Source organism: Hyla sarda, chromosome 6 (assembly GCF_029499605.1).
Source record: "Hyla sarda isolate aHylSar1 chromosome 6, aHylSar1.hap1, whole genome shotgun sequence".
NCBI classification, from domain to species: Eukaryota; Metazoa; Chordata; class Amphibia; order Anura; family Hylidae; genus Hyla; species Hyla sarda.
This window is the reverse complement of record NC_079194.1, coordinates 210,741,153-210,880,006: the sequence shown is the minus strand read 5'-3', so window position 1 is coordinate 210,880,006 and position 138,854 is coordinate 210,741,153. Positions and strand designations below refer to the sequence as shown.

At 41.5% G+C, this 138,854-nt stretch overlaps 1 protein-coding gene and 2 long non-coding RNA genes across 3 annotated transcripts in view; 2 read left to right on the top strand and 1 right to left on the bottom strand.

Annotated features, from left to right (window-relative positions):
• Nucleotides 1-12,039, top strand: part of SALL1 (spalt like transcription factor 1) — a 14,948-nt gene extending 2,909 nt beyond the window's left edge. The window contains exons 2-4 of the mRNA XM_056526365.1: nucleotides 1,239-1,331; nucleotides 3,694-7,070; nucleotides 10,493-12,039. Of these exons, the coding sequence (XP_056382340.1) occupies nucleotides 1,239-1,331; nucleotides 3,694-7,070; nucleotides 10,493-10,933 (3,911 nt within the window). The 3' untranslated portion in view covers nucleotides 10,934-12,039. The remainder of the gene's footprint in view (nucleotides 1-1,238; nucleotides 1,332-3,693; nucleotides 7,071-10,492) is intronic.
• A 5,696-nt stretch (nucleotides 12,040-17,735) lies between these two features.
• On the top strand, nucleotides 17,736-118,778 carry LOC130277684 (uncharacterized). The gene is made up of 3 exons (XR_008845528.1): nucleotides 17,736-17,861; nucleotides 97,248-97,386; nucleotides 118,701-118,778. It is a non-coding gene; the product is annotated as an uncharacterized LOC130277684 (long non-coding RNA).
• LOC130277686 (uncharacterized) lies at nucleotides 85,003-110,161 on the bottom strand. The gene is made up of 2 exons (XR_008845529.1): nucleotides 110,106-110,161; nucleotides 85,003-85,195 (listed from the first exon to the last, which is right to left on the bottom strand). It is a non-coding gene; the product is annotated as an uncharacterized LOC130277686 (long non-coding RNA).
• Nucleotides 118,779-138,854: the final 20,076 nt, after the last annotated feature.

Sequence of the window (138,854 nt, the reverse complement as noted above, 5' to 3'; positions counted from 1 at the left end):
TTCTTCTCCACTAACCCCTTCCTGCCCTCACACAACACTGGATTGACAAGTGCTTCCCATAGAGCAGTGCTCTCCAAAACAACTGGGATTTAGTTTCTTGTCTGAATGCCAATATTTATGTAGGCAGAGTGTAGATGGAGACTCCAGGAACCTTTCTTTCTTTTTCTTTCACTCACACACACTGGAATTGTCATCTATATGTGTTTTTTTTCTCTCTTTCCCAATTGAAAGCATGGCTTCTGGATCCCCACCTAGTGTTCACTATTATAAAGTGTGACCTTCACTTATTACAGTGATAGAATATCAGAAGTTTCTTTGTAAAACTTGTTTGTTCTTCTAATGGTTACATATATTCCTTATTACTGCAGATAGACAATATCATTCTACAGAAGAAATCTAAAGTTTTTTTTTTTAATATAAAATATTATTCATGTGTGTATTTAGATTTCTCTAAAATATAGGTACACTAAATAGTATCCATATATCCACTGGTATTTGAGATATAATAGTGTGTGTATATGTGTGTGTGTGTGTGTGTGTGTATATATATATATATATATATATATATATATATATATATATATATATATATATATATATATATATATATATTGGCAGAAAAGTTTTCAAACTAAAATGATAGTTATCTTTTTTTATTGTGTTTTCAGTTTACTTAATTTTTCTGATTTTAGTTTAATTTTTGTCTGAAAGTATGTGTGTGTGTATATATATATATATATATATATATATATATATATATATATATATATATATGTATATGTGTGTGTGTGTGTATACATTTTTATTCACTTTTTTTTTGTGTTTTTTTATTTTTTTACTTATTTTTTTTCCCAACATAAAAAAAAAAAAATCTGCCTTAGCTGATGCAAAAATGCATCAGTTTGGATTCCAAAGAAATGAATGGTATCAATCAAAGGCTACTTTCCTTTCATGCGGTTTGACAAAAAAAAAAAAAAAACACTTGTATGAATGTGGCCTTATGCATGTTGTGAAAAAGTATCATTTAATTTTAAAATAAAAATAAGATGAAAAAACAAATTTTTTAAACTGACTTGTGCCATTTTATATTTGGTATATTTGCTTTCTAAATACACAGTTGGCGTTAATACATGGCGTCCCAGCAGATTTATGATATAATTATCAAAATTGATACGACCCTCTTATTTTAAAATGATGCTGAAATCTCCCCTAAATACATGTATTTCTTTGAATTCTAGGTACACTGGATCTAATACAGATGAAGATTGCCAGGGAGTCTGAAGAAATGAAATCTGAAGGAGATGAAGGAAAACCTCTATTTAAAAATGAGAGTATGTAAATCCCTTTTTAATTCATGACTTTAGTGAATTAGTGGTGTGAATGGTGCCCACAGTGGGTTTGTGATACTTGAACTATTGGTGTGGATATTCTAAAATATTTGTTCTAAAGTTGTATATTCACGGTTCATAGATAGAAAGTCTTTGCCCCCTCTGCAAGCTGTTTAGTCCTGAATTTGCTATTATTTGCCTAAGCACAGCTGACCAAGCAAAACTGTGTTTTAAAGTGGCATTATGTTTTGATAAATGTGATCTGGTTGAAACGTATTTTCCACTGAATGTAGAGCTTAAATGAACATGCTGACATAATAGTTTTAATGCATTTTGTTCAAAATGTGTGCACAAACAGAATGGCTTTTTGTTCGCTCATAATTGGCTGTAAAAGTAGATGGGGACATAACCATTACATATGGAAATGTGCAGCATTTCTGTTGAATATATTAGATGCTGAATTTTCATGGGAACAGAGAGGCAACGAAAATGCACATACATTGCTTGTCAACACGCTACAATCCCAACCGCCTTTTCTACCCCATAGTCTGAGAATTCTATTATCACATTTTACTGTTTGCTTAGCTTTTCACAAAAGAGATGGAAAGGATGCGAAATCATATATATATTATATATACATTTTTTTTTCTTAATCCAGACAAATAGCAACTTATAATTTATTAAACTATTTAAATCTTTTTTAAATATTTTTATTTTTTTACTTTCCCAAACTTAATTTTTAAGCCTGGATCTATTTGTTCAGCTCCCTTCAGGCCCCTGAAATGTTAATTTTATTCACTGCTTCTAATAAGTTATTACAGAAAAGGGTATTTTATTATGTTGAAAGACGCATACACAAAAAAAAGTCTCTGGCCAAATTCAATGGTGGTGTCATGGAAACTTCCCATTATGTGATTTTTTTTTTTTTTTTTTTTTTTTTTTTTTTTGGATTGCAGTAAAACATGCAGGGAGGTAATCTCTGAATTAAACAGTTTTTTTTTTTTTCACAGCCTTGTAAGATAACCCCACCCCATTTTAGACAACAGAAGTTTCTGTCTTCACGCTGGGTGAACAATAGGAAACCATCCTGTTTTTCAATAGGATCAGTTTGTTTTGGAGTCCGAGACTTATGTTTAATTTGCAAATGGTCTTGGGTGTGATAAGAAATGTGAGCAACTAGTGGGAAGAGCAAATGGGTAAGCCTTCCCCATAAGCTTATTGAAATGTGTGGAAGATCACAGATGTAGAACAATAGGGAAGAGTTTGATCACACTATTTTTAGGCATTTTGGTACTGGGGTAAATCTAAAAGTTGCTTCTCGTTTTTGTTTTGGTGTAAATATTACCTGTGAAACTGTCTCTTTAAAATAAGATGAATTGGATGTGACAATGTATTTATGTTCAGTGAGAGACTTTACTTGGGACACACTTGATATGGGAGAAAAATCTGACATGCGTCTTGGCAACATTTGCTGTACTATCTATTGTTTACTGCTCCCGCAACATTTCTAGCCTAGGGGATTCTGAAAATGACCCTTTCCCCCCCCCCCAAAAAAAAATATTTGCATTCCCCTCCATGATCACTGCTCTTTCACATTTATTGCCAGCTCTGAAAACCTCCAGGAAATATATCCATAATATTGATTGATTGATTTTAGAAGCTAATATTACAATGTGTTCATTTATTTTATTTTTTTTCTATTTGCCAATACTGATTGATATCTAACTAAAGATAAGAATACTTGCCCCTGCCTGGCAAAGATATTTACAATTATGGGAATTATATTATAACTTCTTGTGAGCTAAATTTGTTTCCTTTTTGCAAATCTTCTCAATGTATGTGTATTTTCATCTGACTGTAGCATTTATGAGCAATGACTAAGAAACTCTTAAAGATTCTAACAAGTTTCCTTGTGGTATAAGCAATTGCTTTAGAGCCAGAGACCTGGTCATTGCTCATGGATGTTGTATCTGTGATGTCTATGCTAGCTTATGTGTCAGAGCAAGCAGGGATGATCAAGACTTCCAGTATCAAACAAGGTTGACAGGAACTAGAATGTTTAACAAGGCCTTCAAATTGTTTCATGCCCTGTAGACAACTGCATAACAAAAAAGCATGAAATATTGGAAATCAATAGAAGCTATGGAATTTCATTATTACCAAATGCCTCCTGTACATAGTATTTTATATTTTGATGGATTGTTTGAGGCAAGTGGTTATGTAAGATGGTTTAAGTAGCTCAAAGACCAGTGTGGGGTGTGTAAAGTGTTGTACGGAGAAAGTTGCACGCAATACATGTGATATTGATCGCAATCTTTTTGTGTTTTGGAAGTCACGTTCCTAATTTTCAATTCTTGCTTTTTAGGAGTTACAGAGAGGGGTCAAGCTCATCGGACACCCAAGAACAAGGATGCTCATGTCTGCAGCAGATGTTGCGCTGAGTTCTTTGAACTATCAGATTTGTTGCAACACAAGAAGAACTGCACTAAAAATCAATTGGTTCTAATTGTGAATGAAAATCCACCACCTCCTGCTGAAACAACCTCTCCAGGTCTCCCCTCGGATAATCCTGACGAGCACATGAATGACACAGTTAATAACGCAGATCAAGCTGACTGTAGTGACCTTTCAGAGCATGACAAGCCTGACAAAGAAGAATCCATGGAGGTGGAGATCGAAGCTAGCAATAGCAGCAGTGGTTCCAACAAAGTGGAAAATGTTGTTTCTAGTAGTAATAATTCCACATTGGGTACCTCAGCTATAACAACCACACTACCTCAAGTAAGGGATCTGGCAGCTTTAGGCAACTTTTCTGTTATTAACAGCAATGTCATTATTGAAAACCTTCAGAGTACTAAAGTGGCAGTGGCACAGTTTTCTCAAGAAGCAAAGACCAAGGGAGCAAGCAACAATAAAATGGCTGTGCCAGCGCTAATGGAGCAGCTTCTGGCTTTGCAGCAGCAGCAGATCCACCAGTTGCACCTAATTGAGCAGATACGGCACCAAATATTATTGTTGGCTTCACAAAGTGCAGAAATTCCAACAACTAACGGTTCTCAAGGGGCACTGAGGGTATCTTCTACCCCGTTGACTACATTGAGTTCTCATCTGTCTCAGCAGCTTGCAGCAGCAGCTGGCTTGGCTCAAAGTCTTGCTAGCCAGTCAGCCAGCATTAGTGGCATCAAGCAAATACCCCCAGTACAGCTACCTCAGAACAGCCCTGGCACCACTATTCCATCCAATAGTAGTTGTTCTCCAACAAATCAAATTGCAGCAGCTAATCCACCTTCTGTAGACCGAGTACCTTCAAGCACTGGTGGCTCACAGGTGAATAACCCACCAGCACCTATAACATCTTCACCAGCTTTTGCAATAAGCAGTCTATTAAGTCCTGCATCTAACCCACTACTACCTCAGGCTGCAACAAGTACCACCATATTTCCCAGCACACTACCCAACATAGGAACAACTGCAGAGGACTTAAATTCTCTGAGGAAAAGCAAGCCGGTCAATGTGGCTCCTTTTGAACCTAAGAGCTCCTCTGACGAGGCATTCTTCAAACACAAGTGTAGGTTCTGTGCAAAGGTTTTTGGCAGTGACAGTGCCTTGCAGATCCATCTTAGATCTCATACAGGTGAGAGGCCATTCAAATGCAACATTTGCGGAAATCGTTTCTCCACTAAAGGGAATCTAAAAGTTCACTTTCAACGCCATAAAGAGAAATATCCCCACATTCAGATGAATCCCTACCCGGTGCCAGAGCATTTAGACAACATACCAACAAGTACAGGAATTCCCTATGGAATGTCTATACCACCTGAAAAACCTGTGACAAACTGGCTGGACACTAAGCCGGTTTTACCTACCCTGACAACCTCTGTGGGGATGCCACTCCCACCAACTATTCCTAACTTGACACCATTTATTAAGACTGAAGATTCAATACCTATTGCTATCTGTCAGCCTGTTCCAAGCCCACCTGATTCTGTTAAAAGTGATTTGCCAGCTACAGGACCATCTTTAAAAAAAAGTAATAGTCCTCCAGAGGAGGCTGAGTCAATGGAGTTGCCCAACCCCGATGACAAAGGTGAAGAAAATTCTCAACATTCAAACTTCCAAAACTTTGACTGTACTAGTCGCTCTCCTTCTGGTGACTCCACATCTGCTAACCCCACATCTTTTTCAAACCCCATTCTGCCATTAATCTCAGAACAATTCAAGGCAAAATTTCCTTTTGGTGGGCTTCTGGACACAGCTCCTGCATCTGAGACCTCCAAACTGCAGCAACTTGTAGAAAATATTGACAAAAAGTCTAGTGACCCAAATGAATGTGTAATATGTCATCGTGTTCTAAGCTGCCAGAGTGCTCTAAAAATGCATTACCGTACACACACAGGGGAAAGACCCTTTAAATGTAAAGTATGTGGACGTGCTTTTACCACAAAAGGTAACCTAAAGACTCACTATAGTGTACATCGTGCCATGCCACCACTTAGGGTACAACATTCCTGCCCCATTTGTCAAAAGAAATTTACAAATGCTGTTGTGCTGCAGCAACATATTCGGATGCATATGGGGGGACAAATTCCGAATACCCCAGTCTCTGAAAATTATCCTGACTCAATGGAATCTGACACTGGGTCCTTTGATGAGAAAACCATGGATGACCTTGACAACTTTTCTGATGAAAACATGGAAGACTGTCCTGACAGTAGTGTCCCTGATACACCTAAATCTGTAGATGCATCTCAAGATAGCTTGTCTTCCTCCCCTCTGCCACCTGAAGTCTCAAGCATTGCTGCTTTAGAGAATCAAATGAAAATGATTAGTGCTGGACTAGTTGAGCAGCTCCAGGCCAGTTTGAAGTCAGCTGAAAATGGCTCTGTTGAAGGGGATGGTTTGACTTATGACTCTTCCTCTCTTGGTGGTGATCTCGAAAGCCACAGTGCTGGGAGCCCAGCTGCCTCTGAGTCTACTTATTCTGTAAATGCGTTATCACCTAAGAGCACAAATGACTTTCAGAAGTTTTCAAATGCCGAAGAAAATCAGCTTCGAGCTTTACCACCTGAACTGCCCAATGGGATGTCGCCAACTCCTGCCAATGGAGGTGCTCTAGACTTAACATCCACAAACACTGATAAAATGATTAAAGAAGAACCCATGGGTTTGCTATTTCCATTCAGAGAACGAAGCAAATTTAAAAACACAATCTGTGACATTTGTGGTAAAACATTTGCATGTCAGAGTGCCTTGGACATTCATTACAGAAGCCATACCAAAGAGAGGCCATTTATATGCACAGTCTGCAATCGTGGCTTTTCCACTAAAGGCAATTTAAAACAGCATATGCTTACCCATCAGATGCGAGATCTACCATCACAACTTTTTGAGCCCAATTCCAACTTGACAGCCAACACACACCCAACACCAAACCCAACTCCTAATCCACTGGCAGCCCTAATAAAGACTGAGTTTAATGGCTTTATACATAGCTCAACTCAGGAAACGAAAGAACAGCCTTCAAGTATTACATCGTCAGGATCTTTGCCATCTTCAGCTACATCACCAGTTCTCCTTCCATCCTTGGCCAGAAGGACTCCAAAGCAGCATTACTGCAATGCATGTGGCAAGTCTTTTTCATCCTCCAGTGCTTTACAAATACATGAGAGAACTCATACTGGTGAAAAGCCATTTGCCTGCACTATATGTGGAAGAGCGTTCACAACAAAAGGCAATCTTAAGGTATGTCTCCTCTTTATAGCAAAACTTAAAACTGTTTTTATTGTAGAAGGCAATCATTCACTACCTGGGGATGGACTACATATTTTAGACCTAAGACATTATGGTATTATGTTAAGTTCTCGAATAATGCAGAATGCACTAAGATTTTCAGAGGCCCACATAACAATACCGTATTTTCTAAAGACAAAGTATGCTTAATTGAGCATTTATTTTTTGTTTTTTTGTTTCACCAAACAGTAAATTGTCTAAACAGCATGTTTGAAAGCTCCAATGTGGTTGCAAAATGGTTAAAGGTAGCAATTAGTAATATTCCATAACTATCTCAATGTCAAATGGTGGCAAAGGGATGAGTATAATGGGAAGGTCCCTGGTACTGGAAGGTCGTTGTACGTTCCATTAACGCAATGCAACATTTTTAACTACTCTAGTGCAGTGGTGAAGTATGCTTAAGTGCATCATAACGCAGTACACACTACTGTCTATCTTGAGCTGGTTTCCTTTCTCTTAAGTAAAATGCCACAACTTGTTTCACCTGCTAAAATATGTAAATCTATCAATGCTTAAGTACACCAATCTTATTTACACCACATAAATATGAATTGTGTACAGCATTCATTTCTTCTTGGTTTTGATTATATTTCCTAATATCTTTTTGATATTATTTTGTTACTTTTATTATCAGGGTTTATTTCCCTTATATAAAATGGCTATCTCTAATATGAATCCTCTCTTTTTACATGGTTTCTTCAGCATTGCTAAGCATGGTTTAATATTTGCTATTGTATGTGTGGGAATTTTTTTATATATATATATATATTCACGTACACACACTTTATTTACACTATAATATATATATATATATATGTATTAGTGTAAATAAAATTTGTGTGTATAGAGAGAGAGAGAGAGAGAGAGAGAGAGAGCTATAGAAACAGGGGAATACAGCAGCACACTGCAGTGTGCTGCTGTATTCTCCTGTTTCTGTATATTTAGCCTAGCAGCATGCACCTGTATGCCAGGTCCATATAGTAGTTTTGGTATCAGTAGTGCTGGCCAACTTATCCTTGTTTTTGTTATATATGTGTGTGTGTGTGTGTATGTATATGTATAATATTATATATTATTATATATTAAATAATATATATAATATATATAATATATATATATATATATATATATATATATATATATATATATATATATATATATATATATATATATATATATATAATTTATTTCAGTGTGTGTATATACAGTTTTTTTTTTAATTTTATTAATTTTTTTTACTGTTGGCTTCTTAGTTTGTTTGGGGTCCTGGTTAATTGTCTGAGTGTATAGTTTACCAACTAATGTGATTCTTGTGAGCTGAATAGGAGTGGTGCTAGGGAACAGCGATGTCGAGGACACTAATGTTAGACTTGTCTGCCTGCACCCAGATATAGACTATTCGAAGGCATGGCACAAGCGTGTATGTTACTACCCAGAATCCCTGCTGCAGCATTAAAACTGTAAAACATGACATAGGTATTTGGAAATAGCTGAAGGATTGCAGACAGGGTCATGTATCTTAGTTGTACTTTGAAAGTATCCCTTTGGTATGCACATGCTCTTTTATCATGAGACATTAGAAGTAATGATACTTATTGAGAATGCTTTTATGGTTGGAGTTTTATCCTTTTTTTTTTTTTTTTTTTTCTTTTTTTTTTTCCATGTGTACATTGTGGGTCCCTATAATATCCATCCACTGGATATTGTAAAATGGGCAGTCAGTGGTGTGGTTTTTTTCTTATGGTTCAGTGTATTGACTTTGTGAATGATACGGTTTATCTTCTGAAACCCTTAAGTGTTTTACCAAGATGCCCTTTTATTCATCTGAAGCATGTATGACTTGCGTTCTTTAACAGTAGCAAAGTCTCTACATTTGTACACATGATGTTGACAGAATTTCTCTAGAGATTACTATGAGAAATGTGAGTTGAATAATTACCTTTAGGCCATTCGTGGCACACGTGTGGATTTTATTTATTTTTTACACATTTGTCTATTGTTTGGCCCCTATAAGTTATCAAATTGTTGTTGTCCAGATCTATAATTCTAAAATGAATTCACTTTGTTATAGGTCTTAATTAAAAAATAAAAATCTTTTTACAGCGACTGCATCTCCATGGCAACAAACTGTAAACAAAAATCTTTGTAGTATCATCCTGCAGTGGTTGCCGTCTCATGCATTCTTCCAGTTACCCCCTACTTCATGTTAAACTACATTTTGGTAGGTTAGCCAGATGTACAGGACAAATAAATGGGAAGAGGTCTGTAGGATCATAATTTTGTATGTGGTCTGTTACCATGGAGATCAGTGGTCTGCATAGGCGCTGTACAAAAACAGGAGCACATTTTTTTAGTCAAGACCTATTTGAAATTTGTCATCTTATTTTTTTTCTTATGTTTTAAAAGAATAAAAAAATATTTTATTTGCAAAATGGACATGGTTTTAACCCCTTCCTGACATACAGCTACATTAACCGTTATGGTAGGGAGTGTGAAGCATGCTCAGGAGCCAATGCAGCAGGTGTCAGCTGTTCTCTCCAATCCTGGACCCTGACTGGGTGCCCCCCTAACTTCAACCTTGGCCATTTTTTATTTTTAAAGGGGTTTCTTCATCTTTACCCATTTGGTCCTCCTGTAACACAATTGTGGGCTAATAATGTTTAACATGGCAGCTTAGTGTCTAGTGTAGCCCACTTGGCCTGTCATTTCAGTACACACTGCTGAAGATAGGATGTACTACTAGGATAGCTGTACAATACAGAAGAATTTGTAGTGTATTTTACTTGTTCAAGTCCCTATGCGAGAATAAAAAAAATATATATTATAGTAAATATATATAGTTTATAGTAACATTGCTGCATCTGTAAATGTATAACATATTGCAATAATAGGTCACCCTGCAAAAAGACCCTATTCAGGTCCAGCAACAGAAAAATAAAGTTATGGGTATTAGAATATGCCAAAAAAAAAAAAAAATAAATAAACTACATGATGAACACTGTAAAAACAAAACAAACACAATTGCCATTTTTTTCCCATACTGTACCACAATTTTATTTTCTTAATTTTTTTTTCACTGTATCCAATAATTGTATTTAATTTGGTCCCTTATTCAAAGATCTAACCTATGAAAAAGAACCCACACAGTTTGGTTTACATGCATAGTTTATATAAATAAAACGAAAATAAATTCAACACCATGCACGTAAACCGAAGGATGTGGGTTCTTTTTCATAGGTTGGATCATAGATATTTTTTCTTCCTAAACCCTTCTTGTGGAGAGTCTAGAAATTCAGATTTATATGAAATGTCACATTTGTTGGATTCTGTAGTGTAAAGTTTAATTTCCTTTATTTTTTTTATTTTTTTTCCAGGTTCATATGGGCACTCACATGTGGAACAGTACACCTGCAAGGAGGGGAAGGCGACTTTCTGTGGATGGGCCTATGGCATTTTTAGGAGGGAATCCTGTTAAATTTCCAGAAATATTCCAGAAAGACTTGATTGCCAGGACAGGGAATGGGGACCCATCTAGTTTCTGGAACCAGTATGCTGCAGCTCTGTCAAATGGCTTGGCCATGAAGACCAATGAAATCTCGGTTATTCAGAATGGTGGAATTACCCCAATGACCGGAAGCTTGGGAAATGGTGGGAGCTCCCCCATCAGTGGACTCACTGGGAACCTAGAAAAACTGCATAACTCCGAACCAAACGCAGCTCTAGCTGGTCTGGAGAAACTAGCGAGCAGTGAGAATGGGACTTCCTTCAAGTTTATGCGTTTTGTGGAGGACAGCAAAGAGATTGCTACAAACTAGCCTACATTCTCCTGGACAATTTGTGCAGCCAGAGGTTGCTATGCTTCAGATTTATTTTTCTTTTTCTTTTTTTCTTTCTGAGAACTGCACCAGAATTTCCTTTTTGTATCATGTCCAATTTCCAGAGTTTTAAGTGAGTGTATTTATTAGTGATTAAAACTTTTAGCTCTGCATACCAATGCAAGCTTTAACTCTGGCCTTTGTATTTGGAACTAAATACTAATAGACTAGAGTTGTAAACTGGCTGTAACATTTATGGCAACTTGCAAGTCTTGATGGATGATCTTTTTTGGCATTAACTTATTTTATATATTCGATTTTAACTTGGTCCCTGGTGTTAGCGCATAAAGTAATATGGGAGTATGACTTTGTCTGTGAATGCACATTTTAAGGGAAGGTTTTCTTTTTCATTACTCGGGGGCGGGAGGGTTGATTGTATGAAATGGACTCATTTTGAGACTGTACAGTGCTACCGAAAAACCATTGGGATTTTATTTTATTTTTTCTCTTATCCACTAGTAGATGTTCTGTGCATTTTTATTTTTCTGTGTATAGATTTGTGATACAGTGACAACCATGTCGGTTATTTGAGAGGGGGTGCAAGTGTTTTAATTATTTTAAGTTGCAGTTGACACTTTGTTTTTTTTTTGTTTCTTTCCCTCTTAGGTATAGTCATTATAGAATATGTGCTGGAATTTCACAATTGCTGCTAAGTATAGCATCTGGAACAAACTTCCATGGAAAAAATAAAATGTAGATGCTTGTGTATATGTATATATATAAATATATAAATGAGAAAATATTCACTTTCATTAGTGTAAATAAGTCTGTCAACCTTTTTCTCTCAAGTGGGCCTTGGGAGGGGGGACTTGCATATGGGTGCTCCGCAGTCCTCTGGCAGTCAAAGGATTGAAAGAAAATAGACATCCCCTTTCTGTTCTCTAATAGAAAAACATAAAGTGAGGTGTGGTTCATGATTTTTGTATTGGTGGGAAATGGACATTTTATGCACTTTCTTTTTGAAAGTTGGACGTCCAGCTCCATTATTGTTTATTTGATGATGAATAGAATACTGTAATTTTAATCAATTACTCAAATACAAGAATTTTCCAACATGTGGTGTGTGTTTTTTAAGGCTTGATGTTATGCCTGTGAAATGTCAATATGTGGGGGATTACGCATGATGCACTGTAAATCTACTTCAGTATCTCTCTAAAGAAGCATAGGAAAGGGTACGTTCACACGGGAGCATAGCTTCTACTTGGCAGTTAAAAATCCTGTGCATAAAATCTGCACAGGATCCTGTATGAATGTACCCTAAAGGAATTTTAAATGGGGTCTGGTCATTTTACTTGTAGTGTCTGTAGTTCAAATCTCTGGAAACCATATTCCCGATATTGTGAACTTCTTTACACTAAGCACATGATGATTTTTTGTCTCTTCCCCCCCCCCCCCCCCACTTATGTACAGGATGTCACACATCACATGCCTAATTTCCTCGATTAGCCATCTTCCCTGTCACAGGAGGGATCCTGTTTTAAATGCTGGGCAGCTGAGCAAGTACACAGTAGAAAAGCAGAGCGGTGTGTGCATATTAGAGGACAGTGAGAAACTACAGCACTGCCTTGCCCCTTGTAATAGAATAATGCCTATGCAGCTGTAAATATAGGTAATGAGGGAGATAGAGCTGTAGTTCTTTACAAGGTAATCCTGCACACAGCAAAATCTGGCAGCATGAAAACAATGCCACAATACAGGACTGGGCAAGAAAGTGGGGGAGGGGGGGGGAGCAACTATTTCTGTTAAAGTGTGAACATTCATAATGTGGGGGAAAAAAAAAACTTTTTTAAGCCAGTTTCAAATTTAGTGGAATACACATGCATTGTTGCTTCTGTATTACTGTCCCTATCGTGCTGTCCGTTCAGGTTTCTAGACCAAAAGGGTCCAAAAGATATTTGTTAATCTTTCCACATCCCCATGGTTAGCTTATACATACAAAATTATAATAAATATACTAAAATATCAGGTTGGGCACTACCCCTACCTCGGAGTGCAGTTAAAAGAACAGGCTTCTACATAGTTTACACTTTCACACATGTCCACTTGCCACTTACAATATGCACACAACATGTAAACTTCATATATTAAATTTGTTTGTTAGGTAGTAAGTGCTACACCTCATATAAACTCCTCACATTACTGACTGTCAAGGGTTAAAATTAAAGAGCACCTATCATGATCTAAACTCTCCCTAATTTCCCCCCCCCCCAAAATCTGTCCCTGACTCTCACTGACATTATCCCTGTGTTTCTCTTCATTCAAAACACCCTCTTTCTACCTGATTTATTGTCTTCTTGGCTGCTCATTCAGCCATACTAGTGTCAGGGAGAAAGGGGGTGTGGCCCACCATAGAGGCTGTGAACACAGCAGCCAGCAGCTCTGAATCTTCTCCTCTCTGTTTACAACTGCAAGTGCAGAGAGAAAAAAGATGGAGCTCAGATAGTAAAATCAATGAGGGCATGCAGTAAGGCAGAGTCGGGAGTATGCCCTGCTGTGCTATGAGCACAGTGCTGGCTCCTGCCTGTCTTATAGGGAGCAGTGCTGAGCTTGTCTGTGTCCCAGCTGTAGTCTGAGATTTAAGACTCAAGCATGAGTCTGAAATGTATAGGATTGTGGCCAGGACTGGTAGGGAGACGCCTAGTGGTAATTTTTTCAAAGTGGAAAAGTAAATAGAAAGGAGCATATTTTTTAATAACATGCAATAGGAAAGTTATTCTGCATAACTTTTTATAATAAAGTTTTTTGGTGAAAGGTACCCTTTAACAATCAAAATTCTTATGTGAAAACATCCCAGGATTGTTAAAAAAAAAAGTGGGAATTTGCATTTTTGTGATGAGGTCTGTGACACGTCTGGCCTTACGATTCATCCTAAGAAAGGTGTATGCTAATACAAACTAAGGGAAAAAGCTAACATAGCCTAAGGCTATGTTCACACACCAGAATTTCTGCATGGAATTCTGCATCAATTTTCTGCATTAATTTATAGCCGATACACTTTAATGGGATTCTGCTGCCCCATTCACACAGCAATTAGGGCAATTAATTTCTGTATAAATTACTGCAGAATTCCATGCAGAAATTCTGCTGTGTGAACATAGCCTACATTTTTTTTATTTTTTTTATTTATTTTTTTGCGGGGGTTAAGGTTCAGAAAAAGTGCTCCTTTTTTAATTTTTTTTTAAATTGTTCCTTTTAAGTTTTTATTTTCCTTGTGCTGTGATTTGTAGTTTTTATAGGTACCATTTTTTGTTTTGATGGGGCTTTTCAATAGCTTTTCAAGTGACCAAAAATGTGCAAATCTGGTTAGTGCACTATTACGAGTTTTGGGGCCCTTCTTTTGATTTTGTCCTGGGCAACGCTAAGCCTAAAATCTGCCCTGCAGTCACCTTACATGTAGTCACAATGGGGGAGATTTATCAAAACCGGTACAAAGGAAAAGTTGCCCAGTTGTCCATAGCAACCAGATTGCTTTAATTTTGCAGAGGCCTTGTTTTAAAAATGGAAAAAGTGATCTGATTGCTATGGGCAACTTTTCCTCTGGCCAGGTTTTGATAAATCTCCCAAATAAGCCTAAATTTCACATAGGCCCATCAGCAACGTTTCATCCCCCTTTTTTTTTTTTATTTTATTTTTTTTGACAAGGTGCAAGCATGAAGCCCAACTGAGGGCACAAAATGTCAGAGGCCTTTAAATGCACTGAATATTGACAGTAGGGTATGTGTGACTTACCATTGAGCCTTTGTTGCTGCTAGATCTTCTCACTTTCAATAGAAGTGTTATACTTGTGCACAATGGGATTAGGTGAACAAACTTATTATTGGTGACCACAATGTTGTCACCATGAGCAATTCTGGTCTATTGCGATGTCACAACCAAGCTATATCGCTACGCTGAGCAGTGTTTCTGGTGACCTGTTCACCCATTTTTTGCAGTAGAACATGTTCATAATTTTTATATATGCTTTGCATCTCCATATGAAGAGGACATGTCTCCTAAATCCCCCCTGTGGTTTCTTTCTTGTGTGGTCAGCTGTCTAGCTTTATAAATGATGAGAATCCTTAGATGAGATATTGACAAAAGCTTTGCTCTTCCTTGCCTGGATTTTCCCAAAGGATAGGCAGGTGGAGTGTATAATACCCATCAATTGTGTACTTTAATGTGCCTAGAAACAGAAACACTTTATCTATATAAGCAACTAGTGCAGGTGGCCTGTTATAATGTAAGTCTGCATCACAACAATTGGTTATAGGTGATGTTCTACCACAAAGGCCAAGACTGCTACATGGGGCTTCATCATATGGCACAAAAATAGAATGTCAATAAATAGATTGCTGCAAACCGGGTTTCAAGGAAAACTTTTAATGGAATCGTCAGGTGTTTTGTTTTATTACATGCATTTGTTGCATCCATAAATTACCAATAATATAAGTGGAGGACCTTAATAATAACTAACTCTTGTATATAGCACTCGCAGATTCTGCAGGGCTGTACACTCAAATTGGTTCTTGTTGCCATTGGAGCTCACAATTAGAGATTACAGTAAATTTGATTCGTCACGAACTTCTCCCCTCGGCAGTTGATGACTTTTCCTGCGTAAATTAGTTCAGCTTTCAGGTGCTCCGGTGGGCTGGAAAAGGGGGATACAGTCCTAGGAGACTCTTTCCTAGGACTGTATCCACATTTTCCAGCTCACCGGAGCACCTGAAGGCTGAACTAATTTACGCAGGAAAAGTCATCAACTGCTGAGCCGAGAAGTTTGTGACGAATCGAATTTACTGTAAGTTCGCTCATCTCTACTCACAATCTAAATTCCCCTATCAGTATGTTTTTTGGAGAGAACATTCAAACTTATTGCAGATGTTCTTGTTGGGATTTAAACCTAGGACTCCAGTGCTACAAGGCAACAATGCTAACCACTGAGCCAGCCAACACCTATTGTATTTTTTAGCATTAAAGGAGTACTCCCGTGGAAAACATTTATTTTTATTTTTAAATCAACTGGTGCCAGAAAGCTAAACAGATTTGAAAATCACTTATATTAAAAAAAGTCTTAATCCTTTCAGTACTTTTTAGGGGCTGTATACTAAAGAGAAATCCAAAAAAGAAATGCATTTCCTCTGATGTCATGACCAGAGTGCTCTCTGCTGACCTCTGCTGTCCATTTTAGGAACTTTCCAGACCAGGAGAAAATCCCCATAGCAAACATATGCTGCTCTGGACAGATACTAAAATGGACAGCAGTGGTCAGCAGAGAGCACTGTGGTCATGACATCAGGGGAAATGCATTTCTTTTTTGGATTTCTCTTTAGTATACAGCCCCTAATAAGTACTGGAAGGATTAAGATGTTTTAATAGAAGTAATTTACAAATCTGTTTAACTTTCTGGCACCAGTTGATTTAAAAAAAAAAATAAAAAATTCCACAGGAGTACCCCTTTAAGGACCTGGAGGAGCTTTAGGATTAGAAAACATGGAAAATGTCTTCCTTCCTTGGTATACCTTTCCAAAGGTTTTATGTGGCAATTCTGCTCAGTCCCATTTGTATCACTGGTGGAGAGCCACATTGTAACCCTGTGGACACACGTGGTGCTGTTTATATGCATTAGATACACTTAAAGGGGTACTCCGGTGGAAAAACAATGGGGGAGATTGATCAAAACCTGTCCAGTAGAAAAGTTGCCCTGTTGCAACCAATCAGATTGTTTCTTTCATTTTGCAGAGGCCTTGTTAAAAATGAAAGAAGCAGTCTGGTTGCTATGGGCAACTGGGCAACTTTTCTCTGGACAGGTTTTAATCAATCTCCCCCAATATTTTTCAAATCAACTGGTGCCAGAAAGTTAAACAAACTTGTAAATTTCTTCTATTTAAAAATCTGAAGTACTGCAAGGATTATCAGCTGCTGTATACTACAAAGGAAGTTCTTTTCTTTTTGAATTTCTTTTCTGTCTGACCACAGTGCTCTCTGCTGACATGTCGGTCCATGTCAGGAACTGTCCAGGAACTGTCAGCAGAGAGCACTGTGGTCAGACAGAAAATACATTCAAAAAGAAAAGAACTTCCTCTGTAGTATCCAGCAGCTTATAAGTACTGGAGGGGTTAACATTTTTAAATTGAAGTAATTTACAAATCTGTGTGTTAACTTTCTGGCACAATCTGTTCAGGATCCTGTACGTGTGAATGTACCCTTAAGAGTATGATGTTTTACAGAGAGAGGGCAGTATTATTAGTAAATCTTTTTCGTGTGCTTTAAGAGGCTTTAAGAAACAAAATTATCCTAGAGAGGCTATCTGTGGGACTGCAATTGATAAAATACAAATACTGTATATACTCGAGTATAAGCCGAGGTTTTTCAGCATGATTTTTCGTGTTGAAAACGCCCCCCTCGGGTGAACTCTCCGCCTGTCAATCCCTTCTCAGTGGTCTTTAACCTGCGGACCTCCAGATATTGCAAAATGACAACTCCCAGCATGCCTGGACAGCCATCGGCTTTAGTTTTTTACTCTCCTCCCCTCGGTGGGAAGGAAGGGTGAGCTAGTCCGGGCCATCTATGCTGCAGGGACCGTCCGGCGGGGAGAGTTAGTCATTCCGGGCGGTCCATTTTCACTGGGAGGCCCCTCTTCTCCGCTCCGTGCAGGCCCCGGCCTAGTGACATTGCCTTGACGACGACGCACAGGGAGTTTCATGCGCAGGCATGTCTGCTGCGCATGGACGTACCTGTGCATCGTCACTAGTCCGGGTCCGGCCTGGAGCGGAGAAGAGGTGCCTCCCGGTGAAAATGGACAGCCCGGAACGACTAACTCTCCCCACCGGACGGTCCCTGCAGCATAGATGGCCTGGACCAGCTCACCCTTCCTTCCAACCAAGGGGAGGTGAGTAGAAAACTAAAGGGGGGGGGGGGTCTGGGTGATTAAACAGGACGAAGGCATGGCAGTGGTCTTCAACCTGCGGACCTCCAGATGTTTCAAAACTACAACTCCCAGCATGCTCGGACCGGTGAAGGGATTGATAGGCGGTGATGATGAAGGGGGTCTGGATGATAACAGGGGGGGGGGAATGTTGACAGGGTGATGATGACGGGGGTCTGGATGATGACAGGGGGGGGAGGAGATGATGTATTTCCCACCCTAGGCTTATAGTCGAGTCAATAACTTTTCCTGGGATTTTTGGGGTGAAACTCGGGGCCTCGGCTTATATTCGGGTCGGCTTATACTCGAGTATATACGGTACGTATTTCCCCATGCTGCGAGATTGCTGATCTAACCAGAGGAGCCTACTAGTGTACACCCATTCTATACATCTAGATGGAGATTTACCAAAACTAGTTGCAGTGGAAAAGTTGATCAGATTGCTTCTTTTGTTTAAAAAAAAAAGGCCTCTGAAAAATGAAAGCACCAATCTGATTGGTTGCTATGGGCAACTGGTCAACTTTTCCTCTGCACAGGTTTTGATGATCTTCCCCTAGTGAATGACGTATGAGGGATGTAAAGAAACTGTGGAGCAGTTGCCCAAATAGAAACTAATCAGTTTTCAGCTTTTCTGTTTTGAAAAGGAGTCTGAAAAATTGAAGGCTGGTTGCTATGGGCAACTGCTCCATTGTTCCTTTACACATGGTTTGATAAATCTGTTTTGTGGCAGCTTTTCAATAAGCATAAAATCATTGTGTGGCTTTCCGGGCATGCTGGGAGTTGTAGTTTTACAACAGCTGGAGGCCCCCTGGTTGGGAAACACTGACAGAGTCCACAATGCTTCAAAGCACAGTTACTGATAACATAAGGCCCCATGCACACACTTCCCTCACTAATGCTTTGTCATATCATAATGGTATTAGCACAGTCCTAGCTTACTGGACAACATGACGGGCTTTTTGTCAATCCTTCCGTTCCTGAAAAATAATATATATTTCTTAATTCTACATGATCCCAAAAGAGAATGTGAGCCAACCAAAAAGCATGTGAACATGGGATATACATGCCAAAGACCAACCAAATTCTATCCATCCGTATGTTGTCATGGCACAGAGATGTATGTGTGTATGTGTGTAATATATATATATATATATATATATATATATATATATATATATATATACACACACACACACACACAGTATATTTATTTATAACTCAAGGTATGTATGTTCCTGCATAACTTCTGCTTGGCTGAAGATATTTCAATTATATTTGTATACAGCTTTCTTATATGTCAAATGAAAATATAGTAGAATTTAGGGAATCCCGACACGGACAATCTCCCAGCTCGGGATTAACGCAATGAAAATATGTACTGGAAGTTTCATGCAAGTCTCTGGGACTTCCAATACATCTCCTGATCACCTTATTCTCAGGTTGTGGGGATGGCCTTGGAGTATTTTCCGGCCGCTGGACCAATGTCATTGTAAAGTATGATTTAACTGTCCAGCAAGCAGGTGCAGAGAATAGTTAGTGCGCAGGCAGGCTGGCAGGAGTAGCAGGAGAAGAGTGATGGGGGGAGGTAGATGGCAGTGCAGTGAAGAGTGCAGGAAAGACGAGCAACCTATCACTGCTGGGGCTTCAGAATACTGGGAAAGCTGGGTGGCACACAGCTTTCTTATTCTCCTGAAGAGCTCCAAAATGGCTGCTTTATCAGACAGACACTCTCTTCAGCAGACTGGGATCGCAGGCAGTACACAGTGCATGGCTCACAGGACTCCCCCAGCTTTTCCAGTCTCCTAAGGAGATTATTTGTCTGGTGAAGCGGCCATATCGCAGACATGAAGAGAAGCAGCAGATGTCACTTAGCTGCTGTATTTCCTGAAATGACATTGATTTAATTATTGACTAGCTGAGTACCCGGCATTGCCCAGTTTTTCTACCTAAACCTTGGGGGAGAGGTAAAAGCAACAATGATCTATAAATAACACATATTGCTTTTCCTCTCCCACAAGGTTTAGGTAGCAATACCGGCAATGCTGGCTACTCAGATACTACTTGAATAAAATCCACAATGAAGTTATGTAGCTAAAATTGGTCAGTAAATCCAAATGGGTAGTGCAAAAAATAAAAAAAAATAATAATAATAATTTTTAAATAAATGCCATCTGCAGCATCCCCCCCCCCCCAGCTTGCATTGGGAAAATGTTGAATGTATATTGGTGAACAGTAGAGCTCAAATAGTCCATCTCTGGTGGATGTGTCTTACAGTTCATTACATAGCCAGATATGATCCGTCCATAGAAGTGGTCCAGGAAAGGGGGAATTGATCATGGACACCCAATGGTCATTAGTGATGAGCGGCATTGCTCATATTCGAATTTGCGATATTTCACGAATATATAGACGAATATTTGTCCTATATTCGCAAATTTAGCGTATTCTTTATATTTGCATATTCGCGTATTCGAGGAAGAAAACAGTGAGGGGGTGGGCAACTTTATTATTGGTTGCTAGGGATGTTGTTGATCACATCTGACAAGTGTATTTGCATCATTCTAATTGGCCCACAAGTGAAAAGGAGTATGCTAATATGCGCAAAAAGTGAATATTTGTCATTTTGAATATATAGCGAATATAAATATATAAAAATTCGAAATGCGAATATTCGCGCCCAACTCTAATGCTCATTAGAACACATGGGAAAAAAAGCTCATGTGGTCTGAATGCACTTGAGTGACACTAGAAATATGGATTTTATAGAAAGACGTAAGAAAACAGCTGGCTGCATGCAAGGCCATTTACTCAAATACCAAATAGAGTGCTCATGCTGATGTTTATTATCATCAAAACGCTTACAATGGGCATGTGGGCATCATAACAGCACCATGAAGCAATAAGATAAGGGGGTGCAGTCTAATTCACGTTTTTTATTTTTTTTTCAACATAATGTGGAAGACGGGGTGTGGTTTCCAGGGAAAAGGGTGGGATCAGAATACACTAGATGAATAAAAAAGAAGCTAGTGGAGGCAGTTTACTGCTCTGGGCAGAGCTGATGCAAGGATTTTTTTTTTTTGCCACCCTAGATGAAAGCTAATTTTGCCACCCATTGACATGCCCGACCTTACCACTGGGGTGACGCACTGAAACAAACCTCCTTCTCATGTAATCACCTTACCACTGGGGTGACGCACTGAAACAAACCTCCTTCTCATGTAATCACCTTACCACTGAGGTGCACACTGTAACAAACCCACTCCTCATGTAATCTCCTTACTACTGGGGTTACACACTGTAACAAACCTCCTCCTCATGTAATCTCCTTACTACTGAGGTGACACACTGTAACAAACCCACTCCCCATGTAATCTCCTTACTACTGGGGTGACACACTGTAACAAACCTCCTTCTCATGTAATCTCCTTACTTCTGGGGTGACACACTGGAACAAACCACCTTCTCATATAATCACCTTACTACTGAGGTGACACACTGTAACAAACCTCCTTCTCATGTAATCTCCTTACTACTGAGGTGACACACTGTAACAAACCTTCTCATGTAATCTCCTTACTTCTGGGGTGACACACTGTAACAAACCTCCTCCTCATGTAATCTCCTTACTACTGGGGTGACACACTGTAACAATCCTCCTCCTCATGTAATCTTACTACTGGGGTGACACACTGTAACAAACCTCCTCATGTAATCTCCTTACTTCTGGGGTGACACACTAGAACAAACCACCTTCTCATATAATCACCTTACTACTGAGGTGACACACTGTAACAAACCTTCTCATGTAATCTCCTTACTTCTGGGGTGACACACTGTAACAAACCTCCTCCTCGTGTAATCTCCTTACTACTGGGGTGACACACTGTAACAAACCTCCCCTTCATGTAATCTCCTTACTACTGGGGTGACACACTGTAACAAACCTCCTTCTCATGTAATCTCCTTACTTCTGGGGTGGCACACTGTAACAAACCTCCTCCACATGTAATCTCCTTACTACGGGGGTGACACACTGTAACAAACCTCCTCCTCATGTAATCTCCTTACTACTGAGGTGACACACTGTAACAAACCCACTCCCCATGTAATCTCCTTACTACTGGGGTGACACACTGTAACAAACCTCCTTCTCATGTAATCTCCTTACTTCTGGGGTGACACACTGGAACCAACCACCTTCTCATATAATCACCTTACTACTGAGGTGGCACACTGTAACAAACCTCCTTCTCATGTAATCTCCTTACTACTGAGGTGACACACTGTAACAAACCTTCTCATGTAATCTCCTTACTTCTGGGGTGACACACTGTAACAAACCTCCTCCTCATGTAATCTCCCTACTACTGGGGTGACACACTGTAACAAACCTCCCCTTCATGTAATCTCCTTACTACTGGGGTGACACACTGGAACAAACCTCCTCCTCATGTAATCTCCTTACTACTGGGGTGACACACTGGAACAAACCACCTTCTCATGTAATCTCCTTACTACTGGGGTGACACACTGTAACAAACCTCCTCCTCATGTAATCAACTACTACTGGGGTGACACACTGTAATAAACTCCCTCCTCACGCGACAGCAGTTCTGGCTGGGTGGATGCTTCAGATGTTGGCTGGTTACAAACTTTCTTGCAGCGAACAGAGCGGCGCCCCTATAAAGAGTGCACTTTAGGCGGCTGCCTATTTTGCCTATAGGCAGAACTGGCCCAGGCTCTGGGAAATATTTTGCTTGAAAACATTACGTCCGGAATGTCATGAAGAGGCTTCTCTGACACAGACCATGCACCTAAACCAGGGTGCTTCCAACTGTTGCAAAACTATAACTCCCAGAATGGGAGTTGTAGTTTTGCAATAGCTGGAGGCACCCTGATTGGGAAATCTTGACTTAAAGGGGTATTCCAGGCAAAAACTTTTTTTTATATATCAACTGGTTCCAGAAAGTTAAACAGATTTGTAAATTACTTCTATTAAAAAATCTTAATCCTTCCAATAGTTATTAGCTTCTGAAGTTGAGTTGCTGTTTTCTGTCTAACTGCTTTCTGATGACTCACGTCCGGGGAGCTGTCCAGCCCCTATGGGGATACTCTCCCATCATGCATGGGATATTCTCCCATCATGCACAGCTCCCGTGACGTGACATCATCATTGAGCAGTTAGACAGAAAACTTCAGAAGCTAATAACTATTGGAAGGATTAAGATTTTTTAATATAAGTAATTTACAAATCTTTTTAACTTTCCGGAGCCAGTTGATATATAAAAAAAAGTTTTTGCCTGGAATACCCCTTTAAACATTGTTGTGAAGAAAGTACAACCTTTCATTGCAATGGTATTCCCTATTAGCAGTGGTCTCTTACAGTGGGATAATGTGATCTGTCACACTGTAAAAAACGTTCAGCTATGGTCTGAGGTTCGTAACAAAAAAGTTTAACCTATTAAATTTGGCCTAAAAATTCCCAGAGATGTTCTAGAAAAGACAAGTCTGATCCATGGGGGCCACACCTTGCAACTTACAGTACGGAAAAGATCTGCTGCTAATGTCTTAGTGCCAGATACCACGGAAAAGCACCAGAGATCTTTCGGAGTCCATGCCTTATTGGAATGGGTAAGGTAAGAGCTGTTTTTGCAGCATTACAGGGACCAACGATATTAGGTTTTAATGTTATGGCTGATTAGTTTATATATGCTATTTGGTCACGTTATGGTAGCATTATTTAAGCTTTTCGAATTGGTGTGATGCTATTGTATAGAGATGTTTTTAGACAACATATAGCACTGCTATTTGTGGAACCATTGAATTGTCACCTCAGCACCAATAATGAGAAATGTCTTCCCAGCTTTGCCTTTACTCCATTATTTACCTTTGTATGATTTGGCCCTTAAAGGGGGTTTTCAATCTTGCAAAGTTATCACCTATCCACAAGATAGGTATAACTAGTTGCAGGCAGGACTGGTGCAAGGATTTTTGTCACCCTAGGCAAAAGATAATTTTGCTGCCCATTGACTCCGCCCATTGGCCCATCCTTTGACACTCCCCCTTACTACTTAGGTGACACACTGTAACAAGCCCCCTCCTCATGTAATTAGTTTACTACTGGGGTGATACACTGTAACAAGCCCTCTCCTCATGTAATTAGTTTACTACTGAGGTGACACACTGTAACAAGCCTCCTCCTCATGTTATTAGTTTACTACTGGGGTGATACACTGTAACAAGCCCTCTCCTCATGTAATTAGTTTACTACTGGGGTGATACACTGTAACAAGCCCTCTCCTCATGTAATTAGTTTACTACTGGGGTGACACACTGTGAAAAGCCTCCTCCTCATGCAATTAGTTTTCTACTGGGGTGGCACACTGTAACAAGCCCCCTCCTCATGTAATTAGTTTACTACTACGGTGACACACTGTAACAAGCCCCCTCCTTGTGTAATTTGTTTACTACTGGGGTGACACACTGTAACAAGCCCCCTCCTCATGTAATTAGTTTACTACTAGGGTGACACACTGTAACAAGCCCTCTCCTCATGCTGCTAGCTGAGCAAGTGGTTTGGATGCTGGTTGTCTTACTTTCTTGTGGCAGACAGAGCAGTGCCCCCCCAATCAAGAGGGAGCTCCTGGCGGCTGCCTATTTTGCCTATAGGCAGAGCAGGCCCTGATTGCAGGGTTCCGACTGCTGGGGTCCACTGTTATCTCAAGAACAGGTACCCAAATTTCCTAAGGAAGCCGTGGAGACAGTTGAACGCTGTACTTGGCTATGTCCAGCAGCACCCATAGATAATGAATCAAGCACAACCACTGCTCCATTCTAACAGGAGATTTAGGACCCAGTGGGCACCAGCAGTCAAACCCCTAGATAAGATTGTTATCCCCTTTCCTGTAGATTGGGGATAACTTTACAAGAAAGTAAAACCTCTTTAATTTATTCTTTGGACTACATTAATCCTGGGATCTCAGATGATGTAATACATTTAACATTTTATACAGATTATTTTTTTTTTTTGCATAATTTCAACAAATCCCAGGTCTAAAGTTGTCAGATCCTTCATCCTTCCATCTATTTTACTGAATGACCTCCTCTGCATTGATTGTAATTGATTTGCCTTTAACTTAATGGACGGTATTCTCTAAATGAGTTTTCAAATCTATATTACAAGATCCCACTTTATAGTTACCTTCCCCCCATCTTTCATCTCCGAAACTCAAATTGTTGACTACGAACCTGCTCTCTGTTGATTTTGGTATTATTTTGTTACATATTCCATTTTGTCTTCTTTTATCTCATCTTCCAATTTCCATCCAACTGTTGAGATTGATTATTGTTTTCGCTTTCATTGATTTTCTGACATCTCCGGTCTTTTCTTCTCCTTCCCAATTCAGTCAATAGATAACTTATTCAATATATATATATATAAAAAAAATAGCCAATGAAGAAGGGTTAATGTTTGTTTGATTTTCTTTATTGTTGTGGGTGGTAAAGAGGTAGACATGGCCATTAGTGTTCTCGCTTTGAAATTTATGGTCATCTTAAAGAATGTTGAGTGTCTTGGATTTTCTTTATTTTTCTAAGACCTCTTCTCAATGGCTGGGCTAAATGTTCCGCGTCAGTGAACTTCCTGCAATCCAGGATCTGTTAATTTGAGCATTCTTTTTATACCCGGGTTTTATAGCTGGTTAAAAGTCAGCAATATTTACAAGATCTGTGAAGTAAAGGATTCCATTCTGATGTGCCTTTTGTATCACTGACACTCACATCTGGTCACTAAATAGAAGACACTTTTATTTGAGTTGGGGGAATCCGCTTCCTGATCTAAGATCCTTCCTTTTTTGTTTGTTCTTTAAACAACCAGAAATCTGTCATTCTTACCCCGCTGGCTTCGTATTTCACACATATTCGACCCAACATTACATATCTAGAAATTCTTGCAAACATTTAAAGTACCAATGTGCTTTCTATCCTCCCCCCCCCCCGCACAGCTATTTAATGATTACGTCAAATAAACTTTTATTTTCTAAATCCCTTTGGCATAACTCACTTGTCTTTATGAATCAACGGAAGCTTTTCAATTATATCCAGAAAAATGCAACATTTGACTGATTTAAATACTCTGGATCACTGCCATACTAATTTTCAGATTCCAATATAAGAGATAATTAAGTAAAACAATTTGTAGAAAATACACTCTTTATGCTGCAATGTATTGTTAGGAGCAGAGGATTTGAGAAGGCGCAAGATTAAAGATTATTTTATAGTCTATGCGAAGCGTCAGGGCAAGATTAGCGTTAGCAAAACTGGATGATGAGTGTAAATTTTAATGTGTAAACAAATAGGATTTTCTTGTCTTATGAGTTAAACTTCTTTTACATCAGCAATGCTTACTATCAATTCTCAGGGGCGTCTTTTCATTTTACCACTTACTGTAAAAATACTAAACGTTTTTGCTTAAATAAAGCAGAGAAAATATGTTTCCAAATGTAAGATAATATTTGCATCTGTCATATCCATCTTTATCTACATAATCTGTTTCTGTCTTCCTATCCCCCAATTATCTTTTTACGATTCAAACCTTTATATACCTATGTATGTATGATATCTCTTACTCTTATATTGATCTATATCAGACAGAACTGTATTACCTCACTGTCTTACTCAGCATTGTGCACCACATCTTTTGTTTTTATATTAACTATCTATGCTCATCTATGTCGATAACTGTATGTATGTATAAATATAAGTGTGTGTGTGTGTATATATATATATATATATATATCCAAACACATTTATAGCTATTCATGTCTCTATCTACATAACTCTGTACCTAAGTCATGTCTGCCGTTTTAGATTTGTCTGTATCTAAAATAACATATAACATAATAATATGTATATATATATATATATATATATATATATAGTAAAAACAAAAGGAAAAATAGCCAGCACAACATCTTTATACACAGGTGCCCGCTGCTGTGGCAAATACAAAATGTACAAAAAAGAAAGTTGCTACAGCACTCTTGGTCAAAAAATGGAGGCTCTCAGCACACTTTTTGATCAAAAAGGGGGGGACACATTTTGATCAAAAAGTGTGCTGAGAGCCTCCATTTTTTGACCAAGAGTGCTGTTGCAACTTTCTTTTTTGTACATTATATATATATATATATATATATATATATATATATATATATATATATAGATATATTATACATACATACATACACACACACACACACATATGAGGAAATAAACTTCATTGGTTTTTCACCTTGAATTGGGGTGCTTTGGGACACTTTACTTGGTGTGTGTATATATATATATATATATATATATCTGACAAATCCGAACACGTTACGAATTTCAGGAAAAATTTGATTCACAACAAATGCGAATATCGCCATGATTCTATTGCGCAAATCACTTAATTAAACTCCATTTAGTGCGGTCCAGGCTCCAGGACATCTAAATTGGCGGATCCACATGTGAGGACGTGGGGCAAGGAATCCTGGGAAGGCAGGAACAAGGGTAGGCGGGATGACCCTGAATCACATGTAGCATGCAGCCTATCAGCAGCCAGCCACCCCTGTGATGTCACAGCCCTATATAATCGGCAGCCATCCTGCAGCCAGTCACTTCAGCCTTTTATTGCAGAGAGAGAGAGAGAGAGCAGTGTGTGTTGCACAGAAAAGCATTTTTACAGCAGTGATTTACCTCCCAGTCACTACAGCGTTCTATTACAGAGAGGGACAGAGAGCAATGTGTTGCACAAAAAAGCTTTTTTAGAGCAGCGATTCACCTCAAGCCCAAATCCAGCCTAGAAGTACTGATAGGGAAGGGAGAGAGACTAAGAGTTAAAGTGCAATTTTGGGTGTAGTACACAGCGACTGTGTGCTGCAGCACTGGTGTGTACTGCTTGTGTTGTACACAGATACAGTTTTAAGTGTACTGGAAAATACTGTTTTAAGCGTCCTCCCCTCATAAGTGCATACCACATACGTACATCTAAGTGGTGTACTATTTTGTTCCTGTTAAAGTCTTAAGGGCCTAGATACTGCGAAAGGACAGCCAAAAGTACACACCGGCTGGTGTTGTACACAAATACTGTTTTAAGCGTACTGGAGCACATTGTCCTCCCCTCATAAGTGCATACCACATACGTACATCTAAGTGGTGTACTATTTTATTCCTGTTAATGTCTTAAGGGCCTTGATACTGTGAAAGGCCAGACAAAAGTACACACCTGCTGGTGTTGTACACAAATACTGTTTCTAATCAGTCGTTCCGACAGCAATCCATCGGCGAAGCCATGTCCAAGAGACAACAGTATGCGCCCACTCATCCAACGGTGCAGAAGCTGAATGTGCTCCTGTCCAAGTTGCTGGTGTTGCAGTCCCTCCCTTTTCAAGTAGTGGACTCTGCACATTTCAGAGAACTGATGGCTTGTGCAGAGTCAAGGGGGAGAGTCCCAAGCCATAATTTCTTTGCAAAAAAGGCAGTACCAGCCCTGCACAGTTTTGTGGAACAGAAGGTGGGCAAGTCCTTGAGCCTGTTGGTGTGTACCAAAGTGCACGGCAGCACTGACGTCTGGAGCTGTAACTACGGTCAGGGACAATACATGTCCTTTACGGCCCACTGGGTGAATGTGGTTCCTGCACAGCCACAACAGCATCTTGGACAGGTCACACCGCTTCTGCCTCCATGCTCTCAGGCCATTGGTCCTGTGACAGTGTACGACTCCGCCTCCTCATCCTCCACCGTGTCCTCAGTTTCCACTGCATGGACCTCTCCACTGCCCCTACAGCATACCATGTGTGCAGGGCACGGCGGTGTCACGCTGTTCTTCACATGGTTTGCCTTGGCGAACGGAGTCACACAGGGTAGGAACTGCTATAAGTCATTCATCGAGAAATCAAATCATGGCTTACTCCAGGAAAAGTGGAAATGGGAACCATGGTGTCTGCGCTGTGACAAGGAAGCCAGAGACATGCGCCCTGCATGGCACAAGTGTTCAATCTGGTTGTCAGGCGGTTCCTGAAGTGTTCCCCATATCTGCAAGACATCCTAACAATGGGAAGGAAACTTTGCATGCACTTCAGCCACTTGTACACCGCAAATCACACCCTCTTTATATGTTGGACTGACTATCCGAACAGAGAAAAGCCATCACAGATTTCTTGATGATCCAAGAGGATAAGGGGGCTCCCATGTGTAACTTCAATGTCAACCAGTGGCAGCTCATATGTGACAACTGCTGTTTGCTCTGGCCCTTTGAGGAAGCCACATTATTAGTCAGTCGCCAGGATTACTGGATGAACAATGTAATTTCACTGCTTCATCTACTACAACACATATTGGAAACAATGGCTGTTCAGGGCACTGGAGACGTGGCACCTACATCTCACGGACACATGAGCCCTGTGGGGGATGAACTGGAGGAGAACACTATATGTTCTCCTCATGCTGCCGCAAACTCCAGGCTGTGTCATTCAGCCACTATGGGTCTCCGCGCATGCGTGGTGTACTCGCACACATCGTGGCCGCTCCCCCTGTTCTATGAGCTAGGCTGAGAGCTGCCGTGATGTGCAAGTATACTGTGCATGCATGCTGCGACTCGCACATCGCAGTGTGTCTGCTCAAAGCGGCGTATTGCCTCTCTAAGCAAGCACATGGAAAGGCAGCATACAGCGGCCCTTCAGCGGCGGATCCGCAGCATAAAACACATTGAAGATACGCTTTCAGTATCTACTGAATACTGTTGGTAGTTGTAAAATATTGTCAATTTTATTTTACTGATATCCCAGTTCCAAGTCTATTCTCTCTTTTTACTTCTTAACGTGCGACATGTCCATAGTTTGCAGCATTATGGTAAAACCTACATTTCCCATGATACCCCTTTATCTTATCTCAAGCTAACCTCCCCCACTCTAGCTTGCTTTGCATGCTCAAGCAGATGGTCTACAAGCACAAGCCCAGTAGCTCATAATAGTAAACCAGCCCAAAGTATGGCATGGAATTGATGATGTGCTGTACTGTAGAGGAGTTAGGACCCTTTTATTTTAACGGGTGCTGATCTATAGATTGGCACTTGTTTTAAGACCATATAACAGGGCATCAACCATCATGCAGGGAGGGTCACATGAGCGATCACTGGATAATTTGTGCAGCTCTCTCCTTCCATCATTCACCAGCCTCACATTCCCCATTACACGGAGAGGTTTGCAGATGACTAACAAGGATGAGAATATTGGTGAATTGGTGACCCTATTATGTTTTTCTCTGTTATAGAGCCCTTAGGCTGTCTTTACATTAAGTATGTGCTGTACATTTTTAGTATGGTATGGGAAGTCTCCTGGTGCATTCAGAAAACACATCTATAGACCCCAATCACCATGTAATTTTGGCCTCCATCCAGGTGTTTTTATTTTTATTTCCTTTGTTAGGGTTTCTCTTTATTTGCTGGATAAAAAAGTGGAGACTTCTGGGCTATTTCATAGAGCAGGATTTGCTTAGACCAGCATATACTCTATTCTGCAGTTCATCTCAACGGATTTATTAAGACACATTGGCTGTCTGTGCAGTAGTGTTGAGCGGCATAGGCCATATTCGAATTCGCAAATATTCACGAATATATGGACGAATATTCGTCATATATTCGCGAATATTCGCATATTCGTAATATTCTCGTTTTATTTTCGCATATGCTATGTTTCTGACATGGACAGAGGTGTCAGCAGAGAGCACTGTGGTCAGACTGGAAAGAACAACTGAACTTCCTCTGTAGTATACAGCAGCTGATACGTACTGGAAGGATTTTTTATTTTTTTTATTTAAGTCATTTACAAATCTGTTTAACTTTCTGGAACCAGTTGTTATGAAAAAACAAAACAAAAAAAAACAATAGTTTTCCAGCGGAGTGCCCCTTTAAATCATAGTACATCTGAAGGAACTCCATGGCCCTTTTAACAGCACTGTAAGTGCAGTGTAACTCACACATTTTTGAGTGTTATGCAAAAGTTTAAGATTATTATATATATATATATATATATATATATATATATATATATATATGTTTATATATATATATATACCAGAAGCCTGGAATAAATGCATAATAAATTCCCCCATATTTATTTTTTATTTTCATGGTAGCCGATGTAAGCGACATCTGTCAACGCTATACAGTGAAATTAATAGTAATAGTCAGGGCAGCACTGTCAAAGCCTTGAGTCCAAATGCAAGATCCAAAAACAAAATGGCAGCATTCTAGTAGTGATAAATTCCTGATTGTTCACTACTGGAGTTCTTTTTTTTGGATAAACAGCGGAGGTATACGACAGGGTAGTTTCCCAACATGTACAACTGCCAAATATATATACAACTGCAGAAACACTGTGTAAAAAAGTCACAAAAGTGTACATGTGACGGATGCACATATTGTCCCCATCACAGAAATAAGGAAGAGGAATAGAGCTCATGTGAGTGATGTAAAAAAAAATAGGCTTAAAGGGGTACTCCGCTGCCCTTGCATTTGGAACATTCTGTTCCGAACGCTTGGAGCGGACAGTGGGGGTCGTGACGTCACAAACACGCCCCTAGTGATGTCACACCATGCCCTCTCAATGCAGGATCTCTGTGCAGCACCCGGCATTTGTTTAGAGAGATGGGTGCGGGTGGCGGGGGTCATGACGTTATGCCACACCCCCTCAATGCAAGTCTATGGGAGGGGGCGTGGCGGTGACGTATGCACACATTGTCACCATCACAGAAATAAGAAAGAGGAATAGCGCTCATGTGACTGATGTAAAAAAATAGGCTTAAAGGGGTACTCTGCTGCCCCTGCATTTTGAACATTCTGTTTCGAACACTTGGAGCGGGCAGCGGGGGTCGTGATGTCACAAACACGCCCCTAGTGATGTCACACCATGCCCCCTCAATGCACGATCTCTGTGCAGCACCTGGCGTTCGTTTAGAGAGATGGGTGCCGGCGGCGGGGGTCATGACGTCACGCCACACCCCCTCAATGCAAGTCTATGGGAGGGAGCGTGGCGGTGACGGATGCACATATTGTCACCATCACAGAAATAAGGAAGAGGAATAGAGCTCAAGTGACTGATGTAAAAAAATGGGCTTAAAGGGGTACTCCGCTGCCCCTGCATTTGGAACATTCTGTTTCGAAAGCTTGGAGCGGGGGTCGTGATGTCACAAACACGCCCCTAGTGATGTCACACCATGCCCCCTCAATGCACGATCTCTGTGCAGCACCTGGCATTTGTTTAGAGAGATGGGTGCCAGCGGCGGGGGTCATGACGTCACGCCACACCCCCTCAATGCAAGTCTATGGGAGGGGGTGTGGCGGTGACAGATGCACATATTGTCACCATCACAGAAATAATGAAGAGGAATAGAGCTCATGTGACTAATGTAAAAAAATAGGTTTAAAGGGGTACTCCGCTGCCCCTGCATTTCGAACATTCTGTTTCGAACACTTGGAGCGGGCAGCGGGGGTCGTGACGTCACAAACACGCCCCTAGTGATGTCACATCATGCCCCCTCAATGCACGATCTCTGTGCAGCACCTGGCGTTCGTTTAGAGAGATGGTTGCCGGCGATGGGGGTCATGATGTCACGCCACAGCCCCTCAATGCAAGTCTATGGGAGGGGCGGGGCTACCACCACGCCCCCTCCTATATACTTGCATTGAGGGGGTGTGACGTGATGTCATGACACCCGCCGCCTGCACCCAGTGCTCTAAACGAACGCCAGGTGCTGCACAGAGAACGTGGGGGTCCAAGCTGGGGGACTCCTGCGATCAGACATCTTATCCCCCTATCCGAAGATGATAAGATATCAAGGGGCGGAGTACCCCTTTAAGAGGATATATATGTCATGTCATATGTGAGTAGATGTTAAAAGTAATTGTAGATTATTAAAAAAGTTGTCTACATAAGACAATGGAAAAATCAGTAACCTCCAACCCACTCTACATCCCCTTGGAGAGTACACTGTATGTATGTGTAGATCTATAGAAGAAACATTTTATTAAACATATATATATATATATATATATATATATATATATATATATACATGCACAATATTTGTTTTCTCCTGTAAACCTGTCTGTTCTAAACACCATTAATACCTGCTCTCAAAATATTATGTCACAGTTATTTTCTTCTCAGCTTGAGATGACTGGATTTCTCTGAAAATACTTAAGATGTCTCAAGTTACTGTAGCGGAAGTCATTTGACCTCACATGAACACAGAAATCCTACAGGATTAAGGGGAAAGCCAGTACCAATTCAAGGAGAGGAGAGCTATTCGGAAAGGTGATGGAACTGATGTTATAAAGAGGATTAAAGGAGAGATAAAGAGACACCAGAGGAAATACAACCATTTATCTACTGAATAGTAGGAGCTTTCACGTGGCTTATATTGAAACATTTATGACATTTACTGTGCTGAAAGCTCTAAACAGTGATTTATTCCTTATAGTTATCAGAGATGTGTCTTGTAACAAGCAATGCACAGTCGTCACATTACCAGATTATCAATGATGGATCCTACTCACTGGCAGCAAGCAGAGATCTTGAAAAATGTGAGGAATTGAAACAAAAAGTATAGTAAAAAAATGTAAAACTTTTTACTTTGCAAAGAACACCACATCAGATTGTTTCTTTGCCTTTTCAGCATACTTAGACTTTCATTCCAGATAATGGAGACCTGATATTTATTCCTATATAATTTTACAAATATATATATATATACTAGCTGAGTACCCGGCGTTGCCCGATTTTTCCTTCCTAATCCTTTTTGGGGAGAAAAATAAACAAAGGAGGAAGCTTTTGACTTCATATGCAGTCCTCATATATTGTTGTCATATCCCAACCCCACATCCCAACCTCCTATCCCGTCCTTCTATCTCGACCTCCTATACCGTCCTCCTATCCCGTCCTCCTATCCCGACCTCCTATCCCGACCTCCTATCCCGTCCTCCTATCCCGACCTCCTATCTCGACCTCCTATCTCGACCTCCTATCCCGACCTCCTATCCCGTCCTCCAATCCCAACCTCATATCCGACCTCCTATCCTGACCTCCTATCCCGTCCACCTATATCAACCTCCTATCCCGACCTCCTTTCCCGTCCTCATATCTCGACCTCCTATCTCGACCTCCTATCTCGACCTCCTATCCCATCCTCCTATCTCGACCTCCTATCCTGACCTCCTATCCAGACCTCCTATCCCGTCCTCCTTTTCTGTCCTCCTATCCCGACCTCCTTTCCCGTCCTCATATCTCGACCTCCTATCTTGACCTCCTATCCCGTCCTTCTATCTCGACCTCCTATCCCAACCTCCTATCCAGACCTCCTATCCCATCCTCATATCCTGTCCTCCTATCTTGTCCTTCTATCCCGACCTCCTACCCGACCTCCTATCCCGACCTCATATCTCGTCCTCATATCACGTCCTCCTATCCCGACCTCCCATCCCATCCTCATATCCCGACTCGTAATATGTGTACCAGGTAATGAAATAGCTCCACCTGTATGGAAATTATATGGGAACATACATTTCCAATTGATTTGCATGGGACTTTAAAAAAAAAAAAAAAAAAAACTGAACCTCACAAATGGGGGTAGTTAAGGGTTAAATTAACTATCCTATATTTTAAGTGGACATATAAGTAACATGTGACCAATTATTATCAAAATATCTCCAGCCGTTGGGAAGTTATGCAGTAACATATATTTCCCATTGACTTGCATGGGACTTTAAACCTAAGCCCCGCCCCTGGGGGTGAGTGAGGGTTAAATTATCTATCCTATGTTTGTTGTTGACATATAAGTAACATGTGTGCCAAGTTTCATGTTAATATCTTTAGCCGTTTGAACATGGACAGAGGTGTCAGCAGAGAGCACTGTGGTCAGATTGAGAATAACTACACCCCTTCCTCTGTAGAATACAGCAGCTGATAGGTATTGGAAGGATAACATTTACCAATCTGTATAATTTTTTTTTAGCACCAGTTGATTTAAAAAAAACAAAAAAAAAAAACCTTTAAAGGGGTACTCCGATGGAAAACTTTTTTTATCAACTGGTGCCAAAAAGTTCAAAAGATTTGTAAATGACTTCTATTTAAAAATCTTAATCCTTCCAGTACTTATCAGCTGCTGTATACTACAGAGGAAGTTGTAGGGTTATTTTCTGTCTGACCACAGTGCTCTCTGCTGACACCTCTGTCCATGTCAGGAACTGTCTAGAGTAGGAGCAAATCCCCATAGCAAACCTATCCTGCTCTGGACAGTTCCTGACATGGACAGAGGTGTCAGCAGAGAGCACTGTGGTCAGACAGAAAAGAAATTCGAAAAGAAAAGAACTTCCTGTAGAGTATACAGCAGCTGATGAGTACTGGAAGGATTGAGATATTATAAATATTATTGATTTACAAATCTGTTTAACTTTTTGGCACCAGTTGATTTATTTTTTTTCCCAATAGAGTACCCCTTTAACTTCCCAATGACCAAGCCTGTAAAAGCTATAAAGCGGTACTCTGCCGGAAAACATCTTATCCCCTATCCTTTGGGTGTCTGATCCCAGGGGTCCCGCCACTGAGGACCACAGTGATCTCTGGGCCAGCAGCGGCGGCGGCCTCCAGAACACGGAAGCTTGGAGCTTCTGTTTTTGTGTTGTCAGGCCACGCCCCCTCATTCACGTCTCCTCCCATAGTCATGAATGGAAGGGACATTGTGGCTGTGGTCGCCAGTAATCCGACACGGAGCGGAGTTTGCTCTGTGCACCGGATGACTGGGGTGCCGCAACTGAGATCGCATGGGTCCCCAGCGGCGAGACCCCCACGATTAGACATCTCATCCCCTATACCTTGGATAGGGGATACGATATTTCTGACAGAGTACACCATTGACAACCAGCTACATTTTTCTGTTTCTTTTTTTTGCCTTTTCATTTAAGCAGCCATAACAAGCAGTGCAGGCTCTCTGTACAGACAACTCTGAAGTCCTTTCTAGGTCCTTAGGGCTGAATGCAAAGCACTTCTCTGGCATCCAATAAGGTCACTGGGAAAACAGGTGCCTCAGCCGGAGTGGGGAGTCCCTTTTGATCATGCCATAGTAACAGACTGTGGAACACGTGCCCATGCTCCAAATCAGTGTTTCCCAAACAGTGTGCCTCCAGTTGTTGCTAAACTACAACTCCTACCATGCCAGGACAGCCGTTGGCCCTCTGGGCATGCTGGGAGTTGTAGTTTAGCAGCAGCTAGAGGCATACTGGCCAGAAAATACAGCTCCAAAAGGATGTCTAAGAACTAGAGCTGTATGTGACAGCTTTGGTTTGTAGCATAGGAGTGATCCAACAGCTGCAAACTCCACTCAAATACAGTGTAACCAAAAGATGTCACTGCAGATTAAGGACACACACTAGCCATCAAAAGACAGCAGTTTTTAAGGTGTTAACATGTTGCTGTTTTTCTGTATAAAAACATACACATAAAAGATTACACTATTGTTCTATGGTGGGCTTTTTCTGACAAATTGCAGATTTATACAACATGAAGCTATATGCATAGGCCCTATTACTATGGTCCCTTTCACACTAACATTGTCACAAGGTAATGTGATGGCCATTGGGGCCACCGGGGAGAATAGCTGAAAAAACAGTGGCACCAGATGGACCCCATTGACTATAATTTGGTCCATCGGGACCCACTGTGGCCCGTTGTGCCCAGTCAAAATGACAGTCATCAAACTAAAAAAAAAAAAAAAAAAAAAAGAGAGTTTGACGGCCGTTCTTGACGGGACGCAATGGTAGTGTGAATGTAAAGAGATAACTGACTTTTCTATGAAATTTAGTTTGGGGTTATTTATAAGCAGTGACATAAAGTTGTAGAAAGATGATATCATTATTTTTACCTGAGCAATTGTAGGACAGAAAGGAACAATTTCCTTCCTGGTGAGGAAGTGGTTAATATATGAGGACAAAGAATTAATAAAGAATCACAATTCTGAATGCGTCATATTGAAGCACAGTTTTTTTTGTGACTGTGTTAAAAGATCTTTTAAATATTCGGAATATCTAATTACAGCTTTCCCCCACAATGCTTCTATCTGAAGAATAAAGGAGGTTATTGTACATGAAATGATACAGTACTTAAAGGCACGCACTGCTTAAATAATAGGTCACTGACATTTAGCCCTTGTGTTTTCTGCATATTGTCTTTTTTTTTCTTTATTTTGAAGATTTTTTTTATATTACATACATAAAACATAGAAACATTCAAAAGAAAAAAAAAGAAAGTTAAGACACATCTTGGCGACTGTTGCTATTCGTTATTTTTAAGCTTTTAAGAAAAGAAGGGGGGAGAGAGAGAGGGAAGTAAAGAAAGAAAAAAGAAAAACAAAAAAGGGTACATTTATAAGGATCTAAATTCAAGCCATTTTGCCCATAGGATGGTAAACCTTGATAATTGATTACAGGCAGAAGCAATGGATTTCTCCATGGTGTAGTTGAGGTGGGTTGTATTGATAAGGTACTGAAGGTCTGGTAGTTCCACACTCTTCCACTTAGACGCCTTTTCCGCCTTAGTGACTGTAATAAAATACACAGTGATAGTGACGTCTGGGAGACAGACAACGTCTAAACCTAAGTGAAGCAGTGCCACCTCGGGGCCCCAGGGAAGAACATAGCCTACAATTGTACACTAGGTGGAATATGTTTTGTACAAAAAGCATGGGATCTTTTTACATTCCCACCATAAATGGATCATAGTGCCTACTTCCTCATTGCAATGCCAACATTTATTAGAATGACCAGAGAACATTTGTGCAAGTTTGTGTAGGGTTAAGTACCATTGGTACATAATTTTTCTAGTAGTTTCTAAATGGGAGGCATTATGAGAAACCTTAGTGCTCAAGGTAAAAGAATGGGTCCATTGGTCAATCATCAGTAAAGGTTTTACTTAAGTCCTGCTCCCATTTTTTACAATAAGTTGGTAAGGTTGCAGTAGAGAGCAGGGAATGGTAAGCTCTAGATATTTCTTTGTGTAGTTGGCTAGTATTGGAAAAAAAACAAGAGGTATAAAGTTTTGGGTCGAGAGGTTGGGAACTGAAGGGATGGGACATAGTGTCTCAACTGTAAATATTTGTAAAATTCTGTACTGGGAAGAGAACATATCTGGGTGATTGTTGTGAATGGTAAAAGCCCCCTTGTGGTCAAAATATCTGAGTATGTTAAAATGCCATGCTGTTGCCAAGTAGAAAAGGCAGTATTAGGAATGTGTGCTCGAGGGATATACAAGGGCATATCTTCAAGTCTCAAGGGAGTATAGAGTCTCGGACAATGGGCAGAGACCAGACTTGGAATGATGCCTTAATCGTGGGGCAAAATTGTAATGTGGTAGCTTTGGATACTCGAGCTAACCAAAGTGCTGTGTGGAGTGAATCTGTTGATATTAAAGAGGATTCTACATGTATAGCTACCCATAGTTTGGAGCAGTCATTTATCCACCATAGTTTTAAGTGATCTAATAATGAGGCTCGATAGTACCGAAGCAAATCTGGACAGTTCAGGCCGCCTCTATTACTTGAAAGGCTCAGTAAGTTTGTAGATATTCTAGCCTTTTGGTTTTTTCCAAATAAACTGCATAAAGAGGTCTTCTAAAGCTTGAACTGGGACTGGGATAGGTAAATTGCGAAAATAATAAAGGCAATAGTATCATTTTAGTAATGGCAATTTGGCCAATCCAGGAAACAGGAAATTTTGAATAATTAGTGATGTCCCATAAGAGTACAGTGTTTAAGGCAGAGTAATTAACCAAACTTAAAGGAGTTCTCTAAGCTAAAACTTTTAACCCCCGCTTTGCCCGGGCTGTAAAACTATACATAATAAACTTTCACTTACCTGCCTACGATCCCCCGTTGTTCCGATATCGCTGTCCTGTTCTCCGGTCCCGGTCTCTTCCACTTCCTGCGGGTCGGTGACTTCACTCTTTTCTCAGCCTATCAGCAGCCGCAGCAATGTCCCGTCGCGGCCGCTGATAGGCTCAGCGCAGAGTGAAGTCACCGACCCGCAGGAAGAGGAAGCTGACAGGGACCGGAGCACGGGCGGCGATATCGGAACAACGGGGGATCGTAGGCAGGTAAGTGAAAGTTTATTATGTATAGTTTTACAGCCCGGGCACTGCGGAGGATAAAATATTTCAGTTGGAGAACTCTTTTAATTTAGATGTGGGTGATATGAGAATCATTCCTAAATATGGGATTTGGCCATCTGTCCATTTGTATGGGTATGCTTTTTGAAGGTGTTTTTTGAGGTTGTATAGGATTCCAGTGCTTAAAATAAGGGATTTGGAAGGGTTAATTTTGTAGCAGTTTATATCACTGAACTTCTGAAGGATTCTGGATACACCGGACAGGGATGGGTTAGGTGAAGTAAGAGATAATATAATAGGCAAAGAGTCCGATAGCAATGCTCTTTTAGAATCGATTAATACCCCAGAAACTTTATTGGAAGAACGATGTTCTGGGCGAGTGGTTCCATAACCAAGGTGAATATTAAAGGGGACAGGGGACATCCTTGTCTCGTGCCGTTGGAGATTTGAAATCTCTCAGATAATGTGCCATAAATACAAACATTCGCTGAGGGATTAGTGTACCGGGCCATAACTGCCTTTCCAAAGGTTCCCCCCAGGCTGAACTTAGTGAGCACTTGTGTCAGGTAACCCCAGTGCACGCGACCGAATGCCTTCTCCGCATCCAAAGTGAGAAGCAGAGAAGGCGTTCAACGACGCTCCAGCACTGATATAATATTGATAAATCGGCGGGTTCGTCTGAGGTTTGGAGCCCTCTAACAAATTCCACCTGGTCGTTAGTTATTAAAAGGGGCAAAACAGCATTGAGTCTACTGGCCAGTATAGAAGCATAGATCTTGAGGTCCGTATTTAAATGGGCACTGTCACCCAAATTTTTGTTGATATGTAGTAGTACTTATGTACTACAACATATCTCTAATATAGTTTCATTTTTATTTTTTTAATTAAAATGGTTTAATTTACATTTGAAAACTGGCCACTAGGGGTCTCCATCCTAGTGGACGGCTGCAGGCTGGCGTGACGTCACGCTTCGGGCATCGGTCCTAATTCATTCAGCCTGCGCTGGCTCCCTGCCTGTCAATCAGACAGGCAGGAGTGAGTGCTGTGAAAGCTGGGGCTTGAGCACATTGTCTCCCTACCCTCGCGCCAGCCCCGCCTCATGACATACGTGCAACAGCGCGCAGTGCTGCGCTGCTGCTTCTGTCTTGGACATGTTATAGGGAGCTGTTAGGGATCGGGTAGCCTGGCTGTGATTTTATAGGGAGTTTTTTGGAGGTGGGAAGGTGGGCCGGGGGGTTGGGGGCAATGGGGGGGATTTGCGTTGTGGGTGTGGTCTTATAAGGAACTGTGTGAGGGGGGGGGGGGTTGCTCCCGTTACAAAGATTGTTTTCTGCACAGGGTGCCTCTAGTTGTTTCACCACTACAACTCCCAATAGATGACAGCCAATAGATTTCAGGGCAAGCTGGGAGTTGTAGTTGTGAAACAGCTGGAGGCACCCTATATATTTGAACTGAGGGCTAAAGTCGGCTCCCCAGCAGGCATCAATGACGTCACGCCTGCTGGGGAAGGCTGCCTGGTTTCCCAACCAGAGTGCCTCCAGCTGTTGCAAAACTACAACTCCCAGCATAAAGGCTGTCTGGGCATGCTGGAAGTTGTAGTTTTGAAACAGCTGGAGGCACCCTGGTTGGGAAACACTGCCTTAAGGAGTTAATGATAAATAAACAAGCAGTGTTTCCACGTGTTGTGGGCCCAGTGAGGTCACTTTCCCTCCTCTAGTGTCCACAGGTCACATAACCAGAACAATTTTTTGAAAAAATTGCGGCAAAAATGTCACGGTTTTACCGCGATTTTGAAAAATAGCGGTAAAACCACGCCATTTTGGGCTGCTACTTTACACCCCCCCAGCCCCTGGTTGTACTGCTAGTCATGGGGGAGAGAGGCAGCACACAGTGACATTACTCACCCTCACAGCCGCTCTGTGTTCCTGGGAGGCCTGTCAGCTCTCAGCCCCATCCTCTTCCTGTGCTGGGGCGGAGCCATCAATCAGGTCCAGGGCCTTCACGCCCCCTCTCATAGACTTGCATTGAGGGGGTGGGGCTATGACACCACAAGCTCCCGGCACCGGCTCCAGCGTTCGGAACAGTTTTTTCCAAATGCTGAGCAGAGTAGTACGCCTTTAACCTCAAATCCTGCCACAATACCATTGGGGGTATGCTTTAGGCACAAAACCTATCATGAAACACTTAAAGGGGTATTCCAGGAAAAAAAATTTTTTTACATATCAACTGGCTCCAGAAAGTTAAGCAGATTTGTAAATTACTTCTATTAAAAAATCTTAATCCTTCCAATAATAACATGTCATCAGAGAGCACTTAGACAGAAAAGAACAACTCAACTTTAGCAGCTAAAAAGTACTGAAAGTTTACAAATCTGTTTAACTTTCTGGAGCCAGTTGATATATAAAAAAAGTTTTTTCCTGGATAACCCCTTTAACTCCTTAAGGACCCAGCCATTTTATACCTTAGGACCCGGCCATTTTTTGCACATCTGACCACTGTCACTTTAAACATTAATAACTCTGGAATGCTTTTAGTTATCATTCTGATTCCAAGATTGTTTTTTCGTGACATATTCTACTTTAAAATAGTGGTAAAACTTTGTCGATACTTGCATCCTTTCTTGGTGAAAAATCCCAAAATTTGATGAAAAATTTTAAATTTTTGCATTTGAAGCTCTCTGCTTGTAAGGAAAATGGATATTTCAAATATTTTTTTTTACTCACATATACAATATGTCCACTTTATGTTTGCATCATAAAATTGACGTGTTTTTACTTTTGGAAGACACCAGGGGGCTTCAAAGTTCAGCAGCAATATTCCAATTTTTCACAAAATTTCCAAACTCACAATTTTTCAGGGACCAGTTAAGGTTTGAAGTGGATTTGAAGGGTCTTCATCTAAGAAATACCCCGCAAATGACCCCATTATAAAAACTGCACCCCCCCCCCCAAAGTATTCAAAATGACATTCAGTCAGCGTTTTAACCCTTTAGGTGTTTAACAGGAATAATAGCAAAGTGAAAATCCACAATCATAATTTTTTACACTTGCATGCACTTGTAGACCAAATTTTTTAATTTTTACAAGGGGTAAAAGGAGAAAACAACAATCACTGATATATAGATCAATATTAGCTAGCTCTAGACTACCAAATCAGGAATAACAATAGCTAAATTTTAAACCTTTTATTACAAAAATTTCCTATTACAGAATAACGTACACAAATCCCCATAAAAAACAGTAGATATCAATTATTTCACAAAGTACAATAGTAATAGGGACAATTCCACGTAATACATACCTCACCCACCCGACGCGTTTCCCCGTAATTCAATGAAAGAACATACGGTTCATCAGGGGTATACAAGCAATTAAAGTAGTCGCTTTAGGACAAAAATGCACATACACATAATAAGTACATATAGAACATATACATAGTAATACACAGAAAAAGTTCGGCTCTGCTTATTATCGATGAAAACTGCCGTGATGTGTTTTCAGACCTTCATTATTGTTCCAAAATATTCATAAACAAGTATGTCCCTTTAGATAGCCGACCTCACACATATATGGAGGGTAAACTCAAAACAATATGTTCTCCAGAGATGTCGCTGTTGTAGTATGATTATACATAGATATGGGTAGAGCTATCCAGCTAAGAGCCAAAACTAGGGAGCAGGACTATCATTAGTTGTACAAAAATGCCCGAGAAGCAAAAGACAATTCAAATACTCTATCACTCCTCCTTGGTTAAAAGTTCCACCATCTAGGCCTTATATCCAGAAGTCAGAGATAATCCTTTAGCATAAACAGATAGCCGCAAACAGTCCCAACCAGCTGCACTCTAGGGACACTCTCCTTCACAACAGGTCCCACTTATACTAGCGACCACCAATACACATGACCACCGCTCCTGATCATCATGGGAGGGGAGGGGGCTGTGTAGGGGTATGTGTATATGTAGTGTTTTTTACTTTTTATTTTATTTTGTGTTAGTGTAGTGTAGTGTTTTTAGGGTACAGTCACATGGGTGGAGGATTACAGCGAATTTCCCGCTGCGAGTTTGAGCTGCCGCGCAAAATTTGCTGCATCGCAAACTTGCAGCCTGATACTCACTGTAAGCCCCCTGCCCATGTGAATGTACCCTGTACATTCACAGGGGGGGGGACCTCCAGCTGTTGCAAAACTACAACTCCCAGCATGCACAGTCTATCTATCAGTCCCAGAGACCCGATCAGCCCGGTATCGCCGCAGATTGCAGGGCCGATTTCCCTCACGATTTGCGGCAATCGCCGACATGGGGGGCAGGCATGGCCCCCCTTGGCGTTTGCCCTGGATGCCTGCTGAAGGATTTCAGCAGGCATCCGCTTCCAATCTCTGCCCGGCGCACGGCAGGGACCGGAAAATGCCAGGACGTACGGGGACGTCCTGGGTCCCTAAAGCCCAGGGTGCGGGGACGTCCCCATACGTCCTCGGTCCTTAAGGGGTTAAAGAAGTAAATCTGTACAGTCTGGAGGGGGGACTTGATTGAAACCTTTAAATATGTAAAAGCATTAAATAAGATCCACCAATTCTACTTTGCAGTGACATCAGTCATTTTACCCAAAAATCTACGGCGAAACAGAAAAAAAAATCATTGTGCGACGAAATTGAAGAAAAAATGCCATTTTGTAACTTTTGGGGGCTTCCGTTTCTACACAGTACATTTTTTGGTAACAATGACACCTTATATTTATTCTGTAGGTTCATACAATTAAAATGATACCCTACTTATATAGGTTTGATTTTGTCGTACTTCTGGAAAGAAATCATAACTACATGCATAACTAATATATATATATATAACTTTTTTATTTTGCTGTGTATGGGGCAGTATGAGGGCTAATTTTTTGCGCCGTGATCTGAAGTTTATATTGTTACCATTTTTGTATTGATCAGACTTTTTGATCGCTTTTTATTCATTTTTTCATGATATAAAAAGTGACCAAAAATAAGTTATTTTGGACTTTGGAATTTTTTTGCACGTACACCATTCACCGTGTGGTTTAATTAATTATATATTTTTATAGTGTGGACATTTACGATACCACATATGTTTATATTTATTTCTATTTCTATTTTTTTTTTATGGGAAAAGGAGGGTGATTTGGACTTTTATTAGGGAAAGGGTTAAATCGCATTTATTAACTTTTTTTTTTGCAGTGTTATAGCACCCATAGGGGGCTAAAACACTGCACACACTGATCTTTTATCCTGATCCCTGCAAAGCCATAGCTTTGCATTGATCAATGTTATCGGCGGCCGATTGCTCAAGCCTGCATCTCAGGCTTGGAGCAATCAATCGCCGAACAGGTGCGCCGAAGGAAGGTAAGAGGACCTCCGCTTGCGTACTAGCTGATCGGGACACCGCATTATCACTGCGATGGTACCGATCAGCCCCACTGAGCACCTGGGAAGCTTTTACTATTGTTCAAAGTTGAACGCTGCGTCTAAAGGGCACGGGTCCCGGCTTCAGTTACATGCCGGGACCGACCCGATATGACACGGGGTCACCAAGAGACAAGATCCATATCAGCACGCCGGCACCACCAAGAGACAGGATCCATATCAGCACGCTCCTACAGCACCACCAGCGAAGTATGCAATTTTATTGGACCTGAGGAAGGCATCAGAAGTATGCCGAAACGCGTTGTCCATCTTTACCTAAATAAAACCAATTGATATCCTGTGCCGGTCTGTACTCTCGATTCTTGACGTCACACAAGCAGCGCCTCCACCAAACCGCCTTTTTTCCCCTTTCTTCTTCGCTTTATATCGTGGGAGCCGGCCAAGGATGTAAATATACGTCCTTGGTCGTTAAGGGGTACTCCACTGGCCAGCATTCGGAACATTTAGTTCTGAACGCTGTGTGTGTGTGTGTGCGCACGGTGGGGGTCGGTCACGCCCCCTCGTGAAATCATGTCACGCTCCCTCAATGCAAGTCTATGACTTTCATTGAGGGGCCGTGGCATGATGTCACGAGGGGGCGTGGCCGACCCCTGCAGCGCACACACAGCGTTTGGAACAAAATGTTCCAAACGCTGGCCAGTGGAGTACCCCTTTAAAAAAAAACAAAGCTTGATCCCCATTGTGCCTTCTGAACCAATAAGGTAGAGGATTGTTTTGAGTTACTCATACTCCGAAATATACCATAATGTTGTATTCACACAATTGTAGTCATGTATGATTTCTTGGAAAACCAGGAACCAATCTTCTTTATGATGTTTTTTAGTTTTTTCTTCAAGGGACTAGAGGGGTGATCTATAGAAGGATGCTAACTGTAGAGGTAGGGTGCTTTATCCTTATCTACCAAATGCACAAAGTCATATTTCAGGATCAGGCATTACTTTTACATCAAATTTCTGTATTTTTGTATCCAGTCTGTGACAAGACTCCAGGATACATCTTCCCGGCTGTGATCTGTAGATCCTAAATTCTCATTTTCTTTGTTAATTAAGCATTAATCCTCAGTATTGGTCAGTATACAAAGCAATAAATTGCTGACAGGTTGAGTAATCACCTAGGTGAACCTGAGACATATAATCAAACAGTTAGATGTGTCTCCGAATATCTCCCCATTCCAATTATTATAGCTAATTACTGAAAATGCCCAAGAAGGTTCTGGACCTGCAGTCAAATCTAAGAGCCGTCATACTGTCCCAGCACAGTGAGGGTATAGTATGAATGTCAATTTCTGTGAATATCATATTTCCATCACATTTCATAAGTGTTAAGACCAAGCACAATTTAGATAAGATTTAAATATCTTTTCTCAAGACATATTGAAATTCTAAGAACATATTAATTATATGGCTTGTATATTAATGTGTATTGATAGGGGTATCAATATTCATTTAAATGAGTCATTTGTTTTCATAATGACAATGATGTAATGTGGCATTGAAGCATCACATGATACATCGCAGGTTTGTCTTTACTTGAGTTAGAGGGAGTCTTGTACAAATGTGGTTGGGTAATTACTTTAAATAGCACAATTAGAGAGCTTAAATCATCTTGGGGGAGACATATCAGGACTACTGCACCATCAAGGCAAACAGGAGGCACATCCTGGATATATCAACATAAAATATCATCTGATCTGGAATTTGTATTCTACCTTGAACAGAGTGAGAACATTTTGAAATATGAGCTGTAGTCTTTCTAAAATATTGCTGCAAGTCCTGGCTGGACCATGGGTCTGATGACCCAAACTGAGGAGTGGAGCATACAGCAGTTGATAAGTACAGGAAGGATTTCTAAATAGAAGTACAGCGGGGATCAAAAGTTTGGGCCCCCCAGGTAAAAATTTGTATTAATGTGCATAAAGAAGCCAAGGAAAGATGGAAAAATCTCCAAAAGGCATCAAATTACAGATTAGACATTCTTATAATATGTCAACAAAAGTTAGATTTTATTTCCATCATTTACACTTTCAAAATAACAGAAAACAAAAAAATGGCATCTGCAAAAGTTTGGGCACCCTGCAGAATTTATAGCATGCACTGCCCCCTTTGCAAAGCTGAGACCTGCCAGTGTCATGGATTGTTCTCAATGATCATCTGGGAAGACCAGGTGATGTCAATCTCAAAGGTTTTAAATGCCCAGACTCATCTGACCTTGCCCCAACAATCAGCACCATGGGTTCTTCTAAGCAGTTGTCTAGAAATCTGAAACTGAAAATAGTTGACGCTCACAAAGCTGGAGAAGGCTATAACAAGATATCAAAACGTTTTCAGATGTCAATATCCTCTGTTCGGAATGTAATTAAGAAATGGCAGTCATCAGGAACAGTGGAAGTTAAAGCAAGATCTGGAAGACCAAGAAAAATATCAGACAGAACAGCTTGCAGAATTGTGAGAAAAACTATTCAAAAACCCACGTTTGACTGCACAATCCCTCCAGAAAGATTTGGCAGACACTGGAGTTGTGGTACAAATATAGTGTTCATGGAAGAAAACCTCATCAGAAGAAAACCTCTTCTACGTCCTCACCACAAAAATCAGCGTTTGAACTTTGCTAATGAACATATAGACAAGCCTGATGCATTTTGGAAAAAAGTTCTGTGGACCGATGAGGTTAAAATTGAACATTTTGGCCGAAATGAGCAAAGGTACGTTTGGAGAAGAAGGGGAACAGAATTTAATGAAAAGAACCTCTGTCCAACTGTTAGGCATGGGGTGGATCAATCATGCTTTGGGGTTGTAGTGCAGCCAGTGGCACAGGGAACATTTCACGAGTAGATGGAAAAATTGATTCAATAAAATTTCAGCAAATTTTGGATGCCCACTTGATGCCACCGGTGAAAAAGCTGAAGATAAAGAGAGGATGGCTTCTACAAATTGATAATGATACTAAACACACCTCAAAATCCACGGGGGATTACATCAAGAGGCGTAAACTGAAGGTTTTGCCATGGCCTCCACAATCTCCTGACCTCAACATAATTGAAAATCTTAAAAGAACAGTGCGTGACAGACAGCCCAGCAATCTCAAAGAACTGGAAGACTTTTGTAAAGAAGAATGGGCAAAGATACCTCAAACAAGAATTGAACAACTCTTGGCTGGCTACAAAAAGCATTTACAAGCTGTGATACTTGCCAAAGGGGGCAGTACAAGATATTAACTCTGCAGGGTGCCCAAACTTTTGCAGACACCATTTTTTTGTTTTCTGTTATTTTGAAAGTGTAAATGATGGAAATAAAATCTAAATTTTGTTGACATATTATAAGAATGTCTAGTCTGTAATTTGATGCCTTTTGGAGATTTTTCCATCTTTCCTTGGCTTCTTTATGCACATTAATACAAATTTTTTACCTGGGGTGCCCAAACTTTTGATCCCCACTGTAATTTACAAATCTGTTTAACTTTCTGGCATCAGTTGATTTTAAAAAAAAATGTTTTCCAGTGGAGTACCCCTTTAAGCCTTTATATATTATATATGAGCAACAAAACAGTTCTTAAAGGGGTTCTCTGGTGCTTACACATCTTATCCCCTATCCAAAGGATAGGGGATAAGATGCCTGATCGCGGGAGTCCCACAGCTGGGGACACCCGTGATCATGCACGCGGTACCCCGTTTGTAATCAGTACCCGAAGCGTGTTCACTCCGGGTTTGATTACGGGCGACTACAGGGTCGGCGGCATGTGACATCACGCCTCCGCGTGACGTCCCGCTCTGCCCTTCAATGCAAGCCTAAGGGAGGGGGCGTGATAGCCTCCCGTAGGCTTGCATTGAGGGGCGGAGCGTGACGTCACACGGGGGCGGAGGCGTGACGTCACACGCCACCGGCCCTGTAGTCGCCCGTAATCAGACCCGGAGCGAACACGCTCCGGGGACTGATTACAAACGGGGTGCCGCGTGCATGATCACGTATGTCCCCAGCTGCCGTGATCAGGCATCTTATCCCCTTGGGGGGGGGGGGTTCTTTGTGTGATACAGTATGAACCTGCTCTGTGGACATCTATTCCCTTCATACTGTACCACACAGACAACATGGTATATTACCCTTTTTATGTATATAAGATGGAAAATGCAGCAGGTCACATTATCCAATAGCCTCAACTTGTATGGTTTTGCAGTGCAGTTGGCTGAATATGCCTTGCAGCACTGAGGTCCTGGGTTCGAATCTCACCAAAGGCAATATCTGCATGGAGTTGCACTTTCTCCCCATGTTCGCATGGCTGTCTGTGCACTAGTATTTTCCGAACAGTGTGCCTCCAGCTGTTGCAAAACCACAACTCCCAGCATGTCCACACAGCTGGGAGCGCTGAGGTCCTGGGTTCGATTCTCACCAAAGACAACATTTGTGTGAGGAATGGACAGGAAAGGAGTGCACACTATTCTCGCCCACTCCCCCTGTCCCTGCCTGTTTGCGTACCTGTCCTAAATAACAGGTCCACAACCACGAAGACAGTCCCTTCCTATATATGTGAGGGGCATATTTGTCAAAATAATAAACTGCAATGACAGTAGGATAACAAACAGACTAACAAAGAAAGACTAAACACTCACACAATAAGTCCAATGTCAACTATCCGCATCTGAAGCCAGGAGATGTCACAGTACAAAATCGCTAATACCAGAGAAAATAGTCAGAGAGAGGAGCCAAAGGTTCAAAAAGCCAGAAAAAACAAAGACAGAAAACAGCTAGCTAGAGTACAAACTGAGCTCTAAGGCAAGCACTTACAGGGAGTGGACTGCCAGCTTATATGGAGCCAGAACAGGTGCTCCAATCAAGGTCAGCTGACCAGTCCAGACAGCCAGGCGTAACCCAGCAACAAAAAAACAACAAAGAACCTGTCAGAACCTTTTAACCCTATAGGTTCTGACAATTTGCATGGAGTTGCACATTCTTCCCATGTTTGCATGGGTGTCTTCCCACCAGTGTCTTCCAAACAGTGTGTCTCCAGCTGTTGCAAAACTACAACTCCCGGCATGCCCTGACAGGATTGCTTTACACACTAGAAAACATACAGTTAGGTTCATATGAAATTTAGATTGAATATGGTAACTATGTGTTTCCAGTTGGAATTACTAATAGGCAGTCCAGGCAAATCCCTGTCCTCGTGAGCGCTGCGTAATGGGACGCATTGTACAGTGTATAGGAGCCTCCAGACACATGTATATACATATGTAAAATTAGAATTAGCAGATCGTGTTACAAGCCGAACTATTCTATACTGTGAACTTTGCTTCATGGGCCTTTAATGTCCTAGTTTATAAGTAACTGGGAATTACATTTAGTCCTCCCCATTGCTCACAATGAACGCACAAGCCCCCCCAGCTCTTCATCCTGCTCATTTCCATGAGAAGCACCTGCCAGCAGCCACCTCTGGGAAAATTTCTCTGCAAATTTTATTGCCCTGCAGGTGTTTCTGTGTGTGGCCCTCGGAGTACAGGATAAGTGTGTCTGCTATTGTTCTTTATGGAGACTTTGATCTTATATACTCAAAGCCCTGCATAGTTGGATGCCTCCATTCAGTCCCACGCTGGGCGCGGAGAAGCCGGACACTTGTAAGACAAGCAATCTATAATATTTACCCAGATAACTGCTGTATATTGCTTGTGATATCTTCGGAAGATGCCCGATTAAACTGTGACAGCCTTAAAATTGTATTATGTAACCGCAAAGGAGAAATCGATACATTTGGTAGACAGGAGGTAATGAATTCTATTGAGCAGTTTGTCAAAGTCTTTTGTCGTAGACCATAATAACAATAACAGCAGTGATAATAATATGATCTACGCTCCAGTCATGAGCGGGATCTGGAAAGGTGCGAATTCTTCCAACACAGTCGGGCGTGACTGAATGCAGCTAGAGCCGAAACAAAGTGAAGGATGTGTTGTTTCTCCTACAAGTAAAACCAGGCAAGGGGAATGCAAATCAATCCTACACATATTTGCTATCTGCTCTGTAGACGCTTTGTGTTAATTCAGTTCTGATCAATACCCGGCACTGTAAGAGCTCAACAGAAAACAACATCAATATAATAACTCACTATTGGTTTATTACTGAACTAAAAGCATGCCACGCTTCTCATTTTTAATAGAGATTAATGACGAGCGAGGAAAAAAAAATGTTATTGGGACAACAAGTGCTGTTCTCTGAAAGACAATATGGCCCTTATTGATCAGGCTATACTGTATTATGGACTATTTTCTTCTGTGGTGTCTATAAACATCCTGTTTGGACATTCTTTAATAATGTTTAAGAATTAGGATATACAGTAAAATCTCCCTTAGCGGACACCTCCCAATAGTGGACACCTCCCAGTAGTAGAAACCTCCCAATAGCGGACAGTATTAATTCTCTGTCATAGTCCCATAACACCAATGTTTTTGCATCCTCCGAATAGCGGACACTCCCAATAGTGGACACCTCCCAATAGCGGACAGTATTTATTCTCTGTCATAGTCCCATAACACCTAATGTATTTGCACCCTCCAAATAGCAGACATTCCCAATAGCGGATGGGGGCGCACCCGTGTGGATGCTATAACTTCCTAATAGTGGACAACCAGGCTTACTTGCCAGCCCTACCTTGCACTTTATAATAATATAATGGACTTGACCACATGTGGAAATGGACTGGCCTTCTAAAAGGGTGTTGGGCAGCCAGCCACTGCATTTGAGAGAGTAAAAGGGATACAGTAAGCATGGCAAAAGCTGTGTTTTTCCTGCAGTAATATTTGCGCCAACAATTGGGTGAGGAAGAAAAACAAAGGTTAACCATGATCCCCCACCCCCCCTTCACCTGCCTGCAGATAGTTTTTCCCCTGTAGATAGGTCTCCCTTTAAGTAATTTCTACCTGTATATAGGCCCCCCTTTAAGTATTTCTTATCTTAGGTAGTTTTCTCTCACATATAGGTCCCTTTATAGGTAGTTATCACCCTGTAGGTAGTTCTTCTCTGTATATAGGTCCCCATATGGGTAGTTTATCCTTCCTTGTAGGTAGTTACCATTGTACATAGGTCTTCATATAGATATCTTCTTATAGGTAGTCACCCCTGTTTATAGGTCCCCTTATAGTTAGTTCCCCCACCCCTGTAGGTAGTTACCTCCTGTATATAGGTCCCTATATAGGTAGTCCCCCCTTAAGGTACAGGTCCCCATAAAGGTAGTTTCTACACCTACTTTAAGTAGTTCCACCCTGTATATAGGTCCCCGTAAGGTAGTATCTCTCCCCCTGTAGGTAGTTACCTTTTGTTTATTGGTCCCAATATAGGTGCCCCCTGTAGGCCTATAGATAGTTAACCTCTGTATATAGCTCCCCATATAAGTAATTTCTCCCTCTTGTAGGTAGTTACCCTCTGTATATTCTGTTTAAGACACAGGCATATGGGAACACCCTTGCATCCTCATAGTTAAGGAGGTAGGGTATACCTGTATGCCCTGCTCCCGTTACCACTGTATGAAGCACACTCACAAGCTCAGCGTGCTTCATACGCGGTGGGTCCTACTGCTATCAGCAGCCAGGACCCAGGGTTGATGTTGGACATAATGCCCACCAATAACCCTTTAGATACCGCAATCAAAGTTGATTATGGCATGTGAAATGTAAAAAACAATGCCGGAAGGTCAGCGGAGCTGATTGGGACCATCGCGGTGAAATCACGATGTTCTGATCAGGTGAGAGGACAGCGGGAGGGCCCTTATCTGCCTCCTCATCATCCGATTGGAGCTCTGATGTCTCCAGCCAACCATGGCAGTCTGGAGCAGCAGAGTATTGATAACACTGATCAATGCTGACCCAAAGCTTAGCATTGAACAGCGTATGCAATCACAAGATTGCATGGTATAGCCCCCTATGGGGACAAAAAAAAGAAGGAAAAAGTTATTTTTTTAAAAGTTAATAAATGTGAATAAGCCCCTGTCCTAATAAAATTTGGAATCACCCCCCCCCCCATTTCCCATTTTTTTAAATACAATAATGTAATGAAAAATAAACATATGTGGTATAACTGTGTTTGTCTAAACTATTAAGGTCCAAATTGTGGTCACGTCACGTGATCAAAAAGTCCCATTAAAACAAAAATGATATTGATAAAAACTAAAGACTACGGCACAAAAAATGAAACCTTGTATAGCCCCATGTACAGAAAAATAAAAAAGTTATAGGGGTTAGAAGATGACAATTTTAAAGATACAAATTTTGGTGCATGTAGTTATAATTCTTTTTAAGTAGTAAAATGAAATCAACCTGTAACCGTATGGAGCTGCAGAATAAAGATAAAATGTAATTTTTACCAAAAAAGTGCACTATGTAGAAACAGAAGCCCCCAAAATTACAAAATGGCATTTTTTTTTACATTTCCCCCCAAAAAATAAGTTTTTTTTTTGTTTTGTTTCTCCACAGATTATGCTATGAAATAAGTGATGTAATTACAAAGTACACCTGGTGACACAAAAAACAAGCCCTTTTATAGATCTATAGGTATAAAATGTAAAGCGTTATAATTTTTAGAAGGTGAGGAGGAAAAAAAAATGAAAATTGGCCTGGTCCTTAAGGCCAAAAAGGGCCTGAAGGGGATATAGGTCCCCAGATAGGTAGTTCCCCCTGTATATGAGTCTCCATAAAGATAGTTTCTACCCCTGTAGGTAGTTCCCTCCTGCATATAGGTCTATGTAGCTAGCCTCCCCCCCACCCCATGTATATAGGTCTCCATGAAGGTAGTCCACCCCCCACCCCCCATAGGTTGTTACCCCCTGTATATGGGTCCCAAAGAATCCCAAAACTTTTAGTTCCCCCACCCCTTTAGATAGCCCCCCCCCCATATGTAGATCCCGATTATCCTCTTTAGTACCTCGGGCTTTAAGAAGAAAACCTAATAGCTTGTTTTTAGAGGGAATTATATCATATATGAGCTCAGATATAATTAAATAGACTATTGCATCAAACACATCCTTCCTTTAGGAGGGCAAAGTTACCAGTGGCTGGATGCATATTGACTTCTCAAAACTTACTTCCTTTTATCTAAGGAAAATGGAAAACTAGAATATGAAGAAGGAGGTTAGAATAAATGGGAGCACTGATATAGTGGCCTATAAGTCCCGTGTGACTAGTAGTGTAACAGGAACACAGTGTAATATGTTCTTACAGGGTATTCTATGGCATTTAAAACATTTGTGCATGTCCTGCCAGAAAATGGGGATTTGTTCTGCCAGAAAGTGAGTTGTAGGCAAAATACAAGGGACAAAAGATTGTTAATCTTTGCCAGTCTTCATCCTGATGGTTTCCTACTTACATATTTATAATTTATTTATTTGAAATCCACAATTTTAAGAACACTTTCTTTGTTACTTTATATCCTACTCTTTGTGCAAGTGATATAGGTATATATTCTATGTTAGTTTAACGTATTGTTTTGTTCCTTTTTTGATCAATCAATATCTTTGATGAAATAAATATTTGGGGCCTAGACCGAGGCTATGATCAGATGTTAAAAACATTTACATACCACACAGAATGCCAACAATTCACTACTACTCTTCAGGTTTTCTTTCCATCCAGGTTTTTGAATGAGTTTTTGTCTCATTTTGGTCAGTAGTTTGGTCAGTTTTTTAACCAATACCAGAAGTGGGTCCGAAATACAAAAAGGTAGAGATCTTTCGAAAATAGTTCCCCTACTAGTTTTAGCGTAAAGAGGTTGTCCCACCTTATTATTTTTCAGCTCCTCTGGCCTGTTTGCAGTAGATGGAGGTGGTTGAAAAACTGAAAGCAGCAGAAGAAGGTAAGTCACGTAATTTGTGTAACTCACATAGGCCCAGATTTATCAAATTGTGTGAGAGAAAAAATAGAGTGATTTTCCCACAATAACCAATCACAGCTCAGCTAAGGAGCTCTGGTAAAGTGAAAGCTGAGCTGTGATTAGTTGTTATGGGAAAATCCCGACATTTTTTCTCTCACACAGTTTGATAAATCTAGGCCACTGACTTTAATGAGAGTTATGCAAATTTCGTAACTTACCTGCTTTGGGCCCTTTCATCTTTTTTGACCACCCCAGCTGCTGCAAACAGGTCTGAGGAGCTGGAAATAACGAGCGAGGACAAGCTCTTTAACCCCTTAATGAAGCAGTACGTATTTTTACATCCTGCATCAGCTCCCGTGATATTGGGCTGGTCCCGGCAGCCGCCAACGGCCGGGACCCGCGGCTAATGCCGGACATCACTGAATGCAGTGATGTCCAGTATTAACCCTTGAGACACAGTGATCAAAGTTGATCGCCGCGTCTGAAGTGAAACCTTCCCGGCATCTCTGTCGGTTTGATCGGGACCACCACGGTGAAACAACGGCAAAACCACAGCGTCCCGACCAGCTGTACGGACACGAGGAGGGTCCCTACCTGCCTTCTGCGTGTCTGATCGCTGAATGACTGCTCCGTGCCTGAGATCCAGGCAGGAGCAGTCGAGTGGCGAAAACACTGATCAATGCCATGGTATTGCATGGCAGTGATCAATGTAGGAAATCAGTATGTGCAATGTTATACTCTCCTATGGGGGCTGTGAAAATAAAGTGTTAATAAATTTGATTTAACCCCTTCTCTAATAAAAGTCTTAATCACCCCCCTTTTCCCATAAAAACAGTCAATGGCGTACATTCCCATTCCAAAGTCCAAAATAGTGTATTTTTGGTCACTTTTTATACCATAAAAAGAGAAAAAAGAGTGATCAAAAAGTCAGATCAAAACAAAAATGGTACTGATAAAAACTTCAGATCACGGTGCAAAAAATGAGCCCTCATACATCCCCATATGCGGAAAAAGAAAAAGTTATAGGGGTCAGAAAAGGACATTTTTAAATGTATTAATTTTCGTGCATGTAGATATGATTTTTTCATAACAAAATCAAACCTACATAAATAGGATATCATTTTAATTGTATGGACCTACAGAATAAAGAGAAGGTGTCAATATTACCGAAAAATGCACTGTGTAGAACCGGAAGCCCCCAAAATTTGTAAAATGGCGTTTTTTTTTTTCTTCAATTTTGTCACACAATGATTTTTTTTTCATGTTTCGCCATAGATTTTTATGTAAAAGTAACTGATGTTATTACAAAGTAGAATTGGTGGAAAATAAGCCATCATATGGATTTTTAGGTGGAAAATTGAAAGGGCTATGATTTTTAAAAGGTAAGGAGGAAAAAACAGAAATGCAAAAACTGAAAAAATGCTGAGTCCTTAAGAGATTAAGCTACATACACATAGAAAAACTTTAATGGAAAGATTTCCACCTTTTAAATACGTAAACAAAAATACTTATTAAAATATTGACTAAAACAATGACCAAAATACAGTGTGAGAAAAGAACCTTACAGAACCTCAAATTTTAGAAATATCCTTGATGCTGAAGACCATACCTTACTAAAATAGTCACTCTGGGGGAGATTTATCAAAACCCGTCCAGAGTAAAAGTTGCCCATAGCAACCAATCAGATTATCTCTCTAATTTTTAACAAGGCCTCTGAAGAATGAAAGAATCAATCTGATTGGTTGCTATGGGCAACTCAGCAACTTTTCCTCTGCACTGGTTTTGATATTCTCCCCCTAATAGCCCAAAATATGGCCAAGAAACAATCACATAAATTAATTTGTCTGACAAAAATTGGTATGCCACTTATTTTGGTATGTCCCATTAGATGCTGGGTTACAGAAATATTTATCCTGTGTAGCATTACTTCTAATAGACAGTGGCTCTGATTAACTATTGTTTACTACTGACGGGGCATGTGCCAGATTCTGGTGCATTATGCCAGAAGTTCTGCCTGTGCTAGAATGTGTGCCAGAATTGAGAAAAACCCGACTACCTCTCCATTTTTCTGAGAAAACCCAAAAAAGGTGTGTGGTCATTGGGGAAAGTGGGCATTTTCGCAAACACCCAACATATTTACTAAGGTTTCCACAGAAAATGTGGTGGATTTCAGCTGAGGAAAACCCTACGGATCAGAAAATGTGTAAAAAAAAGCAAAATGTAGAGAAGAGTGCAAAATGTAGGGAAACCTTAGTAAATACCGTGGGAAAGAAATTGAAGGGAATTAAAACCCACAAAGAAACCTACACTCCACTCTTAGTAAATCCGGGCCAATGTGTAATGTCCTTTGAATCAGTCCTGTTTGACCTTGCTGGATCCTGGAGCTCCTAGGATAGAATCATGTTCCGAGCTTTGTGCTAATGCATCTATCTAGGGGTATGTTAAAGTATGTGCATGTGTCTCATGTATTTTGTATTTTTGTTTCCTCCTAGACTGGTATCCTGTTCACAATGTGGCGTGTACCCGCCAGTAAGGATACCATTTGGAGTTATTATTGATGTCCCTCCATGTTTGGAGTGGGGTGTAATTTTGTGAATAGTGTGAATAGTGCTCTTGTTATCCTGACCTGTTAAGTTTGCTCACAACTCCCTGACCCCCCTTTCATGACACAATGACTGTCATATTGTGCCACTTGGAGCACTAGTCCATGGATCATACATTCCTTGCAGTTCCCCACCATGCAGAGATTCCTTGTGCCACCTTTTAGCTTTCTGCACTCCACTCTGCTTTGTGTATAAGGTATGAAGGGTAAATCATTTTCTGCTGGCATACGTGTGAGTACTATGAGTGCCCATGTACAAATAAGGGGCCAATTTTGTAGTGAATATATAAAAGATACATTACACAGAGAATGCATGCTACTCAGGTGTTAAAGTTAACTAACATCTGAGAACTACAGCTCAGAGAACAAATGTGGCACATTTAAAAATATAATAGATCAGTAATAAAGCTCCACACTCAAGTGCCTGATAATAAGGAAAGTTATAAAAAACAAAAGAAAAATACAGTGCTAAATGGGGACACCTTTAGTATTACAGCAAATAGAAGAAAGGGAGACTTTACATCCTTCAAATTATAAAAGAAAGTTAAACAACAAAAGAGGGAATAAAATCAGTAAAACATAAAACTCATAAAACAGTTTATCTTTTTCCTATTATTTAATGCATCATTATATTCCACAGTTATACAGAACATAGGCAAAACTTGGGCAACACCCTAATGTCCTCCTCCACTGTACTGTTGCAGAAGACAACAGTTTTTTTAAGGGTCTGTGCTTGTCCCTGATTCTTTTCCCTCTCCAATCCCTGCCAGGCACCACCTATGTTAGAGTGCTCTCTGATTCTCTACTGTATGATCCACACTGCCCATAAAGCCTGTGCTTTCATCTAGCCTGCTACCACCTGGCTTCATTGAAACCAGATCTAGCTTGCTACCACCTGGCTGCATCTGTATAAACTCTCCTTTTCTACGAAGCAAACTCAGCTCTTCTGCACAGCCAACTCAGTTTGGCTACACAGTCTACTCCGCTCTTCTATGCTACTACCATCTAAAATGTTAGCTAGCCACTCCTGCCTTTATCCCTGGAAACCACTTTTGCAGAAGCAACCTGGTATCTGCCCTGCAACAGAAGTCCAGCTTCCGCATCCTGGAGATAGATAAAGGGTGAAAACTCAGAAAATGCCTCGCTCTTAAAGGGGCATTCCAGAATTTTTTTTTTTATTTGACTATGCTACAGGGGCTGTAAAGTTTGTGTAGTTCATAATATAGTGTCTGTATCTGTGTGTGATGGTTTTCTCACAATTCTTATGTGATTTTCACTCCAATATTTATTTTAACAGCATACAAAATGACTGTTGTCTCAGATTTTTCCCAGGTTGCAATGCGGCAGAGACCTGACTCACTAGTCAGCTGACGATAGGGAGCCTGTCTGCTTCAATGGGTGGAGCGATTGCTTGATGGAAGAGAGATCAATCTGCAACTTATGCAACAGCTGTATGCACCCTGATTGAAAACCACAGGTCTTTTGAATGGATGCAGTTAATTTATGTTTCAATGGGCGGGGTGGATAATGTGTGGGAGAGAGGAAAATGGAATTGTGGGATTTGTAGTCAAAAAATTTGTAGTCACAAAATACATCCAGTAGACTATACCTATATTTTCCCACACACCTAACCTGAACCTGTTTCTTAAGAAAACAAAAAAGAGTTATTACAGCTGTCCAGACACTCTAAGAGTTGTAGATTTGCAACAGATACAGGGCTGCAGGTTGGACTCCTAGAACCTAGAGTGTTTCCCTGATCTCTATTTAGGCAATATTAGAAATGCTCCTAAAACATTTGTTTAACCTCTACCAAAAGATGTCTTAAGCATCACCTCATCTGTATTATAGAGTTACGTTTAATTGACCACTGTCCTAAAACGTGAAACAAGTCTCTCATCCTCTGTGGACTGTGAAGGGTTGAATGACAGCAGATAGGAGCTGGCCTGGTCCACTTAGCATGTTGTTTCTCTTTAGCAGCTGTAAATCTTCATGGTCTATTTGATCCTTGACCTTTTCCCTTAAAGTCTGGATAACCTTACCTCCACTCCAGTTCAAGCAAGACTGGCCGGAATGAATTGCTGCTCTGACTTTTTACCACGTCTGCTGGTATGGTGCTTTACATAGGATGATAGTTTTTAGGGGGTTATTGATTTTAGGGAGTCCAGGTTAACCATCGGTATATTAATATAAGGCGTTCAAATAGTTTTCCAATAAATGAGACTTAGTCATTGATATATGCCAGCTTGGCAAGTATGAGGCACAGAATGCACTAATAAGATCTTGGTTCGGTGCCTTGCACTTTTACTGAGGACATCACACATCATAGAGAATTAATGGCCAAGTGTTGAAATCAAAAATGAGATGCCATTCATAGGCCAAGAGAGAGCAGCCTCCTGCACTTTCCCTTTTGTTCCCACTCTAAAGTTCACATCAAGCCTGGGATCACTTTGCAGAAGGCCGTGTAATAAACCCTATTAAAGTACTTTTGGATAGGGGGCTCTTCATTTTCCCAGGCAGCTGGGGAGCCTGCCTGCAGATGTAATCTGAACAGGACAGACAGCGTCCACTTTATTTCATACCAACTCTGCCGACGGATGCCTTTCAGGACTTGAATGAGGCTGTGTGATCAAGCTACTTAATATTCCAAATTTTCTCTGGAATTCAAACCTAACAAGAGAGACACATTTTAACCCTGTGTACTGCGGTTTTATACAGTTCCTATCCAATATGTAAATGTATCAGGTCATAGTGAAGAATCATTGGATGAAGCTATATGTGGCTTATATCAAAATTAAGAAAAATCACTAATATTGAAATTATAGTAAAGACATTGTACAGACAACAATTATAAAATGATTTTCATTACAAAGTTGAATTTTGACAAAAGTTTACATTCTGTTAACCACGTGGACCCGGATCCAAACCTTACTGAACACACAGGGCTGCCATCGAGTAGCCCCGTCTGTATGGTTATTGGAGAATATGCAGTGTGTTTCCCGCTATTCAGATTTTGCACAGCATGAAATACACTGCGTAAGCACTATGTGGGACCCTATGTCTTTTGCTGTTGCATATTTTCCTACCCATTCTTACCCATTGAATGGGTAGCAAAATATGCAGCTGATTTTGCTACTCATTGACTTCAATGGGTAGAAAAATACACAGCAGCAAATATGCAGCAATATACGGCATGTGGGACCCTACCCTAAATGTTGCAAAATACATGTATACGGCATGTGTGACCCTACCCTAAATGTTGCAAAATACATGAATGTCAATGTGCACAATCAAATAGAAAACACATGAAAACTGTATGTAGTGTAAACTGACACCAACCTAGTTTAGGTTTCTGGTCACTGGAGTCTAGCCAGGTGATTAGCTTAGTTCTATTAGGTGAATTGAACCACTCCCTTCTCTTTGCAAAGTCAGAGGATTCGTGGGAAATGTAGGTTGCATGACATAGTCATTTCGGCTTTGAATCAGAAACAAAGATGTCTTAAAATCTATGCCTGCCAAAACAGGTAAGCACAAGGCATGCACAAGAACCTCTAGATCAGGGGTCCTCAAACTTTTTAAACGGGGGGCCAATTCCCGGTCCCTCAGACCGTTGGAGGGCAGGACTATAGATAACAAAACATAAACAAATTCCTATGGACACTTATATATCTTATTAGTGGACTACCACTTTAAGTACGCAGCACAGTTCCCCCCACATTAGGTTGGCAGTATAGATCCCCCACATTAGGTTGTAGTTCCCACACATTAGGGTTGGCAGTACAGTTCCCCCACATTAGGGTTGGCAGTACAGTTCTCCCACATTAGGTGCAGTAACAATTCCCCCACATTAGGTGCAGTACAGTTCCTCCACATTAGGTGCAGTACAGTTCCCCCACATTAGGTGCAGTACAGTTCCCCCACATTAGGTGCAGTACAATTCCCCCACATTAGGTGCAGTACAATTCTCCCACATTAGGCGCAGTACAGTTCCCCCACATTAGGTGCAGTACAGTTCCCCCACATTAGGTGCAGTACAGTTTTCCACAAAAGGTGCAGTACAATTCCCCCATATTAGGTGCAGTACAGTTCCCCCCTCATTAGGTGCAGTATTGTTCCCCCATATTAGGTGCAGTATAGCTCCCCCACATTAGGTGCAGTATAGATCCCCCAAATTACGTGCAGTATAGATCCCCCAAATTAGGTGCAGTATAGATCCCCCAAATTAGGTGCAGTATAGCTCCCCACATTAGGTGCAGTGTTCCCCCACATTAGGTGCAGTATGTTCCCCCACAGACATACAGCCTCCAGCCATACAGTGTATGGCTGGAGGCTGTAAGCCTGTGTTCTGCCCCACTTCAGTGCTCCGACCACCGCTCCTCCGGTCCGGACATAGCAGTAAGTTCCGGGACCGAAGGAGCGGTGGTCGGAGCACCTAAGCTGACGTGCCGCTGGTAACACTTACCCAGCGGGCCACTGCACGTCCTCATCGCTGCCCCGCTCCTCCGTGCTCCGTTGCTATGGGCGCACGCACGGCGTCAGTGACGTCCCTGCTTACGCCACCTTCCCGGCGGCCCCTGCGTTTTTAAAGTAAACGCGGGGTCTCCGAGAGCGCATCCCTGTGTCCCGAAAACATCTTTCGGGACACAGGGATGTCGAAGGCAGCCGCAGGCCCGATAAATGTCCTCGGCGGGCCGCATGTGGCCCGCAGGCCGTAGTTTGTGGACCCCTGCTCTAGATTATTGTCTAATAATAGAGCTTGTGCTTTCCTATATAAGTAACCAAAAATAATTTAAAATGCTTCTTAATTGTCTATTCACACGAAAAGTATTCTGCGCAGATTTAATGTGTAGAATTTTCTTCTGCAGATTTCAATGTAAACTGAATGACTGAACAGATCAAATCTGCGCAGAATACTGTACGTGTGAATAGACCCTTAAGCTTTATTTTGTAGTTACAACTAAAATCACCTTTATGCAAATCTTAAATGGGCACTGTCAGATTTAAAGAGCACCTGTTGCCAAACTAAACTTTTAATATATACTTTTATATACTTTAATATATTGTTCCTTTGCTATTTACTTGCTGTTAAAGTTTTCAAGATTTATATGTCATTAATGTGATTGAAAAAACGACCACTAGGTGGCTGTGTTTTGTTTCCTGCCACATGTAAAAAAGTTAGTTTGGCCTCCACCCGGACTTGCAGAAGGCTAAACTCAGGAAGAGTGTGTGGGGCATGACGAGGCACAGCTCTTGCAGGCTTTAGTGACACTGTGCCTGCTGGGGAACGCCCACTTTCTTCTGCAGGGAGCTCAGATAATGTGAGCTAAGGGAAAGGTATGAAACAGAGCTTTTTAGAGCTCTGAAAAAAATGTTAAGGGCAGGAGGGGTGTTAGGCAAAGTTAGGGAATATAATCTGAGATAGTTTAGAAAGTATGGTTTGATGAGAGTTACTGTGTAAAAAAAAATATATGTTTTACATCTTAGCAAATCATGAACATTTCTAATATACTTCATAAGAAAATGTTATTTCCTTTTTATGGAAATCTAGCACTAGCACTGTCTGATAGGACAGAAGAGAGCAGAGAGGAGTACTATCAGACAGGAGAGAGCATAGAGGAGTGCTATTAGACAGGAGAGAGCACAGAGGAGTGCTATCAGACAGGAGAGAGCACAGAGGAGTGCTATCAGACAGGAGAGAGCACAGAGAAGTTCTATCAGACAGGAGAGAGCACAGAGGAGTGCTATCAGACAGGAGAGAGCACAGAGAAGTTCTATCAGACAGTAGAGAGCACAGAGGAGTCCTATCAGACAGGAGAGAGCACAGAGGAGTACTATTAGACAGGAGAGAGCACAGAGGAGTAGTTTTGGGTGCAAATATTCACATTTTGAATTTTTATTGCAAAATCGCAAATATTGCGAATATATTCGATATATATTCAAACTTGCGAATATTCATTTTTTCTGCATATGCGCATATGTGAATATTCGCATATGCCTATATTCGCATATGTGAATATTCGCATATTCCTTCTTTTCACTTGAATTATGCAAATACAATTGTCAGAGGTTATCAACAACATCCCTAGCAAGCAATAGTAAAGTTGCCCACCCCCTCACTGTTTTCTTCCTCAAATACGCAAATATGCAAATATTCACATATGCAAATATTTGCATATGCGAATATTTGAATATGCGAATATGTGACTATAATGAATAGAGAGCACAGAGGAGTCCTATCAGACAGGAGAAAGCACAAAGTATTGCTATCAAACAGGAGCGAGCATACAGGAATAAAATTAGACAGGCATGAGCACAGAGGAGTCTTATCAGACAGGAGAGCACAGAGGTGTCCTATCAGATAGGAGAGAGCACAGAGGAGAGCTATAAGACAGGACAGAGCACAGGGAGCAATATCAGACAGGAGAGATCACAGTGGAGTCCTATCAGACATGAGAGAGCACAGAGGAGTCCTTTCAGACAGGAGAGAGCACAGAGGAGTTCTATCAGACAGGAGAGAGCACAAAGTATTGCTATCAAACAGGAGCGAGCATACAGGAACAAAATCAGACAGGCATGAGCACAGAGGAGTCCTATCAGACAGGAGAGCACAGAGGAGAGCTATGAGACAGGACAGAACACAGGGAGCAATATCAGACAGGAGAGAGCACAGTGGAGTCCTTTCAGACAGGAGAGAAGACAGAGGAGTCCTATCAGACAAGAGAGAGCACAGAGGAGTCTTATCAGACTGGAGAGAGCACAGAGGTGTGCTATCAGACAGGAGACTGCACAGAGTTGTACTATCAGAAAGGAGAGAGAACGGAGGAGTCCTATCAGACAGGAGAGAGCACAGTGGAGTGCTATCAGACAGGAGAGAGAAAAGAGTAGTGCTATCAAACAGGAGAGAGCACCGTGGAGTGCTACCAGACAGCAGAGAACACAGAGGAGTACTATCAGACAGGAGAGAGCACAAAAGAGTGCTATCGGACAGGAGAGAGCATAGAGGAGTACTATCAGACAGGAAAGAGCCCAGAGGAGTGCTATCAGACAGGAAATAGCATAGATGAGTACTATCAGATGGGAGAGAGCACAGAGGAGTCCTATAAGACAGAAGAGAGCACAGAGAAGTCCTATCAGACAGAAGAGAGCACAGAGGAGTGCTATCAGACATGAGAGAGCACAGAGGAGTACTATAAGACTGCAAAGAGCACAAAGGACTGCTATCAGACAGGAGAGAGCATAGAGGAGTGCTAGCAGACAGGAGAGAGCACAGAGTAGTCCTATCAGACAAGAGAGAACACAGAGGAGTACTATCAGAAGGAGAGAGCACAAAGGACTGCTATCAGGCAGGAGAGCGCACAGAGGAGTGCTATCAGGCAGCAGAGAACATAGAGAAAAACTATCAGACAGGAGAGAGCACAAAAGACTGCTATCAGACAGAAGAGAGTCCAGAGGAGTGCTATCAGACAGTAGAGAGCAAAGAGAAGTCCTATCAGTCATGAGAGAGCACAAAAGAGCACTATCAGAGAAGAGAGAGCACAGAGGAATACTATCAGACAGGAGAGAGCACAGAGGAGTCCTATCAGACAGGAGAGAGCATAGAAGCATAATATCAGACAGGAAAGAGCACAGATCAGTAATATCAGACAGGAGACAGCACAGAGATGTGCTATCAGACAGGAGAGAGCATAGATGAGTAATATCAGAAAGGTGAGAGCACAGATGAGTACTATCAGACAGGAGAGAGCACAGAGGTGTACTATCAGACAGGAGAGAGAAAAGAGGAGTCCTAACAGACAGGAGAGAGCACAGAGGAGTACTATCAGACAGGAGAGAGCACAAAGTAGTCCTATCAGACAGGAGAGAGCACAGAGGAGTGCTATCAGACAGGAGAGAGCGTGGAGGAATACTATCAGAAAGGAGGGAGCACAGAGCAGTGCTAACAGACAGAAAATAACACAGAGGAGTACTATCAGACAGGAGAGAGTACAGAGGTGTACTATCAGGCAGCAGAGAACATAGAGAAAAACTATAAGGCAGGAGACAGCACAAAAGACTGCTTTCAGACAGAAGAGAGCATAAAGGAGTACTATCAGACAGGAGAGAGTCCCGAGGAGTGCTATCAGACAGTAGAGAGCATAGAGGAGTCCTGTCAGACATGAGAAGGCACAAAGGAGTATTATAAGACAGGAGAGAGCACAGAGAAGTACTATCAGACAGGAGAGAGCACAGAGGAGTCCTATCAGACAGGAGAGAGCATAGACGCGTAATATCAGAAAGGAGAGAGCACAGATCAGTACTATCAGACAGGAGAGAGAACAGAGGAGTCCTATCAGACAGGAGAGAGCACAAAGTACTGCTATCAAACAGAAGCGAGCATACAGGAATACTATCAGACAGGCGTGAGCAGAGAGAAGTGCTATCAGACCGGAGAGAGCATAGATGTGCAATATCAGAAAGGTGAGAGCACAGAGGAGTACTATCAGACAGGAGGGAGAAGAGAGGAGTCCTATCAGACAGGTGAGAGCACAGAGGAGTCTTATTAATTAGGAGAGAGCACAGAAGAGTCCTATCAGACAGGAGAGAGCACAGAGGAGTGCTATCAGACAGGAGAGAGCATAGAGGAATACTATCAGAAAGGAGGGAGCACTAAGGAGTGCTAACAGACAGCAGAGAACACAGAGGAGTACTATCAGACAGGAGAAAGCACAGAGGTGTACTATCAGATAGTAGAGAGATAAGAGGAGTCCTATCAGACAGGAGAGCGCATAGAGGAGTGCAATCAGACAGGAGAGAGCGTAGAGGAATGCTATCAGAAAGGAGGGTGCACAGAGGAGTGCAATCAGACAGCAGAGAACATAGAGGAGTACTATCAGACAGGAGGGAGGACAGAGGAGTGATTTCAGACAGGAGAGAGCATAAATGAGTACTATCAGGAGAGAGCACAGAGAAGTCATATCAGACATGAGAGCACAGGGGAGTGTTATCAGACAGGAGAGAGCACAGATGAGTCCTATCAGACAGGAGAGAGCACAAAGGAGTACTATCAGACAGGAGGGAGGACAGAGGAGTGATTTCAGACAGGAGAGAGCATAAATGAGTACTATCAGACAGGAGAGAGCACAGAGGAGTCCCATCAGACAGGAGAGAGCACAGAGGAGTACTATAAGACAGGAGAGAGCACAGAAGACTGCTATCAGACAGAAGAGAGCATAGAGGAGTACTATTGGACAGGAGAGAGCCCTGAGGAGTGCTCTCAGAGAGTAGAAATCATAGAGGAGTCCTATAAGACATGAGAGAGCACAACGGAGTACTATCAGGCAGGAAAGAGCACAGAGGAGTACTCTCAGACAGGAGAGAGCACATATGAGTTCTATCAGACAGGAGAGAGCACAGAGGAGTAATATCAGACAGGAGAGAGAACAGAGGAGTACTATCAGACAGGAGAGAGCAAAGAGTAGTGCTATCAAATAGGAGAGAGCACATTGGAGTGCTATCAGACAATAGAGAACACAGAGGAGTACTATCAGAAAGGAGAGAGCACAAAGGACTGCTAGCTGACAGGAGAGAGCACAGAGGAGTGCTATCAGAAAGGATAGAGCATATGTGAGTCCTATCAGATGGGAGAGAGCACAGAGGAGTCCTATCAGACAGGAGAAAGCATAAATGAGTACTATCAGACAGAAGAGAGCACAGAGGAGTCCTATCAGACATGAGAGAGCACATAGGAGTCCTATCAGACAGGAGAAAGCACAAAGGAGTCATATCAGACAGGAGAGAGTACAGAGGAGTCCTATCAGACAGGAGAGAACAAAGAGGAGTACTATCAGATGGAGGGAGCACAAAGGACTTCTATCAGACAGGAGAAAGCATAGAGGAATACTATAAGACAGGAAAGAGCACAGAGAAGTGCTATTAGATAGTAGAGAGCTTAGAAACGTCCTATCAGACATGAGAGAGCACAAAGGAGTACTATCAGACAGTAGTGAACACAGAGGAGTACTATCAGACAGGAGAGAGCACAAAGGACTGCTTTCAGACAGGAGAGAGCATATAGGAATACTACGAGAAAGGAGGGAGAACAGAGGAGTGCTATTAGACAGCAGAGAACACAGAGGAGTACTATTAGACAGGAGAGAGCACAGAGGAGTGATATCAGACAAGAGTGAGCGTAGATGAGAACTATCAGACAGGAGAGAGCACAGAGGAGTCCTATCAGACAGGAAAGAGCACAGAGAAGTCCTATCAGACAGGAGAGAGCACAGTGGAGTGCTATCAGACATGAGAGAGCACAGAGGAGTCCTACCAGACAGGAGAGAGCACAGGGGATTACTATAAGACTGGAAAGAGCAAAAAGGACTGCTATCAGACAGGAGAGAACATAGAGGAGTACTATCAGACAGGAGAGAGGACAGAGGGGTGCTATCAGACAGGAGAGAGCATAAATGAGTACTATCAGACAGGAGAGAGCACAGAGGAGTCCTATCAGACATGAGAGAGCACATAGGAGTCCTGACAGACAGTAGAAAGCACAGAGGAGTACTATCATACAGGAGAGAGTACAGAGGAGTCCTATCAGACAGGAGAAAACACAGAGGAGTACTATCAGAAGGAGAGAGCACAAAGGACTGCTATCAGACAGGAGAAAGCATAGAGGAATACTATCAGACAGGAAAGAGCACAGAGGAGTGCTATCAGGCAGCAAAGAACATAGAGAAATACTATCAGACAGGAGTGAGCACAAAAGACTGCTATCAGACAGAAGAGAGCATAGAGGAGTACTATCAGACAGGAGAGAGTCCAGAGGAGTGCTATCAGACAGTAGAGAGAATAGAGGAGTCCTATCAGACATGAGAGAGCACAAAGGAGTACTATCAGACAGGAGAGAGCACAGAAGAGTACTATCAGACAGGAGAGAGGACAGAGCAGTGTTATCAGACAGAAGAGAGCACAGAGGAGTCCTATCAGACAGGAGAGAGCAAAGAGTAGTGCTATCAAACAGGAGAGAGCACCGTGGAGTGCTAGCAGACAATAGAGAGCACAGAGGAGTACTATCAGACAGGGGAGAGCATAGAGGAGTACTATCAGAAAGGAGGGAGCACAGAGGAGTGCTATCAGACAGCAGAGAACACAGAGGAGTACTATTGGACAGGAGAGAGCATAGAGGAGTACTATCATACAGGAGAGAGCACAAAGGAGTGGTCTCAGACAGGAGAGAGCATAGAGGAGTACTATCAGACAGGAGATAACACAGAGGAGTGCTATCAGACAAGAGAGAGCATAGATGAGAACTATCAGACAGGAGAGAGCACAGAGGAGTGCTATCAGATAGGAGAGAGCATAGAGGAATACTATCAGAATTGAGGGAGCACATAGGAGTACTATCAGACAGGAGGGAGCACAGAGGAGTACTATCAGACAGGAGAGAGCACAGAGGAGTCCTATCAGACAGGAGAGACCACAAAGTACTGCTATCCAACAGGAGAGAGCATACAGGAATACTATCAGAGAGGCGAGAGCACAGAGAAGTGCTATCAGACATGAGAGAGCATAGATGAGTACTATCAGAAAGGAGGGAGCACATAGGAGTACAATCAGACAGGAGAGAGAGCAGAGGAGTCCTATCAGACAGGAGAGCACAGAGGAGTACTATCAGACAGGAGAGAGCACAGAGGAGTGCTATCAGACAGGAGAGAGCATAGAGGAATACTATCAGAAAGGAGGGAGCACAGAGGAGTACTATCAGACAGGAGGGAGCACAGAGGAGTACTATCAGACAGGAGGGAGCACAGAGGAGTCCTATCAGACAGGAGAGAGCACAGAGGAGTACTATCAGATGGGAGAGACCACAGATGAGGCCTATCAGACAGAATAGAGAACAGAGGAGTCCAATCAGACAGGAGAGAGCACAGAGGAGTCCTATCAGACAGGAGAGACCACAAAGTACTGCTATCCAACAGGAGAGAGCATACAGGAATACTATCAGACAGCCGAGAGCACAGAGAAGTGCTATCAGACATGAGAGAGCACAGAGGAGTACTATCAGAAAGGAGGGAGCACTAAGGAGTGCTAACAGACAGCAGAGAACACAGAGGAGTACTATCAGACAGGATAAAGCACAGAGGTGTACTATCAGATAGTAGAGAGATAAGAGGAGTCCTATCAGACAGGAGAGCGCATAGAGGAGTGAAATCAGACAGGAGAGAGCGTAGAGGAATGCTATCAGAAAGGAGGATGCACAGAGGAGTGCAATCAGACAGCAGAGAACATAGAGGAGTACTATCAGACAGGAGGGAGGACAGAGGAGTGATTTCAGACAGGAGAGAGCATAAATGAGTACTATCAGGAGAGAGCACAGAGAAGTCATATCAGACATGAGAGAGCACAGGGGAGTGTTATCAGACAGGAGAGAGCACAGATGAGTCCTATCAGACAGGAGAGAGCACAAAGGAGTACTATCAGACAGGAGGGAGGACAGAGGAGTGATTTCAGACAGGAGAGAGCATAAATGAGTACTATCAGACAGGAGAGAGCACAGAGGAGTCCCATCAGACAGGAGAGAGCACAGAGGAGTACTATAAGACAGGAGAGAGCACAGAAGACTGCTATCAGACAGAAGAGAGCATAGAGGAGTACTATTGGACAGGAGAGAGCCCTGAGGAGTGCTCTCAGAGAGTAGAAAGCATAGAGGAGTCCTATAAGACATGAGAGAGCACAACGGAGTACTATCAGGCAGGAAAGAGCACAGAGGAGTACTCTCAGACAGGAGAGAGCGCAGATGAGTTCTATCAGACAGGAGAGAGCACAGAGGAGTAATATCAGACAGGAGAGAGAACAGAGGAGTACTATCAGACAGGAGAGAGCAAAGAGTAGTGCTATCAAATAGGAGAGAGCACATTGGAGTGCTATCAGACAATAGAGAACACAGAGGAGTACTATCAGAAAGGAGAGAGCACAAAGGACTGCTAGCTGACAGGAGAGAGCACAGAGGAGTGCTATCAGAAAGGATAGAGCATATGTGAGTCCTATCAGATGGGAGAGAGCACAGAGGAGTCCTATCAGACAGGAGAAAGCATAAATGAGTACTATCAGACATAAGAGAGCACAGAGGAGTCCTATCAGACATGAGAGAGCACATAGGAGTCCTATCAGACAGGAGAAAGCACAAAGGAGTCATATCAGACAGGAGAGAGTACAGAGGAGTCCTATCAGACAGGAGAAAACAAAGAGGAGTACTATCAGATGGAGGGAGCACAAAGGACTGCTATCAGACAGGAGAAAGCATAGAGGAATACTATAAGACAGGAAAGAGCACAGAGAAGTGCTATTAGACAGTAGAGAGCTTAGAAACGTCCTATCAGACATGAGAGAGCACAAAGGAGTACTATCAGACAGTAGTGAACACAGAGGAGTACTATCAGACAGGAGAGAGCACAAAGGACTGCTTTCAGACAGGAGAGAGCATATAGGAATACTACGAGAAAGGAGGGAGAACAGAGGAGTGCTATTAGACAGCAGAGAACACAGAGGAGTACTATTAGACAGGAGAGAGCACAGAGGAGTGATATCAGACAAGAGTGAGCGTAGATGAGAACTATCAGACAGGAGAGAGCACAGAGGAGTCCTATCAGACAGGAAAGAGCACAGAGAAGTCCTATCAGACAGGAGAGAGCACAGTGGAGTGCTATCAGACATGAGAGAGCACAGAGGAGTCCTACCAGACAGGAGAGAGCACAGGGGATTACTATAAGACTGGAAAGAGCAAAAAAGTACTGCTATCAGACAGGAGAGAACATAGAGGAGTACTATCAGACAGGAGAGAGGACAGAGGGGTGCTATCAGACAGGAGAGAGTATAAATGAGTACTATCAGACAGGAGAGAGCACAGAGGAGTCCTATCAGACATGAGAGAGCACATAGGAGTCCTGACAGACAGTAAAAAGCACAGAGGAGTACTATCATACAGGAGAGAGTACAGAGGAGTCCTATCAGACAGGAGAAAACACAGAGGAGTACTATCAGAAGGAGAGAGCACAAAGGACTGCTATCAGACAGGAGAAAGCATAGAGGAATACTATCAGACAGGAAAGAGCACAGAGGAGTGCTATCAGGCAGCAAAGAACTTGAGAAATACTATCAGACAGGAGTGAGCACAAAAGACTGCTATCAGACAGAAGAGAGCATAGAGGAGTACTATCAGACAGGAGAGAGTCCAGAGGAGTGCTATCAGACAGTAGAGAGAATAGAGGAGTCCTATCAGACATGAGAGAGCACAAAGGAGTACTATCAGACAGGAGAGAGCACAGAAGAGTACTATCAGACAGGAGAGAGGACAGAGCAGTGTTATCAGACAGAAGAGAGCACAGAGGAGTCCTATCAGACAGGAGAGAGCAAAGAGTAGTGCTATCAAACAGGAGAGAGCACAGTGGAGTGCTAGCAGACAATAGAGAACACAGAGGAGTACTATCAGACAGGAGAGAGCATAGAGGAGTACTATCAGAAAGGAGGGAGCACAGAGGAGTGCTATCAGAAAGCAGAGAACACAGAGGAGTACTATTGGACAGGAGAGAGCATAGAGGAGTACTATCATACAGGAGAGAGCACAAAGGAGTGGTCTCAGACAGGAGAGAGCATAGAGGAGTACTATCAGACAGGAGATAGCACAGAGGAGTGCTATCAGACAAGAGAGAGCATAGATGAGAACTATCAGACAGGAGAGACCACAAAGTACTGCTATCCAACAGGAGAGAGCATACAGGAATACTATCAGAGAGGCGAGAGCACAGAGAAGTGCTATCAGACATGAGAGAGCATAGATGAGTACTATCAGAAAGGAGGGAGCACAGAGGAGTACTATCAGACAGGAGAGAGAGCAGAGGAGTCCTATCAGACAGGAGAGCACAGAGGAGTACTATCAGACAGGAGAGAGCACAGAGGAGTGCTATCAGACAGGAGAGAGCATAGAGGAATACTATCAGAAAGGAGGGAGCACAGAGGAGTACTAGCAGACAGGAGGGAGCACAGAGGAGTGCTATCAGACAGGAGAGAGCATAGAGGAATACTATCAGAAAGGAGGGAGCACAGAGGAGTACTATCAGACAGGAGGGAGCACAGAGGAGTCCTATCAGACAGGAGAGAGCACAGAGGAGTACTATCAGATGGGAGAGACCACAGATGAGGCCTATCAGACAGAATAGAGCACAGAGGAGTCCAATCAGACAGGAGAGAGCACAGAGGAGTCCTATCAGACAGGAGAGACCACAAAGTACTGCTATCCAACAGGAGAGAGCATACAGGAATACTATCAGACAGGCGAGAGCACAGAGAAGTGCTATCAGACATGAGAGAGCACAGAGGAGTACTATCAGACAGGAGGGAGCACAGAGAAGTCCTATCAGACAGGAGAGAGCACAGAGGAGTATTTTCAGACAGGAGAGAGAATAGATGAGTACTATCAGACAGCAGAGAGCACAGAGGTGTGCTATCAGACAGGATAGAGCATAGATGAGTACTATCAGACGGGAGAGAGCACAGATGAGGCCTATCAGACAGAAGAGAGCACAGAGGAATCCTATCAGACAGGAGAGAGCACAGAGGAGTCCTATCAGACAGGAGAGAGCACAGAGGAATCGTATCAGACAAGAGAGAACACAGAGGAGTCCTATCAGACTGGAGAGAGCACAGAGGTGTGCTATCAGACCGGAGACTGCACAGAGGTGTACTATCAGACAGGAGAGAGCACGTAGGAGTGCTATTAGACAGTAGAGAGCACAGAGGAGTCCTATCAGACAGGAGAGAGCACAGAGGAGTACTATCAAATAGGAGAGAGCACAGAGGAGTCCTATTAGACAGAAGAGAGCACAGAGGAGTGCTGTCACACAGTAGAGAGCACAGAGGAGTACTATCAGACAGGAGAAAGCACAGAGAAGTGCTATCTGACAGGATCAAGCACAGAGGAGTCCCATCAGACAGGAGAGAGCACAGAGGAGTACTATTAGACAAGAGAGAGCACAGAGGAGTGCTATCAGACAGACGAGAGCACAGAGGAGTGCTATTAGACAGGAGAGAGCACAGAGGAGTACTATCAGACAGGAGAGAGCACAGAGGAGTCCTATCAGACAGGAGACAGCACAGATGTGTACTATCAGACAGGAGAGGGCACGGAGGAGTGCTATTAGACAGTAGAGAGCACCGAGGAGTCCTATCAGACAGGAGAGAGCACAGAGGAGAACTATAAAAAAAGGAGAGAGCACAGAGGAGTCCTATTAGAAGAGAGCAAAGAGGAGTGCTGTCACACAGTAGAGAACTCAGAGGAGTACTATCAGACAGAAGAAAGCACAAAGGATTGCTATCTGACAAGATCAAGCACAGAGGAGTCCTATCAGACAGGAGAGAACACAGAGGAGTCCTATCAGACAGGAAAGAGCACAGAGGAGTGCTATCAGACAGAAGAGAGCACAGCGTAGTGCCATAAGACAGGAGAGAGCACAGAGGAGTACTATTAGACAGGTGAGAGCATAGAGGAGTGCTATCAGACAGATGAGAGAACAGAGGAGTCCTATCAGACAGGAGAGAGCGAAGAGGAGTACTATCAGACAGGAAAGAGCACAGAGGAGTCCTGTCACACAGTAGAGACCACAGAGGAGTCCTATCAGACAGGAGAGAGCATAGAGGAGTACTATCAGACAGGAGAGAGCACAGAGGAGTACTATCAGACAGGAGGGAGCACAGAGGAGTCCTATCTGACAGGAGAGAGCACAGAGAAGTATCCTTAATGGACTTTGTCCATGCCTGTGCTTTAGCTTGGACAAACCCAACACTAGTAAACCTTATTTCTCAGGCATGATGTAGCAAGAGCAACAGCCTTACAATAAAGGTTTTCAGATAGGTAGATGACAGGTATAAGGTGCCTACACTGTCCCTTTAAAATGGCACACTATGGGCCAGAGTAGTAGAAGCAAGAAGTTGGATGCAGATAAAAGTAACCCAGCGGCTGGGAGTTCCTGGGATATGATGGTGGGGATAGACAGCTAAGGATACAGTTATACAGTATGTACAATAGCTTACTTTTCATTTGAATTCTGCCAGCTTTGTACAAAACAACAAATGGACAATTTTACACGTCATAACTGGGAAAATTTAAAACAATTAAAAAAACTTGTACATGCCACTCAACACTTGATATACACAAGCATCAGCTTGCAATTTGGCATTAACATTTAATTTTCCATTAAAAAAAAGCGTAAAAATTGAAATTCTTTGCCACAAAAATGACCCATGTAGAAAGACAGACACATTAACCTCCTAACGTACAGACCTATGTTTACGTTCACATATAGTACAGACCAAAAGTTTGGACACACCTTCTCATTCAGAGTTTTCTTTATTTTCATGACTATGAAAATTGTAGATTCACACTGAAGGCATCAAAACTATGAATTAACACATGTGGAATTATATACATAACAAAAAAGTGTGAAAATATGTCATATTCTAGGTTCTAGACACCTTTTGCCTTGATTACTGCTTTGCACACTCTTGGCATTCTCTTGATGAGCTTCAAGAGGTAGTCACCTGAAATGGTCTTCCAACAGTCTTGAAGCAGTTCCCAGAGATGCTTGGCACTTGTTTGCCCTTTTTGCCTTCACTCTGCGGTACTGCTCACCCCAAATCATCTTGATTGGGTTCAGGTCCGGTGACTGTGGAGGCCAGGTCATCTGGTGCAGCACCCCATCACTCTCCTTCTTGGTCAAATAGCCCTTACACAGCCTGGAGGTGTGTTTGGGGTCATTGTCCTGTTGAAAAATAAATGATTCTCCAACTAAATGCAAACCGGATGGAATAGCATGCCGCTGCAAGATGCTGTGGTAGCCATGCTGGTTCAGTATGCCTTTAATTTTTAATAAATCCCAGTGTCACCAGCAAAGCACCCCCACACCATCACACCTCCTCCTCCACACCAGCACACCTGTGAAGTGAAAACCATTTCAGGTGACTACCTCTTGAATCTCTACAAGAGAATGCCAAGAGTGTGCAAAGCAGTAATCAAAGCAAAGGGTGGCTATTTTGAAGAGCCTAGAATATGACATATTTTCAGTTGTTTCACACTTTTTTGTTATGTCTATAATTCCACATGTGTTAATTCATAGTTTTGATGCCTTCAATGTGAATCTACAATTTTCATAGTCATGAAAATAAAGAAAACTCTGAATGAGAAGGTGTGTCCAAACTTTTGGTCTGTACCCTACATTTATAAAATCAGCAGAACTGGAAAGATAAAAAGTCTGGTTTTAAAACTAATATTTTAAAATATTTCCAACCTATAAATTACTGAAATTACACATCAGAGGTGGTGACATCACTCAGGGAGTGGCACTAGGGCTTAGAGACAAGATCCAGCAAAGCCTCCTGAGACAGCAGAGGATTATTTGTTGTCTTAAGAGAGAAGAAGGAGCTGGGGAAAATGAAAGAACTACACAACTTCCTGTCAGCAAAAGCATGCTGAACTCAGTACAATTTATAATAACCTTATATTAGTAAGTTATATATTTTGGGGGTGATAATCAATTTTATATAACTGAAATACCTCTTTAATGCTCATCTTCTTAATCCCTTTCATGCTCAGCATTAATTTCAGTGTTTAAAGTGCAACTGTCACAAATTTGGAACCCCTCAGACTACTACCATAATGGCACTGGTGATAACAAATGCAATGCAGCCATACTTGGCTGCACTTTTTCTTACTTTGTCAGCCCAAAAATCAATTAATTTTGGTGGTCAGCAATATTTGGATAGGTGTTGCCGGATTTCGCAAAGCCCTGTCGCCACCACGCCTATCCCATCTTTCTCAGCACTTGGACCGCTGTGTGATACACACATAGGTCCTCAGCGCATGCACTCCTGTTGTTAATGAAGTGTGGATAAGATAGGCGTGGCGGTAACAAAGCTTTGCAAACCCCGACCATGTCTATTTAAATGTTGCTGACCTCCAAAATAAATTAATTTTTGGGCTGACAAAGTAAGGAAAAGCGCAGCCAAAGGTATGACTGCACAGAACTTGTTATCACCAGTGCTATTATGGTAGTAGTCTGGGGGGTTCCAAATTGGTGACAGTTTTGCTTTAAAGGAGTCATAGACTTTGAAAAAAAATTTATATAAATAAATAAAATCTTCAAAACACCTTAGCTCACACACCTCAGCACTTACTGTTGCCCCTTCATCATCACTGCCATATTTCCTCTCTCCCTATTTCGCTGTGTAGCTGGTCCATGTGCAATGCTCCACTTCCTGCTACGCCCATGTAGGAAACTATATTTCATTGCAGTCCTTCTGGGCTACAAGTGACTGCCGGTAAAAGTCACTAGACAGGGGGCTGGGCCCACTGCGTGATGTCAGAAGATGGCCTGGCTTGCAGCGAGACAGAGAAGCAAGCCAGGCCCACATTTAGCGAGCCATACCACATGATCTTTGTCTCCTTGGGGGGGGGGGGGGGGGGTAGACTAAGCAGGGAGCAGGAGACAAAGAGGACAGCCAGACTGAACAATATGATGCTTCTAGTAGGTGAGTGCATATTTTTATCTCTGAAATGGTGCAGGGCAGCCCTAACGTTACAACCAGAGGGCATGTCTTGCCATTTTATGTTAAATAAAAATTGAATACTCCTTTAAGGGGATAATCTGTCTGGAGCAGTCTGAAGTTTTTTCCATGCTGTTAGGGCTGGGTGACGACATAGCTGTTTTTCAGGAGGTGGTCATGTGAGAAAGGGTTGTGTGCCCCATGTGATCATGTATATCGAAATGAAGAAAAACAATGCTTACCCCTAGTAAATTTATACAACAACGCAAAATGGGATTGAAGGGCTAAGTTCCATTTCACAATATAGTCTATACTACGGTCTCCTGGTGGATTATGAGAATAAGTTGGCGTGTCTACATACATTTATTTCAAGTCTATGAAAAGTTTTTAAGATAGATTTTCCATTTATTATTACATAAACAACATAAACTATTATGTAAAATGAAATAAAGAGAGACTGGGTGTAAAAGGTGGTTCTTGTTTGAAGTAACTAACAATAAGCATCTGAAGACAATAAGTACCTGCTACTTTATGAATGTGTGATATAAACCTAAGAACCTGCTAAAACAAATCCCCCGTTGTATCTCAAATAGGAGCGTTCATTTCTAAGTTAATGTGGGCTTTATCTAGACAATTCTCATGCATTGTGACTAAGCTTTGGCACTCAGGGTCAACATATCCTTGACTGCTTAAGTACAAACCAAGTTCTCATAATAGTTGTTGAATGGGATACTATTAGTCTGACCGCCTCATTTTATTTCATAAAGATTGCAATGTATTATCCTTTGTCAAGACCAGGTTACTTAACTGAACACAAACAGACCTAATATCATTGAACACTTGAGAACACAAGAGCAGCATCTTTAAGGTCAATCCAAATATTGTGTTACTTTTTGCTGAAATCCAATCTTTAGTCATTGGCATGGGTGGTCTGTTTACCACACTTTGGTATTCAGTTTGCTTTACATGGTTTTATGGACCTATCTGATGTAATTTGCTTTAGTTCTGGTAGATCGTGTAAATTCTAAAAAAAAAAAAAAAAAAATGCGGAGTAATATTTTTTTATTTTTGTATTTCTCTGGGCACCTAAGAGGTTTCCGATGTGTAGAGAGATCCCTGTGAGCCAAACAAACAAGAAAAGGAACATCTGTGATGGGCGCTCCTATTGCTAATAAATGGGTTTAACGGAATGATCAAACTGATAAAATAAAAAGTGAAGTTTTATTCCTATGGACAAAATGTGTTTCGAGAGTGTACTGCTCTCTTCGTCAGGCCCATGCATGGATCTGACGAAGGGAGCAGTACGCTCTCGAAACATGTTGTCCATAGGAATAAAACGTCACTTTTTATTTTGTGAATGAACTGGACTATAAAATAAAAATTTAAGTTTTATTCTTATGGACTATGCGTTTCGAGAGTGTACTGCTCTTTTTGTCTAATGGACATGTTGTCCATTAGAATAAAACGTTTTATTTTATAGTTTAATCCATCCATAAAATAAAAAGTGAAGTTTTATTCTCATGGAAAACGTGTTTTGAGAGCGTACTGCTCTCTTCGTCAAATCCGTTCATGGATCTGACGAAGAGAGCAGTATGCTCTCAAAACACGTTTTCCATGAGAATAAAACTTCACCTTTTATTTTATAGTCCATTCCGCTCATTAGATTAAACCCATTTATGAGCAATAGGAGCACCCATCACATACGTCCCTTTTCTTGTTCGTTTGGCTCCCGGGGATCTTCCTACACATCTGAGGCTTTGCTGAGGATCAACTTGGATTCTTTGCTACACCGCTCAGTTTGTTCAAGCAGCGGCCAGACGCCTGGCTGATCTTATGAATCTGCTGACACAAGTAGTCATGTCTATGCTCTTCTCAGTGTTGTGCCCTCAGCAAAACATTGCAAGGTAAGTAGTTACTTTCACTCCTCCCATATACATTGAATCTATCGTGGCAACGGCACCTAGAGCGCCTCTTCTTGTTCCTTTTTGTTTTTCCATTTACTGAGCACCTGAGAGGTTTATATTATGAAACATGTCACTGCCCTACATGGTGCACTGACCAAAAACTGATGAATGGATGTGCCCACTTCTCCTTATAATCTGCATACAAGTGTTCTCACATATCTCTATAAATACATCAGACATAGAGTCCTTGTTAATGTGTGTTTGAGAGGTAGTGATCATTCTGCTCCATAAAGGTTAAGTAAGGTTAAAAGCCTAATATTAGGGCTGAAGGCCACTGATTAATGAGTGTAGGCAGAGAGCAAAGTGTAAAAACACACATCAGCTATTTTTACATCAAATTGTGCCCGGTAAAACCATTATCCATTAAACCTTAGGAAATGAAATGACTTCCATATGAAAAAAAAAAACTCCATATATAACTCAATGGTTAAAATCGTAGCAGGTCAGCATAGACTTTACAAATGTTGCCTCAATGCTTTTTTAAGATGTAATAAATGAAAATCTGCATGGAATCCTCTTGCATAAGTGCAATGCTTTAAGGCTAAGGGACCAAACTGGTCAGATAAATTACTGTTGGGCTAAAAATGACTGCATAGCAATATTTAAGGAGTAGTCTCATGGATAAAAATGTATACATTTTAGATCGTAGGTGATCCGAGCACTTGGGCCCCCCGCAATCTCCTGTATGGAGTCCCGGCTCTCTCCTGGAGCAGTGCATCATGACCCCCGCCTGAAGCGGGGGCCGCCATGCCCCCTCCATATATCTCTATGGGAGAGCCGAAGATAGTTGAAGATAGGCTCTCCCATAGAGATTCATGAGATATCCTCTTTAACTTTAATATTTTAAAATTAACCATAACCATGAGAAAGCTGTCAGTGGACAAAAGCATTTTGCCCCAATTTCCCCATTAGTATCTTTTTGAATAAGGATATGGATTGCTGCCAGCTATTGTATCTCTAATGCTAACATATATCCCTAGGAACAAGTAAAAGGCATGTTAAAGGTCATTATAAGTTCAAAGATTTATCTAAAGCAGAGCTTTCCAAATGTTTCATGTTGGTGACACCCTTCTTGGACATGTAGAGTCTGGTGGAATGCCCCTTGCCGTAATGCTAAGAACACGTATCGCGTCTTGCGGCACAACGTAATGCCAGTATCAGCATTACAAATGAACTTTACTTTAGAGAGGTACGATATGCTTGGTGATTTCATCAAATATATACAGATTACAGGTTATTGGTTTCTACGATGAGGCAGTTTTTAGCTACATCGTGTTAGAACTGGCTGGTCAATTGGAGGCAGGTATGAAGCATCACAATATCTTAGCACTGCTCCTGCTGCCTCTTATGCAGGTTACTTGTGATCAGAGAGGTTCACTTCCATCCTTCTCAGTTACTGGCTGTCCATCACAACATTCACTATCACAGCTGAGGACCACTTTTATCTACCCAAGCAGGAAAGTCCTCACAGTGTCAGATGTCTAAGCACTAAAAAATCAGCAGCCACTCTCGGAGTCCTCAGCAACTCCCAAGAAAGGCCTTCAACAGCACAACAGTCTATCAGTTTCTGCTGACCACTGTCAGTTGTAAACTTTGAATGAATTTTGCCCTTTCTTTACTCCTGTAGGCAGTGGAGTGCCAGGGAACAAGGAAAGGTATACACTGTAATTTATCTGGATGATGATCCTACCTTAATCTGAGTCTAACTGCATACATAAAGTGGGCCTGCAGCAGTCACACCACACAGAAAACTGCTTCTAGCCTTTTTTTGCTGCTTCATAATACACACAAATTCTTCTTACATAAAGAGGTACTCTGCTACTAAACATCTTATCCCCTATTCAAAGGATAGGGGATAAGGTGTCTGATCGCTGGGGTCCCGCTGCTGGGATCCACCCTCCCTCCTGCAGCACTCGGCATTCTAAACAAACGCCAGGAGGTCACGGCCATACCGCCTTGTGACGTGGTTATACCGTCATGGCCACGCTGCCTTGTGACGACACGCCACACCCCTTCATTCACGTCTATGGGAGGGGGTGTGTCGGCTGACATGCCCCCTCCCATAGACATGAATGGAGGGGGCGTGGTGTGACATCACAAGGAAGCATGGCCGTGACATCACGATTATGGCTTCTGGCTCCAAGCGAACAAAATGTTCTGGAGTACCCCTTTAATGCCAATATAATAAATTTGTCATGAAGAAAGATAGCAGCACAGATCTCTCCTCTGTTAAAGGACATCTGCAGCCTAAATACACTTATCTGTGTTCCTGAACGGGGCCCCGGCATTGCCATGCTGTGCTGCAGCTAATGCGCACAGTGCCGGCCACACTGAGGTCGATGGCACGCCCCCTCCACGCCCCCTCCCCATACAGCTCTATGGGGGAGGCGGGGATGCACGAACGCTGCATCCCTGCCTCTCCCATAGAACTAAATGGAGGAGGCATGTCAGCCACGGCGTCATGCTGCGGTCTGCACGCTTCCTGCACGAGAGAGCCACGGCAGAACTTCCTGTAGAAGCAGGAAGTCTTACAGAGCTTACAAAACAATGATCCTTAACTCTTGTCTACTCTAGCTGGCTCCAGTCTTTCTTTCTTAAAGGGCTAGAGTTGTATTTATACATTTTATTACTAAAAGGAGGTGATATAGAGGGGATATGTCCTCTTTGAACATGATGTATCACCTAGATATCATCTGATGTTTTAAAGTGTGAGAGGAAACTGAAATACTCAAAGGAAACCCATGCAAATACAGAGAGAACATACAAACTACACGTGGATGTTGCCCTAGTCAACCCAGGACTCCAAAACTGCAAGGCAACAAAGCTAAATGGATGTTGCCGCGCCGCCTAGGATGAGGCGACATGGACTACCTGTAGGGTAAGAAAACAGATGAGCAGGCTGGTAGGGGGAGTTTCATGCAGGAGACCGAGCAGCTATAGGTTGGAGGTCAGGAAAGGGGTGGAGCACAGGTATTCATAAGCTGGTGACGTTGATGCTGTGTTATCAGTTTTATTTTCTATAAAAATGAAAATAAAAACATTATAAATAAAAAAGAAAAAGAGATAGATATATAAAAAAAGATTAAGAGATTTGGGTCTGTGTTTTTAAATGTATGTGATGTCTTTAGGTTGCACTTGGGTGCCTTTTTCTGATGTTGTTTTCTTTCAGGTTAAGTCACAGTGTGGCAGAGGAGAAATAAATATGATGAGCACCAGGAGAGTAGAGTTTCTTGCCTGCCGAAGAGGGCGGCCGGCATACCGCTTAGATCAATGAGTTTTAAGAGTTGTTGGAGTAAAACTGTTTGATATAGTTACTGAAAATAAACATTGTGGCCAACCCCCAGTTGTCCCGCAAAGGTTTACAGTTATCTTTGTTGTTATTTTGCACCAGACAGCGAACAATATATAGATAATACAATACAAAAGTAGGATACGGGCAGTCTTGTAAGACTGGACATGTAGTTTAAATTTGGGCACATAGTCAGGCTTTCTAGGAAATGAAACAATGTACCATTGTATATTATTTTAAATTAAAATGTGATGATCCTAAAGAATATGTAAGTATGTTTATATCTTGTGGTTTTATTACATATATTATTTTTAATGTCCATGCAGTCAGACTGTCCCCAAGTGGGCAAACACTGTGACATGTCAGCTTAACAAGGTGTTTCCTGATGGGAAAGATTTTGCATCTATTTTTGGTGAATGCTAATTAAAAAGAAATTAAGATTTTGAATAGAAAGAACTTTTTTGGACAAGTGCCCATAAAGAGGACTTTAAAGAAAGAGCCTAAAATGTTATTTCATTGATCTGTCCAGTCTTTTCATCTGCATCTTCCTCCTGAATTTAAAATGAAAAGATTATACTTACTAATTCATTGCCAGGATGCGGTGTAATTCATTACTGCAGCTGAATAAGTCTGCTTTTAAATGTACCATTTTTATGCAGTATTTGTAAAAAAAAATAAAAAAATAAAAAAAGGAATGAATTCAAAATATATATAGAGAGAAAAGTAGCATCTTTAAAGGGGTATTCCAGGAAAAAACTTTTTTTTTTATATATCAACTGGTTCCAGAAATTTAAAAAGATTTGTAAATTACTTCTATTAAAAAATCCTAATCCTTTCAGTATTTATGAGCTTCTGAAGTTAAGGTTGTTCTTTTCTGACTAAGAACTCTCTGATGACACGTGTCTCGGGAACCGCCTAGTTTAGAAGCAAATCCCCATAGCATATCTCTTCTAAACTGGGCGGTTCCCGAGACACGTGTCATCTGAGAGCACTTAGACAGAAAAGAACAACCTTAACTTCAGAAGCTCATAAGTACTGAAAGGATTTAGATTTTTTAATAGAAGTCATTTACAATTCTGTTTAACTTTCTGGAGCCAGTTGACATATGAAAAAAAAAGTTTTTCCCTGGAATACCCCTTTAACTTAAAGGGGTACTCCGCCCCTGGCATCTTATCCCCTATCCAAAGGATAGAGGATAAGATGTCAGATTGCTGCGGTCCCGCTGCTGGGGCCCCCGGGGATCGCCGCTGCGGCACCCTGCCATCATTACTGCACAGAGGGAGTTCGCTCTGCGCGTAATGACGGGCAATACAGGGGCCGGAGCAGCGTGACGTCATGGCTCCGCCCCTCACGACATCACGTCCCGTCCCCTTAATGCAAGTCTATGGCAGGGGGCGTGATGACCACCACGCCCCCTCCCATAGACTTGTATTGACGGGGGCGGGCCGTGACATCATGAGGGGCGGAGCCTTGACGTAACGATGCTCCGGCCCCTGTATTGCCCGACATTACGTGCAGAGCGATCTCGCTCTGCACAGTAATGATAGCGGGGTGCTGCAGCAGCGATGCCCGGGGTCCCCAGCAGTGGGACCGCAGCGATCTAACATCTTATCCCCTATCCTTTGGATAGGGGATAATATGTCTAGGGGCGGAGTACCCTATTAATGTTCGTTTTTGATTTTTATAATTTTGGACACTTCTGTGGAGGAACACAGTGTTTATTTTTTTATTTTTTGCTTTTACTAACAAGCCTAACACAAACCTCTGTTACCTTTAATAATACTTTTACATAGTCCCATTTCTCCTGGACTCCATTGAAACTGTTCCACTCTGATAGGGACTCATTTACCACTAACCTCATTTTAGAAAAGACGTGTTTTCTAAAATCTAAAACTTTCATTTTTGCGTGGTGTGATTCTGTTGTGACTCAGTCATTGTTCGTATATTAAACCACACTGATTGGTGATCACTAGATCCCAAGCTTTCGCCTACAGTAATCCCTATTTGTGAATACTTAAAGGGGTACTCCACTGCCCCAGTGTTCAGAACATTTTGTTCAGAACACTGGGTGTGGGCTGCGGGGGTCATGACATCACAACCACACACCTTCAATGCAAGTCTATGGGAGGGGACGTGGCAGCTGCCACGCCCCCTCCGATAGACTTGCATTGAGGGGCATGGTGTGATGTCACAAGAGGCGTGGCCTTGACATCACGACCCCCGCAGCCAGCACCCATTTTCGGAGCAAAATGTTCGAAACGCTGGGGCAGTGGAGTACCCCTTTAATTTAAAATGGCCTCCTTTTGGGTTGGCTCATGAACTACATGTTGTAAAGAGGATCCCAGTAGGGAATTAAGAATATTTGTGCTCATGGCTTATGTGTTACTATAGTGGTATACAGGAGAGCTAGTCTATATATTAAATTAACATGGTGGGCTGCAGCAACAGAAGATCACACTGGATTCTACTCATGCCACCTAAGTGGAGCAGAGCAGAAAAATACTTTAGTATTGTTAGTGTTGACTAGTTAGATTTCAATTAACTATCAATTCACAATATAATGTTTTCAACCTAACTATCAGCCAGGAGAAGAGTTTTTCTTTATTATTGCCCCTATTCCAGAGATCTCTTCAATTGACCACTGTAACAACTTGCATCCAGTCCAGGAGACCAAATGTCTGGACTGTCCAGGCCACTCTTTAAGCTACCCTCTACAAATAGTAGCTACCCTCCACAAATAGTGGAACCATTGTGGCATTTTGGCATCTAGCATAGCCCCTCTTAGTTGCAGCTCCAGCCTGACCAAACAACCAAACATTTTCATTGGCTCCCTTCCGGACTAATGTCTTATTCAGCCTTCAGCAGACTCTTCAAAACTTGAGACATGTGATATAATATTGCATGTTGTTTTCCATTAAGAGAAGACAATTACAGACCAATGTAATGGGATTTACACTCCTTTACATACAGTGGCACAGAAATCCTAAAGCAAATGTCCAAGTTACGGAAAATATTGCCAGGTGGGATCATGGTAAAACAAAAAAGATATCTTGAATAAGGGCGTGTTCTGCACATGAATTGTGTTGGAATCTCTGTAGGGGCCATGTTGTTCCTTATTGTCTGCCTTTAACATTTGGGCTAATAACGGAAACTTTTATGGTTGCCGGATGCTGTATCCTTAATCCCTAATTTTGGAATTAGCACCTGGTTGGAGTGTCAGGCCTGTGTGCCATGGTGGAGTTCAGGGTGATGAGCTTGCAAAAGTTTTGTCACATGGACTTCAGGTGGACATGAACTTCAGGTCTTGGGGTGATTGGCTGCAACGCTGATTTGGATATATAGGCATGTCATCACTGCAGTGATGTATACACAGGTAGGGAGAACTCGGGTGGCAGTGCTGTACAAGGTAAAGATGAAGAATTATTATTTCAGTACATCCATTTAATAAATACAGTTTTCAAGTGATCACAAAAGTTTAGTGGTTACATCTCACACTAGGTGGAACAATTTCTTAAATGTTAGTAGTAGCAAATTGTTAAATTTATAACAATAATCACAGTTAAAGTCTGTCTTAAGTTCCTCTTTTCTTCATAGACGCCCCTCCCTGGTTTTACACTAAGGACCACACTTGTCTCTCATTTCTTGATGACCTTCTTGTGACTTCTCTATTAAATCCTACTCTTAAATGGATTTTTCCACCAAGGCCTCTTTCACTCTGACGTTGTGCCCCATCGGCAAATATCAGGCACTTTTTTTTTATGTGCCTTTGATGGGGCACAACGGGAAACAAGTCCCAACCGATCCCATTTACTATTATGGGGTCCGGCGGGCGCCGTCGTTTTTTTGACGGGAGTAGCGGGAGGATAAAACATTGCATGATGTTTTTTTCCTCCCACTATTCTCTCTGGTCTCCGTGACGGACGTCACACTGCTGTGTCACAACGGCAGTGTAAAAGAAGCCTAAGCAAAGATGGTCAAATGGTCAAATCCCAAATGACACGTTAAAAATGCTTGAAGTGCCTTTATGTTCACATTTGGGGGAGATTTATCAAAACCCTCCCAGAGTAAAAGTTGACCAGTTGCCCATAGCAACCAATCAGATTGCTTCTTTCATTTTGCAGAGGCTCTGTCAAAAATATAAGGAGTCTGATTGGTTGCATTGGGCAACAAGGAAACTTTTCCTCTGCACAGGTTTTGATAAATCTCCCCCTAAATGCATGCTTTTTGACTGACTTATCTTAATAGAAAATTTATTTTAATGGCTCTGACTTTTACATAGCTTTCCCACCAAATATTGCAATTTGGCTAGCTATATCCCAGTACACAGGTCAACTTTTTATACTTTACAAGAAGGTCTACACACTTCATATTTAGTGGCAGCCTTTTACATCTACTTCCAGTCAGTGTGGTGACATAACACATCTACTTTACCATGCATGCCCCTCTAAGATTACAAGGCCATTCCAGGATCTATGTCAGTACAAGCACTTCACCCTGTGGCCTAAAAGACATCCACCTTTTAACCAGCCATTTCAATCTAGTAAGGCGTTACATCACACCTTGCCACCATGTTTTCCTTTGGCCAAGACATAGGATCCCAAAGAGGAGAACAACTCTATTGACTGCCTAGCAGAATTTTTTACATTTTTTTTTTTTTATAGAAAACCCCTAAGATCATTATTTTTTATATTCACACTGCATTGGTGAGTAAATGGATGTAAATGTACTTTTTTTTTCACATCCAGCAAATGACTGCACAGTAACATTGCCTATACCATCTTCAGGGAGACCTGGCTGTAATATACTGCATGACTACTTAATTTATATATATATATATATATATATATATATATATATATATACACTTTTTTTTTTTAAACTGCATGGTGGACAACACAAAAGAAAGACATAGCAAAAGACAATTAAACAATGTCAGGTACCCTAAAAGGGTTCTATAAACAAACATGATGTGTCTCACAAAAAAACTCATGTACAGCTATATCTACAGAGTAGTATTGAGCGAACTTTCTGAAAATGTTCGCCAGGCTTACCGAACTTTCTGAAAGATTGCTGTGCAGCGCAATTTAACAGTAATCTGTATAGATAGCTGGTTTATTGTGACATCCTACTAGGCTGAGTGCTATTCAAAAGGAAAGGAAGGAGTTAACTACTTAACTGTAGCGCTTCTTAACTTCTTGGGGGGGGGGGGGGATATAGCATACAGCCATCTTGGCTACATACTGTGAAGATCCACTTACCCATCTTGTTTCTGCTCCGGTGTAACCTGAAACAAGGGTAATAAGTATGGGTCTGTTCACATTGTGTATTTTTTAGCATGCCTGTGGCATTAGCAACAAAAAATCTTTTTTCTTTGAAGTGTGGCATTTCTATGAAAAAGTTGTAAAAAAACACACCATTTTTTTTCCATCTTTCCCCCAAAAAGAGTTAATCAATACGTTAGATGTACCCCAAAATAGGGCTACTGAAAAAAGAAGTTTATCCCTTAAAAAACAAGCCCACAAGAAGCTGCAATGACAAAATAAGTCATGAGCCATTTGATGCAATAAGAGCTAAACTAAATTCCTGGGGTCATTAAAGGGAAACAAGCATCAGATTTTACTATATATAAACCGTGGCAACGTGTTATATATATGGTAATATTTTCATCCTCACCATCCCTGGAGATGTTCCTGCCCACAGGGATGGTGAGGATATGAAGTGTTTAAGTCTTCCCCGTTGCCCCCATAGGTAGTCCCCTGTAAGGGAAGCTATACTTACCTAGTCCTGTCAGCTACGCTGTAATCATACCCTCTATGGGTGATTAACAGCCCCTTCACCACTCTGCTCCGTAAGCAGACAGAGCAGAGTGATGAGGCGGACAGTGCCCTGGCTGTCAATCTTGCAGAGGGAGGCGTAATTGCAGCGCAACAGACAGGACTAGGTAAGTATAGCTCCATTTACAGGGGACTACTTATGGGGGCAGCCGGGGAGACTTACAAACTTCATATTCTCACCATACCAGGGGGCAGAAATGTCCCATGGGGATAGTGAGGATGAAGATTTAACCATAATACATAACACTTTGCCACATGTTATATATGGTAAAATCTGATGCTTGGTTCCCTTTAAGGCCAAAATATGCCTGGTCTGTAAGGAGTTAAATACCATAAGGAGACTTCATGCTTAGATTTAAATTGAATTCAACAACTTTGTATCTAGAGGAGCTTTCAAAGTTTTCTTTTGTGTAAACTTAGGGGCAGTCACATTCACGAACATCAAGTCCTGAGTAATTAATAACAAGACTGCAGACCTTTTACTAGCAGGAAAATGAGAATTTTGCCCTTCTTCAGAGCCTGAACTGGGTCAGGACGTTCTCAGAATTTACATTTCAATTAAAAGAGCAAACAATAATAATGCATTATGCCAACGGAGAGTCGTTCCTCCCAAGGGAAGTAAACTGATATTCACTTTGCAAATGAAAAGTCCCTTCACTTAAGAAAGGCCACACATCAGGTGCAACTTATTGCCTGCTTGGATTTAAAGTTCTTAAAGCAACTAGATGGTCCTTCTGCAAGGTGTCGTATTAACACAGCACTGTTCATCTGGCCTCGGGCACTGTTCAGCTAGAAGTGAACTTGTGTGTGGCTGTGGACGTTGTTGAAAGAGCGAAAGCTTTTACCTCTAGTAAATGAAGTCATTTGGGATATTGCTTATACAAGCAGACAGTGATCTGTTTGTGATTTTAATGCCAGTTGTAAAGCTTATTTTACAAGCACTTTTTCCCAGAGACAAACTGTTTATTTCATTATGGTGGTATAAAATACTATAATATGAATGTGAAAATCAGGGTTGGGACTAAAACTACAAGATCTTATCTAAAAAAAGGACACTGGTTTGGTCAAAAACACATCAGTTACTGCATCCAAATAAATGTCCTACCCTTATGCATTTAAAAGGGTACTCAGCCCCTAGACATCTTATCCCCTATCTAAAGGATAGGGGAAAAGATGTCTGATCGTGGGGGTCCCGCCGCTGGGGACCATCGCAATCTCGGCTGTGGCACCCCAGACATCTAATGCACAGAGCAAACTTTGCTCCGTGCCGGTTGACTGGCGATTGGCTGGGCGGAGGCTCGTGACGTCATAATCACGCCCTGCTCATGATGTCATGGCCATAACCCCCCTTTTTTTTTTTTACTAAAAAGAACAAGCAGTTCCAATGGACATAAACGCACATTTGTGCTTTGCGTTTATGTTTTTGCCTATTAAAGTTTATGTACTAGACGAACATTACAAGAACTCCCTGTAAGGCTGGGTTCACATCACGTTTTTGCCATACTGTTTTCAATCCGTTTTTCTAAAGAAAAACGTATGACAAAAAAACGGATGGAACAGTATGGAAAAAAGTAAACCGTATGCTTTTTAAACAGTATACTGTTTTTAAAAGTGCATACAGTTCCGTCAGTTTTTATAGAAAAAAAACCCATACGTTTTTGAAAACTTTGTCCATTTTTAATGGGAGGGGTCTTGGGTGGGGACTTTAGGATTCAAATGCGCATGTGCAAAGTAAAAACGTATACCTTTTCCCCGTATGGAACCGTATACATGTGCGTTTCCCATTGACGTCCATGTTTAAAAAAACATATGCGGTTGCAGTACGGTTTTTAAACCGGAGTCAAAACCGTGGTTGACCTGACCTAACTAAAGCACTGTCTAAGAGCATAATTTCAATGTCATGGCAACATGTGTGGCTATGGGGCAGCTTTCAGTGGCAACAGGCTAAATAAAAACACACTGAAATAGCAGATTTTTTATGCTTTTTAAAATTATCCCTTTTTGAGACAGAACACTTTATTTAAATGGTTACTCCACTGGAAAACATTATGTTTTTCTTTTAAATCAACTGATACCAGAAAGTTAAACAGATTTGTAAACAACTTTTATTTAAAAATCTTAACCCTTCCAGTACTTATCAGCTGCTGTAAACTACAGAGAAAGTTCTTTTCCATTTTGAATTTCCTTTCTGTCTGACCGCAGTGCTCTCTGCTGACACCTCTGTCCATGTCAGGAACTGTCCAGAAAAGGATAGGTTTGCTATGTGGATTTTATCCTACTCTAGACAGTTCCCAAAATGTACAGAGGTGTCCGCAGAGAGCACTGTGGTCAGACAGAAAGGAAATTCTAAAAGATAAGAACTTTCTGGGGAGCATACAGCAGCTGGTAAGTACTGGAAGGATTAAGATTTTTAAATAGAAGTAATTTACAAATCTGTTTAACTTTCTGGCACCAGTTCATTTAAAAAAAATGTTTTCCAGCGGAGTTCCCCTTTAACCCTCTATGTTTTACAATTAGTGTAAAACAAAAATGGCGCTTTTAACTTCAAATTTAAAGGAAAAGTGTCAGATATTTTCTCCCACACTATCCACAGTACTGGTGGATAGTGCGGGAGACGCTGATTAAAACGAGCCCTACCTTAACTGGATCTGCACGGCCATTCGCCTGCAATTGTAGTTTTATTCTATGTGTATATCTTGCTGTAACTGGCATGGGCGGGGATTCTGCAGGTTAACTGGCACTGATGTCAGCGCCACTTATGAATATTCATTCCCCCTCCCTCAAGTTAGGAGCGGCGAAGAGAGGGAAAGCTGGTGGGATGAGTATTCATAAGCGGCGCTGACGTTAGTGCCAGTTAACCTGCAGAAGCCCCGCCCATGCCAGTTAGCAAGACATGCACTCAGAATAAAATTACAATTGCGGGCGAATGGGTAAGGTAGGGCCCGTTTTAATCAGTGTCTCCCGCACTATCCATCAGTACTGTGGATAGTGCGGGAGAAAATATCTGACAGTTGTCCTTTAAACAGATTTTGCTTAGATTCCCTAAGATCATGTGCGCCTTACTCATCCTACAGTAAATCCCCCCAAGTTCTCTGTTCTATTATGTCATCATTCTTAAAGGTGAACCCCCCCCCCAACCACCACCTAAATATTTATATATAGTATAATAAAAAATATGATAAATGCAGAAACTCAAGTTCTCCAATGAGCATGTATGTAATAAAACTTAGCAGTAACATCACATCTTCTGGCAATAAGATCTATTATTTAATTTTTATATCACATTCAATCTACTGTCATAGTTTAAAGGGGTACTCCGGCGCTTAGACATCTTATCCCCTATCCAAAGGCTTGCATTGAGGGGCGGAGCGTGATGTCACACGGGGTGGAGGCATGACATCACACGCTGCCTGACCCGTGGTTGCCGGTAACCAGACCCAGACCAAACATGCTTCGGGGACTGATTTTAACTGGGGGGCTGCGTGCAAGATCACGGGGTCCCCATCCCTTGCATGATGGGAAAATATCCCCATAGGAGCTGGACAGCTCCCGGGACGTGAGTCATCAGAAAGCAGTTAGACAGAAAACAGCAACTCAACTTCAGAAGCTAATAACTATTGGAAGCATTAAGATTTTTTAATAGAAGTCATTTACAAATCTGTTTAACTTTCCGGAGCCAGTTGATATATAAAAAAAAAAGTTTTTGCCTGGAATACCCCTTTAATATAACACAACATTGGCAATTGGATCCAATTTAATCTGTGTTCTCTTATGTAGTGAAGAATTTCTAACCATTTTGATAAGCAAATATTCATACATCCTTTCCACATAAATATTAGAAATAGCAATATTTATACATTTTCTTTAAAATGTAGTAGTTCCTATTGTTATGTTTCCTTGGCATGCAGAGTATAAGGTTTCTTGTAGAGTAGGAGTTAGAGACGAGAATGTTATTTTTTACCATGTTAACACGGGAGTTGTTAAAGAAAACACAAGCGGCTTATAATGCGTATGTTGCTCTAGACATCAGGACATCAACAGATGTGGACCCTGTTTGCCACTAGAAGTTTATGTTGTCTCATCGGCCGGGTGGAAACTAATAAGAATCAATACTCTCTGGAGAGCTCAGAAAACAGTACTGGTCTTCGCAGTATGATACTCATAGGTCATTGCCCCAAGGCTATACTCTTGTAGTTACCATCTGAGAAAATAGAAGACAGTAATATACTTAGGACAAATGAGACTGAGAAATTGGGACAGGCCAAAGGTTGAAGTAGAACACTAAGAATCAAAGTCAGAGAACCATCCAAGGTCAGAGTCACCAGAAGGTCAATGAAATGGAAAAAACAAGGGTTATTTGTAACCACTTGGTTGCACACCCTGTGGCTGTATCTGAACCAAGGAAATGACTGTCTGGTATAAACAGCTAAACTGGATGCTGTCAATAGAGTTGCACCTGCATAATAGGTCTTACTTGAATGGGGCTTGTTTTTTTTTTTTAGATTATCCCAGTTGTCATTTGTTATGTTATGGGGCATGTTACTGCACTCTGCGGAATCATGCAGTTGGTACTATTGTGATGATGACTGTTGCTAGAGTTGATTTTGGGCAATGGGGCTCAGTCTGTGGCCTATTAGTGAAATCCAAAACTTGATAAAGTTCTGCATACTCCTTGGATTTTAAAGTTCTGGCCTGCGAAGACATAGTCCAGGCTGGGCAATTGTCATAATTGAATAAGAAGGAGCTGAACTTTAGAGTTACTCTTTAAAGGGGTATTCCAGCTTTATACATCTTATCCCCTATCCAAAGGATAGGGGATAAGATGTAAGATTGCAGGGGTCCCACTGCTGGGGACACCCGCAATCTTGTTGCAGCCCTTGGCATTCTAAGCTGGGTGCCGCCTCCAAGATGGGGATGTGATGTAACGGCCACACTCCCTACAGGGGGCTGCTTGAGATCACGGGGGTCCCCAACAAGGGGAACCCTGCAATCATACATCATATCCCCTATCCTTTGGATAGGGGATAAGAAGTATCAAGCCGGAATACCCCTTTAAGATAGGGATAATCATTGCTTAAAAAAAATAATCTGACAATGACTGATAACATGATTGAAGATTTCTCCATTAAATGTCACCTGTTTAATCCAGCAAAAAATACACCACAGCACCGCTGTAAATATTATAATATAATAGGCAAATCAGTTCTGCCGGCATAAAGTACCATAATAGACAGATCCTTTCTTATAAGTATATTTAGGTGAGCCTGGAAACTATCTGGAAAATATAGTGGGAATTTATCATTGGTTTTACCTTGTCTTTGTGGTGTTGATTTGTCCCATGATTTGATGCAGTTGCTGTTTAGAGACTTTCCAATGCGACTATTGCTTTAAAATCTTTTCCTAAAATTGTGTAACTATGCTATAGTCTGGCTAACTTTTTGCAGTGGTCATGAGTTAATCATGTGCGACTTGTCACACAATTTGTCTCAAAGCCCTCATTTTGTCCCAAATCTATACCAGCCCTTAATGAATTTGGTGCACATGCACATTACCCCCTTACTAGAAAAAACGTTTACCTACACCACCCTTGCTAAATTTTTCTCAAGAGGCCTGTTAGTTTAACCACCATCATAGATTTCCTAGGGTATGCTATTCTAGGATATTTCAATAGTTATAGAGTGCATTCACACATACAGAATCTGCTGCCAATTTAATGCTGTTTTCAGTCATTTAGTTACATTGATAATCTGCAAAATAAAATCTGTAGCAGATCTGGTACGTGTGAATGTACCTATAACTCTACAAAATTACATCAACATGGGTTTATGAGGGATTGGTCCCGTCAAACTTATCTGATCAGCGATAAGAAGATAAGATCCAGACTTGAATAAACCTGTTGATTATCTGTATCTTTGATTTGTTCAAAAGCATTTGATACTGTGCTACATCAAAAGTTGGAACAAAAAGTTTTGTGTCATGATTGGGGGCAGGGAACAGTGAGTAGTGAGCCCTAAAGCTGTCCCTAAGATGACTCTCCATGCCTACTTGCCTAGACACCCTAGCGGTGAATGCAACTGGGTGCCGGTCCCTTCCTGCGCTAAAGTGCATGGGCGTAAGAATGAAATAAAACATGACAAACTGTATATGTCGGGAAACAAGTCAGGAACATAACGGAAATACTACAAACTTACTAGGCAGGCAGGATATAGCATAGGAACAAACAGTTTAAAACAGTTTAAAAACATGGATCAAGCATCAGGAGATGCAAAAGATGAGCAGGTAAACTGAATGTCAGAACACTAAATGGGTAAGGAAATCAAGAGCACTGTTCACACTGGACTCAGAACAAAGAACACACAGGACACCCCACTCCAATCATGGAGGGACAACAATACTAAAGCCAAATAGACTCCTAACTAGCGGGCACACTCCACAGTGAACAGTATACTAGCCTAGGAGGTTATTGAAGGATGAGGTTTGGCACCAGTATGGAAGTGTGTGGACACCCACAAAGGTGCTACTGGATAGTACTTTATCCAGTGTGAAAAAAAAGTGGGGCCTTAGGCATAGGTGTGCTTAAAGTATGGCCCAGATAGTTGGCCCTTGGGTGGTATGGGTGGCTGAGACAGCTCAGAAAGCACAGGGCTGGGCCAAGAAGACAGTAAATGGGGTAGAGTGGGGAGGACCAAATAAACAGGGTCTTCCTTTAGAACAATGCTAAGTAACCAGTTAGACATGTCTAGTGGTGTCAGAAGACCCAACTGGGCAGTTCCTTAGAGGGAGGTAGGATTTAAGGAAAGTGTATGTCAGGACCTGTGAAAATAACAGGGACCTGAAACAGATTCTATACTGTTAAATAATGTTATACTTCTCTTTAATTTGCATTGTCAGAAATGCATCAGCAATAATGCCCTCTAGTGCGAATAAAATCATAAGTCTCTTTGTGCAAACCTTACATTACACATGCATTGTACAAATCTACTGAATCTCTTTATTGTGTCAACACATCTGTATCACAATTCTCACACTACCATATTAATATATAAGAGGGTCATATGGTTTATGTACTCGTGCATACTCTTCATCTTGCCCCCCGTTGATATTGTGAATTATTGCTCCTTCTGTAAAAGATGACTATACTCTAGTGAAGTGGCCTAACTGCATTACCTTCAATGAATAATTCTAGAGTGAATAAGAACTAAGGTTATACCCTAAAGGGTTAATTGTTAATCATGGTCTTCTACTAGTTTGCTAGTTTTATACGTAAATCTAAATTTAGCCCATGTGCGACCATTGGAGATAACCTAGGGCATTGAACATATTTATTTAATAATCGGTTTAATACATTGTTCACTTATGTTTTTTAACATGTGGGCAAAATATCTGACATTTTCTAAAATTATATATTCATTTATTCTGGAGGCTTTAAATCTTTTTTCTATTCACGGAGGTCTGAATGCTGTAATGAAATGCACTCGGCTGTTTTTGTGACTCATTGAAACGAATGGCTTATCTGATAACACAACTTGAAATGTAACAGAACCTTTTAGACCTTGTACTCTGTATATGTTCTGTATTCTGGTAAAGTGCTATAAATGAAGATGCAAACAATAAGATAATCAGGTAACAATCAATGAATGATGAACAATAACCCGTAATAAACACACACTGAGAAATTGATAAGTAAGATGTGAGAAGTAATGAACGAGACACATTCTGAGCTGTTGATGAAATGATAAGTAATGTAATATGTTTTCATTAGTTATCTGAAGTCTGATTATCCAACCACTCCAGCCTGAAGTGTCTATAACTCACCATTCACAAGTATGTTGGAGGCTCTAGCACTTATGTTTGCTCTTATGACTAAACAGAACAATTTAGTTCACAATGCAGATAAAGTCAGACTAATTTTGATCATAATCTGACCAATCTAAGAAATAGTAGAGAAGGAAATCTTTTTTACACCTCTATTAATGATTCCATTGATTCTGACTAATGGAAAACTGCTCCATTTGCTTATGAATATACCAGATACATAGTCCTAACTACAGCTGTAGGATCAAAAATAGAGTCCAGAGGCTAAGGACCCAGATTCCTCTGGCAGATTCCATCAGTTCCAAAGTCAACTTTTTAGGTTTGTATGTGGTTCCAGGGGTCTGTGAGTGAGTATGCCCACTTTATACACCATGTGGTTTGGGGGATGCAGAATCTTGTGAAATTGCGGCATCCTGAACAGCTGTAAGACAGCAGGAGGGTCCCCTTACCTGCCTCCTGTTGTCCGATCCTCGAATGACTGCTCAATGCCTGAGATCCAGACATGAGCAATCAAGCAGCAGAATCATTGATCAATGGTTTCCTATGAGAAACCATTGATCAATGTAAAAGATCAGTTAGTGCAGTGTTATAGCCCCCTATGGGAGCTATAACATTGCAAAAAAAAAAAGTGAAAAAAAGTAAATAAAGATCATTTAACATCTTCCCTAATAAAAGTTTGAATCACCCCCCTTTTCCCATTTAAAAAAAACAAAAAAAAAACTGTGTAAATAAAAATAAACATATGTGGAATTGCCATGTGCGGAAATGTCCGATTTATAAAAATATATTGTTAATCAAACCGCACAGTCAATGGCGTACGCGCAAAAAAATGTCAAAGTCCAAAATAGTGTATTTTTGGTCACTTTTTATATCATGAAAAAATGAATAAAAAGTGATCAAAAAGTCTGATCAATACAAAAATGGTACCACTAAAAACTTCAGATCACGGCGCAAAAAATAAGCCCTCATACCACCCTGTACACGAAAAAATAAAGTTATAGGGGTCAGAAAATGACAATTATAGTACGACAAAATCAAACCTATATAATTAGGGTATCATTTTAATCGTATGTACCTACAGAATAAAGATAAGGTGTAATTTTTACCGAAAAATGTACTACGTAGAAACGGAAGCCCCCAAAAGTTACAAAATTGTGTTTTTTCTTAAATTTTGTCGCACAATGATTTTTTTCCGTTACATCGTAGATTTTTGGGTAAAATGACTGAGTTCATCACAAAGTAGAATTGGTGGCACAAAAAAAAAGCCATCATAGGGATTTTTAGGTGCAAAATTGCTAGAGTTATGATTTTTTAAAGGTAAGGAGGAAAAAATGAAAGTGCAAAAACGGAAACCCCCCTGGTCCATAAGGGGTTAAAGAGGTATACAGGCCCAGCATGTGTTTCTATTGAGAATTCCACCTGCCCAGAGCTCCCTATGGATTTTCTTCTGTAGTCTGTCCCCAAACTCTCAGAAGTTTTGGCGCCAGAGTACATATTTCTATAGCTAACAGGTGAAAGTTACATGGTAGCCATTTTTGGTAGCCATTTCTGTACTTTGCAGAATGTAATCTGTTTGATTTTGCTCCTCACCATGAAGCTTGATTTGATTTATATATTTGTATTTACATTGTGAAATTATTTCACCGACTTTCTGTTAAAACCACTAATAAAATATTTTTGAAAGCAGAAGCTAAGGGTTCATTAAGATGCAGGGTTTTTGTGGTTAAAGCAATCTTGTGGTATATAGGGTTTATGTATTACATGGACTGCCATTCTTCTAATACTATGTTTTAATTGTAGAAGAAATGCCTGGCTGTTCCTGGCTTCCTGTGGCAAAATCAGCCATCTGTAGGAAGGAAGTAGTTGCTTGCGCCAATCTATAGAGGATGTGTATCATGAGAAAACTCCTGGCCTGATGAGAGAACGGGCAGAGAGAGATGTAAGTACATGCTTGGTGGTCAGGTTGCCCTGGAAACCAGCTGAGGTTCAGCAAATTTTGTGCACAGGTTGTACACATTACAATTTCGGATCCAGTACATGATACATGCCAGATGCTGGATGGTTGTTTCAGCAATCTGACTACCTAGTGGGCATCTCTTCATGCCCCATATGTAAGGGAAAGAACACCTGGTTAACCTTGTGTTAACTGCTCGTTCCTTGCTGTGAGTTTCAGATGTAGTATGTTTTCCCCAGTGGATGATCTATTGCAGATCCCATTGAAGTTAAAGGGGTACTCCACTGGCCAGCATTCGGAACATTTAGTGCTGAACACTGTGTGCACGCTGCGGGGGTTGGCCATGCCCCTTCGTGATGTCAGGCCACACTCCCCTCAATGTAAGTCTATGGGAGGGGGCATGGTGGCCGTCACGCCCCCTGCCATAGACCTGCATTTAGAGGGTGTGGTTGACCCCCCGCAGCGCGCACACAGCGTTCATAACTTAATGTTCCAAATGCTTGCCAGTGGAGTACCCCTTTAAACAAAGGGAAACAGCTGGAACTTGCTAAAGATCCGGACATGTGAACACACCCTTATTGGGTCTAAATTCTTAATAAGCATACATTCATCATCATCTAGAATTTCTTTATAAGTCGTTTAAATTTTTTGCTCCATTTCATACCGTAGAAAGCAAGTCATTTCTGTTTAAAATCATCTTCAAGACAATTTTTCCATTGACATGTGATTTGCATAATTGGTTGAGACTGAGACTATGTTCACATGTCACAGCCACAAATTTAAGGTGGTTTTCAAATGTAAGTGCAGCGGAAAAATCTATATTGTTATAATAATATAATAATACAGGTAAAATCATGCTTTAGCTGCAATATCGCGCAGCCAGCAATGGTCAAAATATGTTTAGCTGCATTCTATTTGAAAATCCTGCCAACTGGTACAACAATGTGGTTTGCACAAAAACATTGCTACTATTTTAGCCCAGAAACTGGTAAGAATATGCTTTCAGATTTCTTCCATTGTATATAGTGGATTTTAGATTTCACTAAAACAAAAACAAAAAAAAAAAAAACAAATAGCAACAAACATATGGGGCAGCCACCTTTTGTTTGAGGTGTCACCAAAAATTTTTCCTCCCTGTTCCCTCACTGCTGTCAAGTCTTACGGTCCCTGTTGTGGACCTCTTCTTTCTCCTTTCAATAAAGTTTAATTCCTGGTTAGCCAATCACTGGACACAGCTGGCAGTTCCTGTGGACATAAAACATCATTGAAAGAAGAGGATTACAGCGGAGACCAGAAGACTTTACAGCAGCAGGAAAGGTGACTTGACAGCAGATTACACATAAATACTGCGGCCTAGAAAAACCCTTTAGGCTGGGATTCCTCTCATTTATGTCTGGCCATTTTTTGGCCAGAAAAAGCACCACATAAAATGACCCCCTTATTTTCACTCCCAAGATGCAGTTTTTGTGGGGTTTTAACAGAGAGCACTGTGGTCAGACAGAAAAGAAATTCAAAAAGAAAATAACTTCCTCTGGAGCATACAGCAGCTGATTGTTTCTTCCGACTAGTTCAATCTATCGCTAGGGATCTGAACATTCAGGCCCTGAACTGATTAAAAACTTATGGCATGTCTCTATAACATATCAAAAGTGCCCATTAAGGCACAGATGTAAAGTACAAAACAAATGTTTACATGTGAACTATGCAAATACAGAACATGTATTATTAAGTCATCCTATTGATGTGTGTAAGCTTTCATATGCAATACTGCATTTTCTCTTGAAGCATGCAGCATATTGAAGAGAAGCCATTTGAAAAAAAATATCATAAATAGATAAATAAATAAATAAAAAGACACACATATAAAAAAAGGGTGTGGGGAAAAAAATCTATTAAAAGATATTAACACTTTTTGATCAATAATAATACAGAAATAATATGGATCTGTATCTGTAAAGACTGACTGGGCGCTTAGTATTAGTAGTAAATAGCAGTAATTGTACCACATTTTGTTTGTCCTGTAGCAGTTTAGATTTTATAATTTAATCAATAAAGTAAATTAAAATGACCAACATGTAGGAACAATCTAATAATGTATTTTAATGCTTACTCTTTTTTCTGATTAGAATTAAACTCTCGCAATATACATAGATAGTCTTTTCCAGTTGTCTTGTGGAGATGCAACTTATATTATTCCCATGCCTCTCGTCCTTCACACATGATACACTGGATCGTTGTTCTGTTGATGTTCCCCATATGCAACATAAGCATTTTTGTTATTGAAGACCTCAATTTTGCCCACTTTGTAATGTATTATTACCTTATTTCCCATATATTTATACCATCACCTCATATTAACTTCTCGTCGAACTCTAAATTGAATTGTGTCCATTACGGAACAGGTCACCAACTCATCTAAGTCTCTTTTGTTGGTATTATTAAAAAGCGTACAGTCATTTCTGATGGACATTTGGGTTGTCTTATGCACAGGAGAATTGTAATCACCTGTATTTAAAACTAATGGATTTGAAATAACCTACAGGCTTTCTCCTTAAATGAGAGTTAGATTAATGAAAAAGACCCTTTTGCTTCAGATTGCATGACAACATTTTCAAATTACATTCCTGAAACAGACAATTCACTTATTCAGAGTAATTGGATGCTGAATAGGGGTTAATACGTACAATGTACTTAAATGAAATTCTTCTATTGTGAGTGAGGCCGAATGATACCTGAAGCATTTTCAATGGGGGATTGCAGAGGCTCGGAGTTAATTATTCCGCATTCTATTTTGTGAATGAATTGAAGCATGAATTCTACACGGCAAAGATTGGGATAATTATATTCAATTCTACCGAGTGCCCTGCTGAATGAATTGACCTTTTAGATAAAACTAGTCTTTTTGAGCAAGAAAGCAGAATAAAGGTTGCACACATATGCATAGGAGACTAAAAGCTTTCAATAAAAAAGAACACGGAACTCTTAGAAAGATTGATCCTTTACTTTTGTTGCTATACGTTACCCTTTTCCAATTCCTCATGGTGCTAGGGCTGGTGAAACAAACTTCTCTTTATTAAGGTGAATAGAAAGAAGAGGTTTTTGTATTTGTTAAATAATATTATTAATCTTTATTAATTTTTTTTATTGAGATGTAGAATTTATAACATTAGTTAGTAATTGTCTTTAGTTTAGTAACGTATTAAGAGACTCTGGACCATACATACCAGCGACAACACTAAAATGTTTCACATTTTTATTATTTTAATTGGATATAGAATAAATGTGGCTTGTTGTTGACATTATGTAATATCTGTTTATAGTCAATATTTGTTTGTTTTGTTATATACGTTTATCATAAAGCAGATACAGTCCTAAAAACTTTTTAAAGTGTCGTGCTTCATATTTACCAAACAGAGACATTGTTAAAGGGGTACTCCGGTGGAAAACTTTTTTTTTTTTTAAATAAACTGGTGCCAGAAAGTTAAACAGATTTGTAAATTACTTCTGTTAAAAAAATATTAATCCTTCCCGTACTTATTAGTGTCTGTATTCTACAGAGGAAATTATTTTCTTTTTTAATTTTTGTGACCTTTCTGTCACAACCACAGTGCTCTCTGCTGACACCTCTGTCCATGTCAGGAACTGTCCAGAGCAGGAGAAAATCTCCATAGCAAACAAATGCTGCTCTGGACAGTTCTAAATGGATAGAGGTGTCAGCAGAGAGCACTGTGGTCGTGATAGAGAGGAAATCCAAAAAGAAAAGAATTTCCTCTGTAGTATACAGTCGCTAATAAGTACTGGAAGGATTAAGAATTTTTTATAGAAGTCATTTACAAATATGTTTAACTTTCTGGCACCAGTTGATTTAAAAAGTTTTCACCGGAACACCCCTTTAAACTGTTTATGACCACTGTTATTTCTATGCTTTAGGGCGATCTAAGTGTGATCTCATAGAGATTCTCTGACCACTCCAGCTTAAAGGAAACTGAAAAGAATTTCCAGTCCGTTGTGCCCGGGCTGCAAAAACAATAACAAAACAAAACTTCCACACTAATCCAGTGTTTCCCAATCGGGGTTCCTCCAGCTGTTCGAAAAACTACAACTCCCAGCATGCCTGGAAAGCTGAAGGCTGAAAGCTTTTTATACCAAGTAGAACTTACTTGGCACCAATATTGTACTCTGAATTTTGTCCCTCTCTGCTCACTAACTGCTAACTAACACCGGTGCAAAAAATCTTATCCCCTATCAAAAGGATAGGGGTAAGATGTTAGATCGTGGGAATCCTGCTGCTGGGGATCCCCTTGATCGCTGTCGCGGCACCTCGGTCATCTGTGCACGAAGTGAACTCTGCTCCGTGCCAGATTACTGGCAACTATAGCTACCATGCCCCCTCCATTCAAGTCTATGGGAGAAGGCGTGATGGCTACATACTCGCCCCCTCCCATAGACATGAATAGAGGGAGCGTGGCATGATGGCATGAACACAATAGCTCCACACTTCCATGTTCCGGACGTCGCTGCTGCCGGCCCGGAGGTAGCGATCTAACATCTTATCCCCTGTACTTTTGATAGGGGATAAGATGTTTTGCGCTGGAGTATCCCTTTAATCACTGCAACGGCTCAAGAAGAACACTCTGCCAAGATATAAAGAAAAGGCTTCCAGGTCCAATACATTAAAATTTCAATCCTATCATAATTAAAAATTCATGACCAGTGTAGAGAACCAGCATGTTGCGGACCTGTGGTTCTTAATCTTGGCTGTAATGTGCACAACCAAACAAATATTCTTTGGGGAAATGGATCCATCAAACCCCAGCCTACAGGCCAAGGAAAGATAGTTAGAATTGGCAAAACATTATTGGCTAGCACTCTATTTGTGTCACAGGCCTGTCACATCCTCCCACGTGTTAACCAGGGAAGAACCCAGAGAGAACATTGCTTGTGGGATCCAAGACACTATTGAATTTTGCTTTAGAAAAGGAGTATTTCAGAGCAGTGACAGGGGAGTGACTTCTTAGTCAGGGTGTTACCCCTTTTCCCCAGTGAAGAAAGGCTTGTATATCGTGCTTGTGCCTACATATTGTTTGTATTTTATCACAGATTATAAAAGGCCAACAATATACACTGCTCAAAAAAATAAAGGGAACACTGAGATAACACATCCTAGATCTGATTGAATGAACTAATCATATGAAATACTTTTGTCTTTACATAGTTGAATGTGCTGACTAGAGATGAGCGAACTTACAGTAAATTCGATTCGTCATGAACTTCTCGGCTCGGCAGTTGATAACTTATCCTGCGTAAATTAGTTCAGCCTTCAGGAGTTCCGGTGGGCTGGAAAAGGTGGATACAGTCCTAGGAAAGAGTCTCCTAGGACTGTATCCACCTTTTCAAGCCCACGGGAGCACCTGAAAGCTGAACTAATTTATGCAGGAAAAGCCATCAACTGCCGAGCCGAGAAGTTCGTGATGAATCGAATTTACTGTAAGTTCGCTCATCTCTTGTGCTGGCAACAAAATCACACAAAAATTATCAATGGAAATCAAATTTATCAACCCATGGAGGTCTGGATATGGAGTCACACTCAAAATCAAAGTGGAAAACCAAACTACAGGCTGATCCAACTTTGATGTAAGGTCCTTAACCCCTTAAGGACTGAGCCCTTTTTCACATTAAGGACTGAGCCCTTTTTTGCAATTCTGACCACTGTCACTTTAATAATTTGTGGTAACCACCGGTGTATGGCGGGACCACGGGTGTTGCGGTGAGAGTGGTGGGATCAGATGTTATTAACCCCGGGGGTCGGATAGTATTAACCCCTATGTGTTTGTGACGCCAGTGTGGTTTTTCAGGTTCCGGAACACCACACGCCCGGATTCTCCGCTATCCCAAGGGCTAGTAGTGAATAAAGAGTCCACAACCAGTTATGGTTAAACGGAGGCTTTACTGAGTAGAAGACAGATATAATTATCTTCACAGCTAAGGCCAGAATTCCCAGAGAGGTGGCCAGTACCCAGAATACCTTGCAGCTTGTTGGACCAATACTTGTAAGAAACTTGACTTTGACTTGTGATTAGACTAGACTTTACTATGTGCAGGACTTGTCTAGATGTAGTGACAGCAGACATAGACTTGTAGACTTACTGGAGAGACTTGTAGCTTTGTGGCCTCCAGATGCTGAACACTTGTCCTGAGATCTCTGGTAGCTGCTTCAGCAAAGACTTAGATGTTACAGCTATGAGCACTTAACTCAAAGAGACTGAATTTATATGGCTGCCCCTTTATATAGTGGGGGGCTGAACTAAAGCCCATTGGTCAAGCTGTGGGTCATAGGTTATACTGGTGTTCTCTGGGAGTACATGTCACTGCATAACATAACACGTGACAGGCTTACTCACAGGTCCTTGAGACCTCCACAGGTCCTTGAGACTATCTATACACAGGGATCCTGTGTATGCATTGAAGGAACATTCACACATTTATTAAACCAACAGGGAGACAACAGGGGAGACCCTGCAGGTCACTAAGGGACTCAACCTGACAGGGTCTACAAGTAGTGTAGGACCATGTACCTGTACTGGGACATTACACATTAATAACTCTAAGATGCTTTTACCGTTTATTCTGATTCTGAGAGAGTTTTTTCGTGACATATTCTACTTTAACATGGTGGTACATTTTCGTTTTTACTTGCATCCCTTTTTGGTGAAAAATCGCAAAATGTTATGAAAATTTTGTAAATTTAGCATTTTTCCAACTTTGAAACTCTCTGCTTGTAGGGAAAATGGATATTCCAAATAAATTATATGTTGATTCACATACACAATATTGGCATCATAAAGTTGACATGTTTTTACTTTTGGAAGACATTAGAGTTCATGAAAATGTCAAAATCTGAATTTTTCAGGGACCAATTCAGTTTGAAGTGGATTTGAGGGGCTTTCATGTTAGAAATGCTCCATAATTTACCCCCATTATAAAAACTGCAGCGCTCAAATTATTCAAAATGACATTCAGCAAGTTTATTACCCCTTAGGTGTTTCACAGGAATAGCAGCAAAGTGAAGTAGAAAATTCTAAATCTTCCTTTTTTACACTCGCATGTTCTTGTAGAGCCATTTTTTTTATTTTTACAAGGGATAAAAGGAGAAAAATCCCCCCAAAATGTGTAACCCCATTTCTCTCGAGTAAGGAAATACCTCATATCTGGATGTAAAGTGCTCCGCGGGTGCACTCCTCTAGCTCAGAAGGGAAGGAGCAACAACGGGATTTTGGAGAGTGAATTTTGCTGAAACAGCAAAATAAAAAAAAACACACACATGGTGTACTATTTTGGAAACTGCACCTCTCAAGGAAAATAACAAAAAGGGGTACAGTGAGCCTTAACACCCCACAGGTGTTTGACGACTTTTTTCGTTAAAGTCGGATATGTAAATGAATTTTTTTTTTACCAAAATGCAGTTTTTCCCCCCAAATTTCACATTTTTACAAGGGGTAATAGGAGAAAGTGCCCCCCAAAATTTGTAAGCCCATTTCTTCTGTGTATGGAAATACCCCATGTGTGGACGTCAAGTGCTCTGCTGGCGCACTACAATGCTCAGAAGAGAAGGAGCCACATTTTGCTTTTGGAAAGCAAATTTTGTCGAAATGGTTTTGGGGGGCATGTCACATTTAGGAAGTTCCTATGGTGCAAGAACAGGAAAAAAACTCCACATGGCACACTCTTTTGGAAACTACACCCCTTGAGGAACATAACAATGGGTACAGTGAGCCTTAACACCCCACAGGTGTTTGACAAATTTTTTGTTAAAGTTGGATGTGCAAATGAAAAACTTTTTTTTCACTAAAATGCAGTTTTTCCCCCAAAATATTACATTTTTACAAGGGGTAATAGGAGAAAATGCCCCCCCCCAAAATTGTAACCCCATTTCTTATGAGTATGGAACTACCCCATGTGTGGACGTTAAGTGCTCTGCAGCCGCACTACAATGCTCAGAAGAGAAGGAGCGCCATTGGGCTTTTGGAGAGAGAATTTGTTTGGAATGGAAGTCGGGGGCCATGTACGTTTACAAAGCCCCCGTGGTGCCAGAACAGTGGACCCCCCCCCCCCCCACATGTGACCCCATTTTGGAAACTAGACGCCTCACAGAATTTAATAAAGGGTGCAGTGAGCATTCACACCCTACGGGCATTTGACAGATCTTTGGAACAGGGGGCTGTGCAAATGAAAAATTACAAAAGTTCCAAAGATCTGCCAGACACCTGTGGGGTGTAAATGCTCACTGTACCCCTTATTATATTACTTGAGGGATGTAGATTTCAAAATGGGGTCACATGTGGGAGGGGGGGGGGTCCATTGTTCTGGCACTATGGGGGCTTTGTAAACACACATGGCCTTTGTTTCCAGACAAATTTTCTCTCCAAAAGCCCAATAGCGCTCCTTCTCTTCTGAGCATTATAGTTCTCACTCAGAGCACTTTACATCCACATATGGGATATGTTCTTACTCTGAAGAAATTGGTTTGAAAATTTTTGGGGGCTTTTTTTTCCCTATTTTTCCCTTGTGAAAATGAAAAATTAAGGGTAACACCAGCATTTTAGTAAAAAAAAATGTTTTTCTAATTTTCACATCCAACTTTAAAGAAAATTCGTCAAACACCTGTGGGGTGTTAAGGCTCACTATACCCCTTGTTATGTTCCTTAAGGGGTGTAGTTTCCAAAATTGTGGTCACATGTGTTTTTGTTTTTTTTGCATGTAATTCAGAACCAATGTAAAATCAGCCACCCCTGTGCAAATCACCAATTTAGGCCTCAAATGTACATAGTGCGTTCTCACTCCTGAGCTTTGTCAATTTTTTTATTTTTTTACACTAACAGGCTGGTGTAGACCCCAACTTTTCCTTTTCATAAGAGATAAAAGGAGAAAAATCCCCCCCCCCCCAAATCTGTAACTCAATTGCTCCTGAGTATGGAAATACCGCATATGTGGCCCTAAACTATTTCCCCGAAATACGACAGGGCTCCAAAATGAGAGCGCGCCATGCGTATTTGAGGACAAAATTAGGGATTGCATAGGGGTATTCTATGCCAGTGATTCCCAAACAGAGTGCCTTCAGCTGTTGCTAAACTCCCAGCATGCCTGGACAGTCAGTGGCTGTCCGGAAATGCTGGGAGTTGTGGAAACTCTGCTGTACAATACATTTTTCATTTTTATTGGGGGGGGGGGTGGGGGTGGGTGGGACTGTGTAATGGGGAGTATATGTAGTGTTTTACCCTTTATGTGTTAGTGTAGTGTAGTGTTTTGAGTGTACATTCACACAGGCGTGGGTTTAAAATGTACCCTGTACATTCACATGGGGGGGGGGCAAGCCTCCAGCTGTTGCAAAACTACAACTCTCAGCATGCACTGACAGACTGTGCATGCTGGGAGTTGTACTTTTGCAAAAGCTGGAGGCACCCTGGTTGGAAATCCTTCAGTTAGGTTCTGTTTCCAACTTGTGTGCCTCCAGTCATTGCAAAACTACAACTCCCAGCATGTACTGATCGCCTAAGGGCATGCTGGGAGATGTAGTTATACAACAGCTGGAGGTACATACCTACAACTGCCAGCATGGTGAGACGGTCCACGGTTTGGAAACCACCTCACACTGATCTCCAAACTGTGGCCCTCCAGAGGTTGCAAAACTACAAATCCCAGCATGCCCAGACAGTAAACTGCTGTGTGGGCATTCTGGGAATTGTAATTTTGTAAGATCTAGAGGGCCACAGTTTAGAGACCACTGCACAGTGATCTCCAAACTAACTCCAATCAGCAAAGAGCTGTCTGGGCATGCTGGGAGTTGTAATTTTGCAACATCTGGAGTGCTACAGTTTAGAGACCACTGTATAGTGGTCTCCAAACTGTAGCCCTCCAGATGTTGCTAGGCAACTCACCAGCTTCCGTAGTCTGCACCAGGAAGTCAGCCGCACGTCATCACGGCCCCATACCGCCGTCGCCGATCACCACCGCCGAAGGTAAGTGACCTCCGGTCACAGGACAGTTCCTCCATTCTGCCCGGACTACTGTGGGTGGGCAGAATGGGGGAACCAAATTTTAACCCCCCTGCCCACAATCTGCTATTGGTGGGTCGCTTCTGACCGATAGCAGGCATGGGAGAGGTGGCACTCCTGCCATCTCACTCCTATCCCTTCAGTGGGATCGTTGGTGTCTTGGACAGCCAAATCCCCCTTATTATCTGGGTCACCGGAGACCCGTATGACCCGGAATTGCCGGTCTGAATTGATCTTGATCTCAGGACCCCCCCTCATCGATGTGCCGGGGTACCTGCTGTATGATTTCAGCAGGCATCCCGGGCCGGTCCCCGACTGGCTAGCGGTGGGGTCCGAAATTCCCACAGGCGTACCTGTACGCCCTCAGCCCTTAAGGACTCTGAAACGGGGCGTATGGGTACGCCCTCCATCCTTAAGGGGTTAAAACAAGTCAAAATGAGGATCAGTAGTGTGTGTGGCCTCCATGTGTCTGTATGACCTCTCTACAATGTCTGGGCATGCTCCTGATGAGATGGTCTCCTGAGGGATGTCCTCCCAGACCTGGACTAAAGCATCCGTCAACTCCTGGACAGTCTGTGGTGCAAAATGACGTTGGTAAATGGAGAGAGACATGATGCCCCAGATGTACTCAGTTCTGGGGAACGGGCGGGCCAGTCCATAGCATCAATGCCTTCCTCTTGTAGGAACAGCTGACACAATCCAGCCACATGAGGTCTAGCATTGTCTTGCATTAGGAGGAACCCAGGGCCAATTGCACCAGCATATGGTCTCACAAGGGGCCTGAGGATCTAATCTCGGTACCTAATGGCAGTCAGGCTACCTCTGGCAAGCACATGGAGGGCTGTGCAACCCCCCCAAAGAAATGCCACCCCACACCATTACTGACCCACCGCCAAACCAGTCATGTTGGAAGATGTTGCAAGCAGCAGAACGTTCTCCATGGTGTGTCCAGAACTCTGTCACATCTGTCACATGTGCTCAGTGTGAACCTGATTTCATCTGTGAAGAGCACAGGGCGCTAGTGGCGAATTTGCCAATCTTGGTGTTCTATGGCAAATGCACAGTGTTGGGCTGTAAGTACAACCCTCACCTTCATACCACCCTCATGAAATCTGTTTCTGACCATTTGAGTGGACACATGCACATTTGTGGCCTGCTGGATGTCATTATGCAGGGCTCTGGCAGTGCTCCTGCTGCTCCATCTTGCACAAAGGCAGAGGTAGCAGTCCTGCTGCTGAGTTGTTTCTTTCATATGGCCTCCTCTACCTCTCCCGATGTACTGGCCTGTCTCCTGGTAGCGCCTCAATGCTCTGGACACTATGCTGAAAGACACAGCAAACCTTCTTGCCACAGCTCGCATTGATGTGCCATCCTGGATGAGCTGCACTACCTGAGCCATTTATGTGGGTTGTAGACTCCGACTGATGCTACAACTAGAGTGAAAGCACCGCCAGCATTCAAAAGTGACCAAAACATCAGCCAGGAAACATAGGAACTAAGAAGTTGTCTGTGGTCACCACCTGCAGAACCATTCATTTATTGGGGTGTCTTGCTAATTGCATATAATTTCCACCTGTTGCCTGTTCCATTTGCACAACAGCATGTGAAATTTATTGTCAATTAGTGTTGCTTCCTGAGTGAACAGTGTGATTTCACAGAAGTGTGATTGACTTGGAGTTACATTGTGTTGTTAAAGTGTTCCCTTTTTTTTTTTGAGCAGCGTACTTAACAACTCAACAGGGGCGTTCTAAGTCTGCAAAAGATCGGGGGCTAGAGCCCATAGCCCAAGCCACACCCCTAACCACACCCCAGTCACACACCCTAACCACACCCCTGTCACACCCCTAACCACACCCTCATTCACACCCAATCACGCACAGAATACCAGTATACAAGGAGAAATATTATCACCATACATATTACCGCCATACTGTTAGTGACCATATCTAACCAAAACTAAGACCAATATTACCAATAATACCAGTACAAAAAACAAAAATGGTCAGCATCTCCAAATAAAATGAAACACATGCACAGGTGCACACTGCTAGATTCGTGTGTTACCAGTAGGAACAAATAATACCGCCATACCATGACCACCACCACTATTATCACTAACACTATATTTGTTAATTAATAAATTAAACTATACAAAAGACCATATTCCCTAATACATTCACAACACAGAGGTAGATACCAGCTGTACACAGGATCTGTATACCATGTAAGTGATTATATACAGGACCATATAGTGGTATATACCAGCTGTACACGGGCTATGTATACCATATAAGTGATTATATACAGAACCACAAAGAGATAGATACCAACTGTACACAGTATAGAAAGACAAAGAAAGTAACAGCATAACTCCATGGTTTCGGTGTTCAAATCAGGGCTGAAGATTTATTGCACCAAAAAACAAAGCACTTTATGTTATATGGTGCAATAAAATTTCAGCCCTGATATGAACACTGAAACCCCAGAGTTGGACTCCATAATTGATTAAGGGAACGTTCACACCTCCGAGATTTGCTGTAGCAGATTTTGATACCGCTTAAAGTCAGTGGGCAGCAAAATCTGCTAAAGCAAATCTGCAGTAGAAAATACGCACGTGTGAACGTAGCCATAAAATTTCACCTAGGGACTCACAGATGGCGTCTTTTCTGATCAGCTGCGTCCCCTTCCTTTTTCTTCTCCATTCGGATCAGACCAACATGATGGCTTCTTCCATCCAAAACTTCATCTCTTCGGCATCTGAAGGACAAATGTGTTAGACTACACATTTTTCCAGTGCCCTCCTCTACACAATCTCCCCATCTATAAACCTCCACACTATAAAAATGCCCCCTTGGTGTCCCACTCAGTAAAAATGGGCACGTAGGTAGCCAAGTAGTCTGGTATGTAGGTAGGTAACCAGCCAGGTAGTTAGGTAGCCAGTTTTTTTTTTTTTTTAGGTAAGTAGGTAGGAAGTCAGGTATGTAGCTAGGTAGGCATATGACAGTAGGTTAATGTTTCCCAACCAGGGTGCCTTTAGCTGTTGCAAAACTATAACTCTCAGCATGCTCAAACAGCCTTTGGGAGTTTAGCAACACCTGTAGGCACCCTGTTTTTGATACACTGCCTTGGAAGGCTTCTAAGGCAGCTTTCCCCAACTAATGTACCTCAAGCTGTTGCAAAACTACAACTCTTGGTTTGCTCAAACATTCTTTGGCTGTCTGGGCATGCTGGGAGTTGTAGTTTTGAAACACCTGGAGGCACCCTGGTTATGGAACATTGTCTTGGAAGCCTTTCATTGCAGTGTTGTTTACAACCAAGGTGCCTCTAGCTGTTGCAAAACTACAACTCTCAGCAAGCCCAGTCTTGGCATGCTGAGAGTTGTAGTTTTCCTACATCTACAGAGGAACATAAGAAGGCGGTGGGGTTGTGATGTGGCCAACACCTCTACCCCACCTCTTCACCATGTGGGTAAAATATCTATCTACCGAGCCGGTCCTTCCAGGTCCAAACCAAGCTGCAGCTCCCCTTAGGTTGAGGCTCTCTACTCCTTCTCAGTGCCAAACTTAGGGGCGGGGTGGCATCTTCTTCACAGCAATGCAACCCACATTAATCTGCAGCATTAGGTAAGCAGCAGTTCTTCCACATTAGATAGGCAGCATAGTTCCCCCACAAAAGGCAGGCAGCATAGTTCCCCCACATTAGGCAGGCAGCATAGTTTCCCTACTTTAGGTAGCATAGTTTCCCCACATCAGGTAGCATAGTTTCCCAACATTAGGTAGCATAGTTTCCCCACAATTGGTAGCATAGTTTCCCCTCATAAGGTAGCATAATTTCCCAACATTAGGTAGCAGTTTCCCCACATTAGGTAGCATAGTTTCCCCACATGAGGTAGCATTGTTTCCCTACATTAAGTAGCACAGTTTCCTACATTAGGTAGCATAGTTCTCCCCTAACCCCTCCCCCCCCTCCACACACACACACCGACACGCACACAAAAACAGAGACACACTCACCTGGCTTATCTCCGGCGGCGGCCTGATGAGTGATGTCACTGACGTCCTTCTGTGTGGGTCTGCAGAGGAATGTCACTTGCTCGACGTCCCTCGTCACATTCGGGCTTGCCGGCTCTCTGTTCCCTGTTCTAAAGTGGCCGCTGCGCTATTGCACGTTGCCCCCCCCCCCCCTGTTATGCCCCTGCAACTCAATATACTTTATGACAATGTGCTCTGGCCCAGATTTATCAAACTGTGTGAGAGAAAAAGTGGAGAGATTTTCTCACAGCAGCCAATCACATCTCAGCTTTCACTTTACCAGAGCTTGTTATCTGAGCTGTGATTGGGTGTTGTGGGAAAATCACTCTATTTTTTCTTTCACAAAGTTTGATAAATCTCCCCCAGAGTGTCAGTTTCTACATTCAGACACTATTTACTGTATTCATGTTTGTTTTGAAAGTTGATTCTTAACCCCTTGGGGACACAGTCCATTTTGGCCTTAAAGGGGTACTCCAGTGGAAAACTATTTTTTTTTTTTTTAATCAACTGGAGCCAGAAAGTCAGGAGCAAATCCCCATAGCAAACCTCTCCTGCTCTGAACAGTTCCTGATATGGACAAATGTGTCAGGAGCGAGCACTGTGGTCAGACTGAAAAGAAATTCAAAAATAAAATAACTTCCTCTGTAGTATACCACAGCTGATAAGTACTGGAAGGATCAAGATTTAAAAAAAATCTTTTAACTTTCTGGCACCAGTTGATTTAAAAACATTTTTTTCCACCAGAGTACCCCTTTAAGGACAAAGCCAGTTTCATTTTTGTGTTTTTGTTTTTTTCCTCCTTGCCTTCTAAAAACCATAACTTTTTTTTTTATTTTTTAAACCACAGAACCATAAAAGGGCTTATTTTTTTGTGATTGTACTTTGTAATGAAGAAAACCACAACTCTACCCCAAGGGGAGGAAGGAGGCATACTGCTGCAACACCACCACTTTTACAACTTAATAAACAGCAGTTAGCAAAACTATAGGTATGGTTAATTTTATCCCACTAGCACCTATCTGTCGGGATATTTGTAGCTCTTTAGCTGATTTGAAGCTGACCGAAGGAACCATTGGCAAAAGGTCAATCAAATAGCATTGATTATATAGGGGTTTGGAATGAGAATGACCATAGGACACCCTGCAGTTTTCATTGTGTCCCACTTACTGTTTCATTAGGCATAGGAGATCTTGATTGCAGCATAAAAGTGGATTGAGGTCAAACATAAGCATAGCATTGTACAGTGTGATCAGTGCTCTACTGACATAACCTGGCTCAGCCAGTGATCTAAAAGTTTTATATACGCAAATGTGGTAAATAGTACAGATGACGGTGCAAAAAAGGAGCCCTCATACCGCCGCTTATATGGAAAAATGAAAAAGTTATAGGTGGTCAAAAAAAATCAACTGATTTTGTACAAAAAGTTTGAGATTTTTTTAAGCGGTACAAAAATAGAAAAGTATCTAGCCATGGGTATCATTTTAATCATATTGATCCAGAGAATAAAGAACACATTATTTTTACCGTAAAGTGTACAATGTAAAAACGAAACCCTCCAAAGTGTGCAAAATTGTGGTTTTCACAAAAATTTCCTCCCTAAAAAAATAATTATTTGGGTTCGCCATCAATTTTTTTTTGTAAAATGAGAGGTTTCATTACAAAGTGCAATTAGTCACACAAAAAACAAGCCCTTCTATGGGTCAGTAGATGGAAATATAAAATAGTTATAAGCATTATATATGAGTCCTTAAGGTCAAAATTGACTTGGTCCTTAAAGGGTTGACATTTGAACTATCCTGACATATCAGCACCATAATCCCTTAAAGGGGTATTCCGCCCCTAGACATTTTATCCCCTATCCAAAGGATAGGGGATAAGATGTCAGATCGCCGCGGCCCCGCTGCTGGGTTCGCTTTGTGCGTAATGACGGGCAATACAGGGGCCGCGTGACGTCATGGCGCCGCCCCTCGTGACATCACGGCCCGTCCCCTTAATGCAAGTCTATGGGAGGGGGCGTGACGATCACCACGCCCCCTCCCATAGACTTGTATTGAAAGGGGCGGGCCGTGACATCACGAGGGGCGGAGCCGTGACGTAACGATGCTCCGGCCCCTGTACCACCCATCATTACGTACAGAGCGAACTCGCTCTGTGCTGTAATGATAGTGCGGTGCCGCACCGGGGATCCCAGAGGTCCCCAGCAGTGGCACCGCGGTGATCTGACATCTTATCCCCTATCCTTTGGATAGGGGATAAAATGTCTAGGGGCGGAATACCCATTTAAGGACCAAGGACGTATCGGTACGTCCTGAGTCCTTTACCCTTCCTTTCGCTGTGTCCCCACGCCACAGCGGTGCCATGTGCTATTAACCCTTTAGACGCGGCGTTCAAAGTTGAACACCCCGTCTAAGGTAAACCAATACCGATTAGCTTAGGGAGCTGTTTGGGATCTCCGCGGTGAAATCACGGCATACTGAATAGCTGTAGGACAGCAGGAGGGTCCCCTTACTTGCCTCCTGTTGTCCGATCGCCGAATGACTGCTCAGTGCCTGAGATCCAGGCATGAGCAGTCAAGCGGCAGAATCATTGATCAATGGTTTCCTATGAGAAACCATTGATCAATGTAAAAGATCAGTGTGTGCAGTGTTATAGCTCCCTATGGGAGCTATAACACTGCAAGAAAAAAAAAAAGTGGAGAAAAAAGTGAAGATAATTTAACCCCTTCTCTAATAAAAGTTTGAATCACCCCCCTTTTCCCATTAAAAACAAAAAACTGTGTAAATAAAAGTAAAAACATATGTGGTATCGTGGTGTGTGGAAATGTCAGAATTATAAAAATATATTGTTAATTAAACCGCACGGTCAACGGCATTCGCGCAAAAAAATTCCAAAGTCCAGAATAGTGTATTTTTGGTCACTTTTTATATAATGAAAAAATGAATAAAAAACGATCAAAAAGTCAGATCAAAACAAAAATTGTACCGCTAAAAACTTCAGATCACGGCACAAAAAATTCGCCCTCATTAGAAGATGACAATTTTCAATGTATACATTTTCCTGCATGTAGTTATGATTTTTTCCAGAAGTATGACAAAATCAAACCTACATGCACAGCAGAGGTGAGTTATCATGTTAGGGTCCCATCCGATATGAGGCCACCTCCGCGTGGTGGATGGGGGGACACAATTTGATCAAAAAGTGCGCTGAGAGCCTCCATTTTTTTACCTAGAGTGCTGTTGCAACTTTCTTGTTTGTACATTTTGTATTTGCCACAGCAGCGGGCACCTGTGTATTAGGTTGTTGTGCTGGCTATTTTTCCTTTTTGTTTTTACTTTGTAAATTGGGGGGTGTGGCACCCTCTTTAGCCGTGCACCCCACCCCTCTCAGACTGGAGGTGGTTTAGTCAATGGCTGATCCAACATGTCACACAGTCAGAGGCTATATGCACAGCAGAGGTGAGTTATCATGTTAGGGTCCCATCCAATATGAGGCCACCTCCGCGTGGTGGATGGGGGGACACATTTTGATCAAAAAGTGCGCTGAGAGCCTCCATTTTTTGACCTAGAGTGCTGTTGCAACTTTCTTGTTTGTATATTTTGTATTTGCCACAGCAGCGGGCACCTGTGTATTAGGTTTTTGTGCTGGCTATTTTTCCTTTTTTTTTTTACTACATAAGTAGGGTATCATTTAAATCTTATGGACCTATAGTATAAAGAAAAGGTGTAATTTTTACCGAAAAATGTACTGCATAGAAATGGGAGCCTCAAAAGTTACAAAATTGTGTTTTTTCTTAAATTTTGTCACACAATGATTTTTTTTTTCTGTTTCGTCGTAGATTCTTGGGTAAAATTATTGATTTCATTACAAAGTAGAATTGGTGGTGCAAAAAATAAGCCATCATATGGATTGTTAGGTGCAAAATTGATAGAGTTATGATTTTTTTAACGTAAGGAGGAACAAATGAAAGTGAAAAAAATGGAAAAAACCCTGGTCCTTAAGGGGTTAATATTCTGATCTTATTTAAAACAACCAAACCAAATCTCTTTAATACTTTAGTCATACAGTTGTAATTTCCATTAACTTTAACCCCTTAACAACATCTGACGTAAATGTGCGTCATGATTCGGTGGGACTTCCCGTACCATGACGTACATTTACATCATGTACATGGCTTTTAGCACCGCATGCATCAGCAGCCATGGACCTGCCGGTAATTGCGGACATTAGCGATCACGCTGATGTCCGCCATTAACCCCTCAGATGTCGTAATCAATACAGAATACAGATCACGGCATCTGCGGCAGTGTGAACGGACGTCTCCTCACCTGCCTACGTCCTTCTCCAGGGGTCTTCTGCTCTGGTCTGAGATCAAGCAGACCAGAGCAGAAGATCACCGATAACACTGATCAGTGCTATGCCTATGCATAGCACTGAACAGTATTAGCAGTCAACTGATTGCTATAAATTGTTCCCTATGGGGACATAAAAAGTTTTTTTAAAAAGTTAGAAAAATTTGAAAAATCCCCATCCCCAATAAAAATGTAAATCTTCCCTTTTTCCCATTTTACCCCCAAAAAGCAATACATTTTTTTTATAAAAATATTTAGTATCACTGTGTGCATGTGTGCATAAATGTCTGAACTATCAAAATATAACATTAATTACCCCGTATGGTGAACGGTGTAAACGTAAAACCGAAAAAAAAGTCCACAATTGCTGCTTTTTTTAATCACATTTTATTCAAAAAAATATATAATAAAAAGTGATTAAAAAGTAAAATATAAAGAAAAGTGGTACCGATAAAAACTACAGATCACAGAGAAAAAATGAGCCCTTATACCGCCCTGTATACGGAAACACGATAAAGTTATATGTGGGCAAAATAAGACAATTTCTAACATACTAATTTTGTTAAAATAGTATCATTTTAATCGCATTGACCCACAGAATAAATAAATAAAACATAGGTTTGCTATGAGGATTTGCTCCTACTCTGGACAGTTCCTAAAATGGACAGAGGTGTCAGCAAAGAGCACTGTGGTCAGACAGAAAGGAAATTCAAAAAGAAAAGAACTTCCTGTGGAGCATATCACAAATGATAAGTACAGGAAGGATTAAAATATTTTAATAGAAGTAATTTACAAATCTGTTTAACTTTCTGGCACCAGTTGATGTAAAAAAAAATAATAATAATGTTTTCCAGGGGAGTACCCCTTTAACCCCTTAAGGACTCAGCCCATTTTGGCCTTAAGGACTCAGACAATTAAATTTTTACGTTTTCATTTTTTCCTCCTCGCCTTCTAAAAATCATAACTTTTATATTTTCATCCACAGACTAGTATGAGGGCTTGTTTTTTGCGCGACCAGTTGTCCTTTGTAATGACATAACCCATTATATCATAAAATGTATGGCGCAACCAAAAAACACTATTTTTGTGGGGAAATTAAAACGAAAAACGCAATTTTGCTAATTTTGGAAGGTTTCGTTTTCACGCCGTACAATTTATGGAAAAAATGACATGTGTTCTTTATTCTGAGGGTCAATACGATTAAAATGATACCCATTATTACATACTTTTATATTATTGTTGCGCTTAAAAAAAATCACAAACTTTTTAACCAAATTAGTACGTTTATAATCCCTTTATTTTGATGACCTCTAACTTTTTTATTTTTCCGTATAAGCGGCGGTATGGGGGCTCATTTTTTGCGCCATGATCTGTACTTTTTTTAATACCACATTTGCATAGTAAAAAACTTTTAATAAATTTAAATTTTTTTTTATTTTTATAAAATGTATTAAAAAAGTAGGAATTTGGGACTTTTTTTTTCGTTCACGCCGTTCACCGTACGGGATCATTAACATTTTATTTTAATAGTTCGGACATTTACGCACGCGGCGATACAAAATATGTGTATAAAATTTTTTTTTACACTTTTTGGGGGTAAAATAGGAAAAAACGGACGTTTTACTTTTTTATTGGGGGAGGGGATTTTTCACTTTTTTTTTACTTTTACTTTTACATTTTTTTACATTTTTTTTACACTTGAATAGTCCCCATAGGGGACTATTCATAGCAATACCATGATTGCTAATACTGATCTGTTCTATGTATAGGACATAGAACAGATCAGTGTTTTCGGTGATCTTCTGCTCTGGTCTGCTCGATCACAGACCAGAGCAGGAGACGCCGGGAGCCGGACGGAGGAAGGAGAGGGGACCTCCGTGCGGCGTTATGAATGATCGGATCCCCGCAGCAGCGCTGCGGGCGATCCGATCATTCATTCAAATCGCGCACTGCCGCAGATGCCGGGATCTGTATTGATCCCGGCACCTGAGGGGTTAATGGCGGACGCCCACGAGATCGTGGGCGTCGGCCATTGCCGGCGGGTCCCTGGCTGCGATCAGCAGCCGGGATCAGCCGCGCATGACACGGGCATCGCTCCGATGCCCGCGGTTATGCACAGGACGTAAATGTACGTCCTGGTGCGTTAAGTACCACCTCACCAGGACGTACATTTACGTCCTGCGTCCTTAAGGGGTTAAGGTCAAAATGGGCTTTGTCCTTAAGGGGTTAATTTTCATTAACTATTTTATTAATTTAATCAAAGTGAAGAAGCTGAGGACATCAATCAATAGTTCATTTCTATTCCTGCTATCACAGGGTATATTCACTTTTGTTGATTTGCCTTCCCTTCCTCGTCACCTACAAGCATAGTTCTATGTCCTTTTGTGTTGGTATTGTCTTGTGTTGTTATTGTCCTAGATCCTTGCTCTATTAGAATGTAAAATAAGTATAACAGAGAGGCTCTTAGGCCTGTATCAGATGTAGGCTGTATCCTGAATATTGTATTTTTTTGGCCAAACTCTCCTCCACGAGCTCTAAGATCATAATGAAAGGTTTTCACCCAGTGCATCCCTAAGTAAATCCAAATGAGTCCAGCTCCTTGGTTAATCAATACAGCGTTTTGTAAAAGGCAGATGTTGCCCACGAATTGCAAATGAATGATTTGCTTGTCAATCTGATTAATGGCAAACCCATCAATTTAGCAGTTAGTTCCTTCCTGCTCTTAATATGGTTTTCTTTGATTGCTAATGAGCTTTTCTGAAGCGACTGTAACCCCTGACACGCCATAAACTACCCCATGTTTGTGAAAGTGTTAAAACTTAAAGACATACTGTACATTTATTTTGATTAATACTACTTGTTCGTAGGTTGTGGATTCATCGATGATTCTTCTGGGGCAAACAGAAGAAGACTTTTTAGAAAGGAATCTAAATGAACATAAAGCAATACATTAAACAGTAATTCTAAAAGTACGAAGAATAATGTGATTATTTGTAAATTTGCCTTTTAAGGTAAAGATGTCTAGTTTTTATCAAATAGCAAGGTGCACAGTGGCCTTTGGTAAATCATCAAAGTCCTAAAAAATAATGCAATATTGGTGTTACATGGCTGAAATGGATTTTGTTATCAAAGCTAGAACAACAGAATCTTCTTCAAATATAGAGTACACAATATGAAGAAGGGATTCCCATCTAACTCTTTTGATACATTGATTAATGCTCCCCAAGGAAATCTTCTTGTCATTGCTGTATTGGAACCTTAAGGGGCTCCCAATTAGCAAAGAAGGGCCCGGAATTTTTTTCGAATGGGACAATGAGCTTCAAGATTTGAAAATATGTTACAAGTTATTAGAGGGGTGGAATAGATTTAAGAAGGCATTGATACATAAAGAAAAGTTAGCTTGTGCTTAACACTATATATGAATATAACATATCACTGCATGCAAATTTTCCTAATGGAATTCTGGTCTGTCCTAAATGCGAACAACCAAAACCTAAGGCGTTATAGAAAACGTAGATACAAAGGTGGAGGGCTCAGCTATCATGTAAATCAGGGTGCTATTGGATGCATATCAATACAATGTATGAAGGGGAGAGAAAGCGAAAAAGCACCATAGATAAAGCACACCCAAATATGCCAAAATGTTCCAAAGTTTATTATAGCAGCACATACCAAAAGCGACATTACACCTAAAAACACAAAAAAATCTTACCAAGGAACCTAACCAAAACATTAGAGTCCTGATCACTCTCTGAATACCCCGTACAATGATGAAAATAATGAATGGCTGTACCTCCTATAAACACAACTTCAAGGTAAAGTATAATACAATGCACTTTATGTGTTATTAGTGTTATTACATGGTATTATACTTTACCTTGGAGTTGTGTTTACAGAAGGTACAGCCATTCATTATTGTCATCATTGTACAGGGTATTCAGAGAGTGATCAGGGTTGTAGTTAGGCTCCTTGGTGAGATTTTTTGTATTTTTTAGATGTAATGTCCTTGTTTGTTTATTTGTTTTTGGCATAATTGGATGTGCATTGTGTATGGTGCTTTTTCACTTTATCTCCCCTTTATGCTTTATAGAAAATGAACGCTGCTCTTTGTAGATTTTGTTACTCGGTTACATAGCTTTTCCACTGCTAGTGTATGGGATATAAAGGGCTGCATGAATCCATAGCTGGATTTTTTGAAAGGCTAAAATGAACCGATCAGCGGAAGAACAAGCATTTGCTCTTTTGTTGCCTGATCACTGGCCTTATTACAGAGGGAGATATTGGCTTGTTTGGGCAATAACTAACAGGATTTGTTCCAGCAACGAGACCAAAGATTTTGGGGTACACTATCATTGTTTGCTTTGGATAGCAAGATCTGAAATCATTTTTTTTTCTTATGTGCTACATATTTAATAATAAAGAAAAACTAATAAGGTGCTCCGGGTGGGCCTAAAATTTAACTTTACATTTTTCCACTAAAACTGTCCTATAATATTGTGCCTGTGCAACCAACACCAGATGAAATCACATAATTGTCATGTGATCTATTATTAATATAACAACAAATGGCCCAAGTTGGGCTCTGCTGGGCCCTGCCAGTCCAACCACGCCAAATTAGTCAACAAAGAAACACAAAAGGAACCGCCGACACGTTTCTACCACTTATTTATAAATGGCGTCATCAGGGAGGTGCAAATAATGGTTTCATAAAACAATATAAATTGACCACAAAGATAGATAGTCACGGCTAATAGCAGTAATATGGCAACATGTCCTGTTGGGGAAGAAATGTATACATAGGTCAATAGATATAGCACATATCACAATAGCCCGCTGTGGAGGGAAAACTATCCCTAAGGACCTGTAAGGAACAAAAACACACAGCCTGGTATCCTGCAGATAGACAAATCTATCCCTTAAAGTCCAACATAGTGCCACAATAGCCATCGATAGCTACTGATTTGACGGTTCTGTAGCCTCAAATCGGCAGCTGTCTGATGACGCCTCCCTGATAACGCCATTTATAAATAAGTGGCAGAAACTCATTGGCGGTTCCTTTTGTGTTTCCTTGTTGACTAATTTGGCGTGGTTGGACTGGCAGGGCCCAGCAGAGCCCAACCTGCACCATTTGTTGTTATATCAATAATAGACCACATGACAATAATGTGATTGTATATGGTGTTTGTTGCACAGGCACAATATTATAGGAAATTTTTAGTGGAAAAAAGTAAAATTTCAGGCACACCCGGGGCACCTTATTAGTTGCTTTTTATTATTTAGTACCTGATGCTGGATGGCAGTTACGCATATGCGTGGTTCTACGCAGGACCAATTATCTATGCTGCGTTTTTTTCTCTGTGCTACATATTTATCATACTATCACAGGGGGTTGATACATTTGGAGCACATAAGCAAAACAAAAAAGTTGTTGCAGCTGAGACTTTTGTGAGACTTCTTTACGACTTTTTAAATTTGCTCACATACTGGGCTTTTGTACTCCAGGTCAGACCAGGAGTAGACCTGTGACTTTTTTTTTTGCCTACGTGTGACTTCCGCACATCATAAATACCTGACCACTGCTAAGTAAAACTGAAATTTGTTTAGGTAAGGCTATTTGTAACTTTTTGCTTACTCACAAAAGTCACACACAAAAGTGCTTAGGCGCATGTGCGACTTTTTGTGCAACTTTTGTATGAAAAAAAGGCTCTAAATACCTTAAAAAATTTCCCCCCTTAAGAGCAGATAAAGACCTCAATATGCCCCTGTTGTTAAAGTTAGAGAGTATACTCAAAGGCCTATGATGCCCTGCTTAAATAATTTCTGTCATTTAAAAAAAAAAAAAAACATTTTGACTTGTGGCACAAATACCATTTCATAGCTTGCTCCAAAGGCTACTCTTGGAGCCAAAGGTCAGCTTGACTGAAAGTAATAACATTTTCTCCATTTGATGCCATGCCATAGCATCGAACTAAAAGGTAATAATTTGAAGGCATCCAATATATCAACTTTTGATAGCCAAGTCCATGACCTTATCTGAGAAATATGCTGGATGGCTCGACTGTAGCTTACTTGAGTGAAAACTCCTCAGGTGGGACAAAGGAATTCAGACTGGGGACTGTGGACAAGTGGGGAGCTGAAAAATTGTAAATTAAATGTAACTCATTGCTAAACTTCCCACACACAAGACCCACTGGGCTAACCCAACAGGAGGAGTTTTTGAACTCGATGACTTGGGGCACAGCTAGTGCTGAAAACAGATTGCGGAACTCTTATGTTGCTTGCGGTAGTGCCACCAGGCCTGTATGGAATCTACTTATGAAGTCAGTGCAAAGAAACTGAAAACTGAGGGAACAGATGTGCGCTCAAGTAATTTCTATTTCTAAAATGAACCGATCAGCGGAAGAACAAGCATTTGCTCTTTTGTTGCCTGATCACTGGCCTTATTACAGAGGGAGATATTGGCTTGTTTGGCCAATAATCACCCCATGTTATAGGGCAATAACTAACAGGATTTGTTCCAGCAACGAGACCAAAGATTTTGGGGTACACTATCATTGTTTGCTTTGGATAGCAAGATCTGAAATCTTTTTTTTTCTTATGTGCTACATATTTAATAATAAAGAAAAACTAATAAGGTGCTCCGGGTGGGCCTAAAATTTAACTTTACATTTTTCCACTAAAACTGTCCTATAATATTGTGCCTGTGCAACCAACACCAGATGAAATCACATAATTGTCATGTGATCTATTATTAATATAACAACAAATGGCGCAAGTTGGGCTCTGCTGGGCCCTGCCAGTCCAACCACGCCAAATTAGTCAACAAAGAAACACAAAAGGAACCGCCGACACGTTTCTACCACTTATTTATAAATGGCGTCATCAGGGAGGTGCAAATAATGGTTTCATATAACAATATAAATTGACCACAAAGATAGATAGTCACGGCTAATAGCAGTAATATGGCAACATGTCCTGTTGGGGAAGAAATGTATACATAGGCCAATAGATATAGCACATATCACCCTCTGTAGCTTACTTGAGTGAAAACTCCTCAGGTGGGACAAAGGAATTCAGACTTGGGACTGTGGACAAGTGGGGAGCTGAAAAATTGTAAATTAAATGTAACTTATTGCTAAACTTCCCACACACAAGACCCACTGGGCTAACCCAACAGGAGGAGTTTTTGAACTCGATGACTTGGGGCACAGCTAGTGCTGAAAACAGATTGCGGAACTCTTATGTTGCTTGCGGTAGTGCCACCAGGCCCGTATGGAATCTACTTATGAAGTCAGTGCAAAGAAACTGAAAACTGAGGGAACAGATGTGCGCTCAAGTAGTTTCTATTTCTGCAATACTACTTGATGGCACATCTGTTCCCTCAGTTTTCTGTTTCTTTGCACTGACTTCAGAAATAGAACATTCACCATGCCTAGTCAGGATGGACCTTACTTTCTAGGGCATGAAAAATACCACTTACCACTATGACTCGGTGACTGTAACGCATCTGGCTAGCCCAAGCAAATACATGTGACTTATATACACAGCAACGCTCCCAATGGAGTGGCGAGCACTGCCCAGAGGAAGCAGAAGGACCCTGGATCAGTACAGGAAAAGTAATGTAATAAGTACAGTGGTCCCTCAATATACAATGGTAATCTATTCCAAATGAACCATCATTTGTTAAAACCATCGTATGTTGAGGGATCCGTGCAATGGAAAGAATAGGAAGTTGTACTCACCTGTCCCCGCCGCTCCGGACCCGTCACCGCTGCCCTGGATGTCACCCTCCATCACTGTTACCGCGTCCCTGTGGTGTCCCAGACGCTCTGGACGTCTCTGCTTTCCCTGGATCGTCGCTCTCACGTCGCAACCATCACGTCACTATGCACACCGCTCCCATTGGATGATGGGACAGCTTGCGTGGCGACGGGAAGACTACGATGGAGAGCGCCGGCGATGCAGGGAATCCCAAAGAGGAGCTCTGGAGCCCCGAGGACAGGTAGGAGACCATCACCGGAGCACAAGGTGCACCGTAGACTGCTATCCGGTGGCAGCTGAAGCAATCAGCGCTGCCGGATAGGCCGTTTATGCGATGGCCCCGACATACAAAAGCATCGTATGTTGATGCTGCCTTCAACATGCGATGGCTTCTGAGAGGTCATCGCATGTTGAAATTATTGTATGTCGGGCCATCGTAGGTCGGGGGGGGGGGGGGGTCACTGTAATGTTATTTATGTAACACAGTGACCCCGCCAGCAGAATAGTAAGTACAGCTCTGCATTATAACGCAGAATATAATTCAAGATCAGTGCAGAATAAGTAAAGCAATGTGTGTGCACCATAACTTCAGCGGTTGTGCCAAATAATTAATGTAATGTACGTAGTGACTCCACCTGTAGTGTAGATTATTCCTGTAGAATATGATTCAGCATATGATTCAGAACAGCACAGTAACTCATGTGTGTACGTACATTAACCTATTGCAGTGTAATGATCTGTAGTAACAAGCAGGATATTTCCAGATCAGAGCCAAATCTTTGATAACCCTTTTTGGAAATCCTGACAGTAACACAGGGCAGCTGTTTACTTTCATGCAAGAATTACACTCAGACAGCACGTGATTTCTAAAGCCATGTGTGCTGCTGCACAGCCACCTACCAAACAGAAATGAAGATCAGCGTCCCTCCCCGAGTGCAGCCCCACAACGGTAGGACCGTGCAAGACACAGGGACAGCACTACAGCAACCAGCCCAACAGTTAATTCCTCCAGCGTGCAGAACCAACTGGACTGGAAGAAAAAAACACACAGAAATAAAGACTCTGCATAGTTGGGAACCTCGCTCAACAAGAACGGAAACACCGAAAGGGGATAAGTGTCTAAGCTGTCCTTAATCCCTTAACCCCTTAGGGACTCCGGGTTTTAAAATTTTTGCACTTTTGTTTTTCCCTCCTCACCTTCATAACTTTTAAAGTTTTCCACCTACAGACCTATATGAGGGCTTGTGCCACCAATTTTGATTTGTAATTAAATCAATCATTTCACCACAAAATCTATCATGAAACCCCCCAAAAAATTATTTATGGGGCAAATTTGAAAATTTTGGGGACTTCCGCTTCTACGCAGTGCATTCTTCAGTAAAAATTATACATTATCTTTATTCTGTAGGTCCATAAGGTTACAACGATACCCAAATTAGGTTTTATTTTGTTTTACTTCTTTTAAAACATTATACCTTTTTGTACGAAAATTTGCATGTTTAAAATTGTCCTCTTCTGACCTCTCCTGAGCATTGATGAGTGTTATCGGTGTTCCATTGCTGCAGACTGCCATGGCTGACTGGAGCTCTGGATCACTGATCAGATGGCGAAGAGGCAATTTCACTTGTGGGGGAATTAAAAATAAACTGCAATTTTGCAACTTTTGGGGGGTTATTGTTTATGCAGTGAACTTTATGGTAAAAATGACATGTAATCTATATTCTGTAGGTCAATGTGTTTAAAATAAGACCCAAATTGTATATTTTTTCTATTATTGTAAATCGTTAACAAAAAGCCAAACTTTTTTTTAACAAAATAATTATGCTTAAAATTTTCCTCTTCTGATCACTATAGATTTTTTATTATTCCGTATATGGGGGTATATGAGGGGCTCATTACTTGCGCCATGACCTTTAGTTTTTATCGCTTTTATTTTTGCTTTGATGGCACTTTCTGTTCATACTTTATTTTTTTTCTGATAATATGATGTGACCACAAATCTGCATTTTTGGCATTTGTTTTTTTTTTTTACTTTTACACTGTGATATCAGATGTTTATATTGTTTTTACTTTTGCAAACTGAGAAAAGAAGCGTGATTTTATTTTTTGTTAGAGGACTTTTATATGCAATCAGGAGATTACATTCATTGTATAATGCTATGCCTATTGCATAGCATTATATAGTCTGATCAGCACTTTACTGATACAGCTAAGCCAGGATGCATTCATTGGATCAGCAATCCGGTGGCTGGAAGAAGGAAGGGGATGCTCTGCAACTATTATAGCTCATCGGATCATGGGGGGTCCGATCAGCTATCTGAGCTACCTGAATGTGAGTTTTATCGCTTAAGACATTGTGAAGGGTGAGAGGTCTCTGTTTTCTATCTCTATTATAAGGAGATTAAATAGCAAGGAAGAGTTTATTGTTTTACATTAATGTGCTTTATTTTCTGAAATGCGGAACTTGACATAAAATGTAAGATGTATGTACAATGGCAATTAATGTTCCAAAGACAAAAGTGAGTTTATGTTACAATATCAGAGTTTGTACATCAATAAACACATTTATGAAATAAAACCTAACATTTCTGAGCAGATGCATAACTTGACGCCAAGCCTCAGCTGTTGTTTTCCTATAGGGACTGATCAGTAACAGACCAACTTATTAATTTGGGATGAGTGAATCGTATCTGAGGAATCCAAATTTGTTACCAATGCGAATATCGCCGCAATCACTTCATTAAACTCCATTTAGTGTGGTCCAGGGCATCTAAAATGGCAGAACCCCATGTGAGGACATGGGGCAAGGAATCCTGGGAAGGCGGGAATAAGGGTAGGCAGAATGACCCTGAATCACATGCAGGAAGCAGCCAGTGTCACAGCCCTATATAATCAGCAGCCATATTGTGGCCAGTCACTTCAGCCTTTCACTGCAGAGAGATAGATATGGACAGACAGCCCTGTGTGTTGCACAGAAATGCTTTTTCCAGCAGCGATTAACTTCCTAGTCAAGTCAGCATTCTGTTGCACAGAGAGAGGGACAGAGAGCAGTGTGTGTTTCACCCAAAAGCAATTTTGGGTGTAGAACACAGCGACTGTGTGCTGCAGCACTGGTGTGTACTACTGGTGTTGTGCACAAATACTTTTTTAAGCGTACTGCGGTGCATTTTTCTGCCCTCACAAGTGCATAGCACATACGTACATCTAAGTGGTGTACTATTTTATTCCTGTTAAATTCTCAAGGGCCTAGATACTGTGAAAGGCCAGGCAAAAGTACGCACTGGCTGGTGTTGTACACAAAAACTTTTTTAAGCGTACTGTGGCGCATTTTTTTGCCCTCATAAGTGCATACCACATATTTACATCTAAGTGGTATATTATTTTGCTCCTGTTCAAGTCTCAAGGGCGTAGCCCTAGACACTATAAAAAGCCAGGCAAAAGTACTCACCGGCTGGTGTTATGCACAAATACTTTTTTAAGCTTACTGGAATGCATTTTTCTCCCCTCATAAGTGCATAGCACATACGTACATCTAAGTGAAGTACTATTTTTGTTCCTGTTAACCCCTTAAGGACTCAGCCCATTTAAAGCTTAAGGATGCAGACAATTTTACTTTTACGTTTTCGTTTTTTCCTCCTCGCCTTCAAAAAATCATACCTCTTTTATATTTTCATCCATAGACTAGTATGAGGGCGTGTTTTTTGTTCAACCAGTTGTCCGTTGCAATGCCATTACTCACTTTACCATAAAATGTATGGCGCAACCCAAAAAATACTATTTGTGTGGTGAAATTAAAAAGAAAACCGCAATTTAGCTAATTTTGGAAGGTTTCTTTTTCACGCCGTACAATTTACGGTAAAAATGACATGTGTTCTTTATTCTTTGGGTCAATATGATTAAAATGATACCCATGATAACATACTTTTTTATTACTGTTGCGCTTAAAAAAAATCACAAACTTTTTAACCAAATTAGTGTGTTTAAAATCTCCCTATTTTGAAGACCTATAACTTTTTCATTTTTCTGTATAAGCGGCAGTATGAGGGCTCATTTTTTGTGCCGTGATCTTTACTTTACTTTTTGCTTATATAAAACTTTGAATCCATTTTTTATAAAAAAAAAAATTGGAATAAAATGTTATAAAAAAGCAGCTATTTTGGACTTTTTTTTTTATTTTCACGCCGTTCACTGTACAGTATCATTAACATTTTATTTTAATAGTTTAGATATTTACGCAAATATGTATATAAAATATTTTTTTAACACTTTTTGGGGGTGAAATAGGGAAAATGGGACAATTTACGTTTTTATTGGGGGAGGGGGTTTTTCAAATTTTTTTTAACTTTATTTTTTTACTTTTTTTACTTTCATTTTTACACTTTAATAGTCCCTATAGGGGACTATTTATAGAAATCATTCGATTGCTAATATTGTTAAGTGCTATGTATAGAACATTAGAAGTAGAGCAGGAAAAAACCCTCAGGTATGGCGCTGCAGACTCTTGTAGACAGATGAGGCGGATGCCAAAGGTAATAGGAAAGTCCTCAGCAGGACATTTTATTAAAAAACTATAAAATGGACTTCTACTTCTAATATTGACTCCCAGGACGACTTGTTTCCTCCTGCAACCCATCGGCATAGCAGCGACTCGCACTACAGTACCCAGATTATATCGTGGGTGATATGCTTTTTTGCATAGATCTCAAGGTGAGCGGCCATCTATAAGCCCCGTGGGGTTAACCCCCCGCCCACCACCCGATCTATTGAGGGTAAATACACGAGGCGCCGTCCGTCGGTCCTTTCTTTTCTTTTCTCTACAGATGTATAGGACATAGCACTGATCAGGGTTATCGGTCATCTTCTGCCCTGGTCTGCGGGAAGGCAGATCAGAGCAGAAGACCCCGGGAAGGCAGCGGAGCCTGGTGAGGGGACCTCCGTCTGCCGTGCTGGATGATCGGGTCACCGCGGCAGCGCTGCGGGCGATCCGATCATCCATTTTAATGATCGCGATGCTGCAAATGCCGTGATCTGTATTGATCACGGCACCTGATGGGTTAATGGCAGACGTCCGCGGGATCGTGGATGTCCGCCATTACGAGCGGGTCCCTAGCTGCGATCCGGGCATCGCTCCGGTGCTCGCGGTTATGCTTAGGACATAAGTGTACGTCCTGGTGCTTTAAGTACCACCTCACCAGGACGTACATTTACGTTCTGCGTCGTTAAGGGGTTAAAGTCTCAAGGGCCTAGATACTGTGAAAGGCTGGGCAAAAGTAGACACCGGCTGGTGTTGTACACAAATACTTTTTTACGCGTACTGTAGCGCATTTTTCTCGCCTCTTAAGTGCATACCACATACGTACATCTAAGTGGTGTACTACTTTGTTCCTGTTAAAGTCTCAAGGGCCTAGATACTGTGAAAGGCCAGGCAAAAGTACTCACCGGCTGGTGTTGTACACAAATACTTTTTTAAGCGTACTGTAGCACATTTTTGTGCCCTCATAAGTACATACCACATATTTACATCTAAGTGATTTACTATTTTGTTCCTGTTAAAGTTTCAAGGGCCTAGCCCTAGACACTGTGATAAGCCAGGCAAAAGTACTCACCGGCTGGTGGTATGCACAAATACTTTTTTAAGATTACTGTAGTGCATTTTTCTCACCTCATAAGTGCATAGCACGTACATCTAAGTGGAGTACTATTTTGTTCCTGTTAAAGTCTCAAGGGCCTAGATACTGTGAAAGGCCAGGCAAAAGTATTCAATTGCTGGTGTTGAACACAAATACTTTTTTAAGCGTACTGTAGCGCATTTTCTGCCCTCATAAGTGCATATCACATATGTACATCTAAGTGGTGTACTCTTTTGTTCCTGTTAAAGTCTCCAGGGCCTAGATACTGTGAAAGGACAGCCAAAAGTACACACCTGCTGCTGTTCTAGACAAACACTGTTGAGCAAAGTGGAGCGCATTCTACTGCCCTCATAAGTGCATACCACATACCTATATCTAAGTGTTGTACCATTTTGTTCCTGATAAAGTCTTAAGGGCCTAGATACTGTAAAAGGCCAGCCAAAAGTACACACCTGCTGCTGTTCTAGACAAATACTGTTTTAAGCGTAGTGAAGCGTCTTGTACACCCCTAACATACGCACTAAGTATGTTAGGCAAAGAAGTGCCAGGACGTGCATAGAGGGGTGGCAGAGGTCTAACTTCATCAGGCGCAGGCAGAGGTTGCAACAGACTAAGGGCGAGTGGCAGCAGGAGTCGCAGCAAGAGGCCCAATCTCCTGCTATCAGCTAGTGGTTGTGTCTCGACCAGCAAACCATCTGCCATCATTGATTGGTTAACACGGTCATGCACTTCAACACAAGTGACATCTGATACCCCCAGTCAACAGTTGGTGGGCTCCTCAGACACAACCCTCAGTTGGCATGGCCCGGGATAAGTCCCTGTCCTCCCATAGACTTGTGCACTAGAAAAATTTTCGTTTAATTTCGTTTCGTTTTTTCGTTTTGGAAAAAAATTTCGGTTCGGCAATATTTTCGGTTTAGATTTTTCGGATACATTCGGTATTCGGGTATTCGTGTTGTTTTTTTCGGATACATTCGGTATTCGGGTACATTCGGTAAATCTTTTTAGTCTTTTTTTTGGACTTTAGCGATCCTAATAAATAATGGAGATACCTTTTTTATTAAAATTTCGCAGGGTATCATAAAAAAATCATAATAAAAAAGATACAGTGGTGATGAAAAAAATTGTATCTAACGAAATGTATCTTTTTTATTATGAAATGTTTATTCATTTTTAAACAGGGATCAATTTATGTGAGCGGGTAAAGCACTAAAAATGTAGCCAACAATAATGAAAATGTAGTGTGTGTGTGTTTTTCACTTTTTTTTAAAACATTTTTTAGGTAGTACTACTACTCCCAGCATGGAACACACTCTTCCATGATGGGAGTAGTAGTTACCTGTACTAATTGACAGATCGCAGGGGTCCCTTGCAATCCTCTTGTATAATGTATAGATGCGCCGGCTGCTCTTCTATGGTCCCCTGCACTCACGTATATATACACATATTCATATTTCCCGCAGAGCTGTGATTGGCCAGATGGTTCCAGCCAATCACAGCTCTCTGTGAGAAATAGGAATATGTGTATATATACGGCCGTGCAGGGGACCATAGGAGAGCGGCCCCCGCATTCATACATTATACTGGAGGATCGCAGCGGGTGTCAGGAGTGATACCCAGTGATCTTTCCTTTACTACAAGTACTACCACTCCCAACATGGAGTACACTCTGCTCCATGCTGGGAACTGTAGAACCTGTATTAATAGACAGATCGCAGCGGGTGTCAGAAGTTACACTCGCTGCCATATGTCTATTAATGCAGGTACTACAGCTCCCAGCATGGAGCAGAGTGTGCTCCATGTTGGGAGTATTAGTACCTGCAGTAAGGGACAGATCCCAGGGATGTCACTCCTCCTGACACCCGCTGCGATCGTCCTGATGTGAATGTCGGGATCAGCTGTTCTCAGGGCTACAGAGCCAGGAGAACAGCTGACGCTGAGCCGTAGGTATACATCGTATATCTACTGCCCAGCAAGAACTTACAGTGAGCCTGCAATGTGTATACAGTATACACATTGCTGGCTCACTTAACCCCTTGCTGAGCTGTGCGCTATGCGCAAGCCCAGCAAGGGAAGAGTTAACTTACACTGCTGGACAGTGTAGGTTAACCCTTTGTGCGGTATACACTTGATACAGCTATCTATAGATAGCTGTATACAGTGTATACAGAAGACGAAGTTCAGCTTACTTCCCTCGAGTCCCGGGCCGGGTTCGTGTAGCTCCGCCCCCTAGTGGTGACGTCATTAGGGGGCGGAGCTACAGAAGGGAACAAGGCTAGTTTATCTGAAGCTCTGTTCACATTGTACGTTTTGTATAATGTGAACAGACCCTTCTGGCAGTGTCTACCCAGACAGGGAGACTCCAGCTGTTGCTAAACTACAACTCCCAGCATGCCCAGACAGCCAAAGGCTGTCTGGGCATGCTGGGAGTTGTAGTTTTGCACCAATTGGTGGCTCCCTGTTTGGGTAGACATTGCATCATGGGTGCTCTCCCCAGCGGACAGCGCCAAAAATGTCATAACCAATTTTTTGTGTTTTTTTTTCTTCTCGTTTCAGATCCGTGTATGCAGAGGATTACTGCGGATTCGATGGATTACGGCGGATAATTTTTTTTCCCTTTAATAAAATGGTTAACGAGGGCTGTGGGGGAGTGTTTTTTTAAATAAAATAATTTTTCCAATGTGTTGTGTTTTTTTTTTTATTTTTATTGAATTTTCAGGGTTAGTAGCGGAAGCTGTCTTATTGACGGAATCCATTACTATGCCAGGGCTTAGTGCTAGCCCCAAAAACAGCTAGCGCTAACCCCCAATTATTACCCCGGTACCCACCGCCACAGGGGTGCCGGGAAGAGCCGGTACCAACAGGCCCGGAGCGTCAAAAATGGCGCTCCTGGACCTAGGCGGTAACAGGCTGGCGTTATTTAGGCTGGGGAGGGCCAGTAACAATGGTCCTCGCCCACCCTGGTAACGTCAGGCTGTTGCTGTTTGGTTGGTATTGTGCTGAGAATGAAAATACGGGGAACCCTATGCGTTTTTTTTTTAAATTTAAATAAAAAAATGTAAAAAAAAAACGCATAGGGTTCCCCGTATTTTCATTCTCAGCCAGATACCAACCAAACAGCAACAAGCCTGACGTTACCAGGGTGGGCGAGGACCATTGTTACTGGCCCTCCCCAGCCTAAATAACGCCAGCCTGTTACCGCCTAGGCCCAGGAGCGCCATTGTGACGCTCCGGGCCTGTTGGTACCGGCTCTTCCCGGCACCCCTGTGGCGGTGGGTACCGGGGTAATAATTGGGGGTTAGCGCTAGCTGTTTTTGGGGCTAGCACTAAGCCCTGGCCTAGTAATGGATTCCGTCAATAAGACAGCGTCCACTACTAACCTTGAAAATTCAATAAAAAAAAAAAAACACAACACATTGGAAAAATTATTTTATTTAAAAAAACACTCCCCCACAGCCCTCGTTAACCATTTTATTAAAGGAAAAAATAAATAATCCGCCGTAATCCATCGAATCCGCAGTAATCCTCTGCATACACGGATCTGAAACGAGAAGAAAAAAACACAAAAAATTGGTTATGACATTTTTGGCGCTGTCCGCTGGGGAGAGCACCCATGATGCAATGTCTACCCAAACAGGGAGCCACCAATTGGTGCAAAACTATAACTCCCAGCATGCCCAGACAGCCTTTGGCTGTCTGGGCATGCTGGGAGTTGTAGTTTAGCAACAGCTGGAGTCTCCCTGTCTGGGTAGACACTGCCAGAAGGGTCTGTTCACATTATACATAACGTACAATGTGAACAGAGCTTCAGATTAATTAGCCTTGTTCCCTTCTGTAGCTCCGCCCCCTAATGACGTCATCACTAGGGGGCGGAGCTACACGAACCCCGCCCGGGACTCGAGGGAAGTAAGCTGGACTTCGTCTTCTGTATACACTGTATACAGCTATCTATAGATAGCTGTATATAGTGTATACCGCCCAAAGGGTTAACCTACACTGTCCAGCAGTGTAAGTTAACTCTTCCCTTGCTGGGCTTGCGCATAGCGCACAGCTCAGCAAGGGGTTAAGTGAGCCAGCAATGTGTATACTGTATACACATTGCAGGCTCACTGTAAGTTCTTGCTGGGCAGTAGATATACGATGTATACCTACGGCTCAGCGTCAGCTGTTCTCCTGGCTCTGAAGCCCTGAGAACAGCTGATCCCGACATTCACATAAGGACGATCGCAGCGGGTGTCAGGAGGAATTACATCCCTGGGATCTGTCCCTTACTGCAGGTACTAATACTCCCAACATGGAGCACACTCTGCTCCATGCTGGGAGCTGTAGTACCTGCATTAATAGACATATGGCAGCGAGTGTAACTTCTGACACCGCTGCGATCTGTCTATTAATACAGGTACTACAGTTCCCAGCATGGAGCAGAGTGTACTCCATGTTGGGAGTGGTAGTACTTGTAGTAAAGGAAAGATCACTGAAGTTATCACTCCTGACGCCCGCTGTGATCCTTCAGTATAATGTATGAATGCAGCGGCCGCTCTCCTATGGTCCCCTGCACGGCCGTATATATACACATATTCCTATTTCTCACAGAGAGCTGTGATTGGCTGGAACCATCTGGCCAATCACAGCTCTGCGGGAAATATGAATATGTGTACATATACGTGAGTGCAGGGGACCATAGAAGAGCAGCCGGCGCATCTATACATTATACAAGAGGATCGCAAGGGACCCCTGCGATCTGTCAATTAGTACAGGTAACTACTACTCCCATCATGGAAGAGTGTGTTCCATGCTGGGAGTAGTAGTACTACCTAAAAAATGTTTTAAAAAAAAGTGAAAAACACGCACACAATACATTTTCATTATTGTCGGCTACATTTTTAGTGCTTTACCCGCTCACATAAATTGATCCCTGTTTAAAAATGAATAAACATTTCATAATAAAAAAGATACATTTCATTAGATACAATTTTTTCCATCACCACTGTATCTTTTTTATTATGATTTTTTTATGATACCCTACGAAATTTTTATAAAAAAGGTATCTCCATAATTTTTTAGGATGGCTAAAGTCCAAAAAAAGAATAAAAAGATTTACTGAATGTACCCGAATACCGAATGTATCCGAAAAATCAAACTATCTATATCCTTTTTATTATATTTGTTATCAGAATGAATTCTTCACGTTCGTTTACAGATAACGAATGCATTCGTTATTTACAGCATTATGGACGGGAAATAACGAATGTATTCGTTACTTTACTATTCGTATTATCGTGGCTATTCGGGAATGTTCAAAATATGTTTTCGTGCATTCGGATCGGTCCGAATGCACGAAAACGGTAAAATTCGTTAATTTAGACATTCGTGCCGAACCGAATTGCACATGTCTATCCTCCCATTGCCTCTGTCCTATGCTGATCCCACCCCTACAGAAGTATCTTATGCTGTGGGGTCATCTCCACTATTAGGCAGCAGCTGAGCCAGCAAGGTGGTAGCATGGTTGGCAGTCAGCATGGTGGCAGAAGTGGAAATTCTGGAGCCAAACATACCCGGGGGCAGACCTCCTGCTTCGCGGCAGACTATCTTCCGGGGAGGTAGTGGAACAGGGGTTCCTGGAGACGGCGGCAGGAGTAGTCAATTAATGCAGACTGTTGGCGGGAAAATCAGCTACTAGGCGGTGTGGCGGTATGGCGCAGAAACTGAATGTGCTCCTGTCCAAGTTGCTGGTGCTGCAGTCCCTCCCTTTTCAAGTGGTGGACTCTGCATCTCTCCTGGCTGTGTCATTCAGTCACTATATAGTCTCCTCATGCTGCTGCAAATTACGGGCTGTGTCATTCAGCCACCATATGGTCTCCTCATGCTGCAGAAAACTCCAGGCTGTGTCATTCAGCCACTATAAGGTCTCCTCATGCTGCTTGCAACATATAGTAACATAGGGGGAGATTTATCAAAACCTGTCAAGAGGAAAAGTTGCCCAGTTGCCCATAGCAACCAATCAGATCGCTTCTTTCATTTTTAACAAGGCCTCTGCAAAATGAAACAAGCGATCTGATTGGTTGCTATGGGCAACTTTTCCTTTGCACAGGTTTTGATAAATAGTTCATAAGGTTGAAAAAAGACCAGAGTCCATCAAGTTCAAACTATAATCCTAATAGGTCCCTACTGAGTTGAGTTGATCCAGAGGAAGGCAAAAAACCCTCATACTAGAGGTAAAAATTCCTTCCTGACTCCAAATATGGCAATCAGAATAAATCCCTGGATAAACGTTCTGTCCCTATAAATCTAGAATCCATAACCAGCGATGTTATTGTTCTCCAAAAATGCATCCAGACCCCTTTTATATGCATCCAGACCCCTTTTATACATTACTTAAAAATGTTTAAGGTAGCACTAGCTACCATAAAACTTCAATTTAAAATTGAAAATTAATCTTTTAATCTTTGGGATTGTGAAGCCCTATTGTCTCCTCATGCTGTCGCCAACCCCAGGCTGTGTCATACAGACTCTTTATGATCTCCTCATGCTGCTTGTACATTACTAAAACATTTTTAAGGTGGTGCTAGCTACCATAAAACTTCAATTTAAAATTGAATTGAATTAGTGATTCTAATAGCGATGTCTGTAATCTGCATGTCATGTGGAATTACAGTATTATTTCACTAACACCGTACACTCCCTTCGCGTGTTAGGATAAGGCAAAGAGTTCTACACCCCTATTGAGGCTATGTAGCCTCCTCATACTTCCGCCACTTCTACCCTGTGTCATTCAGCCCCTATATGTTCTCCTCATGCAGTCGCCACCTCCACGCTGTGTCATTCAACCACTATATGTCCTCCTCATGCTGCTGCCACCTCCACGCTGTGTCATTCAGCCATTATATGGTCTCCTCATGCTGCTTGTACATTATTTAAAAAATTTAAAGGTAGCACTAGCTACCATAAAACTTCAATTTAAATTGGAAAAATTCATCTTTAAATGTTAGGGATTGTGACACCCTATTGTCTCCTCATGCTGTCACCACCTCTAGGCTGTGTCATTCAGTCACTATATGGTCTCCTCATGCTGCTTGTACACTACTTAAAAGTTTTAAGGTAGCACTAGCTACAATAAACCTTCAATTTCAAATTGAAAGTTCATCTTTTTATCTTAGGGATTGTGAGGCCCTATGGTCTCCTCCTCATGCTGCCACCAACTCCAGGCCATGTCATTCAACCACTATATGGTCTCCTCGTTCAGCCACTACATGGTCTCCTCATGCTGCTGGGACATTACCTAAACATTTTTATGGTAGCACTAGCTACCAGAAATCTTCAATTGAAATTAGAAAATTCATCGTTTTATCTTAGGGATTGTTAGGCACTATGGTTTCCTCATGCTGCTGCCAACTCCAAGCTGTGTCATTCAGCCACTATATGGTCTCCTCATGCTGCTGGGACATTACCTAAACATTTTATGGTAGCACTAGCTACCATAAATATTCAATTTAAATTTGAAAATTCATCTTTTTATCTTAGGGATTGTAAGGCCCTATGGTCTCCTCATGCTGCCGCCAACTCCAGACTGTGTCATTCAGCCACTATATGGTCTCCTCTTGCTGCCACCAATTCCAGACTGTGTCATTCTGCCAGATTGTGGTCTCCTCATGCTGCTGCCACCTCTAGGCTCTGCCGCCATGTGACTCCTTGTTGGAGTTGGTCTTTTGTAACCACACATTTTATTATTAAATCTTAAATTTTAATTTAAAAAAATCGATAGAGCAATAACAATGAACTATAACTGAGTAATTGAAAGATTCGCACTTTCACATTCAGGGGGGGGGGGGGTGCTGAGAGGCAAGGGCTGGAACAGGTGGTATCTCTTCTGGCGAAGGTCCGCCAGCTCGATGCTCACCAGAATGAGTACTCCAAAAATTTAAATAAATTCAAATTAACTTGAATAAAAATGTCATAAAAATTCCCTTTATTCTCTTAAATTTTGACGCCATATGGTCTCTCTGCTGCCACATCCAGACGCTCTGTGGCAGTGATTCTAATAGTGATGTCTGTAATCTGCATGTCCTACGGAATTACAGTATTATTTCACTAACACAGTACACTCCCTGTGTATCCGTGTTAGGATAAGGCAAAGAGTTCTACACCCCTATTGAGGCTAGATAGTCTCCTCATACTTCCGCCACCTCTACGCTGTGTCATTCAGCCCTTATATGTTCTCCTCATGCAGCCGCCACCTCCATGCTGTGTCATTCAACCACTATATGTTCTCCTCATGCTGCTGCCACCTCCACGCTGTGTCATTCAGTCATTATATGGTCTCCTCATACTGATGCCACATCCAGGCTCTGTCATCGTACCGCTCTGTGACAGTGATTCTTATAGCGAAGCCTCTGATCTGCATGTCATACTGAATAGCAGTATTATTTCACTAACCCATCACACATCCTATGCTTGTTACAGCAAGGCAGAGTGTTCTAAACCCCTACTGAGGCTCTCTGTAGGCCAGAAATAGCCGTTTTTAATAGTGATTCACTGAGAATAAATTCAGACCGAACCACATTTTTTTTTGGTTCGGTGAATGGGCCGAATCAAATTTTTCAAAAATTCACTCATCTCTATTATTAAACCAAAGAATATCCTCAAGATCATCAGAGCACATGACTCCATGGAGTCTATTTCAGGGCTCCCTGCGGCCGCAGCTGAAACTAGTTAGAAGAACTATTGGCACAAACAACTAGCGTGAATGGCCATTTAGGGTGGCCTTCCCCTGAAACTTTCATGCATGCCCATGGGCTATACAACACTAGGCGCTGCCCAGTATGCCCATTTGCAGAGGAAACACCCTTGGGCTCTTCTGGCAATGCCTGTTTTCTTAGACACCCTGAAAAATAAACTTAGAACTTTGTTCCCAGGTACAACCTATTGCATCATTCAGAACTTAAAGGGGTATTCCAGGTAAAAACTTTTTTTTATATATATATTAACTGGCTCCGGAAAGTTAAACAGATTTGTAAATTACTTCTATGAAAATTTTTTAATCCTTCCAATAGTTATTAGCTTCTGAATTTTCTGTCTAACTGCTCAATGATGATGTCACGTCCCGGGAGCTGTGCATGATGGGAGAATATCCCTTGCATGATGGGAAAATATCCCCATAGGAGCTGGACAGCTCCCGGGACGTGAGTCATCAGAAAGCAGTTAGACAGAAAACAGCAACTCAACTTCAGAAGCTAATAACTATTGGAAGGATTAAGATTTTTTAATAGAAGTAATATACAAATCTGTTTAACTTTCCGGAGCCAGTTGATATATAAAAAAAAGTTTTTGCCTGGAATACCCCTTTAATGGACTGTTCCTGGGGAGAATACCATTGAGGTTATCAAATAAGCCTGTCACATTATTAATTGTATTTAGATGGGTTTGTAACATGCCAGGAAATACTTGGTTATGAACTGGGAGAAGATGTCTGAATGAGTTTGGCACAGACAGTTTCTCTATAGACTATTCCATTATATAGACAGTCGGGCCATTAATGAGGAAGCAAAACCTAAGCAACCTGCCATTGATTTGACTTGATTAGTGTATCTGCCCCTATATAATAAATGGAAATAACTAAATGGGCAAATTTAA